At 36.8% G+C, this 144179-nt stretch overlaps 10 protein-coding genes across 12 annotated transcripts; 5 read left to right on the top strand and 5 right to left on the bottom strand.

The window, feature by feature from the left end:
- Nucleotides 1-2786: 2786 nt before the first annotated feature.
- Nucleotides 2787-9728, top strand: LOC130728191 (probable pectin methyltransferase QUA3). Of its 2 annotated transcripts, none has more exons than XM_057579559.1 (7): nt 2787-3594; nt 5705-5908; nt 5994-6204; nt 6293-6554; nt 6996-7370; nt 8023-8118; nt 9253-9728. In XM_057579559.1, the coding sequence occupies exons 1-7, from the start codon at nt 3157-3159 to the stop codon at nt 9458-9460; spliced, it is 1794 nt and encodes a 597-aa protein (XP_057435542.1). In that variant the 5' UTR covers nt 2787-3156; the 3' UTR covers nt 9461-9728. The 2 variants fall into 2 exon arrangements, with proteins under 2 accessions (XP_057435542.1, XP_057435543.1); XM_057579560.1 differs by having other exon boundaries at nt 3515-3638.
- A 29219-nt stretch (nt 9729-38947) lies between these two features.
- LOC130728190 (homeobox-leucine zipper protein ANTHOCYANINLESS 2-like) lies at nt 38948-46822 on the top strand. The gene is made up of 9 exons (XM_057579558.1): nt 38948-39304; nt 39529-39752; nt 39882-39999; nt 40228-40908; nt 41423-41524; nt 41630-41845; nt 44110-44284; nt 44478-44857; nt 46081-46822. Exons 1-9 carry the CDS (start codon nt 39131-39133, stop codon nt 46441-46443), a joined length of 2433 nt encoding a protein of 810 aa, XP_057435541.1. The 5' UTR covers nt 38948-39130; the 3' UTR covers nt 46444-46822.
- A 22058-nt stretch (nt 46823-68880) lies between these two features.
- Nucleotides 68881-74293, top strand: LOC130728189 (shaggy-related protein kinase theta-like). The gene is made up of 13 exons (XM_057579557.1): nt 68881-69177; nt 70112-70366; nt 70517-70609; nt 70855-70914; nt 71034-71306; nt 71392-71466; nt 71785-71841; nt 71923-72063; nt 72658-72708; nt 72809-72904; nt 72997-73080; nt 73497-73599; nt 73680-74293. The coding sequence occupies exons 1-13, from the start codon at nt 69115-69117 to the stop codon at nt 73739-73741; spliced, it is 1413 nt and encodes a 470-aa protein (XP_057435540.1). The 5' UTR covers nt 68881-69114; the 3' UTR covers nt 73742-74293.
- Nucleotides 74294-75277: 984 nt separating this feature from the next.
- On the bottom strand, nt 75278-77914 carry LOC130728187 (pentatricopeptide repeat-containing protein At2g03880, mitochondrial). Its single transcript, XM_057579555.1, has one exon. The coding sequence runs from the start codon at nt 77814-77816 to the stop codon at nt 75381-75383; it is 2436 nt and encodes an 811-aa protein (XP_057435538.1). The 5' UTR covers nt 77817-77914; the 3' UTR covers nt 75278-75380.
- A 3546-nt stretch (nt 77915-81460) lies between these two features.
- On the top strand, nt 81461-86357 carry LOC130728188 (E3 ubiquitin-protein ligase At1g63170-like). The gene is made up of 5 exons (XM_057579556.1): nt 81461-82119; nt 83147-83266; nt 83384-83516; nt 84886-85047; nt 85790-86357. Exons 1-5 carry the CDS (start codon nt 81563-81565, stop codon nt 85958-85960), a joined length of 1143 nt encoding a protein of 380 aa, XP_057435539.1. The 5' UTR covers nt 81461-81562; the 3' UTR covers nt 85961-86357.
- Nucleotides 86358-87882: 1525 nt separating this feature from the next.
- LOC130728186 (pre-mRNA-splicing factor ATP-dependent RNA helicase DEAH1-like) lies at nt 87883-101988 on the top strand. Its single transcript, XM_057579554.1, has 5 exons — nt 87883-90830; nt 96243-96753; nt 97735-97859; nt 98252-98306; nt 98406-101988. Exons 1-2 carry the CDS (start codon nt 88171-88173, stop codon nt 96739-96741), a joined length of 3159 nt encoding a protein of 1052 aa, XP_057435537.1. The 5' UTR covers nt 87883-88170; the 3' UTR covers nt 96742-96753; nt 97735-97859; nt 98252-98306; nt 98406-101988.
- Nucleotides 101989-106236: 4248 nt separating this feature from the next.
- On the bottom strand, nt 106237-120603 carry LOC130728184 (uncharacterized). The gene is made up of 3 exons (XM_057579551.1): nt 119740-120603; nt 119349-119462; nt 106237-112017 (listed from the first exon to the last, which is right to left on the bottom strand). The coding sequence occupies exon 3, from the start codon at nt 111741-111743 to the stop codon at nt 109839-109841; it is 1905 nt and encodes a 634-aa protein (XP_057435534.1). The 5' UTR covers nt 111744-112017; nt 119349-119462; nt 119740-120603; the 3' UTR covers nt 106237-109838.
- A 467-nt stretch (nt 120604-121070) lies between these two features.
- LOC130728185 (BON1-associated protein 2-like) lies at nt 121071-121946 on the bottom strand. The gene has a single exon (XM_057579553.1). The coding sequence runs from the start codon at nt 121814-121816 to the stop codon at nt 121256-121258; it is 561 nt and encodes a 186-aa protein (XP_057435536.1). The 5' UTR covers nt 121817-121946; the 3' UTR covers nt 121071-121255.
- A 2712-nt stretch (nt 121947-124658) lies between these two features.
- Nucleotides 124659-126057, bottom strand: LOC130732303 (BON1-associated protein 2-like). The gene has a single exon (XM_057584378.1). It carries the CDS (start codon nt 125609-125611, stop codon nt 125108-125110), a length of 504 nt encoding a protein of 167 aa, XP_057440361.1. The 5' UTR covers nt 125612-126057; the 3' UTR covers nt 124659-125107.
- Nucleotides 126058-127085: 1028 nt separating this feature from the next.
- LOC130728183 (uncharacterized) lies at nt 127086-130120 on the bottom strand. Of its 2 annotated transcripts, XM_057579550.1 has the most exons (4): nt 129829-130120; nt 128602-128748; nt 127746-127904; nt 127086-127368 (listed from the first exon to the last, which is right to left on the bottom strand). In XM_057579550.1, exons 1-3 carry the CDS (start codon nt 130096-130098, stop codon nt 127761-127763), a joined length of 561 nt encoding a protein of 186 aa, XP_057435533.1. In that variant the 5' UTR covers nt 130099-130120; the 3' UTR covers nt 127086-127368; nt 127746-127760. The 2 variants fall into 2 exon arrangements, with proteins under 2 accessions (XP_057435533.1, XP_057435532.1); XM_057579549.1 differs by having other exon boundaries at nt 127086-127904.
- Between the last annotated feature and the right edge of the window lie 14059 nt (nt 130121-144179).

Genomic DNA, 144179 nt, shown 5'->3' with positions numbered 1-144179 from the left:
CTTCATCTTCTTTTTCTCATCAATTTGAATTTGACTCTATAGCTCATTTTCTTTTCTTCATATTTGAATTTGACTCTTCAGCTCATATTCTCTTCTTCTTTCTTTCTCACTTCATTCCCTAATTTCCCTCATTCTTTTCTTTCTTCACTCTCTTCTTTTCTCACACTTTGATTGTCTTTACACTCAGGTTGTCTTTGTAGATCACTCTTCCTCAATCATTATGTCTCTAGACAATTGTCATAATCGTCATGATAGTCACCTACTCTTTCTTCTATATATTCTATTTATACTGAGTCTTAAACATATGGTCGTTGCATGGTGTGTGACTCACTGAGAAGATTGAATTAGACGTTAGAGAGTTGAAGATTATCGTTCTCACCACACGTGCTTGATGGTAGATGATCTGATTTGTGTAAGATGAATAGAGACTTTTAGTTATGTAAAGAAATTGGGTTAATCATCAAATTGGTCCCTGTCTTTGTAAGGCCGTTTGAGATTGGTCCCTCCCCGGAAAACATTGTGCTTATGGTCCTCACGATTGCACCATGTTTGTGTCTAGTCCTCGCTGGAGGGCGGAGCTCCGGCTAACTTGATGACTGGCATCCCGGAGTTGACGTGGAATGATGACTGGATTAATGATACAATATGTGGAATTTTTTATTTTTTATAATTCAAAAAAACTGAATAAATTTTATACAATTTAAACCCCACAAAATCCCATTAATTATAAATCCCACCCCAAATCAAACATAAACCCCTAAATCAAAATCAAACCTTCAACATCGTCGAACCATAGAGCGCTGAAAATGCCTGGTATGGGCTTAATAACTTTCCGCTGATGTGATAACTCTGTGCTTTGATTTGTATTTTTGTCAGGCTCAATTGGTCACGTGAGCAAGCATAGTATTTTTCTTTAGTTTCTTCATCGAACGGTCCATTTGTCCTCTGGTTTGCTTCATTCTTCATAGCTTGGTTCTCCTTTAGATAAGATCATTTTACATAGGAGAAGGGATTAGACGATGACGATCTTAGATCAGTGTAGTTGTGAGATGTTGAATTTTTGTTTGATCCAATCTGTGAGCATTGAACTCTTGGACAAGAGGGATCAAACGTTCATTGTAGAGACGATGCCAGGTCATAGCACTTGTTGAATTTGTCTAGTGTGCGTCAGTTGATCAGACCATGACTGTATAGACGATGCCAAATCATAACACGTGTTGAATTGGCTTTGTCTCATAGACATTCATTTGTGACATTTTCCTTTTCTCCAGTGTCCTTAGTCTTTTAGGCATAGAGTAAGTGTTTGATGCCCAACGTATGATGCTTGATAAATTCGAGTTGTTGCTTTCATGTTGATGCATGAGATAATTCGTTTCAGACTGCACAATATTATTCTTTATAGTAATTAATGGATCTTCAGACATTTCTTGTGGCTTTTAAGATTCCTGAAGTCTTAAGACAATGCTTGTAGTCAATGTCATACTATAACCTTTGTTGAGTTGACCTTGAGTACTTCAATTGACTCTACTCTAAGTAATTTGGTGCCACTTGCTTGCAGTTGTCGTCTTCATTCTTAATGTTAATCTTCTATAAGAGCTTTGTTGCTTTATCATCAAGATTGGTCATTTTGTCATAGCCTTCGTCGTTTTACTGTAATCTTCATTACTTTGACATGGTGTTCTTTGTTTTTTTTTGCAATAAGCTCTTGTCAAATAGAGGAGGCACTCTTGACCAGTCCACCTCTGTAAGCGACCTATGATCTTGGAGACTTGCCTTGACCTATGGTGGTAACCGAAACTGAATCCACCCAAACTTTTTACTCGTCAAAATTATTATTATTATTATTATTATTAATTCATTCACACCTAATTTTTCCAATCTGTTTTACAGATCATTTTATTTATATTTTTTTTCTCTTTTTCCTTTATTTCTCTATCTCACCTACTTTCATATCTTTTCCCCTCATAAGTAGGTGTTAATCAAACCTTTTCCCATTACAACTTAATTCTCAAAATTAACCATAATACTTTATTCACACATTATTTTTAGAGTGAGAAATAAATAAAATAGAGATAGAAAAAGAAGAGAGACACAAAGAAAAAATTAGTGAAATTGAAATGAAGAGAATGTGTTATGTGAGTGTGAATATAGTAATATATCAAGGTATACTTGTTTTTAGTTTTCTAAGGTATTTCATAACGGATAATCATGAGACTATTCCCTTGAGGTTTGAAGAACATATAAAATGATATGTCTCTTCCAACCAGGGCCGACCCTGGGCCTGTGCAAGCAGGCCCACAGCCCAGGGCCTCCAAAAAGAAGGGGTTTCAAAAAAAAATTGAATTGTTTTTACAGTGGTTGTCCTTAAAGAACCGTCGTAAATAATCTATCTTTTACAGCGGTTTGGACCGTTGTATAGTCTTTTACAGCGGGTGTGAACCGCTATAAAATGCCAAATTTAACCGCTGTAATAAGTCTTTTTTGGCGTAGTGTCCCCATTAAACTTTCTCCAAAAGAAAATTTAGGGGTCAATTTTTATTATTTACCCAGAGCCTCCAAAATATCGAGACCGACCCTGCTTCCAACAAATCATTCTCCATTTGTACCACCTAAGAAATAACTCTGAACTAAATGTTAAAATGTTACAGAGCTCTCGGCAATCAACCAATTTTACTAAATTCTTGATGTAATTAATTGCTTAAAGAATGGATTTATAGCAATATATCTGTTTGTTCCATTATGAGTAAGTGGATTAGAATAATCTCTTTATTAAACATCTGCAATGGCATTAAAAAAATGGTCCAAATCCAAATCCAGAACCAGAGCAGGTGACCACATCAGATCCTGCATCTTCCCCTTCATTCACATCTCACTCTTAAAACTCATCTCAATCTCACACTCAAACAACCAACAACAACACTTCTCAAAACCAAACCACAAGACACACACACACACACAGACTCAGACACACACCAGTTACACATTTCATCATTCCATAACTCTGCATGCAATTCCCATCACAGAAACAGAGAAACAGCAAAACACCCCACCAAGGTTTCCTATCTGGTTCCTCCAAAAAGCACCGATTTTTACCCTCAAACCGCATTGAAAACCAAGACCCAGATGCCAGTTTGATCAGATCAACCTTCTCCTCAAATGGGTACTTCCAATTTGCTATCTTCCAAGCGCCACGGCAATACCACACGTCAATGGCGGCTTCTGGACTTAATCACCGGAGCGTTCTTCCTCTTGGTGCTTCTCTTCATTGTTCTCGTCTTCACCACCCTCGGCGACTCCCTCGCCGCCTCCGGCCGCCGGACACTGCATCTCTCAACCGGAGACCCGCAGCAGCGAGGCCGCATCGTGGCGGCGATCGAGGAAGGGAAGTGGCCCGGGAGGACCCTCGAGGCGTGTATTGTCGATGATGTGGACCATATGCCGTGTGAGGATCCGAGGTTGAATAGCCAGCTCAGTAGGGAGATGAACTACTACAGGGAGAGGCATTGCCCAAGGCCGGAGGATACGCCACTCTGCTTGATTCCGCCGCCGAAGGGGTACCGGATTTCGGTGCAGTGGCCGGAGAGTATGCACAAGGTGTGGTGATTGTTCAGTGTTTTGTTTGAAGTTGTCCAAAGTTGGTAAATATTTGATTTGATTGTTCTTCCTTTTTTTGTCATTTTGTTTTTAATTGTTGTGTCTAGCTAGATATGCTGTCAGACATGATTTAAATGTTCTGTTTAATGACAGGATCTGTCTTTAGACCAATTTGGATCTCTTTTCCTTTTTTTTCTTCTTTTCTCCATTACTAGCCATCCAAGATTTTAATGGTCAATCTAGTGTTTATTTGGATAATTGAGTAAGGACTTACATTCCAATTCCAATTCCAATTCCAATCCACAAGAAGAGTTTCATTGACTTTTTGTACAGCAGACACCAGATATCCAATACCTGTAATGGTTAAAGGTTAAAGAAGCTTGTAAGTCCGAGCATGAGTTGCGAATCTCAGATTAATTATACCGATATAACCCTTTTTGAAACAATAGATATGATTATACATTGCTTGTAGAAAGAAATGGATTGGGAGGATGCAAGTTCGTTATCACACATGATTATTTGATAAGATATTATGGCATGGCATGATTGATGTAAATGACTTCACTTTGTGTTTGGATCTGTTAGTGTAGAGGGTTTTTGAGTTTATCAAAATAAATAGAAGATTGTGATATAAAGTTTATGCTAATACATCATTTTTATCTTCTTATTTGTACTTTTGAAATTTCAAATTAGTGGATATTTATTAGAAATTAAAATTTTATCCTCCTTTCTCCTTCCTTTTACAACCCCTCTATATTTGAGAAAGAAAAAAAGCTTTGACTGTTGTTATTTTGGTGGTGGTGCCTTGCTAGCCTATATATAATGTGGAGGGAGCGCTACTGTTTTAGTGGAAGGATATGGTGCTTGTTTTTGTGATTTTTCAGTTTAGGGTGGGGAGGGCTGTGTTTGTGATTTAACTTATTGGTATCCAGTTCTTGTGGTGTGTTGGAGTTTGAGCCTGAAGAAGAATACTGTGTTTTCAGCTGCTTCTGGATCCTGGACCTTTTTGCCATTATGAGGCTTATATATGTCTTGGTGATTAATATAAGAAAGTAATTTTGCTGTTGGGTTGTGGCAGGGTTCATATTTATAATTTTATATAGTCCACAGCAGGATCACTACATAAAGCAATGTCAACATGCCAGTTTAGAAGGAAGCAGACTAGATGGATGCCTTTAAATTTGAGTTCTTGCTGAACTAACATAATGCCATTTTTTATGTTTTATGACAGCAAGTTTTGGAGCAACTAAAGCCAAATAAGATTCCTCTAGGACAGAAAAGTACCCCTTGTGAATAGGAATTGAAATGTAAAAAATGGTAGAAGAGGGCTCTTAGGTGGGTGTTTTGACTTCATTATAATCATGACTCATGAGGTGAGGCTAGCAGACAAATTAGAATTTAGTTTACACTTTACAGTGTGATGAAAGTGAGAAAGAGGTGATAGTGAGGTGGACGAATAAGAAAAAGGAGTGACCCAAAATTGAAGGGGTTGAATTAATTAATTCCCATTGTGTGGTGGAGGAGGGCTTAAGCTTTTGAGATAATTGGTTCATGACATGGTATCACAGCCTCTATGACTAAGTGGTCTAGAGTTTGATCCTTGCCACCCACAATTCTTCTAATAAAAAAAAAAGTTGAATTTCAGCACATGGTAGGTGGGCCTGTGGCTGTGCATTGTTCATCCTTCAAACCCGAGTGGTCTCTTGTGTGAGTGTGCGTGTTAGAAATATAATCATTCATGTGTGTTTTACCCAACAACGCTTTTGGGATAATTGGTTCAGGGCAAATCCATAGTGTCCGATAGAGCTATGGGCAAAAGATGTAGAAGTAGTTGCTTACCCTTGATCATTTGAGGTTCCCCTGTTAGCTTTCTGTAATAAACACTTTGCATTATCATAACTCTCTGTGATGTTAGAACTTCTTCTAAGAGGATGGATGGAAAAGGGTAATGTTCATAATATATATATATATATATATATATATTTCTTTTTTTCATTTGAAGAAAAACATCAACAAGATATCACACTATACTTCAGAGTTCAGAATGCTGCTGATATTTGCAACTCGTTGATCCATCTATCTGAAAGCATTAATAATATATTCTGTGCAGATATGGTACAAAAACATGCCACACAGCAAGATTGCTGACAGGAAAGGTCATCAGGGATGGATGAAGCTAGAAGGTCAACACTTTATATTCCCCGGTGGTGGTACAATGTTTCCAGATGGAGCAGAGCAATATATTGAAAAACTTGGTCAATACATTCCAATTAGTGGAGGTGTTCTGAGGACTGCTCTTGACATGGGGTGTGGGGTAAGAGATGTTTTGCTATTTTCCTTTGAGACCTTACTCGAATATATTTCTGGTTAACATGCAAATACATCTCATTTTTTTACAGGTTGCTAGTTTTGGAGGATATTTACTGACTCAAAATATTTTGACCATGTCTTTTGCTCCAAGAGATTCACATAAATCACAAATACAATTTGCCCTGGAAAGAGGAATACCAGCTTTCGTTGCTATGCTTGGCACTCGCAGACTCCCATTTCCTGCATTTGGATTTGACTTAGTTCATTGTTCTCGGTGTTTGATCCCATTTACAGCCTACAGTAAGTTACTCATTGCGTCTCGTTTATGCTTGTCTTCCAGTCTTCTACATGCTTGTCACTTCCATAATGCAGAAGTTTTGCCTTGCAGATGCAACTTATTTCATGGAAGTGGATAGATTACTTCGCCCTAGTGGATATTTAGTCATCTCTGGTCCCCCTGTTCAGTGGCCTAAACAAGAGAAAGAATGGTCCGATCTCCAGGCTGTGGCAAAAGCCTTGTGTTATGAACTTATTGCTGTAGAAGGTAACACTGTGATCTGGAAGAAGCCTGCAGAAGATACATGTCTTCCCAACGAAAATGAATTTAGTCTCGAGTTGTGTGATCATTCGGATGACCCAAATCAAGCTTGGTAATTTCAAGTAGACCTTTGCTAGACTGAGTTATTTTTCTTGTTACTATCTTTGCTTCTCTTTCTATATTGTCCAGCATCGATTCAAGTATTAGAGTACATTTGTTTAAGATTTGAAAAAATGATATTTATATGTTTAAAAAGAGATTTTTGTTTTTGATTTTTTTATGAAAATCATAAGCTTGGGTGAATGCTATCGTATTAGCTTTTCTTGATAAGCTACTCAAATTAGCTTTTTCAAATAATCTGATTTCAGCTTTTTCTCTTTTTAAATAATGGTTATTTTCTTTCAAAAAAAAATTAATGGTTATTTTTAAAGAGTGATTTTTCTTATGACAAAACTGAAACAAACATGCTTTAAATAGCACTTGGGTGAACGCTATCATTATTAAAGATTTCTTGATTACTTTGAATTGTGAAATCAAGTTGATTATTTTACAGGTACTTCAAGTTGAACAAATGTGTCAGTAGGACATCTTCTGTCAAAGGAAATTATGCTATTGGAAAGATTTCCAAATGGCCAGAGAGGCTAACTGCTGTACCTCCAAGATCAGCAGTCCTGAAAAATGGCATTGATGTGTATGAGGCGGACACTGGACGCTGGTCGAGGAGGGTTGCATACTATAAGAATTCTCTAAATATTAAATTGGGGACTCGATCTGTTCGCAATGTCATGGACCTGAATGCATTATTTGGGGGTTTTGCAGCAGCCTTAAAATCTGATCCTGTCTGGGTAATGAATGTTGTTCCAGCTCAAAAGCCACCCACTCTTGATGTGATATATGACAGAGGCCTTATTGGAGTCTATCATGATTGGTGAGTTTTTGCCGAAAGTTTCATGCATCCTCTCTTAAAGGGACTATCAAGAATACTTAAGGTTTTTATGTTTTGGCATACATTGTAATGCTTGCTAATGAAACCTTTCAGTTTTTCATTGATGATGTGATTTGAAATCGACATTGTTGGAAAATCATGTTATTGCAATAATTATTGTCTTGGACCAGAACGCAGATTCAACTGATATTTCAGCTGTTTCAGCTTGCTGAGTTGCTTCCTACATTCCTATTTTGACTTGTTCATTATGCTTGTGGCTTTTCTTTGGAAATTACTACTGGTTGATGTTATCTTGTATGCGAATGTAGATATGCTTGTATTGAAGCGTCCCAACCTAATCTAGTTCCCATTTGAGATTTGAAGTTATTTGGATCTAAATTGATATTCAACTCTGCTCAATTAAAGGAATGATAAGCTTTTTTCCTATAAAACTTTAGTTGTAAAGGAGTGAGAACTTTCTAGGCATATCATAAAATGAAAACCAAGTATCTTTTCACATTTTCTTTTTTTAAAATTTTAATCTGGAGCCTGCTTCTGATCTTAAGTGAACTTCTTATTTGGGGCACTTGAATATGCATTTGAGTTTGTAAGGAATGAGTTTTCTTGGAGCTAAGCTGCATGGTTATGTTTCCAGGTGTGAACCTTTTTCGACATACCCTCGTAGTTATGATCTGATCCATGTGGACAGCATTGATTCACTAGTAAAAGATCCAGATTCTGGTAAAAGCAGGTATTTTTTATGCTAAACTGCTTATCTGATCTGATGTCACAGCTCCTGACTTCCTTAGCTCTTGATCTTTTTTTTTTATAAGCACTCTTGATCTATTGATTTGGGAGATCTTTTATTTGTACAAAACTTGGGAATTTACATATATTGTGTTGAGATTTATGTCATTTGCTGAAATATGATTTGTTTTAGGATAAGTTAGTTTCAGTTTCTTTGTAGTTTTTAGGAGTTCGAATAAAGATAGATATTCTATCTAGTTGTTATTAATTTGAATTGTATCGTGTGTTGTTACTTTTTAAATTTTAGACTATTTTTCTGCTATTTCTGTTATCGTTTGTTATAAGGGCTGGATTGGTTCAAACTCTACAAATTGGTATCAGAGTTTATCCTTTATCCATTTATTGGGCCACCTATAAATGGGCCATCCACAGGTGTTTAGTCTAGCAAACTTCATGCTCCAGATGTCCAGTTCAGCCTTTGAGTGTGAAGGGAGGTGGGGGTTTGATAGTTCCCATATTGACTAGTGATATGGCCAAATAAGTCATCATAATGGGTAGAGCAATCCTTTCCTATGAACTAGCTTTTGGGGTAGAGTTAGGGCTAATCCGAATGCTAGATATTTACTGTCATTGACGTAGAGAAGAAAACAATGCTCTACTTGTGCACAAGGTTACATTATTTTGATTAGTTTGAGTTTGTAGAGCTTGCATTGCTTCAATAGAAGACATTGGATGTTCTTAGATTTGCTCTGAAATGATTGAGTAGAGTTATAGCACGGATAAAGGAGTGGTTAAATGCTACTCGAGTTCTAGTTATACGAGCTACCTGGGTTGATACATGGTAGGTAACAATAGTTGGTTCTTTAGTTAGTTAGTAGATGTAGTTTTAGTTAGTTTGAGAGCGTTAGTTAGAGGGTGGGAGAGGAAATGATATAAATAAGAGATAGATAATGAAAACTATCATCTTTGGCATCATTTGTAATTGGGAATTAGGGAGAGTTGCTGAGACTCTCAAATTACGCAGCAGCTATTGTAGTTTCTATTCTTGAATATATTGGTTTTCTTCTTTTTGCCTGTTTCCTTCTATTGAATTCATGCTAGACCACGACTTACAACAACTGCCTCTTTTCTACTGCAGATGTAGTATTGTGGATTTGATGGTGGAAATTGATCGAATGTTGCGCCCGGAGGGAACTGTTGTGGTGAGGGATACCCCTGAAGTAATTAACAAAGTAGCTTCCATTGCTCGTGCAGTTAGGTGGAAGCCTATCATTCATGATAAAGAACCGGACTCACATGGCAGGGAAAAAATTCTAGTTGCTACCAAGACATTCTGGAAGCTCTAATTATCATCCCAGGGACACAGGGCTGTGTAATTCAGGTAAAGTTCCACTTTTTGTGTATGAGGGAATGGGAAGTCTAAGATATCTTCTCTATGCTAACTTGTTCAATATAGTAAAGTTAGGATTTGAAAAGGATGTTAAAAATTGTGCAGTTTTATGTGGAAAGCACAAGTCAATGTTCATTGTATTTTGTTATAGCTTTGAGGATGAATTGTAATTCACAACTTTCATTTATCACTTCTTTATTTATTAAAAGAAGATTCATCACTGATTCCAATTTGTCTACATTTCACCCTGAGTTCATTCTTTTCCCTCCTGACACAACATCATGAATTTTTTCTGACTCTCCCAAATTTTGTCACCAAACCATTAGAGTTAAGATAAATTATGTATTCTTTATTATTTGGTGAATTTCATGTAGAGTCTCAGTTAGAACCTGTTTAGATACAGGCTTATTGAAGCTTCTCTACTAGTAAATGCACTAAATAAACTCCAACAAGTGCTATTTGGTTTGCACCAAAACGGGTAATAAGCAGTGTTGTTAATTGCGGATGGCGGGAACCTAAAATCCCGCCATACATGACAAATAATTGCGGGATATTGGCCATGATGGAAAGGCAAAAAACCGCCATGAGAAACTGTCATAGCGGTGCCATCGCAGATATTTGATAACATTGGTAGTAAGTATGGAAAAGACCCCCCATAATTTAAGGGGTACCATATGATTTTACCCAACAATGAAAATAATGTATTAAGAAAGTGTTGAAAGTTGATTCCTAATATTACTGAGTTAAATCCAACTGACATAGTTTCTTTTGTGTCAATTGAATCAAAGGTGAAAAATTAGATACATGGATATTTATGTGGTTCTCTTGGAGCCCCACTCTTGCCCATCTTCTCTAGTCTGGTGGCATTTAAATTTACAATTTCAATAAAAATGCCAGAATTACTTATCTATCATAAAATGATTGTAAAATACAAGCTCAAGAAGTTCCAGCCTTTAAATTAGAATTGCACAAGTAATTCTTAGACCAATCCTGATTTATAAACACTCAAGAGTAATGACACCTCATATGCACCCCATTTGTACATATCCAACTAGTACTCTTTTTTGGTCCTTCTCCTTCCACAACTTTGCATTGAAAATCCTGAATGCAACAAAGCAATTACAGGGTTCAGCTAATTGATGCTTAAAAGCTGAAAGACACTTTACCTAAAAGTTTAGTCTTTCCATGCTGCGGTTGCAGAGAAGTCAGCAGATGACATGGGAATAGATATGGGGAAAGCAACTCTAGTACATTAAAAGCCATGTTTCCAGCTGTGAACTCATTTGGAGAGAGCCTTATTGCTTCCTGAACTTAATTGAAGTTTCAGAAAAGAACCTACGTTCACCACCTGCAGATTTGAGACCTCGAAGATACCTGTTTAGTTCAAGGAAAATTACTCACACATTTCAAGGGTTGGGGAATAATGAATTGAGGGAGAAAGAGAAGAGAAGAAAAAGAGAAACTCACTTTATTCATTCTAAAAGTAAATGATACAGAGGATGGGTTTTATATGAAGGTCACAACCTGAGCTTACTAGCACAGATAACAAACTAAAAGTATTTACAACTAACAGTATTAACTACTAACTGGATCGAAAATCCCCCCTGCAAGCTAGAATGGATGTCTAACATTCCAAGCTTGGAAACAAATTAAATGATTGAAACAGTCTAACATCCCTTGATAACAGTCTAACTCAAAGTGTTTTGCGCGTTCATGGAATAATGGATTAGTAGCAATGTGAAGAGCTTAATGATTGACACACTATAGCAGAACAGGAAGCAAAGATGCATGATGTAAATCAGTAAGCAAGTATGTTAGCCAAAGAGCTTCACAACCAGCTTGAGCAAGGGCACGATATTCAGCTACACTTGATAATCTGGAAATAATGGACTGCCTTTTGCTTCTCCAAGAGACCAAAGCTGATCCAATGAAGAAACAGTAACTAGAAACTGATTTTCGTGCATCTAAACAAGCTCCCCAATCTGAATCACCAAAACCCTTTAGAGAAATAGTAGATTGAGATGGGAAAGAGTCCTTTGGCTGGTTAATTTTTAATAAACCGTAAAATTATAAGAGCAGCTTTATAATGAACAGAAGTAGCACAATCTAGGAATTGACTAAGATGGTGCACAACAAAAGTGATGTCTGCTCTAGTACTTGTTAGATACAACAACCTGCCAATAAATATTTTGTAACTGGAAGCTAGTATCACGAAGCCTGTCACCAAAAGTCCTATGTAAATGGATAGCAGGATCCATTGTAGTTGAACAAGGCTTAGCACCAAGTAATCCAGTTTCAGCAAGTAAATCCAAATCATGCTATGATTGCTTTCTTTGATATAAGACAATTATACCTTGTTAAGATAAGTACATATTAATTAATTTGTGCTATAAAGTATTCTTGAAATGTTTAATTGCAATACCACAATACTTATTATCTCCGACTTCTCTTACTTGTATTCCTATCTAAATTTATTTATTTTTGGGTTACATTTGGAAACTATCTATCTCTATATATAGAAGTGAAATGGAGTCTGTGTATGTAATTATGTATTGTTTTCCTTGCTTATCAAAAAAAATGTATTGTTTTCCTATTCTCAACTTGGGCAGTTGATACAATGTGAATCACAGAACATTTGACTTCTTAAAACCTAGATCATCGGTCCATCGATGCAATCTAGGGGTCGCTTGAATTGAATTGACACCGTGATTGTTGGTACGTATGTCAGTGCCTGGGTAATTAAGATCTTGAACAAAAAAAATAAAACGAAACTGTGTAAAAAGTGCATGGATATAAATAGTTAAAGTTAAAATTTGCATTTGGTATATTTTGATCTCTGTTAGTCTACTTGCAATGACCCTGTTTAATGGGTGTTGAAAAATGGATTCAACTGTTGAATTGTTCCAATGGCCCTGTTGAATTGGGTGTGTAAGGTTGAATACATTCAACATGTTGAATGAATAGTAAATTGGTCCCTCTCATCTCAAATGGCAAAATCTCATTAGTTGTTTTAATTTTCAGATTATTATCTTATCCTAATTATTTTAGGTCAATTATTTCGTAGTAAATTAATTTTTTATTTAATTTTTTTTTCACTAAAATTCATCATTTTTTTATCTATAAATAGAGATTTGGTTCATTTGATTTGGATACAAAAAAAAACGGCATTTTTCCCTCTAGTTTTTCTATTTAGCCTCAAGTTTTTTTTGTAATTTCACTTGTTTTAATAATGACTATCTCTATATGTCGTCTTTTTTTACTTGCAAGAAAAAATTAATTAAGAATATAAAATTACTAAACTAGAAAGAAAAAAATTAACTCTAAATTATTTTAATTTAATTTAAATCGATAATTGTTATTAATATATAATCACAAAAACATAAAAGAAAGTAAAGAATATGAAATAAAAGTGGTGGGGTAGGGTAGGGTGTTGAATTTTATTAATCAAAACCATTGTAGTGAGTAAAAGTTGAATGCGTGTTGAATTATTAGGTGGAAGAAAGAGAAGATGATGTAAAGTGTAAAAAGTGAAAAAGTAGAGTGTTGAATGAAAAAACCATTGTAGATAGTCTTAAGAGTCAATGTTGATTGGTGTTAACGCTCACTTCAACGTAAAAAAATGGATGAAACTCAATTTGTGAATTCAAATGAATGTGCTTTTACATTATCACAGTTGTATCTAAATTCTAAACACATACTTAACCCAATAATATTAATTTTAATTTTGAAAATGTACCGCCAAAACTCATTAAAAATCTATTTTGTTGGCACAACTTGGGACGACTGTGCTGGCTTTAATACACGTCAGCACCGGCAAGGGGGGTGCATGGCCGTGAGCTTCGTTTTCATGAGCACAAACGTGAATTCTGGAAAGCACGATCGTGCTTCTTCGCCAACACGTAAAATTCCACTGAAAGCGTATTTTTTTCCTGTTTTTCACCGTTTTCTCATCTTTCATCTTTTTACTTGCATATTGCAAGTACACTAAAAAAACATGTGAGTTATGTATACTAAATATAACATTCAGGTTTCATCAAGGACAGACCTATGTGTTATTGAGGGGTTCATATGAACCCCCTGAATAAAAAATATTGCACTTAATTTTCTATATAATTTTTTTTAACCTCCTGAAAATTTTAAATTATACTAGCTAGTAGACTAAGTTTTGCACCTATTTGCAACAAAGACTCACCTATTTGCACAATTATGACTTGTATAATTTCTTATGTATAAATATATTAAAGTTATTTTTAATTATATTTTTACCGATTTGTTTATTTGAAAAATTTGAATTCCCTGACCTCGGGATCCTGGATCCGCCACTTGACTTCATATAGAAAAAAAAAAGGTGTAATTCATCCTAATTTGATGCGCAACATATAGTTTAGAGTTTTGGGCCTATTTTATCCTACATAAATGTTGTGGATGTGCTGGAATATGATATTGTCATACATAAATGCAAACATACACAATTAAACCTAACTAAAGCCTAGTTTGCTCTGGTCCCTCCCGTCCCTTACTAGACCAGCCAATATACAAATAGTCAAGCCTATCTAAGATAGTGAGGCATTGCATGTAAGGCTGATTAAGCTTTCTACTTTCTAAATACACGTTCAAGTTCAACCTTCGGTGAGTTGGGTGTGAAAGATCATGTGGGATTGTGGGTCTTCGAATGGTAAACTAGCCCTCCAGCCACCTCCCTCGTACACATGCTCCTATATTTCAGTGCCATCATGACAATGACGTTTTCTTAATGAAGAGGCTTTGACTTTTCCAACCGGCACAGGTTGTCATACTTAAGTATACTCTGGTACCGGGTTATGATTCTTTTATGTGAATTTTTTTTTAATTTTGTGCCTATTTTTCTTCTTCATATTTATGCATCAAAATAAGTACAAATAATAATAGTCTTTGAATGTTTATGAAAAAAGAAATAAATATAAAATTTAATTGAGAGAATATGAGAAATTTTTTACATAAGAATCATCTCTTAATATCTATTTTATTTTGAATAACCTAATATCTAATTTTCACTCACACAAATGGTGAGCAAAAAAGGAGAGGACGCGAATGTGAATGTATGAAAAGGTGGTTTTGTCATAAGAAGGACCACCTTCTTCCCCTTTATTCAACTGTTCACTATGTTCTTGTTCATGTTCCAAACCGCTTTTGAAGTCGTGCGATGTGAAATCTGATCTTGATAGTCACTATGTGTAATGTGCTGTTAGAGCATCAGCAACAAAGAAACTTTGTGAGTTTCTTTGTGACATGTCATCTGATGTAAAGTTTCTTAACTGTTGCAGAAAATGAAGTTTCTCCACGTGGCAAGCAACTTTGTTCCAAAGTTTCTTTCTAGAGAAACTTTGAGCAAAGTTTCTCTTCTAAATTTAATGATTAAAAAATAAAAAAAACAAATAAAAAAGCAAATAAATAGGTAACTGGATTTACAAGAAAGTAGTGGGGGGTATATTGTGGGGTCCATTTAAGAAATTTTTTAGAATTTCTGGATTGGAGTAAAAAGTGAGTAGAGTTTATTAAAGTGGTTTAAATGACGTGGCATTACCAAAATTTAAATTAGAAACTCTAATGAGTTTCTTGGATAATGATGGTCTTATGTTCTATTTTGCAGTTTTCTATTTTCTGGTGAATTGGTGATCAAGTACCTTAATAGATGAATTTGTTGGTCCTTCTATGGAAGTGATCGAACGCAATCACAACATCTAACTTTGGAGCATGTGGTAGCCGCGTTACAATATCAAAATTGGCTGGATCTTGAGTAAAGAATCACCCGGCCTCCACCCTTTTAGAGTGGTTATATATTACTAGGAAACTCGGTTGCATCGTCTTCTCTCTTTTTTTTTACAACATTATATATATTTCTGAGGGTTAACTCAAGTGGTATGTCTAGAGTTTTTTTTGGTACATCGGAAAGATAAATTGCACCCGTCAGGAATCGATCCCTGGACCTTCCCCTACCCAACTCATATGTTCTCAACTCCTACCACTTGAGCTATCCTACGGGGACGGTATGTCTAGAGTTTGAATCATAAGGAGTAATTAATTTACTAACTGTTAGGAATAATGCAAATCTGTTAGGGATTAGTAGCTATAAATAGCTATTAGTGTATTCAATGTATTCTATAGACAACCCCATAAGAAATTCATTCCCTCACTTTCTTTCTCTCTCTGTGTGTTAATGTTCTCTCTCTCAGTTCCTGTGTTCATGCTCTAACAAACTAGTATCAAGAGCATTTTTTTTTCCTTGCCTGTGGCGAGTTCCCTTCGTCTGCTTCGTTTCATCATCTCCGCTGCGGTGGTGGCTGTGCCTTCGTCGGTGGTCGTTGTCCCTGATTTTGCAATTCTATTTTTGACCCGTTTCCGATTTGGTTCTTGAATCCGACTCAGTTCTTGTTTTCTACTCAGACCCACTCCGACCCGGTTCCCTTCTCCTCTGACTTAGTTCGCACTCGTTCGTTTCCCTTTCTGCCATGGGTTCTACTGGTGCGAGTGTGAGTGCGACTGTACCAGCGAATCTCCCTGTTCTCAATGGCAAAAATTGGAATCGGTGGAGTGTGCAGATCAAGGCAATCATGGGGTTTCAAGAAGTTCTTGACATCGTTGAAGCCGATTTTCCTGCCATTGATGCAACATCCTCAGAAGAAGCTCGAGCTACCCACAAGGAAAACAAGAAGAAGGACTTCAAGGCAATTTGCATCTTGCATCAGTGTGTTGATGATGCCCATTTTGAGAAGATTTCATCTGCAAAATCGGCACATCAAGCATGGCAAATTCTTGAGACTTGCAATGAAGGTGCAGAACAGGTCAAGAAGGTACGATTGAACACTCTGAAACGACAATTTGAGCTGTTGCAAATGGAGACCAATGAGAGGATTGCTACATATTTCAATCGCATTGTGGTACTCACAAACTCCATGAAGGCTAATGGAGAAACCTTGACAGATCAGTCAATCTGTGAGAAGGTATTACGCACTCTTACTCCTAGTTTTGATTATGTTGTGGCTGCCATTGAGGAAGCCAGGAAGCTAGACACCTTGAAAGTGGAGGACCTACAAGGTTCCCTCGAAGCACATGAACAAAGAATCATGGAGAGGTCCACACAAAGACCTGCAGATCAGGCCTTGAAAGCTGAAACCTTCAAGAGAGGAGGTTCGTCATCAAGAGGTGGATACAAGGGTTCTGGCAAGAATAAGGAGTACAAGGGTGGTAATTCAAAAGGTTCTCAGGAAAATGCACAAGATAAATCAGATCATGAACAATCAGAGGGTTCCTGGAAGAGAGGAGGAAACAAGAATTGGCGCGGTGGGAAGAGAAAGTTTGACAGAAAGAAGCTTAAGTGCTTCAATTGTGGAAAGATTGGTCATTTCTCTACTGAGTGCAAGGCTCCACCAAACCAGAATGATGATCGAGGGAAACAACAGGATGAAGTCAATCTGGCTAATACAGACAAAGAGGTATATTCTGAGATTCCACTCTCTCTAATGATGCTCACTAACCTAGACTCACATGCTAAGGATAAATGGTATATGGATTCTGGCTGCTCCAATCACATGACTGGACACAGAAATTGGTTAGTCAATTTTGATCCCAACAAAAAGAGTAGTGTCAAATTTGCTGATGATAGAGTTCTGAAAGCTGAAGGAACGGGTGATGTGATAGTTAGGGGTAAACAAGGTCAGCAGGGTAGAATTTCTGAGGTTCTTTATGTTCCCAGCTTGACCACTAACCTGATTAGCTTAGGTCAATTGATAGAAAAGAAATTTTCGATAGTCATGGAAGATGGTTATATGGATGTCTTTGATCCATTAAAAAGAAAGCTGCTCAGAACTCCTCTTACAAAGAATAGAACCTTCCGAGTTGATCTTGAAGCTGTAGAATCCCAGTGTTTTAGTGCTAAAACTCTAACTGATGATTCATGGCTTTGGCATTGGAGATTAGGCCATCTGAATTTTAGAGATTTAAGCATGTTAAGAACTCAAGGACTTGTCACTGGTTTACCTCAAATTCAAGCTCCACTTAAACTTTGTGATAGTTGCTTGATCAGCAAGCAGCCGAGGAATTCATTTAGCAAATTCACACCATCAAAATCTAAGGATCAGCTGCATGTGGTCTACTCTGATGTATGTGGTCCATTTGAGGTTCCATCCTTGGGAGGCAACAAGTACTTTGTTACTTTTGTTGATGACTTCACAAGAAAGATTTAGCTGTACCTAATCAAACTCAAGAGTGAAGTCTTTGGTATCTTCAAGGAGTTCAAAAGTCTGGTGGAAAAGCAATCGGGCAAGCACATTAGAGTGTTAAGGACTGATGGGGGAGGATAATTTACCTCTAGAGAGTTTGATAACTTCTGCAAAGATCAAGGTATATTGCATGAAGTTACTGCTCCATACACCCCTCAGCATAATGGAATCGCTGAGAGAAGGAATAGAACTCTCTTGAACATGATTAGAAGTATGTTGAGAAGTAAGGAACTTCCACATAGCTTTTGGGGAGAGGCAGCAGCTACTGCAACTTACTTGTTAAATAGATGTCCTACAAAAAGCCTACAAGGTCAAGTTCCAGAAGAAGCTTGGTCTGGAATTAAACCTTCTGTGAAGCATTTCAGGATCTTTGGTTCTTTGTGTTTTAGACACATTCCTGATCAAAGAAGACATAAGCTAGATGACAAAGGTGAAGCCATGATCTTTGTTGGGTATGACTCCACTGGATCATATAAATTGTATAATCCTTTGACAAAACAGATGATGTTTAGTAGGGATGTACATTTTGATGAATCAAGCTCCTGGAAAGAGTACAAAGCTACTGCTCCTTCCTCATTAACTCAGGTCTTGCTTGACTGGGAAACTAGTGAGTTTCCAACTGCTGTAACTGATGTTGCACCTCAACAACCTCCAGGACCCCAAAATAACATGCCTAGGACACCTCCATCTCTGAACAACAGACCTTCCAGATTGAAGAACTTACCTACTCATCTCAGAGATTTTCAGATATTCTCTGATGATGCAATTAATGAAGCTGGAGACATTGTTCAACATATGGTCCTACTGGCAGAATCTGAACCAGTTAGTTTTGAGAAGGCTATTTCAAGTAAAACTTGGAGAGATGCAATGACTGAAGAATTGCATTCCATTGAGAAGAATGACACTTGGCAATTGGTGTCATTGCCGTTGAATAAAGCTTCAATTGCTGTCAAATGGGTCTTTAAGACTAAGCTTAAACCTGATGGTACTATCTCTAAGTACAAAGCCAGGTTAGTGGCTAAGGGGTTCATGCAGAGAGAGGGTCTTGATTACTCTGAAGTTTTTGCCCCAGTAGCCAGGTTGGAGACAGTTAGACTTCTTATTGCTTTAGCTAGCTGGAATCATTGGACATTGAGTCAACTTGATGTCAAATCAGCTTTCCTCAATGGTCCATTGGAAGAAGAGGTATTTGTTGATCAACCTCCTGGTTTTGTCATCAAAGGCAGTGAGGAGAAGGTATACAAACTGAATAAGGCTCTCTATGGCCTGAAACAAGCTCCCCGAGCTTGGAACAAGAGGATTGATTCCTTTCTCACTCACTCAGGTTTCCAGAAGTGTTCAGTGGAACATGGTCTTTATGTGAAGTGTTTAAGTACCACTGAAGTTCTATACATTTGCCTCTATGTTGATGATCTTCTAATTACTGGAAGCAGTTTGCAAGGCATTGAAGATTTGAAGAAATTACTCAAGAGTGAGTTTGAGATGTCTGATTTGGGTTTGCTGGCCTATTTCCTTGGTTTAGAGTTTCAACAAACTAAGAAAGGTGTCTTTATGAATCAAAGGAAATATGTTTCTGAGGTATTGAAGAAGTTCAATATGTGGAACTGCAATGAGTCTGAAGTTCCAGCTGAAGCTAATCTGAAGTTAGATAAATGTGAGCAAGAGTCTTCAGTAGATGCCACTGAATTTAGACAGCTGGTAGGAAGTCTGAGATTCATTTGTCACTCTAGGCCTGAAATCTCATGGATAGTTGGATTAATTAGCAGATTCATGAATGCACCTAAGCATTCACATCTGATTTCTGCCAAAAGAGTGTTAAGGTATCTCAAGGGTACACTTGATTTTGGTATTCTCTTTCCACATCATGAAGAGAGATCCAAACTACAGCTTGTGGCTTATTCAGATTCTGATTGGTGTGGTGACTTAGTAGACAGGAAGAGCACCATGGGATATGTGTTCACTTTTGCAGGAGCACCAATATCATGGTCCTCTAAGAAGCAATCAGTAGTTGCTCTATCCACTTGTGAGGCTGAATATATTTCAGCTTGTGCTGCTGCTTGTCAAGCACTTTGGTTCCATTCTCTGCTTCAGGAATTGCATGTTGATGTTGGAAATGCAATTGAGTTGTTTGTGGATAATAGATCAGCTATTGATCTTTCTAAGAATCCAGTAGCACACGGGCGCAGTAAACACATAGAAACTAAGTTTTACTTCCTAAGAGATCAAGTTTCAAAGGGGAAAATTCTGATAAAGCATTGTACTACTGAGCTGCAGCTTGCGGATATTTTGACAAAACCACTGAAAGTTGTGAGATTTAAGGAGTTAAGGAAGTTGGTTGGAGTGTTATCTGCTGCTGAGCTAGTTTGAAGCTACTGAAGAAATGATACAAGGAAGTTGAAGATGCAAAGGACTGAGACAGTAGTAGACAAGTTGTTTTTCTGCACTGTATAATGTTGTTTAGGCTAAGTATAGTGCTGTTTTTTTCTTGATTGAATCTGTGAACAGTGTTTGCATTATGGGGGAGTGTTAGGAATAATGCAAATCTGTTAGGGATTAGTAGCTATAAATAGCTATTAGTGTATTCAATGTATTCTATAGACAACCCCATAAGAAATTCATTCCCTCACTTTCTTTCTCTCTCTGTGTGTTAATGTTCTCTCTCTCAGTTCCTGTGTTCATGCTCTAACACTAACATTTTATCTATAAAAAAAATGGTTGTCTAAATGACCTATGATAAAGTTTGGGTTAAATAACCCATCATCCAATCACATTGCAGAAAAAAAATATAAATCATATTTGTCCACAAACCAAACAAACTTTACTAATGAGATGTAGGAAGAAAATAGAAGAATGAAAAATATGATAGAAAATGTCATAAAAATACATTAGAGAAATAAGAGTGAAAATGAGATGGAAAAAAAGTAGAATATATATATGGGGAATGCTAACTTACTCCCACTAGATTTTGTGAAGGAGTAAGTTAGCACTTAACACCTTTTGCTTTGGACAAAAAAGTCCCAAGTTTGTTCTCTTTAAAAACAATGTTATGGTGGGTACTTAAGTAATTTACATTGTCATTAATTATCTTTTCGTTTGAATTTTGAAAACCTGCAGCCCATTTCTCTCTCCTTTTCCATCTTTTCTCTCTCTTTCTCCAAGCTTCAGCGATACCTTGAACCATGGTTGCTGTGAAGAAATTGAATTCAGCAATTGCGATGATGACTCACCCAATAAGTTCATCCAAATCAGTTCTACTTCAACTACTCACTAATATTTTCTTGACAATAATTCTCTGTTTAACTATGGAACACAAAAGTCCAATTGCGTTTCGTTAAAGCACCTGGATCCAATTGGATCTCATTTTTTATTCAAGTGAAGTGGGTGAAATCAATCGGAAGATTAAAAAAAAAAGGAACTTGGCAGAGCAAATCCCTCTGGCCTTCGAAACTGGTTTTGATTAGGTCCATGAAAACCTCAATACCGATTTAATGGAATTGTAATGGGTGATGGTCGGATGCCGAGAGTGTGGAAGTAACAGAGAAATGTAGGAGAAGGAGAATGAAGGAAGAGAAAGGTAAAGTAGGTAATAAATGAAGAAAGAGAAAAATGTGAATTTTAAGAATAAACAAAATTATGATTACATAAATACCCCTAACTTAAATTACTATTAAAAGGAGAAAGTCTGACTTTTTTGTCCAAAATAAAAAGGTGTTGGGTGCTAACTTACTCCTTCACAAAATCAAGTGGGAGTAAGTTAGCATTTCCCTATATATATATATATATATATATATATATATATATATATATATATATATATGAAGCATATCGGGTGAGAGGGTGTGCTATTGTGAGAAATGAGAGGGTATAATAATAACTGTCAGATCCACATGAACGGTCCAGATGCATCTCAGGTAAATAATTCCACGTCACTATCCATTATGCTATTTTTCTAATCCCACGCTCGAATTTTTTTTTCTAAATAATGCAAAAAAGATTTTTAATTAGCAAAAAGGGGTACTAAAAAAAATATTTAGCAAGATGGGGTACTTTTGTTGGGTTCCGCAATAAAACTTGCGAATTGCAAGTATTAATTCTGAAAAAGTAAAAGCTGATTGGGAAATGATGGGTTGCAGGGTGATTGGAAAATAACTGCCTTATGATTTTGGCCGCATGTGGGATTCGTATCATTTCTTGCGAGTCCCTAGTCGCATGGGGAAGGGCCACGTGCAGACTGATTGACTCGAGGAGGACTCATTGATTAGAGGTGGGAGCCGCAAGTTTTATTGCGAGTCCAACTTTTCAGGGTGACATGATGGCACAATGATGTCAGGTGATATGGGGCAGGGTGGCAGGGGAACAAGACAGGACCCGTGAGTCTGGCTGCATGGGGAATGAGCGCGTGGCAGCTCTGATTTGACCATGAAACCGCAATAAATGTTGCGAATTGTAGTGTTTTGTGGCGGTCTCCAACCCCTACATATAGACCGCCACTCTCCCAACTCCCTCAACTCCAACTCCCAAATCTCTTAACTCTCACAACTTTCTCCCAACTCTCGACCAAGTTTCTCTCAACTCTCAAAGTGTCAATTTCTTTGAACTCTCCCCCCTCAAAATAAAGGTATTTTCTCTACTCTTTCAACCTTTACTTTGAAATATTTTTTTCATGGTTTTGTTAATAATGATATAAGTAAATGACTAGTTTTCATATGTGACTTGATTATTATTACTAACTATATTGTATAACTTTTATTAATTATTAGCATGAAGTTTTGTTACTTAAATTATTTTAGAATTATTATCATTAAGTTTTATTAAATTATTTTAGAATTATTATCATTAAGTTTTATTAACTATCATCTTTTATTCATTATGTTCAATAGGTATTGTAAATGGCCGACCAAGAAGTGGTCAAATTGGGTCCGAGGAATGATAGTGTGTTGTATTTGCAAAAAGATGGCAAACACGTGTCTATTGGTGCGTGGAACCAAATAAATAGAATTCTGAAAGTGAGAAAATATCGGGATTTTCGAGATTTTATTCCCGCTGAAATTGTAGGCCACCTTCGTCAAGCCGGATTTTACGAAGCCGCCTTAGCTGGGTCTCTGAAACTTGATAAAGTTTTAATATCAGCTATGGTGGAGCGATGGAGGCCTGAGACACACACGTTTCATATGTCGTTCGGAGAGTGTACTATCACTCTGCAAGATGTTGCTGTTCATCTTGGCTTACTCATTGATGGGAATCCTGTCACCAGAGTTACTTGGTGTGATTGGTCTGAGCTTGTAGAGGACTTGCTCGGAGTGGTGCCACCCGCCAGTGCTATCAAAGGAGGTGGCTTGAAGTTGTTTTGGCTGGCTGAGCAATTTAATTTTCATAATCTAGCCGGTGCCGACCCGATACAACTTATGTATGCTGCAAGAGCATTCATCTTGCGACTAATTGGTACTTTCTTACTTTGTGACCACACCGGTTCACATGTCCCTCTTAGATATCTCATTCTCTTACGAGACTTTGAGGAGACCGCAAAGTATAGTTGGGGTTCAGCCGTACTAGCACTTCTCTATCATGAGTTGTGCTATGCAACTGGTGCTTCACGTACAGAGATTGGCGGCTATGCTTATTTGATACAAGTGTGGGCATGGCTAAGGATTCCAGGAATCGGCCCGGATCCACCGAGGTTGCACCGTGGCCTCCCACTCACGGCAAGGTATGCACATAATTTAAATAATAAATTTCGTTGCTAATTTCATTTCCTTAAATTCAAACATTACGGTTCATTCATTTTTTATATATTAAACAGATGGAGGGACCCGGATCCGGAAAAACCAATAAAGTTGGCAAAGAAGCAAATCGAGTGGTGGCGCATCAAATTAGACGATTTGAGTTCTAATGACGTGAGTAGCTTGTCGGACTTTGCTTATCTTTATTTTCATTTAAATTCTTATCCTTCTTGTGTATGTGGTTTGTGTGGAAGCCGTACTCTGATCGTGTTCTCAATGGGCTTCCGGAACGTTGTCGAGAAAACATGCATTTATGGAGAACTGTGGTGCCAATGGTACTCTATCACATTTCAGAGTGGCATCAACCGGATCGAGTTATGCAACAATTCGGGATGTTTCAACCTGTACCGGATGCACCGTCTCAACTTAATGAAATGCATGATATTTCTCTGAAAGGGAAGGAAAAGCAGGATTGGGTACATAACATGCGTGGTTTTATACAGCTGTGGTCGGAGAGGCACCAGAGGTTGGCTAACCAACCCGAGACTAATACTCTTGTTGGGCCGAATGATGAGTACATGATTTGGTACGACAAGTATTCTATTCGTTGGTTGACGCGTGCGGCTGCAACAAGAGGGCAAATGGTTATTATTTTTAAGTTGTTGTGATATTTTTACTTCTTTATTCATATATGCGCGTAGCATCCTCACTCTGTTATTAATAATGTAGGCTATGCGCGTTCAGCATGTATGGTATGGACTGACACCTGAAGGTCACCCACTATACACGGATCATGACCTTCAGAACCAAGCTGCTCGTTGCCTTACACTTTGCCATGCAAGTGACAGGATATCTCATCCCGCTGCATCGGTTCCTAGCTTTCCTATGGAGTTTACACACGCAACCACAAATGACATACCGCCGACTGGAAAAGAAGAAGGGGAAGGTCTTGGAAGACGGCGAGAATCTCAGATTCCCGAACATGTTATTATTCAGGAGGGGAACACTACCACCTCCACATGGACAGTACTCATTGTACCCCCTTGATCTGAATGAGACATACCGACCATACTATTATGGGGCGGGGTCATCTGGGGTTCCTGATGATCAGGAAGAGACACCGATGCAGATGCCCGAGACTCAAACAATGTATGGATCTCAGCCATATACTCCCTCAACACAATTTGATGGATCCATGTCTCAGCCATATATACCGACACCGCATTTTGACAGTTTACAGTCTCAGCCATATGTGTCGGCACCGCATTTTGATGGATCACATTCTCAACAATTTGTGTCATCAACAAATTTTGTTGGTGAACATTTGCTGGGTCACAACATGGCTATGACAACTTTCAAACACCGCCAGTGCATATGCAAGACGTTAGTCCAGATACTTGGAATCCAATGGGTGACTGGGATGGTGTTGCAATTCGTGAATTGCTGGATCCTCCTCGACCGCAATTCTGGCAAGATATAGACCCTTCCCAGCTCCAGCAGACACAGGCTAACTTCCAACTGGACTTGAACCGTGCAGCTGCAGGGGGAGACCCAGATAGGCCATACCGGGATGCAAGAGACCGTCCTTATCCTAATTGTCGAAATTGTTAATTTGTTGTATCATGTACTTATAATTAGTGAATTTAAAGTTGGTGTGTAATATATTTTAGACTTTAAAGTTGGTGTGTAATATATTGGTGTGTAATATATTAGTGTGTAATATATTAGTGTTTAATATTTATGTTTTTACGTAAATTATAGTCTACATATATTTGGGTCCTTATAGTTAGTTGTGACAAACTCGTAATGGGATCCAGGGGAAAACCTCAGCATATATTCCAACCACCTAGGGAGCAGGTCGTAAGACTCCTCCCAATCACCGAACACGCGAGCAAGTGCTTTTTGCTTCGCCTTCCAAGCTTTAAAGTATGACACCTTGTAATTGAGCTGACCACTGATCCTCTCTTGTATGAGAGAAATAGGGATAGTTGGTTGGGCACTTACCATGCCTAAGACATAAAAGAAAAATAATGTAAGTTAATAGCAATTTCATATTTGTAAATGTGTAGCGACATAGTAATCATATGTAAGCATTATACCAAGAATGTAATTGGACATGAAGGTTGACGTCATCTTCTTGTGGTCTTGAGAAGTCATCGCATTTAAGCACGTATGCGACCCCCCCCCCCCATTTGGATATGGTCCATTTACCAATTTTCTTGGATAGATGTGCCCTTATCCTCCACGGGCAGCCATCTACGGATTTCTGACACTTTGCAGTAAAGTACTCTGGCTTGAATTCACTCATCTTATAAGTTTGATTTAGTCTAAGACAATAGTGTAACAGGGCATCCTGTACAGTACGCTTGTTTTCAAAAATTAAACCTTTACATAAGTCATCACCAAGCTTCCATGATCCATTCACATCCGTTTCAGAATAAAAATCAGTTTCTTCGTCTGGGTGATCCCAGTTAATATATGTATAATGCGAAGAAGCACTCCAGAATGGGGCCGTGTTTGGGTGGCTTATAAAATTATAGAAATATATCAAGTACCATATATTTATAAAAAACAACACTTGATGAGATATGTTGATTGTACATACCTTGGGTTTCAACATTGACATTCACAGGTGCCGCGGGTTGATCAGCAGGATGAGGTGCCATCTGAGGCTGAGGATTAGCGTGTCAGTCTCCCTCTTCGTCTGTGTCAGACTCGTCACCTCCTTCTTGCATTCTTTCATCTTCATTGTGGTCATCGTCTGAAGGAATGACTTCACCGTCCACATTATCATTGTCAAGGCGGTAGTCATAATCATCGCTCAAATTAACTGCGACATCCGAAGGAACGACGATATTGGACTCTTCAATACTCATAACGCTAAAAGGCACAGTATATGGTTCTGCAAGAAGCTCCTCATCAACAACATGTCTACCACCGTCTTTAGTGGGTGTCGGTTGAGTAGACGACGGATACGTCGGCACTGGCATTGATGAACTTCCAGCTTCAGTAACTTCAACATACAGCTCCAGCTGAACCATATATGACTGCTGACTAAATGCATCCATCATGACTTGAACATCAACATTATCAACTATCTCAAAATGCGTAAAAAAATGGGATTCGGTGTCGTCATAAATCTAGAGCTGACTCTAGAAATCATCTGGTTCCTTTGCAGCTTCAACCTTTCGTGGATTTTCTTCTTCAAACGGTCGAAGGTAATGTTGCGCTTCAGATGCATGGACCTTCTCCGACCTTCGAATATGGCACCTTGGTCGCCACGGACAACCCTACCATCGTAATACACAAAAGTAATAACTTGATCCATTGCAAAGGTTTTTTTTTCGTTACAGAAATGTTATGAAATGCAGGAGATTTAAGTTTTGAAAATATTCAATTGTATTTTTCGTAGAAGAAAGTTATGAGACTCAGGAGTTTCAAGTTTTGAATTTATAGTGTTTTGAATTCGCAAAAAAAAATTGAGAATCCAGTCAATCTCGCTTATTTTGTCATTTTGTATATCCAGGATTCGCAAATATATTTGCGTTTTCAATATTAGCCATTCCTTTCCCTACATGTCAGTACTGCCACCTGAAAAGCACCTGAAAAGCATTTGGATTCGCAGGTAAACTTGCGACACCAACCTTCATCATTGACTCTGCCACACGCTCCTTCCCCATGCCATAAAAGTTGGATTCGCAACATTGTTTGCGGTTTCCGTGTCTTGTCTCTGCTACCATCATTGACCCATCATTGCCATCAACTTTTTTCAGAATACATGGAAAACGCAATGTTTCTTGCGAATCCCACATGCGGCCAAAATCATAAGGCAATTATTTTCCAATCACCCTGCAACCCATCATTCACCCATCATTTCCCAATCAGCTTTTACTTTTTCAGAATCAATACTTGCAATTCGCAAGTTTTATTGCGAAACCCAACAAAAGTACCCCATCTTGCTAAATATTTTTTTTAGTACCCCTTTTTGCTAATTAAAAATCTTTTTTGCATTATTTAGAAAAAAAATTCCCCACGCTCTCTACAATCTCCATTTTCTCTGTCATCCAACCCGTAACCAAACCAGATGCTTTTCCTGGGTCAGAAACCAGCCTCTCCTACATCAATCAAGCCAGAAAGTAACTCTAACACACATATCCAAAAACCAGAACCGTCGCTCCTTCGATGCGTTTCTTCCAAAATAGCCACCACGAACTGGGTCATCGCCACCCAACAAGTCGCGTCGTTGAAGCTCCTCTGTCGGATTGGGGAGGAATTAGAAAAATTTGGGATTTTGAGGGTTGATTTCACTGGATCAGGAATTTGATCAGGGTATGGACCGGGGCGATGGGGGTTTTGATCAGGGTACGGTGGTTTGGGCAATGGGATCGACTTGGGTTTTGATGGAGGTGTGTGTTTCGATGGTGGTGGCCTCGCGGTGGTGCTTGCGGCGGGCAGCGGTTGCCGGTGCTGGGATTCCAATGGGTGGCAATGGCAGATGCGGGAGGAAGACAAAGAACGCGCAAGAAAGGAATAGATATGCACGTGAGTTTGAGAAAAATCAACATCAAATTTTTTTAAGTGAGATTGAATCTGAACCGTTTATATTAATCAAACGGGGATTATTATACCCTCTCATCTCTCACAATAGCACACCCCTCTCACCTGATATTCCCCCTATATATATATATATATATGGTGGTTTCTATGATACCCACAATGTATCATACATGAAGGATGTGATTGGTCCACAACAAAAATAATTTATATTTTCATTTTTTTCTTTTTAAATACGGAGGATGTGATTGGTCCACAACCTTTTCGTGTATCATACTCACACAAGTGCTGTGGTATCGTAGCAAGCACCTATATATATATATGAAAATGTTTGATTAACATATCATTTCCACACATGCATCAAGTGAATGACTGAAAGTAATGAGAGAAAACTGAACTCCCCCTTTTTGCATTACTTCATTGTATTTCAAAGATGAATGAGAATACAATTACTCATTTTCCACAAATAGAGTCCATGTTCGATAGGCTTGTCCAACTTGAAAGGTTGAATTGAACCTGATTGGGCTTCTTCTCCTTTGTGATAGTGGTTTTCTCTGTACAATGTCTTCTCCGTGAATTGATAGCAGTGATAAGCACCGAAGGTGAATGGATACCTGCAAGTCACTCCAACACTCAAGTTAGAGAGACTTAAGGAGATAATAAAGATTGGGATAGAAATAATGTGTACGTACTTCAGTTATATGTCTCATTCTATAGAGTATGTTGTTATAAATCTTAAGTAAATAAACCATGCAAATTAAGAGATAAAATTAAATAACATATGTATCTCATTATCTAAAGAGTAAATTACACTAATCTCTTTAATGTTTTTCAAAATGTCACTCCACTTCATTCCTGTCTAAGGTATACATTTCACTCCATCCCTTTTAAATTTTGCGACATAATATCAGAACTGTCACAAAATCCTTCGATTATGAACAATAGTGACAGAATCAGTGACGATTATATAAAGGGATGATTTTTGTCACAAAATTCATTGCTACTTTAAATTCATCTACTTCAGCGACAAAAAATTTTCCATCTCTAAGAGTAAGGCTGAGGTGGTGTATGCAATGTGGACTTGGGTTTGTATGAGCATAAGGTTTGCTCATGAAAGAGATTTGCGTAGTTAGCCCTGCTGGATTAATTTTGTGGCTTTATGTGGTGGTTTATTTGCGTCCACTAGGGTGCACTACTTATATTAGGGGTGCACACGGGTTGGGTTGGATGAATTTTGGTCAAAATAAAATCCGAACCGATCAAAATTGGCTGGATTGGGTTGATTTGGATTTCACGAATTTCTTCTTCGGACCCGATCCGAACCAACCCGACGAAGTTCGGATTGGGTTGGATGGATTGATTGGGTCACTATATTAAAATAATAATATATCTGAAATATTAAAAAATCTTGCAAATATTATTATAAATTCAGAAAAAGTTATAAAAAATACTAAATATGTTATAATACTAAATAACATGAAAATGACACAAAAAGTTATACCAAATAGCATGAAATAATATCACATAAATGACATATAACCAAATATCATGAAAACATAAAATTTCATTACCAAATGACATGAAACAATCTAACATAAATAGTACCTAAAATGTGAAAAGCAACACTAAATGTCATGTCATGACACTTAGAACTTGATGTCTCCAACATGTCAAATAATATATATAAACATGTAACAAATAACTACAAACAAATACTCTAAGTTCAAATATGACAAATAACTACAAATAGTTAAGTCTCAAAGTTTTAAAAAGTCATCACTCCAACACTAGCACTCAAAGTATGAGTAAAATTATAAAAAAAATTATTATTATATGTATGGATTTTGGGTTGGGTTTGATGGATTTGAACTGAATCTGAATTCCGATCCGAACTTAGTTGGGTTGTTGTAAAATCCATCCGATTAACCCGATTACCCGATTCAACCCGCATTTTTTCTATTGGATTGGATTAGGTTGGACGGGTTCATTAGATCTACCCGGCCCATGTTCACCCCTACCTTATATTCTAGTCCACCAATAGACCAGATGATAATTTTGACTTTTTCACTTCCCTTTACCCCTTTTCCTCTTCACTTTATCTTTCCCTTTTCCTCTTCCTCCCACTTCTTCCCAATCAGATATGAACTTGCTGAGCTAACACCCCAATTTTAAAAATCAAACAATGAACCACAAGAAGAAGTCGAAATCCCAATTCGTGGATATGAATGTTGGTGAGGAATTAAAGATTCGGGGATTTAAAAAACCCAATTCAAGCTCTTGACTATAAATAATAAAATTAATTGATGGAATATATTTGGCTTTGTAATAACCCCAGATCCAGATTTCGAGTTTCTTTTTGTAATATTGATTGCAAAGATGATGGAAGATAAGGAAATGGATATACGGTTGATGAAATCATATGAAAGAATCATGGGGATGCAGGGTGATAATAAAAGGGGGAGCTTAAATGGTGAAAGCATTCCTGGAAGATATGGAGAAGAAAGCATCCAACCTTGATGAAAATGCTTCTTGAATCTTCATTACACTTCCAGTTTGTATCATATTGTCTGCTGGGATTACTCTCTCCTTAGCCTTGGACAGTTGTTGAAATGTAATACCCATATTTGAGAAATCCTATAAAAAAACCATATTTGAGAATGCAACAAAAACACCACCTCCGCCTCCTTTGCCTGATTTCTCCCCGGCCCCTCTCCACCGTGTAACCACCATGCCCAAGATCAAGATCACCAACGCCACCAAGATCGATTCCAGGTCCATGTCGAAGCCCATCATCGAGGAAGAAGAAGAAGAGTTGGAGAATGAAGGGTCTCGAGAAAAGAGAAATTGGTCATGGTAGTTTTACAATCAGACCCTTCTAACACTAATTCAATCCTAGCCACTTAATTTTGAGAATATTCTTAGATGCTTTCATCCAACGGTTCTAAGTAATGGAGCACCGGTAGACCAATATATAATTGACCCATTCTAGTGGACACCGTTTATTTGGATGACTTTCGTAAGTTTTCATAAGGTTAAGGTGCTTTCTGGTTTTGGTTTGTGTTTGTAATATATATTAGGGGGTTTGCTGTTTTGATTTGAGTGTTAAGGTGGAGTATGCTGTTTTGAGTCTTTGTACTATGTTTACTTGAGCATGTGATATTCTTTTTCCTTTATTGAGTTTTTATCCTTCTGAGTTTTTCTTAGTAAGGTTTTAATGAGGTTCTTTCTTAAAGTATGGTCACCATAAAGGGTTTGGCTGTGATGTTTGGGCTGTTTTGGTTTGTTCTTACTTCATGGGAGGATTGTTCTCATGCGGTTTCTTCTTCAATAATATATTCAGCTTAAAAAAAATATATTCAAAATTGAACAAGTATTTTTAAATTGTCGACGAATTTTAGAGATGAAAATATAAACCGTCATTAACATAGAAATATTTAACAAGTAAGTGATGACTTTTTCAACGGAAAACATCCCTTTATAAAGTTTGTCACTGGTTTTGCCTCTATTATTTGGGTTTTGTGATGGATTTTGATATTTCGTGGCAAAAATTGAAAGAGAATGATGTGGAGTGTATATTTTAAACAAGAATTGGGTGGAGGTTTATTTTAACAAACCTTGAAGGTGAGTGTATACTTTTATTTAAATGTTATTACTACCATCAATAGTAATTTTACTTTTTTTTTTGAAAGAATCTTAATTTTCAAGGCTGCCTGAAGACTTGGAGTATAAAAATTAGGTGGATATATATTAATTATTTGGATTTGTCAATGTCCACATAACCTGGGGAAGGATAAAAAGAGACCTACGACTCAGGATTAATTTCAAGTGGTTGTTTGTCAGCACTTATTTTGATTGAAAACTTCACGAAATGAATAATAAAATTGAGAGGTTATTGTCTTGAATTTATGACATGTCGCAGTTGCAGTGATGTCCGTTTGCTGCAATCCATAATTTGAGTTTCTGACCAGAAATAAAATCTCAAGATCTGTAATCTTTCATTTTTTTTCCTTCCAAGTTCTAACAAATGATAAAGTCTTGGAAGAGAAATAAATACACTTCTGTGCTTAAAAGATTCATGGCGTTCATTTTTAAGGAGAAATAAAGGCTGAAACGCACATTAATCATAGAGTTCGCAGACTGCAATGTGAACCATGATTGAAATTTTGTACTCAGCTTGCCTGCTGAAAAGAGCATTTTTTTTCTGCCACAATATTCAAGATGTAAGAGAATATACATAAATATAATGAAACATGACATTAATATGGTGAGAACTCAAATTATTTCAGTTAGCTGAACTTATTGTTTGCTCATAGTCCATATAGATAAATTCGTGTCGGTCGATAACTCGCCTAACATGGGACAAGGTAGCATGCACCATATAAAAGACTCTTTTGATGTTCAATATTAGTGTCGGTTCTAATGTTGGCGTTAATTTCAGCTCGTTAGTGTCAACTCAACCGATTCAAAGCGTTGAAAAAAACTTTCTTAATGTAAACATCAGCCAGCCTGATGTCAATTAGTGTTGACGAACGCAAAATTCACCAACTAACGTAGCGTCGTCTGCCAACAATTAGCAGTGGTTTTGGGCCGATGTTGCATTAAATGTTAAACTAACGTTGACTTTGATCGACAGTGATGTGACAGCGTATGATCCATTTTGCAGAGCCCAAGCAGCCGACACTAATGTTCATTAATTTATCCCCACCATCTTCCTTATAAGTCTCTTCTTTCCCTTATTTCTCCAAACCTAACACTCACTATCTTCCTCTACCACCCTCACTATCAGTCACTTCATCCTTCGCCACCCTAACCCTCTCCTTCGACCCTTCCTGTCCCTCCTCAGGTGACGCCGCCCTCACCAACTCCCGAGACCCCTCCCTTTTCCTCAGCCACCCTCACCCCCAACCAATCTCAAGTTCTCTTTCTCCACTACATCAATGCCACCAGATTCACCTCCCTCCATCACTTGATCCATTTGCCACGCAACCACTATCGCCCATTGTCGGTCAACTACTTCCGCCCCACTTTCGCACCATTGTTGCCTACCGTTTTAGTTAGTATGTCTTTTTATTTGTAACTCTTTTTACTTGAGAGATTTTATGTCTTTTATATTTACTAACATTTTTCTATAAAAAAAGTCATTGTCGGAAGTAAGTGTTGGGCCAGATAAAGAGCCAAACAAAGGAGATGGTTTAAAATTGAGGGATAAAACTCCAGATTGGACTAAAGAGCAAACCATAAGTGGACCAGACACCACATCTTTCACCCAAAACCTTAAGGGAATGGGTGTATGGGTCCTCACACTTATAAACCACTCAAACTTATCATTAGCTTCCAATGTCAGACTTACTCACACTTGAAAATTTCCAACAATCTCCCCCTCAAGTGCGAGTTCATCTCAAACGAAAGTTGGGCTTGTACTCATCCAGAACCTCAGAGGTCGTCATTCTGGGCTTGTGCTCCTGAGTCTCAGAGGCCTAGGCCCATGGTCAAACAACCATCGGCTTTGATACCATTGTTGGGCCAGATAAAGGGTCAAACAAAGAAGATGGTTTAAAATTGGGGGATAAAACTCCACATTGGGCTTTAAAGGGCAAACCATAAGTGGACCAGACACCACATCATTCACCCAAAACCTTGAGGCTATGAGTGTATGGGTCCTCACACTTATAAACCACTCAAATTTATCCTTAGCTTCCAATGTGGGACTTACTCACACTTGAAAATTCTCAACAGTAAGTGTCTCTAAACTCTAGCCGTTGTTATTATGTATTTAGTCAGTGGAAAAAATCTCCTAATTACAAGTTAAACTTTTCCTTTAATAGTAGGAAAGACATAAACTCTAAATCCTAACTCATAATTGGACCCTTGGGCCTTGCATAAATTTAACCCAAGGATCTACACACACGGTACACGATAAACTACAAGTCCTTTACACAAGTGTGTCTTTTACATAGACAGGTCATTCTGAAGACAAAGGGTGCCACCCACCTAGAAGCGTGACCTCCCTAGCGACCTTCGAGGCCGGCGAATTGTTCCAAAGGATGCGTGCAGCCTACTCCGAAGGCTTATGTTGGGTGAAGGAACCGCCTATTGTGTGGCTTATGTTGAGAATTCAAGTGTGAGTTTGGAGTCCCACATTGGTTAAATATGGGTGAGGAGAAGACTTTATAAGATATGTGACCCATAAACCTAATGACTTAAGGTTTTTTGTTAAGATGTGGCGTCGAAATCTCTTAGTGTCTTAATCCTCAGTCCATGGGCTCCCCTGTCTCCCCCAACAAGTGGTATCAGAGCCGATGGTTCGTGTTACCATGGTAACAACTCCTTGTGTCGAAAGTCTTCCTAGCAGTGTGGTTAGGCGGCGAGTTTCGTTTATGAATGGCGGTACAAGGGTGGATAGCTAGCTTCCGCAGAGGGGACCATGATAATGTGGTGGTGACGCACTTGAGGGGGAGATTGTTGAGAATTTAGGTGTGAGTTTGGAATCTCACATTAGTTAAAATGGGTAAGGAGAAGACTTTATAAGAGAATAGAGATGTGACACATAATTCTAATACCTTAAAGTTTTGGATTAAGATGTGGCGTTGTCTTTGACCATCCCAAACATACAATTTAACAAACTAAAGAAGGCAGAAAGTTGTTAACGTTTTAGTTAATTAATGAAAATCAATGAACTATATGATCTTCAATTAAATATGTATGCTCATCAATTATATAAGTTAACTAGCTATAACTATTGATATACTACATTTAGTCATTTGCCATACACCAAACACAGCATGTGCAACTTTCAATATGCAATAGCTTCTCCATACCACATCAGGCAGAACAACCAAATGGGCAACATGGCTCAAAGAAAATAGGATGATTTTTCTGAGTTGGTTGTTCCTTCTCTTTTCTAGCCTTTTTCAGTTCTGGCTCGTCAATTTTCCTTCTTTCACAATGTATATACAAGTCAATGACACGAAACACGTAATATACACAAGATATTGTAAAGTCTCTTTCTAGGACATTCACGGAAACCACATCAGATATTTATAGAAAAAAACTAATCGACCACTCCGACATCAACCATTCAACCCTCCCCACCCAGTTTTTTTTTTCTTTTTCATTTTCCACATTGTTTTACCGCTATATGGTAATACATCTATTGGAATTTTGTTTTATACATTGAAAAAATAAATTTTGTCTTTCAAGGATTGAACACTGAACCTCCTCCACCAACCCATATATCCCTAACTTTTACCATTTGAAATATCATTCAGGAACCCAGGGAAGATGCCCAATATTTACAACGCTCTAATAGTTAAAGGTCGCACGCCGCCCGCCAGCTGGCCGGGCGAATCGAAGGAACTGCTCTTATATATGTATGATTTGTCATTTAATTTGGGATTGAAATCCAATATAGATTTAGATCCCCTCATGTGTTAATCTCACATGATATGGTCATGTGAAAGATCTTGACCTTTAAAATAGAATTAGAAGCTCAAATCTTCACATGATCTAACGGTCATGTGATTTGCATTTCATGTTTTCTTCATGATTTCACCGATTAAAAGTTCAAAACACATTTTATCATTTAAAAACCATTATGTATAGTTATAATTATTAATCATGTCTCCATGACATAATTTGATTTGTGAAATAGAAAATAAGACAACATTCAGGGTCGGCCCAAGGGTAAGGCCACCAAAGTAAGGGCTTTAGGCCTCAAAAAAAAATTACTAAGTAAAATAGGCCCCAATATTAAAAAAGAAATATATTTTTAGATAAAAAAAACTTTACTTTAAAGTTTGTTTTAGGCCTCATTTAGTGTTGGTCGTCCCTGACAACATTGTTTTTATTATAGAACTTTATAGCGCAAATTCCTATCTCCTATTGTTGCTGAAGATATGTGCTTTAGTTAGGCTATCTCTCTAGCTTATCTAATATTTGCTTCATGTGGTCTGTTTTGAGACAGATTAATGCTCCTGTTTGAGGGTTGAAAGAAACCATATCATATGAAGAACGCTATTATTTATCTGCTATTTATCTACTTAAATTTCCATGATGATTTTTTGCCACATGAATTATCTAAGTTAATTTAGTCAAATTATTGAGAGTCCCAAGAACAGTTTAGAAAAAGATTGCGGGGACATCAAGAGAAGTTCCATGCATTTGTGACATTGTTAATTATTCAATTTAATTTTTGTTTTCATATTTTTAAATGATACTCAAATGTGGGGTGTTCACGGTATGTATTGATTCAATTTTAGGGAAAAAGTCATCCGATTTAGTCATTTCATCATCCGATCAATTTTTTTTTAAATATGCACCAATTCGATTCAATTTTTATTGATTTCGATTTTTTTTTGTTAAGGAACACGATAGAACAAGAATATATAAGAAAAGAACAAACAAGAAAGACCAGAGCCTCACAAAGGAAACACCTAGAGCATCAGCTAACAACAAGCTACCCTAGCCCTCAAGCCGGGAAGAGATGAAAACCAGGCCAGTATCCTGGGTGGCTCCATGTTTAGCAAAAAAATCCGCGCAATCATTTCCCTCACGAAGCGTATGAACCAACTCAACCCGCCAATATTAGTCCAAAAGGTCCTTAACATCCCAAATAAGCGAAGCGTACACATGACAAGGAGGGGTTCCAGACTAAATTAACTCCACAGTTTATACTTTTCAAAGACTTTGTAAATATCAAATGCAATGAATATATAGAAATTAATTTCAGAATTAAAGGACTATGCACTATTAGTGTAAACAAATTTTACACAAATTTTACCCTAGCCCTTAAAATATATCTTCACTTTAATTAAAATTTAAAGCTAAAATAATTATTTCTCCTACTACCATGGTGTGACATATTTACTTTACACTGACAGTGCATATCTCACATTACAATTCTAAACAATAAAAGTTTGAAAGAACAAAAAAGTCTAAAACAAATGACCGCATTTATCATTCTTCACTCAATACCCTTAATTAACGTGTGGAGTAGTGTTGAAGAGATGAATACTAGTGATAATCACAATTTTGGAATTACAAAAGTTTGGGTAATGTTTCATCCACACCTCTCTTTTGAGGTGGAGAGGTGGAATGATGAGAGAGATAGGAAGAAAAGAAAAAGTAAGAGAGAGAAAATATGAGATGTGATAGATGATAAGATGAGAGAGATAGAAATAAAAAAATGTGAAAATGGAGTGTTTAAAAAATGAGGTGTGTATATATCATTACTCCAAAAGTTTAACAAATGCAACAGTATATCTAAAAATAATAGTAGTAATAATTTTTTCTAAAATATAATTAGAGGGTCTTATATAAAAGAATACAATTTTTTTTAAAGAGTCTTAGGTAGCGTTTGGCCTGACTTTTTTTTAACTTAAAAGTTACTTTAAAGCTAAAGATAAAAATAAGAGCTTTAAATATAAGGTTAAAGTTGTTTGGTAATTTTCATATTTTTCCACCTTAAATAACATGTGCTATTCACACGTACTCATCTAAACATTTTGTCAAACACTTGACTTGCGCTTTTATATACATGATCAAACCTTCACAAAGCTTCACGACACTTTTGCCCACAAGTATTATACAGATCAAACACAATGGTCAAAGCAAATCTAAAGGAAGCAATTTTGCAATTTAAAAAAGTTTTCATCCACTCAAGTGACTCAACCCATCTTTCCAGACATGGTCATTTCCCTGTTGAAAACACCAAAATTAACCCTTCCATAACACTTTGAAATTGATTTCGTCAACAATATCAGTAAAAATCAAAATAGAAACAAAAATTTGTGAAGAAGGAAAGGGTCTTGTTCCTGTCAATTTTTTTTTAAATACCATGTCTTGGCCTGTGACCACCATGACAGAGTTCATCCTCCTTTTCAAACCATCACTTCCAAGTTTCATCCTTCTTTCTATTCGACCAGTTAGCGGATGCCCTTTGATAGCATGTAATGGTGAAGAACGAAGTTTGATGATTAGTGACTTAGCGATCCACACAATAGATGCATGAAATAAAATTTAGCCTTTTCAAAAAAGCTCATATTGATAGCCTTGGCTTATAAGTTACTTTTCTTCATTTTCTTTGTAAAATTTAAGGAGCTTATTTTTTAAGGAGCTTATGTTAAAATCTGTTTGGCCCAACTTTACCTTAAAAGTGACTTTTAAGTCAGAAATAAGCTGGGCCAAACACTACCTTATAATTAAAAACGAAAAGAGTAAAATTTATATAAATCTCATCAAATTAATTAAGAATAGTGTCCATATAATTCAATTACTCTACTTAAATTTGATTAAACAAAAACTATTTATAAAATAATGGTAAAGTGTGTGTTGCTACTTGCTAACAAATCTAGAAAAACATGTCATCAGTAGTACACTTTTTTTCAATGATCCACAAACTTCAAAAAGATTAAAATGAAAACAAGAAAGATGTGAGAGAAAGTGCAATTATCACAGGGGTAAAGAGTCAACCTATCCTTTTTGGATGCATGTATTTTGTAAGGCTTTCAAGAGTCCACATGTTACGTCCTTTATCTTTTGTACCTTTTCTCTTCTCCCTCTGACTCTCCATGAATGTCACAATTTCCGTTACAATTTCTTAACCCTTTCAATTAACCACTCTTAAATCAGGATTATTAGAATAATCAAGTTTATCTCTTCACATGCACAATCCCACACACACAGCACACACTGACCTGAAACAGCAGAATCAAAGAAGGAAACAGTTACTGAATCACTATCTTTTAATATTAATCTTCCTTTCATACAACAGTAAAAAAGAAAAAAGGCACAAGTATTTTATTACTTTCCTTTTTGTCTCCTTTCAATTTTCTGTCTATTATTTTTCTTTTTCCAAAAAGATTGGTTTTTGATGGCACAGTCTAGTATATAAGACCATTTCTGAGAAACCCAATTCATTTCTCGAGGTTCCCTTCTCTCTGATGAACAGAAACAGAGATTTTCACTGAAGGGCTAGTCCTCAGTAGTCACAGATTTTTTGCTTAACAAACAGAAACCTGTTTTCAAAAGGGATCATTTCATTGATTTTCAAAAGAACAAGAAGAGAAGAAAACAAAGGCAAAAGTGGCTACTTTGATGAGTTTTGGAGGTGTTTTTGAGAACAAGCAAGGTGGTGAAGGTGCTAAGATTGTTGCAGATATTGCTTATAACCAAGATAAAATGCCCTCTGGTGCAATCTCACAGCCTCGCTTAGCCACACCCACTTTGGCTAAATCCATGCTCAACTCTTCTGGCCTATCTCTAGCCCTTGTGAGACACCTTTCGCACATGTTTAGATACACCTTAAAAAAACCACGGTCGATCAAAATCACAGTAAACAAACAGTAGCAATTTCATTTAGCTTTTGTTGTTTTTTTACTGTGATTTTGGTTTGCCGTGGTTTTACAATAGTCTTTTAGTACTATTGTTGCTTACTTGCCTGCATTTGTTTTTGTGTTTTGTTAATCATTTTTGTTTGTTTGAAAAAAACACAGCAAACAAATATTGATGGGCAAGGAAATGGGCATGGGAATGGATTGATACATGAGAATTATGAAGGACATGGATTGAGAAGAAGCAGAGAAGAAGAGCATGAAAGCAGATCTGGGAGTGATAACATGGATGCTGCTTCTGGTGATGATTTTGATGCTGCCGACAATCGTCCAAGAAAAAAGCGTTATCACCGACACACTCCTCAGCAAATACAAGAACTTGAATCGTATAACACATTTAACAAAAATTGAATCCTTTCTTTTCTTTAGAACATTGCATAGAGTTTTGGTTTTGGATAGCAATTTTTTGTGGGGTTTATTTCAATTTTTATAATTTTGTTTATCTTGTGGATTAGGCTGTTCAAGGAGTGTCCTCACCCGGATGAGAAGCAAAGGCTTGAACTCAGCAAAAGGCTTTGTTTGGAAACCAGGCAGGTCAAGTTTTGGTTTCAAAATCGAAGAACCCAAATGAAGGTATTACTAAGTGCATGTTTCGAAACTCGTCCGAAAATCAGGGTGAAACCAAAATCATAATTCCTAAAAGCTACAGGAAAGTTGCTTCTGTCTATTATGATTTTGAATTCACAGTTGTGGTTTTTGATCGAGTTTCCTGGTATAGACTAATAGAAACACACTTTTTGTCAACATTTTCTAGTCCTTTTCACACATGGGGTTCTGATATGTTGTTTTTGTTTGTGTTAGACTCAATTGGAACGCCATGAGAATTCCTTGCTCAGGCAAGAGAATGATAAGCTGAGAGCAGAGAACATGTCTATTAGAGAAGCAATGAGGAATCCAATGTGCTCAAATTGTGGTGGTCCTGCAGTTATGGGTGAGATTTCACTGGAAGAACAACATCTTAGAATTGAAAATGCTCGTCTCAAGGATGAACTAGACCGAGTTTGCGCACTTGCTGGCAAGTTCTTAGGCCGCCCCATTGGCCCTCCATTGCTAAACTCAAGTTTGGAGCTTGGAGTTGGGAGCAATGGTTTTGGTGGATTGAGCAATATGCCATCAACTTTGGGTCCTGATTTTGTGGGGATATCAAGCCCTTTAGGCATGGTAACACCGCCGCCGCCACCGGCACAATCAACTAGAACTACAACAGCTATGATGAGTTCTGGCTTTGACAGATCAGTGGAGAGGTCAATGCTTCTGGAACTTGCTTTGGCTGCAATGGAGGAGTTGGTTAAAATGGCTCAGACTGGGGAACCTCTTTGGGTTTTAGAAGGGGGAAGAGAAATTTTGAACCATGATGAGTACAATAGGACAGTGACCCCTTGCATTGGGTTGAGACCCAATGGTTTTGTCTCAGAGGCTTCTAGAGAAACTGGCATGGTCATCATCAACAGCTTGGCCCTTGTTGAAACTTTAATGGACTCAGTAAGCATTTCAACTACCAATTCACTTTTCTTCAAGTTCTTTTATTTTTCTTCCCTCTACTTGAATCCCTTTTAATTTCTTGGCTGTTTATCCAATTATTGTTCTTTAATTTTACAATAATGATACTTGGAGCCTCCATGTTTGGTTTATATATCAACAAATTTAATTTACTTCACCAAAAGAAAAAATAACTTATCTCAAGACATTTTAATTTGTTGAAGTAATTTTAATTTGTTGAAGTAGCAAGTTGGTACTTCAATACAAATTTGTGGCTTATAGAAGAAACTCTTTAAGCTTTTGCGGCATCCAAGCATACACTATATATCACATTTATTATTTTTCTTTTTTATCTTCGTTACTCACTATAAATGCTTATATCCGTTAATTATAGTTATATGCACTATACATATACATATGTTTACCAATATTTTTCTTAATTTATCATCTTATGTGAATATTTATGCATATATTTTCATTTGTGTTAAACTATTTTAATTGCTTTCTGTTGCCACAGAATCGGTGGTCAGAGATGTTCCCTTGTGTGGTTGCAAGAACCTCTACCACTGAGGTGATATCTAATGGAATAAATGGAACCAGAAATGGTGCCCTTCAACTGGTTAGTTGAAATTTTTACCTCACACTGCATACTCCTCTAGACTCTAGTAGCTAGCCTTTTTTCTAGTTAAAAATTGTGCTAATATTTTATTTTATTTGACCCTAGATGCATGCTGAACTTCAAGTCCTTTCTCCCTTGGTTCCTGTTCGTGAGGTCAATTTTTTACGCTTTTGCAAGCAGCACGCAGAGGGGGTGTGGGCAGTGGTAGATGTGTCCATTGACACCATCCGAGAAACTTCTTCTGGTACACCCACTTTTCTTAACTGCAGGAGGCTTCCTTCTGGCTGTGTGGTGCAAGACATGCCAAATGGTTACTCTAAGGTAAATTAATTTCCCAATTATTAATTCTTGATTATGTTTAGATACTCGTTGGAGTCATCGATGTAAACAGATTTTAGCCGTCACTCCGAGGTGAAAAAAAAGTGACTAGAAATCTTCAGGTCGTTCATATAACACTCAACTGTTATTCAAACACTCAGTATCGTGCCCAATGGCTGGTTTTATGTTTTCACTGTATTTTTAGCATCCCAAATGGTTACTTTAAGGTAATTTACCAAATGCAAACAAATGGTGACACTCATTTTGAGAAAAAAAATGAACATTTTTTAAAATTGAGATAATTATTTGCTTACATTAAACTCAATTGATATTTAAACACATTATTGATGATGGTTGTTTGGATACCAATTGATATCAAATGTTAGTATTTATACTAAGACAAATTGTGAACCAATTTTTTTATGGATTAGCATAAAAAATTGCTTATATTATACCTAGGTGATATTCAAACACACATCATCTCTAGAATGGGTAGTTTTTACTGCATTTTTAGCATCCCAATTAGACAGTAAAAACTAAAAAGGATTTACATTCTGCCAAACATTGTGTTCTGAATAGCTTTCTATAGTTATACACATAAGGCCACCTACTAAACCGTACATTCTTACCTGCTTTGTTTTTTCAATCACATTTATTGTATTTTATTGAAGAAGGGTACATGTAACTGCAACATTGTAGCTGAGTTGAGCAATATTTAATTTGGGGGGCAAACACCAGGCTAAGGAATCATGGGGCTTTTGCATTTCCAAGCAACTTAAAAGACCTTGTTGAGTGACTACTAACTATAGAACCACTCTGTCAGTGATGATTCCCATATAAATATTTTTAGCAATCTCAAAATTTGCACCTGATGAGTTAGGATGCTTCCCCTTGTATCAATTAATTTTTGATCCCATCATAAACTATTTGATTGCACACATCTAGGATAATCCATTAATTTATTGATGGAAGTCTCTATCACATAAATTTGTGTAGCATCATGAACACATTAATTATATATAGCCCTTTAAAGCAATTTTCCTTGTAATCTTGCAACCTACCACTAAAAAATTCATATGATGTTTCTATTCCAATCTTTTATTTTATATGATGCCACTTTGGTTGTTCCCCAAGCATTATTTAATTCATGAAATTGTGTGAGAGAGCCTATAATAAGGACGTGGGACTGTTATATAATAATGTTGAGTGCAGAGGCTTTGAGTCAAGATCATAGACTGGACATTTTGTCTGTTTGTTGTGATGAGTTCACCACACATAAACACACACTGCCATGGCAAATCTCGATGAGCCTTTACTCTGCACGTAGCTCTCTTGTTCTAAAATCCCGGATGACTTAATCTATAGTACCATTATTTTATGAAAACTGATTAGTACACATCAGAAGAATAGTGCACATTCAACTTAGTGTGAGAAAGAGAGAATCATAATGAAAGTGATGTATGTTAGATGTAATAACAAAATAGATAATGAAAAATATTATGTGTCTTTTAAATGTATTCACTATTTATATGTTTAACTATCATTATTATGTATTTTATGTACATGACCAAGCTCCATGACCATGAGATACCTTTGTCTGTGGTTGAGCCCAATCGCCAGGCTTTTCCATGATTTGCTTACCTCATGGTGGCTAATTATACTTAAGAGTTCCATTAGAGAAATATAATTGTAATTTTGCTCAACAACTAGTGAGGTAGTTCATTAATTTAATTTCTGTCTAGTTGAAGGTATGCCCACAGTTGGTACTCGTAGTTGTGAGACTGACTACCCCACAGTTACTAATTAAGTGCATGTTTGGGAAAAGTTTTTTCTAACTAGCTTTTGAATGAGTGAATGGTATAATTGATTCTAAAAATCTGATGTGAACATGTTATAACTATAAGTAATATTTCCTTGGTATAGCCCTATATAGTTTTTTTTATAAGCATAGTCCTATATAGTAATCCTTCATTGTATAAATTAGTAACACATCATAATTACTAAGTCAGCAAAAAAAGAATTAGAAATGGGAGAATTAGAAATTCATTCGTTCATTTACCTTGGGCTTAAATTCAACATTTTTATTAGAATAATAAGAGTAATAAAAATTGAATTGCAAACGATTTGTTCTTTGCTAATAGTTCAAAAAAGTTTAGAAGTTGTGGTGTACTAATTTTCAAGTTTGAAGTATGACATGGTTAATTTTACTTTTAGGGGTACATATATAGTATTAGTATATGACATGGTTCATTTGCATGATTGTACAGGTGACATGGGTGGAGCATGCAGAATATGACGAAAGCCAAGTGCACCAACTGTACAGGCCCTTGTTGAGTTCAGGAATAGGGTTTGGTGCACAGCGTTGGGTTGCCATCCTTCAACGCCAATGCGAATGCTTAGCCATCTTAATGTCCTCAGCACTTCCCTCTAGAGAACACGCAGGTATGAATCCATCCACCCTTAATCTACATCACTTTCATATTTGTGTGGTTGTAGCTGACCATGCATTCCTAGGAGTGGGGCTTTGCTAATCTTCACAGCATTTTATTGATGTCGTGTTTGGTAGTCTAGAGGTGTTTTTTCTCCATTCTAATATTTTATTCACTAAAAAAAAATTTGGTTGTTTGTTGTGCAGCAATAAGTGCGGGTGGGAGGCGAAGCATGCTGAAGCTGGCGCAGAGGATGACCAACAACTTCTGCGCCGGTGTCTGTGCCTCAACAGTACACCAATGGAACAAACTCAACAACACCAGCAACAACAACGCAGGTGCTGAGGAGGTGAGGGTGATGACAAGGAAGAGCGTCGATGATCCAGGCGAGCCTCCAGGCATCGTGCTTAGCGCGGCAACCTCCGTGTGGCTCCCAGTTGCGCCGCAGAGGGTATTTGATTTCCTCCGCGACGAGAGGCTTAGGAGCGAGTGGGACATACTCTCCAATGGTGGACCAATGCAGGAGATGGCTCACATTGCCAAAGGACAAGACCATGCCAACTGTGTTTCCCTCCTCCGAGCTAGTGTAAGAATGCAATCCTCACTTTCTTTCATTTTTCTCTTCTTTCACTTTTATGGCTTTCTAATTACTATAGGTTATACTTTTCAAAAAAAAAAAAAATTACTATAGGTTATAAAATTAGTTTTTGCATTTTAGCATTAGTTTTCGAAAATAATAGCTGCTAGCTAGCATAAGGTGGGGTTATAAAAAAGGACACAAATTGAAGAAACTTTTTTTGAGTAATTTTACATGAGAGCAACAACCAATTAAGTCCTATAAAAAAAAACAACCAATTAGTCTTTTATCATTAATTGTGATACCTTTTTAATTATTTATAATACTCTACATGTGCTAATCCTTGTGTTTGGAAATATGGTAGATTTTCATGTTAGGAGAAATGCGCTTATGTGCTGACTTATGAAAAACTTACATTCTAATTTCATCTATTTGTTTCATAATTGATGGCTTCTCTCTCTATTCCTCATTTGTGTGCATGGTGAAAAAACCAATGTTTGTTTGCATCTAAACATAAATACATAATAGACGCGAATAGAAAGTTGAAAACGGGAAGGGGAATGGAATGGCATAAAGTTAGTTTTGCACCATTCATGATTTGATTGTTCTATGACCAAAATGTCCATGAAACGATGAAAACGTCAATCTCACTCTGTCGCCTAGTGCTGCGATAAAAAAGGTGAAATTGAGAAGGACAGCGTTGGAAATATTTGGAACCATCTATGAGGACAATTTTGTGGCAGAAAATAGGGCAGCGTTTGTTTCAGTAAACTTTTTGCAAAAAGTCAAAATATGTGACTTTTGTCAACTTTCCAATTTTCTTCTCAGTTCTGACCTCATTATTTGACGCTAAATTTTGAAACAAACAAACGTAAATTCAGCAAAAGAAAAAAATGTGGTACCGGTTTGACTCGCATGAACTTAACGAAAAGGACAACACATAAATCTGAAAAGAAAAAAAAAAAGGTGAAAGATGATATTGGTCCCTAAAAGTTTTTGGTGGCTAGAGGAAGAAAATTCATCCATCATTCCAAATTGTGTAAAATGTCAGTTAAATTAGTCTGACTTAATTAGAAAATTATCCAACAAATGGATTAACTTGACTTATATTTTAAACTATATCCTACCATCTTTCTTGTTAAAAAAAAAGACCAATTTTTTACCATTTATTTAAAAAAAGCTAGAAAATGAAATTCTAATTTTATTTAATTTTTGGACTTTTTTTTTTGCAGGCTATGAATGCAAACCAGAGTAGCATGTTGATTTTGCAGGAGACATGCACAGACGCGTCGGGGTCGCTTGTAGTGTACGCGCCGGTGGACATCCCGGCAATGCACGTCGTGATGAATGGCGGCGACTCTGCTTATGTTGCGCTACTACCATCCGGGTTCTCTGTGGTGCCTGATGGGAACGGTCAAGGCGGTGGGGATGATCGCGGCAGCGCGTCGGGTGGGTCGCTTCTGACGGTGGCATTCCAGATCCTTGTGAACAGCCTCCCCACTGCAAAGCTCACGGTGGAGTCTGTGGAGACGGTGAACAACCTCATCTTGTGCACCGTTCAAAAGATAAAAGCAGCTCTTAACGGCAAAAGCTGACTAGCTGAGTTTGACGTGACGGCGGCACATTAGCATTACGTGACTATGTTTTGTTTTGGGGTGTTTTATTTTGTTATGAACTATTAACATTGGTGGTTAAGGATGTAATAGGTGGCGCGTGTGGGTGTTGAGTCAAGAACGAACCGCGCGTGTATAGGAAAAACTCCTTGCAGGGTGGTAAGGATCGAAGAGTGAGGATCTTTAACACAAGGCAAGGGTGGTGGTTCGGGTATTGACTCGGGTCGACCCCTTGTCTGCTTACTTAGTAGCAGAAAAACATAAGGGAATTGAAAATATATGAAAAGCAAATTGAAAAAAAATGCTTTTTTATTAGGTACATTTTATTTTATAATTAGGTTGTCATTTTGGTTTGGATTGACTTCGGAGTTTGTCTGAGTTGAATTTAGTTTCGTGTATGTTATGATGAAACTAATAATTTCTTGAAGTTTTTATAGTTCTATTTTGTGTGTCCTTAATTTGGGTGCTCATTAAGATGGACATTTCATTTTTTGTCCATTGAGGACCAGGTTTGAATACCGTTAGATATAAGCATCTAAAAGTATTTTTTAGATGGATAGTTAAGATTGGAAAAATGATAAAATGGTAAAAATGTAATATTCTTTCTCTTATTAATTAAAAATAAAATAAAGATACATAATTTCTAATTTTATCTTTTATCAAATCTCAGATTTCAAACACCAGTGAATCACATATTAGAAAAATATCACTTTTTTATCTTCATCGCTTCTTCATCTTTTTCACACGCAAAATTGCAAGAATCGTCAAACCCAGATTTCAAGCATAGTGGATATGCTCCAAACCAAAGTGGTCTCTATCAAATCTCAAATCTGTGACTCTGTCATACTCAAACACCCAAGGTTCACCAGCCTCATTGTCGCGATCATCCAGGAGTTGAACACCGATGCGCACTCAAATTGACATCGACATTCATCTCACCGTCATTCAGGACTCATTTTCCTCCTCCTCCGATGATGAATCGGCCAACAACGAGTACCTAGCGGATTTATGCACGACAAGCATGGGCATGGAGAAACTCTTTTGGTTTTTGAAGATCCGAAGAACATAGAACATGAGCATGGAAGTGAAGATCTGAAGAAACCCTTTGGAGAACAAAGTATAGAGAACATGAGCACGACGAGCATGAGCATGGAGAAAATGTAAATCAAAGAAACCTTAATCCTAAATTGTGAGATTCAAAGCCTCCAGGTTAGGCTGTGATTCGAAGATACTGGGTTGTGATTTGAAGATTTAGGTTGCAATTTGAAGCTTTTGGGTAGTTATTGAGATGCAATAAAGTAACACAAGAAACGGGGGGTTTGAATTGTGTTCTTGAAAATTACTTTTTAAAACTTTGTTTTATGAAAAGAATATTAGTTCTTAGGCAAAACGTTTAAGAGTGACTTTTCACAAACTGTTTAGTGCAGCGGAAGTAAAACAGTAAACAGAACAGAACGATCAGCACACAGAGATTTATACTGGTTCACCCTAAACGATTGGGCTACGTCCAGTACTTGGCCACCACCAAGATTTTCACTAGCAAGTATCAAGGACTTCTCCAATACAAGTATTAGCCAGGACTTCTCCAAGTATTCTGCAGGACTCCTCCTATAAGTATTGTACAAGACTTCTCCTAAATCTTACAAAGATTTATTACACTCTACAAGGTTTCTCTTCTTTCAAGAGTGAGGGTAGAGACTTTATAGCACTGGAACTCTATGTGTTTGGATTCAGATTTGACTATTGAGATCACTTCAGAGTTACTACAAAAGTGAGAAGAGAATAAAAGATATGACTCTTTTAAGGTACGAGGTTCCTCTCTTTCACTTGGCAGAATTTATGGCTTGTGTTTGACACTTGAGAATTGCTGCTTTAGCTTTGAATGCTGTTGAGAAGTTTGAAATGAATGCTTGAATGCTTGGATTCTCAGAGTTAATTCTCTCTTCTTCAGATCTTCAAGAGTGGCTTAAATACTCGCTTGCTAGTGTTGTAGCCGTTGTGAGATTATTTCCAACCGTTGAGATAGCCGTTGTAAGGTGAGATCAGACCGTTGATTCAAAGGCTTGGTTGGTGGCTTCATTAAATGTTACTTCTGAAGCAAGTCTATCCTTTAGCTCAAAAGGTGATGTTTGTCAGCTAGTAGGTGGTGATAGACTTTGGGCTACTTTTCAGATAAGAGACAATTTGACAATTTGATGTTGACGGCTTGTCCTTTTTCCTCGTTGGTCAGCGTGCCTTTTGCTAAAGCAAGCTTGTCTTCATCTGATTCAACTTGAACGAGATTCAAACTATTGTCATTAGATATGAATGTGGGACAATTGCTTGAAATCAAATTGATTCTTTGACGCTCAAAATATTGCTTGGCAAATCTGACTAGTGATATGTCATTAAACGGTCAGATGGTACGATAGTCACAAAATCCTTCTTGGTAAGTGATAGAATGTTGTAGCCTATTTCATATGGCAATGTTCTCCTGAAATAAAAGATATTGTTAGTGAATAAATTTTAAATAAGCCTTCTATTTATAAAATTGTTATGATCAAAATAAGATTTTAAAAAAGTTATGATGCGTTTGAACTTAACAATCTCCCCATTTTTGATAATGACAATTTTTATAGAAATAGATAATTGAGATGATAAACTCCCCCTGAGTTTGATAAGATTTTCAAAAAAAAAAATATTTTGAGCTTGAGAGTTTGAAAGAGAATTAAAATTCTAAGTGTACTCCCCCTAAGATTGATAGTGCTTTACGTTTGATAGCACTTGGCACCTAATTAAAATTCTTCATCCTAACTCTTTCTCTTTTATCCCCCTTTGGCATTATTAAAAAGAAACATGCATTGAGAAATGAGCTAGTATTCATAAGAGAATTAGAGTATGATAAATAGAAGTTGCAAGAAATTAAAGTGCAAATTGTTCAGAAATTTAAACAACATAGGACGATAAGGAGAGAAATTGGTCATTAGCCAAAACGATTCAGGAGCAGGTCAATCTTGGAAGCCAGATCATGGAAGAGGTTGTTCATCTGATTCTTGTGATCTTCGAAGTCGCTCCGGCGAACAAATTGAGCCTCCAGAGGTTGCTCCAAGTTCCCCTGTTCATGCCCTTTATCATTGTCAGCATCAGAGAGAGTGAGATCGTCTTCAGCACTTGCATTGTTCAGCGGAGCTGAACATTCACCTTCATCATGAAGCTTGCCTTTCCCTTTGATAATGTGAAGTTTTTCTGGAATGTTCCTTGGCAGCAGGACATAGACCCAGTTTCCCAAGGCAATGATTAAAGCAGTGACTCTGTTCAGGAGAGAGTAGGACATTGTACCAACATATCCTTCAGTGGCACAAACTTGCCATTCATTCCAGTCCGGTACCTTGCTGGCCTCCAAGTGAAACTTGTAGCCAACTTCTGAAGGTTTCTTCCATGAAAAGGACACGGAACGGTTTGGTGATTTTTCAATCTTCTTGATCAAATTTTCTTGAAAAGCCTTGGAGATAAGCGACTATTCCTGTTAGAGTTCCGTCCTACATATTGCTCCCAGCAACATTGTTAATATAATAAAACTATACAAAATTTAATTAAAATAATAACAATTAGTTGCAAATAATATCTGATCCATCATATATTTGAAGTTTGTCTTCCAGCACCAAGTTAACTCATGTTTCATAACAGAGATAACTTTGACTCTTTGAGTGAACATTCACTTCAAGAATGCCAAGCTTCTTTTCAGATTTATATAACAGAAAAACAAACTACCTGTTAATGTAGTAAGATTGAAGTTTGAACTCGTTGGTTTCAGATGTATATCTGGATAAAACACTCAGACGATATATCCCCATGGCGGTTTGAAGTTTGATTTTGTTAATGTTGAAAGTTGAAACAGTATCAACTTTGGAATATTGTAAAGTGATTTTCTAACTTGGAAAGTGACCACTCTTTCATCAAACAGATATCCTATCTTAGTGAATATTACACTTCATATTTGCAATAATGTGAATCCAAGATTTGAGGATCATACAAGTCATAACTATATATATATGAATGTGTGGGTCGTTAAAAAGCTCTTTTGCCCATTAATATATATCTCATGTTCAATCAAGCTATGTCCGGATACTTACAACATTTACAATGGTTTTTAACCTTTAACACCACTTTTCCTCTTCCCAACACTCCACATCATTTTCTCTCTCCAATTCAACACTCATTATGGTTTTTCATACAACACCCTACCCCACCATTTTTTTATTTCATATTTTTATTTAATTTTTTATTTTTGTTTTTATGATTACATAAAATTACAATTATCGATTTAAATTAAATTAAAACAATAAACACTTAACAATTTAATTTTTTTTTAAAAAATATAGACAATAATTTATTTTATTTTCTTAACTTAAAATGCAAGACAACAAATTAAGCACGCAATAATTTATTTTTTCAAAACAAAGGCTAATAGAAAGATAATAATATTAAGATAGTGAAAAACTTGGTTTTTTTTTTTCGGTGTCCAAATCAAACGAACCAAGTCTCTATTTATAAAGGAAAAGAAATCATGAATTTTGGTTAATCAAAATTTTCCAAAATAATTTTTTTTGCAATGAAATAATTGAGTTCAAAAGATTAAGATGAGAAAAATCTAGACAGTCAATCGCATGATGCCAAGTGTCCCTCCATTTTCAGGTTCAACATGTTGAACTCCCTCAACACATCTCTCCTCCACATCATTTTCAACAAAACTCAACAAACCACTACACTATCTCAACAAAACTCAACCCCTCTCAACACCCTCATTGTAAATGGTCTTAGTATCGATCTAGATAGATGTCAGTATTTAGTTCGAGATAAAAAGTTAATAATTTTTTTTAAAATTAAAATGGAAGTTTCGTTAAAAATAGGTGGAAAGCATATGGGGTAGTCGTCCCCATGAGGAAAATTTTCCTTATTGAAACACTATATTTGCCCCTAAAAAGTTTCTTCCAATTATTTATAGTTTTTGCATGATGTGTTTAATTTTTAGGGAATTGTTATTCAGACCCCCGATAACTATTTGGACCCCTGAAAAAGTGAAAAAATACAAAAATACCTTTAATGAAAAAAATATAAAAAAATTCTCACCCCCATCCTCACATTCCCTCTCCTTACCTCTTTCCTCTTTCTTCCACCGACCACCTCCACCCACCACTACCACCGCCCCCACCGCCGCCGCCACAACCATCACCGCTGCTACCACCACCACCACCACCACAACCTCAATCTTCTGTCGTTTTTGAAAACTTCCAACTATAGGGAGTTGTTTCTGTTGTTTTTAAATTTTTTCTGCAAATAAGCGCACTTTAGAGGTGCGTTACGCACACTTTTAAAGTGCGTCACTAACGCACTTTAAACGTGCGAAGTGAACGCACTTTTAAAGAGCGAATTGCTGCAAATTTGTACAGAACTAATATCAGATGATTTTTAAAAATTATGAGACTCCATAGTAAATCAAGATAGAATATTTGGAGATTTATGGTGGAATAAAAAAATTGAAATTCAAAATAAAATACCAGATAAAGGAATTTGACTAAATTACACAAATCTTAGGACCTTCAAAGAAGGTGCTAAGGTATGATCGTTTGATTTTTCTCTTCAACTTTGCAGTTGGTCGCATGAGCATCCGACACAAAAAACTGTCCACTTTTCCAAACCGCACCCTTCCTGATTGTGAAGCGACTACTAGAAGGTGTAGGATTTTGGAGATTCTGACTGCATATTTGAGTTCAGAATGGTCCTATTACTTTAACCAAGATGTTTCACTCTCAAATTCCTTCTAAAAATCAAACAGGAAAAAAAAAGAAATATGTGCGTTCTGCTCGCACTGTGAAAGTTCAATCAAAACGCACTTACAAAGTGCGTGATGGACACACTTTGAAAGTCAGAGACGGACGTACTTTGAAAGTGCGAGCGAAAAAGTTTAGAAAGGGCTTTTTCGGATTTTACGAATTTAACAGGGTTCAAATAGCTATCGAAGGGGTCTGAATAACAATTCCCTAATTTTTAACCCTTAACCATTTTTCCTGATTGTTTCTCTTTATTCGTGTCACATTCAATTCAATTGATATCCGATTAGACACTCAATTATTTTATGAAAAATTATGCATGCATGAAACCATTCACCGCTAATCATTGTCTTACAATCATCCACATTGCCAATATTATTGTAGACAATTTCACCATGATCCTCTATTCACCCTGAATGGGGCCTCCTTCGTGGAGCCCCTTCCAATAAAACCCTGAAGATGTGCTTTTTAGACTTCAAACCCATCTCTGCTATATGTCACCCTTATCCTCTTTAGGTGAATGTATGAAAGATTTGAGTGTGGAAGTGGAAAGATTTTTTAAGAAAATAATAGTTGAGCCTCAATATATGTGAATGGATGTATAAGTCTCCTAAAATTAATAGACAAGGACTCAATGTGAATAGATGAGAAAAGGTGAACCTCCGAATGAGTAGCAAGCCTTTTTTTTTTTTTTTCTCGTTAATTGAAAGTGAAGAAGGACCCGCTTTTGAATTCACATCACAAACTATATAATTGAAACCAGGGCCCATATTATCTATCAGCTAATAATTCCTTGTGAAAATTTCTCTATCGTTCCTTTTCTTTGTGTAATTTATCTTAATTAAACTCATGCATGCGCCTATGTACAATCAACCAATTATTTTAAAATTTTAAATTATTGAGTAAAGATACATAATAATCTTAGATATTGTATTTTCATCACCACGATTTATAGCTCTTAATCTATAAGACAATTATAGCACAAGTTTTATCATGGGCACAATCAGTCCTTATGTGGACATTGGACAATATTCACATACATATTTTATGGTTTTTTTTTCATTAGAAAGATAAATTACACCCATCATGATTGATCCTCTCCCAACTCATATGTCACTTACCTCTTATCACTTGAGCTATTATTCGGATTATTCAACTTTTTTTTTTGTGAGAATAATAAAATAATAATACAAAAACTTTAAATAAAAACTTAAAATGTTAGATGAGGACTAACGAATGATTTTATGAAGGATTATAAAACGCATGAACAAATAGATGTTAATCCTACATTAACTAGGAATTAGCTAGCATGGAAATATCTGCTCCCCTAATTTCCTAGTTAATTGGTATATATTTCCATTGCTAATTTCCTACACCCTCCGGTCACATATATAAGCAAAAAACACTTTTTAGGTTCATTCATTTAATGAATGTATCTAGTCATTAAAACCGACGAAATGCTATTGAATTTAGGAGGACTATAATGAGGCGGACGACAGACCCACTCACAATCGACTAAAAGGAAAGTCGCCCGGAGATATTGGTTCAAATCCAATTCGTGAGAAGAGTCAAAGCGAGATAGGCCTATATGCTGGAGGCTCTATCATACATCAATTATAAGTTCAAGACGGACATCCCCATAAAGTCGTTCCCTTCCCAACTATAGCTGAACTTGTCCGAAGGAATTTTTTTCTCTTCTTGCCGGGAAATACATTAGTTACCAAGTTCAGTTACCATAAGCGGAAGTGCAACCCTTATATCGGAGATATATAGGATAGAATGTCAGTTTAAAATCCATTTAGGTAGATAGTATGTCTTGAGAATGTCAAGTTAAGGCTATCGCGAAGTAAACACAGAATTTGTCTCAGCCTTGACTATGGAATCAGATCAACTAGATACATTCATTAAATGAATGAACCTAAAAAGTGTTTTTTGCTTATATATGTGACCGGAGGGTGTAACTAATTATAGTTACTTTGTAGTTAAATAGTGGTGTTTTCGTATTTCATGTATAAAGTAAACAAAACTTGATTTAATATTATACTTCTCGCACACAAACATTCACATTAGGATCACAATAATGATTTCTCAAATCCCCATATATACTTGAGTTATTGATGAGAAGATCAATAGTGTACTCAAGAAAATGAAAGGCTATCCGAAATAGGGGAATGGCTGTTGGCGGTTTTAGTTTTGCCAGCTTGTATTAAGGACAATATCTTATGGGCCTGTTTCTTACCATATGGTATATCATCTGCTCCTGCTTCATTTTTAGTCTTCAAGTCGTCTCCTAATCCTAAATAGTTGAAGTGCCTTTCACATGTACCCACCTTCCATTTCACACATGATGGTGGGACGTTCCATAAATTTCCCCACATCTTGAAGCATTATATTAAGACAATGATGGCAACATTTGGAGGTATTAGATTGGATTAGATAACTACATTTTAGAAATTATTACAACCCCACTCTATGTCCAAATTTTCTTTGAGAAAAATGTCAAAGTTGTGGCATGAAACGATCTTGACTAGATTGTCTTATGTACAACTAGAATGCTTTACCCATTAATTATGACTACCCTTTTAGATGTTCCATTGATTATTCTAAGAAATAATTAAACGCAAAAAGTTTCTTCTTAACCGTCAACTAACTAGGTGACATTGAATGGGAAGGAAAAAATTTCATATGTTGATTTCATCTCCACTTCAAAGATATATGAATTAGGAGTTGTAAAATGGGCGAGCGCACACAACTGATGACAATTCTTAAACTATATTTGAAAAATGTGTTCGATGAAGCATTCTATCACATTATACATTAAACTAAAAAGCTGAACCACATAAAAAAAGAATTAAGTATATGCATGAAATGTCTTAAAATTATAAATTTTTATATTTAATATTGTAATTATATGCATGAAATGTCTTAAAATTAATAGTAATTAAGTTTATAATATAAAAAATTCATTGATAACTACATTAACCTATAAGGTATTGATGTCTTAAAGTTAATAGTAATTAAGTTTATGATAAAAAAATTCATTGATAACTACATTAATCTATAAGGTATTGATCTAGTGTTAAGCAAGTTCCGTAAGACTAACCATAAATTCGAATTCTGAGAAAAACATTTTTTATGAAAGACATGCAACTGTTTCGTAAATTATAAAGTTTAAATTAAAATTAACTCATATAAGATAGATATAGTTCATGTACGTACATTAAAAAAAATTATAAACCGTTGAAGTTAAATTCTATCAATTGTAAATTCTAAAACATAAACCACATTTTGATGTATTTTTGTAAGTTATAAAATTTATTGGTTACTGCTTAGTGCTTTGATGATGATATGGATCAGTATTGACTGTGAGAATACCAAGTTAACGATGAAAATCTATATACCATTCAAATTACTTTTCAAGATATTAAATTAAAGCATAAAAGATTCACCTGGTCTGGTATATATGGGCTGATGAATGTATTTAGTAATTGGGCTGACCAAACTATGTATTAAATGGACCGGGTAACCCATGATCCAACCGGATCAAAACCCAAGCTATAAATAAAAGAGGACTGCCCAAGCGGCAGAGACCTATCATTTCACGCAATTTTGTTAGTTTTCATTTACTTCGCTTGCTCTCAGTTTGTTAGCCCAAGTTGAAGGTTTCATACCGGAACATTGGCGCCCACCGTGGGGCCGAAGGATACTTTCCTAGGCTTCGATTTTCACCGCGATGGTGACTCGATCCGGGGCGAACGGAGAGAGGAATCATGTTCAACAAAATGATGTTCCTCCCGATGCTCTTCAGCGGATCATGGACGATCTCAATGAACTTCGTCAACATAATCAACAGTTACAAAATCAACTTACTGATCTCAATCAGACTCAGGGTTTACGAGAGGGCGATCAAAGAATGGCTGAGACGGTGGTGGACTTTCAACCTTTCACAGAAGAAATAGCGAACATCGCCGTCCCAGACAATTTGAAGACGTTAAAGCTTGATTCTTACTATGGCGATTCAGATCCAAAGGACCATTTACTGTATTTTAACCGAAAATGGTCATTGTAGGTGCATCAGACGCGTTAAAGTGCAAAATGTTACCATCAACTTTCAAGAAGTCGGCGATGATTTGGTTCACGACTCTACTGTCAAGGTCAATTGTCAATTTCACGGAATTATCTACAAAATTCTTGTCTCAGTTTTCTACCAGTCGTGCACAAAAAGTAACTCCGGCGACATTATTCAATGTTCGTCAAGGGCCAAATGAGACTTTGCAGTCTTACATGGGGCGTTTCAATCAATTATCTGTTCATTTGAAGGATAAAATGCCGGAAATTTGTATTGCAGCTTTTGAATTGGGCTTGAAGCCGGGTGGTTTGAACAGTAATTTAAGTAGAAAACATGTGGAGACAATGGCGCATTTACGCGAAAGGGTACAAGGATACATCAGGGAGGAGCAGAGCGATCAGATCAAGAACAACCGCCCGAATGCAGCGGTTACAGGGCAGAAGCAGCAGTTTGAGGCGAAGAAGGGAGCGGTTGCAGATCAATATTCGAAGGGATGGACCGAACGTGGCAACGCAGGGTATAACAATCGCAACCGTTATGATGGTCGTTTTGATAACCGTTCTAATTTCAAAAATCGTGCTCAGCCGTATGGGATGCGTGGGCCAGGACATTCAATGACGTGGACCCGTAATCAAAATGATCGTACAGTGCCGTTGGCGGTTAATTTGACTGAAGCTTTACATGCGTGTTTGGAGGCGAATGTTATTCGTTTTCCGTGGCAGCCAAAGCCGTCAACGGGTTATGTGGATAAGAAGAAGTGGTGTGAATATCATAGGATCTCGGGACATAATACTGATGATTGTTTTACTTTGAAGAAGGAGATCGATAAATTGATAAAGGTTGGGTGTATGAAACAGCTTGAAGGGCGAAGCAATTCAGATGAAGCAGGAACTTCAACGAGGCGAACCGAAGACGGAAAAGAGATTGAGAGTGAAGGACAAAACAGACAATCCGAAGGGAAAGCGAAGGGGCGGATTCATTATATTTTTGGTGGATTTCGCGGTGGAGGAATGACTAACTCAGCTCGTAAGAGGTACGTCCATTCTATTAATGCTGTTTATTCTAACGATTGGGGAAGTTGGGCCACCAATCAACCCGATATAACTTTTACTGTGCGAGATTTTGAGGGAGTCCAATCTCATGAAGACGATCCAATTGTTGTAATGCTGAGAATTGCTGATTATGAAATTGAGAGGGTACTTCTGGATCAAGGAAGTTCGGCGGATTTGATTTATGGTGACGCTTTTGAAAAGTTGGGGCTAAATGAATCTGATTTGTTGCCTTATGATGGTTCTTTGGTGGGTTTTTCTGGAGAAAAAGTATTTGTTCGAGGGTATGTAGAACTGAAGACTGTCTTTGGAGAAGGGAAAAATGCGGAGACATTTTCTATTAAGTTTTTGGTAGTAAAATGTACTTCTCCGTACAATGTACTCATTGGGAGGCCATCACTAAACAGATTGAGAGCGATCATCTCTACAAGACACTTAACAGCGAAGTATCCATTGAGCAAAGGAGGTGTTGGAGTTTTAAAGGCTGATCAAATGGTTGCTCGAAAGTGTTATTCAGAAAGTTTCAAGCAGTATGGGCACATGGGAAAGAAGGCAGTGAAAGAGGGGCATCGTGTATATGAGGTGAATGTAGATCAGGCAGACATTAGTTTGGATCCTCGTGATGGATTCATTGAGCACAAGATGACATCAGAGGAGGAAACTAAGGCGATCCAGATTGGTGAGCGAAATTTGAAAGTGGGTGTCAATTTAACTACAAGTCAAGAGAACAGGTTAGTAAAGTTGTTATCTGAGAATATGAATTTATTTGCATGGAGTGCAAAGGATCTACCAGGAATCGATCCGGAGTTTATATGTCATAAATTGGCTTTAAATCCCGGGGCGAAACCTATTGTTCAGTTCAAAAGAAAGATGGGCGAAGAAAAGGCAGAGGCAGTAAAGGTGGAAACTAACAAATTACTGGAAACTGGATTCATCAGGGAGGTTAAGTATCCGACATGGTTGGCTAATGTTGTAATGGTGAAGAAGGCTAATGGGAAGTGGCGAATGTGCACAGATTACACAGATTTGAATAAGCATTGTCCTAAGGATTCTTATCCTTTACCGAATATTGATAAGCTTGTAGATAGGGCGTCTGGATTCGGAATGCTTAGCCTCATGGATGCATATTCAGGATATCATCAAATAAGAATGTATCAGCCCGACGAGGAGAAGACGGCTTTTATGACAAATCAGGCGAACTATTGCTATCAGACTATGCCTTTTGGGCTGAAGAATGCGGGAGCAACGTACCAAAGGCTGATGGATAAGGTGTTTGACAAGCAGGTGGGGAGAAACATGGAGATTTATGTAGACGACATGGTGGTCAAGTAAGAGGAAATGATGGCACACTGTTCCGATCTCGAAGAGGCGTTTGGCGAGCTAAGAAAGCATAACATGAGACTTAATCCAAAAAAGTGTTCGTTTGGAATTCAAAGTGGAAAGTTTTTGGGTTTCATGATCACAAGGAGAGGAATTGATGCGAACCTGATAAGTGTAAGGCGATACTTGATATGCAGAGTCCAACCTCAGTTAAAGATGTGCAGAAATTAACAGGAAGGATAGCAGCTTTATCGAGGTTTCTTCCGTGTTCTGGGGAAAAATCAGCACCATTCTTTCAATGCTTAAGGAAGAACAAAACTTTGCAGTGGTCTGAAGAATGTGAAAGGGCGTTCAAAAGTTTGAAGGATCATTTGTCCAGGCCACCAATTTTAGCCAAACCAATTTCAGGTATTTCATTATCAATGTTTATTTCCATATCTGATAATGCAGTTAGTTCAGTCTTGTTGCAAGAGAATAAAGATGATATGAGGATCATATATTTTGTGAGTCATGCTCTTCAAGGAGCCGAAGTTAGATACCAGAAAATTGAAAAGGCTGCATTAGCTTTAATTATATCCGCCAGGAAATTAAGACCTTATTTTCAAGGCTTTCCAATTGTGGTAAAAACTGATTTGCCACTTCGCCAAGTTTTACAAAAGCCTGATCTGGCTGGAAGAATGATTTCCTGGGCTGTTGAGTTGTCAGAATTTGAAATCACTTTTGACAGGAAAGGTCTGGTTAAAGCACAGGTACTGGTGGATTTTGTCAATGAAATGTCTTCCAGTGAGAAAACTATGGAAGTTGGCGAATGGAGTTTGTCTGTAGATGGTTCATCTAATGTCAAGGGAAGTGGAGCCGGAATAATCCTAGAAGGACCAGGAGGTGTGACAGTTGAGTAGTCACTCAAGTTTGACTTCAAAGCAAGCAATAATCAGGCAGAGTATGAAGCTATAATTGCAGGTTTGAAGTTGGCGATCGAGATGGGGGTCAAGAGCATAATGATTAAAATAGATTCTCAAATAGTTTCCAGGCAAATTCAGGGTGAATATCAGGCGAGGGACGCACAGCTGGCTAAGTATTTACTGAAAGCTCAAGGATTGATAAAGCAGATAGGCACAGTGCAGGTCAATTATGTTCCGAGGGAGGAAAATACAAGGGCGAATATTCTGTCAAAGTTAGCAAGGACCAAGAAGCTGGGAAACAATAAGTTAGTCATCCAGGAGGTCTTAAGCAGTCCAGGTATTGAAGAGGATGAGACAATGATGGTTTTGACTATAACAGATTCAGATTGGATGGGGCGTATCAAAAAGTGCTTAGTGGCGGAAGGTTCTGATGTGCTGACATTTTCTAAGGATCAAGTTCGCGAGGCAAGTCGTTACACGTTGTTGGGCGAACAATTGTACAGAAGAGGGATTGGAGTACCTTTATTGAAATGTGTCTCTAAAGATGAGGCGGAGAGAATTATGTTTGAAGTTCATGAAGGTGTGTGTGCAAGTCATGTGGGGGGCAGATCTTTGGCGGCGAAAGTGCTCAGAGCAGGATTCTATTGGCCAACTTTACGAGGGGACTGTATGGAATATGTGAAGAAGTGTGATAAATGTCAAGTCTATGCAGATTTACATAGGGCGCCACCTGAAACTCTTAGTTCAATGAGTTCATCGTGGCCATTTGCAATGTGGGGAGTTGATATTCTGGGACCGTTCACTCCAGCAGGTTCTCAGATCAGATTTATTTTGGTTGCGGTAGACTAGTTCACTAAGTGGATTGAGGCGGAATCAATGGCGAAAATAACAGCAGCAAAAGTTAGAAAGTTTTATTGGAGAAAATTGGTTTGCAGGTTTGGCGTACCAGCAACTATCGTCTCAGACAATGGAACACAGTTTACTAGCAGAAGTGTGAAGAATTTTTGTGCAGAATTGGGAATTGAAATGCGCTTCGCCTCAGTTGAACACCCTCAGACAAATGGTCAAGTAGAGTCAGCGAATAAAGTCATTCTCAATGGAATTAGGAAGCGTCTAGGCGAAGCTAAAGGATTGTGGGCTGAAGAGTTGATCACAGTAATTTGGGCATACAATACTACTCCTCAATCAACTACTGGCGAATCACCTTTTAAGTTGACTTACGGGGTAGATGCTATGATCCCAGCAGAATTGCAAGATGTAACTTTCAGGGTGGCGACTTATAATGGAGAGCAGAACGACATGAATAGATTGGTTGATCTCAATTTAGCTGAGGAAACGCAAGCAGAAGTTCGCTTGAGGCAAGCAATGGTAAAACAGAGGTCGAAAAGACGATACAATTCCAGAGTGGTTTCGAGGCAAATGAAAGTTGGTGATTTGGTGCTGCGTAGAAAGGCAAAGGGACCTGATGATTCGAAGTTATCACCTAATTGGGAAGGACCTTACAGGATTCTTCGAGAGCTTGGTCAAGGGGCGTATCATTTGGAGGAATTATCTGGGCGAAGGGTCCCAAGGGCTTGGACTGCACAGCATCTTCGTTACTATTACAGTTGAAGTGCAGGGTGGTTGTCCAGTTTGTCTTGTGTTGTACAGTTTGGTTCAGTTTATGTTTGTCTAAGACTATGTTTCGTTGTTTCAGTTTGTGTATCCTGAAGTCTGTGTTTGTTGGTTGTACCGTTTAAGACTATGTTTGTTGTGTAAGACTAAATTTGATGCACTCTTTTCTCTACCCCAGGCGGGAGAGTTTTTAACGAGGCATCAACTATTAATGAATAACAGGTATGCACTCTTTTCTCTACCCCAGGCGGGAGAGTTTTTAACGAGGCATAACCTTTTTAAAATGATCAAGGGCGCATCAATTTACTTATTTCTTTTACCCATAGCGGAAACTTATCAACTAAGGTCTATCAATTGGGCGACGTTAGACAATTGAGAAAAGAGTAAGTCTCTTAAAATAAGAGCATTTGACCACGAATTCATAAGCACAGTCTTAAATTGGATTTAAGCTTGTCCAAACTAAGCACAAGTCTCCACGCGAGCATACTAATGAAGTCAAATATTTTGACTTTGATTTCCATGAGTAACTATGTCAAAACTGAAAAATTTGACTAACTTATGTACACAAAAGCCTTATGATTCCAAAGTAGTTGATTAAGTTTAAATTTTACAGCATTTAAAGAGATTCACTCAAGAGTATTTTACTATGTACGGTAAAATGTGAGAGTAACGTATTCAACTAAATGACGAAGGCGGATCCATTTTGGTGAAAGGTTAGTAAATGTTATTCATGTTAAGTTATATTTTGAAGTCATATGATAACTTGAATAACTAAGTAAAGTTATGCTTATATTTTCAAGTTATATATGATAACCTGGATGACTAAGTAAAGGTATGCTCAGTTATAGAATTAGTTATTGTGATAGTTGTTTCGGTGAGTAAGGGATAATGTTATTATAGAAGTTATGACAATTTCAGATTTTAGGCGAAGTAATTTTGATATGTGGGTTTTAGGCGAAACAATTAGATTGTAGGCACTCATGTGAATACTGAAGAAAAATTCATAATGATAAAGGAAATTTGTTACATAAGGCAAGGAACATTAAGTAATTTAAAGCAAAAGAGGCTAACGAACTAAGAAAATGGGCTAACGAACTAAGAGCCTAGATCATTCAGATAGTTTCGCCACCTCCTTCCTTGTTGTTGGCATTTCCTTCCTCATCTTCTTTGTTTCCTTCTTCCTCTTTTTCTTCTTCTTCATCAACTCTTTCCTCATCCGCGTTATCCGGGCTGATCAATTTTCCATCAACAATGCGAGCATAAGGGTTTGTTCCCGCCAAGTTGATCGCCAGGTCAGGATTAAGGAAAGTGACTTGAGTAATTGCTTTAGAAAAGCCAGCCTCAAACTGATCCAGAATAGAAATTTTCAAATCAGCGATTTCGGTTTTCATCTAGGAATTTTCTTCAAGCACTTGATTGTGCACAGTAGTCAATTGAGCGCAGTCAGCCTTAATTTTTTCATTTTCCTCATTCAATGCTTGGATGGAAGCATTGTTTTCGTCAGAGGTTTTCTTCATTTTCTCTAACTCTAAAGCCAAATCCGCGGCTTTCTTTTCATTAGCTTTGTTCGACTTGTCCAGTAACTTGAGTGTAGCCTTCATTTTTCCAATTTCTTTTTCCTTCTCTTCAACAAGCTTGGCTGAAGCAAGACCATCGAATCCGGCGGATTCAAGGTCGATCATCTTGGAGATAGCAGCAATCTCCAAGCCCTTTGTCATCATGGCTTGACAAGCTTCCTTCAAACCTAATTTCCTCATCTTATCACGGTCCGCCTCGAACACCAGATTTGTTTCCACCAGGGAGTTGAAATCAATCTTGGAGTCCCAAATTGAAGTTACATCATCTGAGGATAATTCCTCAAACTCTTTCCGCAAGTTTTTCCAGCAAACTGGTGGGGTGCTTGATGAACAACCTTTGTTCGCCAAAGCAGATTCGCCTTTGCTCATGAACTTTTCTAGCGAGGTTTGGTTCGAGGCTTTGCTTTTGACAGAGGCAGGATCTTCATTCTTCTTTTTCTTCTTTGCGGGGCGGCTCGACTCAGTACCGGAGTGGCTGGTGGCATGTTCGTCCGCAGATTTCGCGGGCAGCCTGTTGTTCGCGGCGGAATCGAAGGATGTCTTCTTCAGTTAGGCGGGCCATTGTTCCTGCAAAAAAATGAACAAGAGTTAGAACTTGGGAAAGTTTTCTTATACAATTTAAGGAAGGGGCGAAATAAGTTAAGATGCCTTACCAACGTATTTATCAACTGCATTCTTAGAGATAGCAACCATAAAATCTTTAAGGTTTAAGCCTAGGCCAGATAGAAGTTTGCAATCTACTAATTCCTCTGGGGTAAGAGCATCATCGGGAATTTTGATGACGCTCTCGTATTGGTTCGTCCAATAGAAAGGAAATTTTGGGCTTCCATCGACAAAGTAAAATATGTCTTTGCAAGCATCAGATTCGCGAAGTTTGAAGAATTTGCCTTTGAAGTGTTTGTAATGGCTTTTGTACAGGGTGAACAATCCTAAACCCCTAGCGGTGGCGAGTGAGACATATTCGCCTCTCACATTTCGTCCACATGTTTCAAAGAAGTAAAAAAAATTGTTGCTGGTGGGTATAATGTGTAAGGTTTGACACAGGACTTCAAAAGCTTTTAAGTAAGCCCAGGCGTTGCCATGGAGCTGAGTGGGGGCAACGTTCAAAAGGGTTAATACAGAGCAGGTGAAGTCAGAGAATGGCAAGTCGTATTTTAGATCCGAGAATAAACTTTCGAATAAATAGGTGAAGTTTCGCCCTTGACCATCTGTTTTCCCAAAACAACATGGTTCATCAGGGGCGCAGGGAATTATGTCCAGGTGGGCATCTAGGCCATCTTTCCTAAAATTATATTTGGTGACTAAATCAATGACATCCTTTGGGGTACAAATTTTAGAAAGTTGTTTTTTGATTTTGCTGGAAACCCATAGAGAATCAGCGGAAGGTGGAGTGGTGGAGGCAGAAGCTTCTTTACGAGTACGTTTGGTAGCCATTTTTAAAGGTTCCTGAAAGGAAAAGTTTCAAAATATGAGATGAAGAGGGAAGTCAGGTTTGAATTTCTGGGTAGAAATGTGGAACATTGAATTTCTGGGTGGAAATGTAGCACATTGTTGTTAGGTTTCTGGGTTTAGTAGGATAAGATGTTCATAAGAGGCTAAAAGTTCAAGTTCAAATGCAAAATTGAAAACGCAGACATTAGAGAAGGAAAGAGGGTGAAGTTTACCTGTGAAAGATGGAAAGCTTGGACGATTTCTGGGAATGTTGATGATGAGTGCAGAGAGAAGCGTTGAATGTTGAGCAAACTCGGTAGGAAAACAGAAGGGTTGTACTGGTGTGAGTGATCAAAGGGAATGATGTGAGTAAGAAATGTGAAAGAGAGGGTGTGAAGAAAAGGGGAAAGTTTGGGACTTTATATAGAGGGGTAAGGAAAGGTGAAAGGGTGAGATGAAAAGGTAAATTAATTACCAGATGAGTGGACGCGTGCTTACATAGGGATATTCAAGGGTCAGGTGTGATGTTCATATTAGAAGGACACGTCGATCAAGGATTTGAATTTAAACGGACGTGATTCACTGTAAAAGTCAAGTGGAAAGGACATTTTAGTCCGGCAGTCATGACGCTTCAGGAGTCATTGGAACGACACAACCTTTTGTGTTTGAATTTATTTTATGTGCTTTTAATGGTATTTATTTTTCATGATGGTAATTATGTCAGTGGGATTTGAAGACGCGGTAATGTTGCGGCTCAAGTTCCAAAATATTTGTGGATATCTGTTGATGTAATTGTAGCAGGTAAAGCAATGATGATTCTTGCTACAGTGAGGGCGTAGCAGGTAATAGGCTCAGAGATTTGACAGATTAGGTTCAACACGCAAGAAAAGGAGAAGAGGAAAGAGCTGGTCTGACGTGGTTATTATTATTTACTTTTATTTAAATGAACATATGTTATGATTTATACACCCATTTTAATTACATCATGAGGGCTCTAGTGGTTGAGGGCTTATTAAAGACACATTCGCCTTATACTAAGCCTTAGTGTCTTGAGGGCTTGTGGTCTGGTATGGGCTGATCAATGTATTTAGTAATTGGGCTCACCAAACTATGTATTAAATGGGCCGGGTAACCCATGATCCAACCGGATCAAAACCCAAGCTATAAATAAAAGAGGACCGCCCAAGCGGCAGAGACCTATCATTTCACGCAATTTTGTTAGTTTTCATTTACTTCGCTTGCTCTCAGTTTGTTAGCCCAAGTTGAAGGTTTCATACCGGAACATCACCATTTAAAAGTTTGACAACAATTTCAGTGGCGCTCATTTCTTCGTTTTGATTTGAGGCCATTCAATCTCAATGGTCCCGAACCTTTTCAATTTGCTCAAGATCTCCCACTGTCCGCTAGCCATGAGTACTCAGTATAGTTCAAGTTGGCCCAAGTATGAGGCGGATGAATTAAGAAATACCATAAAAAAAATTCAATCAAATAGTGACACATAATATATATAGAGTTTAATGAATATGCACTGACAGTGTAAAATAGTTTTACACAGACATCCAATTGAATTCCGCCAAATCAGAAAATATCTTATTCTTTTAATTAAAATTAAAGTCAAATATAATTATCTCTCCTATGTGGCATGCTTTGATTGGATGACTGTGTAAAACTATTTTACACTGTCAGTGCATATCCATTAAACTCATATATATATATTTTCTAACATTAAATTCCCCCATTTTTGTTTGTTGAAGGTGCTAAATACTGGCTGGCAAGGATTAGTGCTGCGGGAAGGCTTAAAATTCAGTATTTTTCATTCACAAAATTAGATTTAAGTTGACATTAATTTATTTTATATTTACAAAATGAAAAAAAAATGATCGTGCATAAGAAATTTTTAACTATTTTTAATATATAGGAATTGATTTTCCTCAGGAACCTCTTTTTTTTCTTTTGTGAACCTTCACTGTCTTTTTCAAAATAAATGTTCATACTCGCATCTCTCTCTCTCTCTCTCTCTCCTATGATCCTAATATTTAGTTTTTGGTATATATGGGGCTTTGTATCTTATATTGAATTGGGTTTTCCTCTTCTGAAGCCTGCGTACTGTCCTTTTTGTGCAATAAACCGTTTAGGCCTATAACTAGCTAGTGGCTGGTTTACTTCTACAGTTACTTGGCCCAAAGAAACTTCTTCTGCAATGAACCGTTTAGGCCTATCATCGTATAATGTTCTCATGGAATGATAAATTGTTGAACATAAATTTTGAACATCAAAAAATAAAAGAAAGTAAGGAATCATTTATTATAATTATTAGTTATCATATAGTGATCCCAATTATTCTCACAGAATGATTAAATTAAAAAACATAATTATTCCCGAAAAATGATTATCTTTCGTAAGTGAAAAGTTCTTGTACAGACAAAAAATTAAAAGAAATGTGCGAATGAACATCAGTACTAATTTAATTTTAAAAAAATTATTTATTTTTAAACAGATAATTAGTGTGGTTAACTATTCATTAAAGAACTTTACAAAAAAAAAAAACTATTCATTAAAGAAATTTTACTTTATTGAATAAATCTAATCATCTTTAACACATTTTAAAATCTAATGAATCTTCTTTACAACGTTATTAGGCCTAAACGGTTTGCTAAACCCATTGCAGTTGGGAACAAGCCCAAAAGACCAGCTTTTCTTCTTCTCCTCATGCCCATGGTCCTTCATCATCACCATTGTTGGGTCTCTCATGCTTCAAAAGGCTTAAAGATGGTACCTTTGATGAATTTCTACGGTCCTTAAAAGCATGAGAAGATCTCAAGGAGAAGGCTGAAGAGCATAGAACGAATATAGCAAAATGAAGATATATGACTTCTCCTCTTTCTACCTTACTCTCATGGGGATGCTAGGTCTATGGTTTCTTGCTTCGAACATATGTTTTTCCTTGTACCCAAAAAGATGGAGGGTAGGAAGATGGAGGTGGGGTTGTGACTCGCCACAGTCTAAGTGAAAAGTGGGGGAAGGGGGGAGCGAGAGGGAGATGACAGTGAGCTAGAGAGAGTGAGAGCACTATAAGAGATATGTCTACTAGTGACCATCCCTTAGTGACGATTATTTATTTTGTCACTAAACATATGTTATTTGTGACCTTTTTATGTCGTCACTAATAGTGTTCATAATAGTGACTAAATTAAAAATCGTCACTAATATTATTCGTAATAGTGACCTCATTAAAAAGCGTCACTAATACTATTTGTAGTATTGAAGAAATTATATATCATCACTAAAATGATGAGATTTGTTGGATGTTTAGAATTGATAAAATTGCCAAACACAACCCTAAAAATGGAGAAGATGAAGAGTTTTTTCTTTTAATTTTGTAGTGTGTTTAACTCTTAGATGTGTTTAATTTAGTGTTATCTTCAATTAGATTAGTAGATTGGATTTATTATTTTAGAAATTTGGGTTCAATGTAGTGTTAAGTTAATTTTAATGAAATGGAATTGTAAAAAGTAAAGCAAAGGAAATTATAAGGCAGCCTCATTTTTAACATGTGTTATTTGACTTATTTCCATATCACTCTAATAAGGTTATTTGACAAGATCACGAGACCACCACCTTCGACAAGAACCAAAAAAGGGGTATTTCTCAAATATTAGATATTTAATCCAAACTTTATTCAAGCGAGTGATAAAATTCAAATTTCGTCTAATACAACATTTAGATTCTCTCATGTGTTAATCCCCCATGACCATGTTATGTGTAAGACCTGAACTTTTAATTCCTTTTTAAATTAAATCTAATAGTCAATATTATTTCTCGCTCAATTTTAATTTTCTCTCTCTATATATCCATTAAGGGCTCAAATTTCATTAAAATAGAATTAATGCTCAAATCTTCACATGACATAATCATGTGAGAATTAACACATGAGGGATCCAAATCCGTCTAATATACAATGAAAAAAAAGCTTAATTAACTCAACTTAATTGAGTACAGTATAAACAATTTTATTTCTCAATCCATAAAGTAATTTGCTTTGTTTGTTAAGGTCTTTATAATGGATTTCATCATTTAAATGAATATATCTATAACAGTATCCAAGTCAAACTTATAAAAAAAAGTAAGAGAAATTCTCATAAAAGATAGTAAGTGGATAAATTCTTACATTCTAGTTTTGTCTTGGCACTTTCCTTTCTTAGAAATTCTCTCAACTAAATTGCGTCGCTTTTATCCCACAATCCATTTCAGTCCTAAAATGTCGCATGATTCGTCGTCAAAACATGTTCAAACCTTAAAGCCACCGAATATTCCGTTTATATCTCATATCTGTCCGAAGATCCCTTTCTCGTAATGACAACAAAATTCCGAGGGCACTTCGGTAATTCCAACCCACCAAAACACCTGGTTTTGTGTCTGAAACTAGGAGATCTCAGCCGTCCAATCTCCACCAATGACTATTCAACAGCCAGGATCTCACGTTTGACTGAGGTACAAACTTTGAAGGTGGAATGATTGGAATTGATGGAAGTTTGACCATTGAAAATTATGAGCTTCATTAATTAATTATTAAAAAAATAAAAAAATTTAAAATACCCACCTGGGTGGTTCCTGAATTTTAGAGAGGAAAAAGTGGGTTCATAAGATCTGTGTTTTGTTGATAGGGTCACCATTTTCTATCTCATTTTCTTGTCCAATTTTTTTGGTTTGCAGAGGAAGAGGAAGAGAAACCAGAGAGAGAAAACATCATTCTTTTCTCTCTTCTTTGTGTTTCTCTCTTTTCCTTTTTGACAAAAAAGATTTTGGTTTTTGGGGGGTGGATTTGAGGGTGTTTTTTGTGTGGATTGAGTTGTGTTGTGGAAGTTGGAATTAGCAGCAGATATGAACATGATGAGAAGGTTGAAGAGCATTGCTTCTGGGAGGACTTCCATTTCATCAGATCCTGTAAGCTTAACATCTTTCTGATCCATAACTCTAAAAGTTTGAATTTTTGTCATTGTTGGAGGGATTTGTTTTTCTTTTTATACATTTTTGGTTGTTGTTTGGTAGCTGGGAAAATGGAAGAAATAAATGTTATGTTGTATGGTCTTGGTCATTGGGAAATGTGGAATGTTTTACTTGTTAAGATATTTCTTTCATAATTTTTTTAAAGTAATCTTGTTATGAACATTTTTTTGAATTTCCTGTATTTTGTTCCTTGGTTCTTGCTTTTAGCATCCATTTGCTGGTGTTATTTTTCATTGTATTCACCATTTTTCCTGTTTTTGCTTTAATTCAAAATCTGTATGATCTGAATCTCTTATTATTTGTGTTCTGATTCACAAAGTGTCTCATTTGCTGTTGTTTTATTTACACATTTGTGGATTGAAGTCTACTGATTTTTCTTGGCTAATGGGAGCACAGGCTTTGTTTGTGTTTGACATGGTGTGCTGTTGAGAGTGCAAATCTTACCAAAAATCATAAGATGATAATTGAGTGTGTGTTTGTATTTACGTTCAAGCTGGCCAAAAACACATTCGCTCCAATGACACATGAGACATGGATTGGCAAAAAGCACATTCAAACTGTCTTAGAATGTGCGCCGGCGGAAATATAAACATACCCTGATAAGTTTTAGAAACAGGTGTTACAGTTGAAACCTAAATCTAAGTTGTATTACTTGTTTGCAATCTGGTGTTGAATCCTGTCGATTGAGTAATGTCCTAGTTGTTTGATTGATTATTGGTCATGGACTCATTGTCATTGCACTATAAATTTAATTATGGTCAGAGTTCAATGTGACAACCTAAATCAATTAGGCAAGTGAGGAAAATGTTGTGCACTTTGGAATTCAATTTGCATTTTCAATATGTATTAGCTAAATCCCGTTTCATTTCAGGGAGGGGATTCTACTACGAGAAGAACTAGGTATGACCAAGAGGCTGAAGAAAAGGTCATTGTGGAATGTAATCCTGTTGAGAGATGTGACAGAGATCATGAGCAGGATGTAAGTGCATCAAAAGAAACTACTGCTGGCACATTTGAATCCAATGTTTCGACGGTGGCTAGAATAGATAAGTCAGGTCATGATCAGCTTCCAAAAGAATTACATGAAACGAAAATTAGAGACGATAAACCAAAAAGCAATGAAAAGGTATTTTTGCCATTCATTTTCCTTACTTTCATACTTCCATTTTTTTAGTCATCACTTTGAAACTTTTATAAATCTAAAAACACTGATAATTCATAAATACTTATAAATACAATCTGTTTTTGGAACTGATAATGGACCTGCTGTGTGCAGGATATTGAGGCAACTGTTGTGAACGGTAGTGGAACAGAAACGGGTCAAATAATTACAACTGCTATTGGAGGTCGAGATGGACAACCAAAGCGGGTAATGTTCTAATGTGTTCATTAGGAGTCATTCTACTTCCCCACTCTTAAATCTTATGGTGGACAAAACGAGTTTCCAGACCTGATTTTGACTTCACCGTGGTTTTTGAACGAGATTCCAAACATGCACTATATAAAGTATTTGTTTTATTAAGAACTTTTATCATATTCTGTCATTGACTCAATAAATTGTATTAGTGGCTTTACAAAATGTGCATTTGATGACTTTAGCTTTTATTTGCTCAGACAATCTCATACATGGCGGAACGTGTCGTTGGTACCGGTTCTTTTGGCGTTGTCTATCAGGTAGTTATATTTGTTTGCAGTATTTCTTTACATGCTAGGTTTCATGCTTTACTTCACTGTTCTATGGGCTTGACAAGTTACTTTCTTTGCTTATCCACAATTCCTTGAATATACTGTAGGCTAAATGCCTTGAAACTGGTGAAGCGGTTGCGATAAAGAAAGTTTTGCAAGACAAGAGATATAAGAACAGGGAGCTCCAGGTTATGCGCATGCTTGACCACACAAACGTTCTTAAACTAAAGCACTGTTTCTATTCAACGGCCGAAAAAGATGAGTTGTACCTTAACCTAGTTTTGGAGTATGTACCTGAAACTGTCTACAGAGTTTCAAAGCAATATGTCAGGATGCACCAACATATGCCTATCATTTATGTGCAACTGTATACTTACCAGGTAATCTAGAATTCTGGGTATTTATTTTAAACATGTTATTTTTGTATTGTTATTGATTGATGATCATGACAAATCTCTCTTGTAGATATGTCGCGGTTTAAATTATTTGCATCGTGTAATTGGAGTTTGTCATCGTGACATCAAACCCCAAAATCTATTGGTAAGATTTTTATTCTTTTCAATTTCCTTGTTATGTGAACTATAAATTATGCAAACACAAATTAAGCAATGACCATTCTAGTCTGATGCTTAATATCATTTATAGCATCAATTCATATGCTTGCTAAACCTTAAATCTTGTATTGGTGCGGCATTTGTAAGTTCTAGACCACAAATTAAGCTATGCAACTTATCTTTTAATTTGTGATTCACATCATGTGAAAGGATTTAGCAGATCTTGATAATGATGATTTTAATGCATAGCGCTTAGAAGCCTTCTTTATACTACCAAAAGTACTGACATAGTTGCATATCACAGGTTAATCCCCAGACTCATCAGTTGAAAGTGTGTGATTTTGGGAGTGCAAAAATGCTGGTATGTTCCTTTTTTTTCTTTATTGATTTGAAAATTGTACGGGAGTATGTGCTTGAGCTTATGATATTATTGCGCTTTTAGGTTCCGGGTGAACCCAACATATCATACATATGCTCGCGGTATTATAGAGCTCCAGAACTTATATTTGGGGCAACAGAATACACAACTGCTATTGATATTTGGTCTGCTGGTTGTGTTTTGGCTGAGCTTCTTCTAGGACAGGTGAGAATTTATATGAATTCCTTATCTCTCTCATATATTGAGTGTAAAGTTAGCTCTAATATCACTAGCAGAATGTCAATATTTCCATGTTGTGTGAGAGAATTCTTAGTGCATGTTTGGATCAGCATTTGTGTTGGGTAATGTTGTGAAGTTCAGTTGTAAAATCTCAAATGTTTGTAGAAGTTACTCTCCCTAGCTACTACCAGAATTTAAAATGGGGTCTGAAATCAATTCTCCAAAATGACTCCCAACACCTACATTTTCATCCAGAATTGATTTACTATACCAGAATTGATTCTGGTGTTTCCCAACGAGAAACCAAACACATTCATAATTGGTTTTGCATTTTTGGGATGATATTTGCTATTTAATACACTGCTCTATAGGCAGTAGTTTTCGTGAGTACTCATTTAATCCTGTGGCTTTTATTTCTTTAGCAAGCCCTGCAAGAAGTAAAATGTAATGCACTTGTTGACTGTTGTAGAAGTGAAGTTGTACAACATATTTTCCTTATGAGATGATTTCATGGCGGCCTCTGAATAAATGGCACATTTTTAGATTGATGCTTACATATGATTATTGTGTTATTTGCAGCCAATGTTTCCTGGAGATAGTGGGGTTGATCAATTAGTAGAGATCATTAAGGTAAAATTTCTTGTTCTTTTGCTTTATAAGCTTTTTCTTGGAAGTTACACTCTTTTAGGTAGTTTTGGTTCTACAATCTGAGTGTGATAATGTCTTACAGATCTTGGGAACACCAACCAGAGAAGAAATAAAGTGCATGAACCCAAATTACACCGAATTTAAGTTTCCTCAGATTAAAGCACACCCGTGGCACAAGGTTAGCAGCTCTTTGCTCACTTTTCCCTAAAGTATGCAATTTGTCATTTAAACAGTTCCAATCAGAAATCTGAGTGAGTTGGTAATATACAGGTTTTTCACAAAAAGGTGCCTCTTGAAGCAGTGGATCTTGTGTCAAGAATGCTTCAGTATTCACCTAATCTACGATGCTCTGCTGTAAGAAAGCTAATTTGCTTTTATCAATGTTACCTTTTGTATTGACATAAGCTACTTTAAGAAACTTACTGAAAGAAGTTCAAAATAAGTTATAAGTGGGTATAAACGCTTATTTATAAGCTAATATGAGCAACTTATGAAAATAAATTCAAAACAGCTTAGAGTTAGGACATAAGCTATTTACATAAGCTCTCTCAAACACTTTCATAAACACTTATGCTTAAAGATAAGCTCAAATAAGCTATTCTAAAAGGGGCCTCAGTCACACTACACTTGCTTTCTGGATGTATACTTGCATGCACACAGATAAAGGCATGAAGATGGACCAACTTTACACTTGATGGTTAATTTGTTTGAAAATTGATACTAATTTATGGAAGATTTGAGTTGTGTTGATGATTATCTATTGTTTACAGTTGGATGCATGTGCACACCCCTTCTTTGATGCTCTGCGAGAGCCCAATGTAAGCTTGCCGAACGGGCGAGTTCTTCCTCCTTTGTTTGATTTCTCAGCTCAAGGTAAGGGGGTGGTGATAAACTTACCTTCATCAGTTGAAGTCAATATTTTCCATTGCTTACATTTAAAATAAATGATGCAGAACTGGCAGGCGCACCCGACGAGTTGCGCCGGCGTCTCATTCCTGAGCATGCGAGTTCTTGAGGGCACTGTAGAGTTTTTGGATGAATAGATAACCACACTGGCAATGCTACCTTCTCTAACTGTCCAGGTCTCTGCTATCCAAGCTTGCACAAGCTATGACTATACAACTCATGAAACTCGAAAAACATGTAACCTCTTTAACAAGGACCTGCAGATGACAATCACATGGATGAAGTAGGACTTTCCTTGTGACAAGGTTGCATCCAATTTTTTAAGTAGTTTATGATTGATGTATGCCTCCATTTTATAACTTAATGAGTTCTTACAATTCTTTACCCATGTTTCATATAGTTCATCTGTTTTGGTCCTCAAAAGGGACATGTATGTGGAATCATCAGATGAGTAGGCATCTTTCCACCCCTGTATCTATATTTTGTTTCTTTTTTTTTTTTCTAAGGAAAAAAAACTTCATTTCTTTATTAGGCATGTTCCTGCCAAGTCATTGTAAATTACAGTTCTACATTGTTTAAAGCTCCGCATGAACTTGATTAGCAAGCACCTCCAGTGAACTTGATATACATATTGGAAATGAATCAATTTTCCAATAGTTTACTAGAAAGGCTAGACCGACCCAATACTTGTGTCATTTTTCACCTTTTCCTTTCATACAAGAAAGGTGACAATCACTCAATGCCCAATCCATAAGGAGCAAAGTGTGCTGTTTGAGAATCAGTTGTTTATAATGTAAACGGGCTTTAAATTCAATATGTAAGAAGAGCTTTGTTTTGGTTTATTTTTTAATCTTAAAGCATGTCCAAGTAATCATGAGATAAACTGACTTTTATAGTTGTTGGGAAGATAAGAAACCATTCTCGTTAGAAGAGACATGGTAAATTTTGGTAACCAGGAAGACTTGTACAATTTGGGAAATTTCTTTCCATTAATTGAGAATGTTTTTCTGTCAATTGATAAACTACTTTTGCTGGTAGTGGCAGCAGCTACAAACTAGAAAAAACAATGCAGTTCAGCAAAGCTACTCTAAATAAAGAATGGAATATTTAATGGATAGCAAACAAATTCTCCCTTAGCTTTGTTGGCTAAATTATCATGCAATATTTGAAGAAACAAACTATCACATGTAAGATCTTGTTTGTCATCATTTGGTAGCCATAAAATGCTCATGGGGACAAGGAAATCAGAAAATATTACCTCCATTTGTACATGCTTCAAATTACTGATATAAAAAAAAATGCTTCAAATTTCAATTCAAAATAAAGTGTGGTTTTGCTTCCTCCATCTTAAATACATGTCTTTATCAAATATTAACTTATTTTTTAAAAAAAAATTCCTTTGGTCAACCGTTCTTAATATTCTTGAACAACTTTTATCAAAAAAAAAAAATATTCTTGAACAAGATTCATTTCTCTATGCAAGATTCATTTTCCTCATAATTAATTTTGGCACTCAGAAACTACTCACAAGCTTATCTCCAAAATTGATTTTACCTTCAGAGTCAGTTGTAAATGTAGAGTGATTTTCAAACATGCACTGAAAAGTATCAAAGTTAGCTCTGATATCCCGCATAGAAGGAGCATATTTTGTGTAACAAAGTTCCAAAAGCTTGGAATAATAGTCACATCACATGTATCAGTTCCCCCTTGAAATTGGATGGGGAACTAATATTAAGATTAAAAAAATCCTACCAGTAATCACCACAAGAACATTCCCCTTCTCTAAAATGATGAAAACAATTTGAATCCCTCAATATGATATGCCTAGTAAAAACTTTTGAAATATATTTCATAGCAGAATGACAATCTCCACAAACTCGAAGATTCTTAAATATCCGAATTGGTGCACCTGGTGGAGAAGCAAGTAGTCCAAAAGCAACAGCCAGTTTCTCACTATGATAGGCAAGACCAGCCTCCTTTCCTTCTCTATCCAAATCATGCAAAGAAAAACCCATATCTGGAACATAACCAGCCTCCTTAATCCTTATCATAATTTCATCAATCTTGGCATAGATCTCAACTTCCCTTGGATGTCCTCTATCTTCAGAAATGAAGGTATGCACTCTGCTATTCATCTCAATCCAACTGCATCCAGGCTCCTTAACTATTCCTTTCGACTTCATCAACTGTCGAATTTTCGCAGCATCGTCCCATTGATGAGCTGCAGAATACATGTTAGACAACATAACATAAGGCATAGCATTCATCGGCTCCAGCTCAAAAAGATTTGTAGCTGCCCTCTCTCCCAGCTCTAAGTTTCCATGCACTCTACAAGCAGCAAGGAGTGCCTTCCATACAGTTCCATCTGGTTTTACATCCATTTGGTTAAGTAATTCTTTCGCCTCGTCCAGCTTCCCTGAGCGTCCGAAAAGATCAATCATGCATGCGTAGTGTTCAGGGCCAGGTTTTATTCCATAAATATCATTCATCTGTTGAAAATACAAGCGACCATCGTCCACCAGACCAGCATGGCTACAAGCAAATAACAATCCTATAAATGTGATAAAATCTGGTTTTGTGCCACTTGAAACCATAGCATCATAAAATCTCAAGGAGTCTCTTCCCTTACCATTCTGTGCATAACCAACAATAAGAGCTGTCCAAGTGATTACATCCCGAACTTGCATCGAAACAAAAATGGTATCAGCATCATCCAAGCATCCACATTTTGCATACATGGATACAAGAGAGTTATCCACCGACAGTGATGATCTAAGGCCTGATTTAGTAAAGTCTGAATGCACTTGTTTACCAAATTCTAAAACAGTTAGTTCTGCACAGGCACTCAAAACACTTGCAACAACAAATTGGTCCGGACTTACCCCTGCAACTCTCATGTCACAAAAAATCTTCAGGGATTCTTCATGGGAGCCATTTTGTGCATAGCCAGTTACAAGGGAAGTCCATGAGATCACGTCTTTCTCAAGCATCTTTTCAAACACTGCATATGCACAGTTCAACTCCCCAATCTTGGCATATATGTCAACAAGAGCATTGCTAACAAGCTTATAGTTCTCAAATCCAGTTTTAATTATCAAACTGTGAACAGATTTTGCATCGATACTACCCACTATGCAACTGTTCAGGACAGATGGGAATGTATAATCATCAATCTTCATATTTCTTGCATGCATATTTTTAAACAAGAGCAGAGCTTCCTCTTGAAATCCGTGTCTCACACACCCAACTATCAGAGAGTTCCACGAAACAACATCTTCATCCTCCATAGTTTCTAATACCCTTTTTGCACTACCTAAATCTCCACATTTTGCATACATATCAACCAACGCACTCTGAACATATACATTGCATCCAAAACCACTCCGTAGAATGCAACCATGCACCTGTTGTCCAAAACAATTAGATGAAACAGCAGAACATGCTGTCAATATGGTAGGAAAAGTAAACTGATTGGACTCAACCCCTTCCGCGCGCATATAACGAAAAAACTCAATTGCCTTATGACTATCGCCATTTTGAGCATAACCAGTAACCATGGCAGTCCACAGGACATGATTTTTCTTATCAAAGTCCAACCCCTTAAAGAGAATCTCAGCTTCCGAAACGTGCTTGCACTTTGCATACATGTCAACAAGGCCAGTGACAACAAACACATTGGATTCAAATCCATTCTTTACCACATACCCATGAACCATTTCCCCATTTTGGATCAAACCCAATGCTGAACACTTCCTCAGAACACTTCCTAAAGTGAACTGGCTGGGTTTCTGACCCTCCAACCTCATCCTCCTAAACAAGTCAAAAGCTTCAGCTTCACTCCCAAATCTACAATACCCAGATATGAGTGAGGACCATGTGATAGAACCCCTATTATCAAACCCATCAAAAAGCTCTCTAGCTTCAACCAATCTTCCCACATTAGCATAACCAGATATCAAGGTGTTCCAAGAGTACTCATCCCTTTGAGGCATTTTGTCAAACAGTTTCCGGGCATCGTCGATTCTTCCAGATTTTGATAGCCCATTAAGTAGCTGATTGGAATGGAACGTAGATTGGTAAGAATCAGCAACTGTGGTTTGTATTGAACTGAGAAATCGCATAAGCTTGAAAGGGAGACATGGGTTGTGAGAAAAGGCCAGAACTTTTGAGTCCAACTTGTGCATAACCACTTGTTGTTACAACCTTCTTTCATCAGAGTCTTCATTCAGCCACGGCTAATGGGTGCACCAGCATAACAAGCAGACTAAAAAAAGTAAAAAACTATCTGCATTTGGATGAGTCATTTTGATGCTACAAAATATATGAATATTATTTGTTCACATTTCATTTTTTTTTCTATCTTCTCAATTTCATTCTTTTTTTTTTCGCTATCTCTCTTTTCATTTCTATCACATATTATATCTTTTATTTTTATATCTTTTCTTCATATTTCATCAAGATGAACGTGAAAATAATATGTGAACAAAGTATTATTGCAAATATATATGATGATTTTTTTTAGTTTTTCTTTTTTCCATTACGAATAATTATGCTCATAAAAAAAGAGTTAATTTTGATAAAATTTTACACCGTTAATCAGTTAGAAATTTAGAATTGAGATAATTAATATTTTTTAATTATTTAATGTTCCGGCACAAGAAATGAGATAATTAATATTATACTTTTCATAAAAATTGTTTAGTAGTAGTACTCAACTCCTATCATACCTCTTAATTAATCATATTAATTAATATTTATAGTACTCATTCTTCTTCTTTTAATATAAAAAAAATAAATAAATTCAATATATTCATTTTTTGTACATCGAATATATTCTTCATTTACGTCCTAAGATTATTAAGAGAATTAAGTAATGGGTTATGCGTATAAATGTTATCTATTCGGGACCGTTGCTGCCTACTGAATGACCCATTTGTTTGTTTGTTCGTTAAATGTTAAAAACCTCAACCTCAATAATATCAAATTCAACGTTTTTCCTATGAATTCCCGTCACGCAGCACCTTGACAAATTCAGTTCCTTGTGCCCAAAGAATCCACTTTTGGGTCATTGGAATTGAGCTCTGTATTTAGACCAAAAATTTAAAAAATACAAATCTTGAATGGACACGTTTTTTTCATTTTCGTACAGAATAATTTCTTCTAATTCTTTTTCAAGCTGTCTTTTATGTTTCGGTAATCTTTTGTTTAACAGTGATTAATTCTCCAACATAAGTATTTATAATTAGTGATAAACGACATATCACAAAATGTGTTTTATTTTCATAGGTGATGATCAAACCTCAACCTTACATATTGTGGTTATAATCCTTGGTTATTTTCTTTAAAAGTCCAAGATTATTTTAATTTTTTAATTTATATCTTTTTCTATATGCCAAGAAAAAATCACTACAAAAAAAGGTATAATGAGTACCCCTAACAAATTAAAAATTGAAAACCTAATTTGTTTGAGCCAAAACCAAGTTTGTCTTAATTCTTTCTAAGAGAGAGGATACATAAATTACCATTCATAAAGATAATATAATTTCGCACCCATCCAAGTGGCAATCTAATTAGTTAAAAAAAAGTGACAATCTAATTGAAAACCGTAAAATTGCCACAACCTTTCTTTGGAACTTGCCGTATAAGAGCCCAATAAATTGTGAAAAATTAGCCTAATAGTCGTCATAGAGGATTGTGTATACATCAAGCCAATTATTATATTGAAACCGTGAATGATGCGTTTCTAAAGTTGTTTTCATCTAATGTTGTTTCAGCATTTTGCAGGAGAGTTTATATTGGAAGACTACATACAAAAAATAATTTGTTATGTAATTAGCTTGGAACATTGCTCTCTTGCTTTTTTTTTATATACGTCAAGTTAATTGTTACTCCCTCCGGTCCTATTTATAAGCATGAAAGAGAAGAAAAATCTTGGTCCTTTTTATAAGAACCAAATGAAAGTTTGAGTTATATTAATTAATTTTTTCCAATGATGCCCTTATTAATTCTAACTTGTAAAATGTGTCTCATTAATTATTCTCTCTCTTTTCCACTTTCCAACACTAATAACAAAGGGTAATTTTGGAAGTTCATTTTAATTTAAGACAAATTTAATGCATTTTATCTAGTTTAACTACATTTCTTAAACTATGTGAATTTTTTTTTTGTTGCTTATAAATAGGACCGGAGGGAGTAATTGTTAGTAAATTAGTTAATTCACCAGGATTCGAACCCTGACCCTTCACCCTGCAAATCCCTTCATTCCCTTAGCTCACCAAGTGAGCTACCCTTCCCCCCAGCTCTGTTCCTATTTAACTATCCGAAAAAAATAAGAAACACACATATTAAAGAGCTTAATTAATATTGTTAATTTTGAGAAAAGTATTAGTTATTTTCCCATTTTATCCTATGTAATGTAATTTTATTTTTCCTCGTTCATTACTCCCACAAGGATAATATATGAAAAAACATCATTTAATGTTCTCTTGAAATGCTAAGTGGACAGTTATATATGAACAAATTATTTTCTTCAAAGTGAACAATTTTTTTTAAAGTCTTCAAAGTGGACAGTTAATAAGGAACATGGGTAGTAATAATGTTTCATGTCCTCTTTGTATCTTTTATTTTATTTGGTTTGGTTCTTTTGCCATTAAGACCAAAAGGATAAAAATTACACTAATTTTAAAATATTTGAAAAAAAAACATTTCCTAAGAAAAAAATATATTTAATCCTTTAATAATAAATGATAAAATGTCCTAATAGCAATTAGCAAGCCCCATCATTTCTGACTCAATATACAATTTCTTAAATTTTATCTCATTTTGAAAAAGAATATATTTTAAAAAAGAAAAGATAGTTCACACTTCACATTTTTTTTTAATTCAGATCCATCATGATTATATGAATCACTCCCTAATTATAAGATCATTTAGAGACATACTTAGTAAAATAAAGCTATTTAGAACGACATAATTTCAAAAGAAAGCAATGAAAGATAAACCCTTTAACTGCACGACATGCATGGCTCAATTAATTGCATATCCTTTAACACTATGTGTCTGACTTTTTCTCTCTAATTGCAATCTTCGATATATATATATATATATATATCAAACCATTGAATCTATTTTTAGTTGGTTTCATTTGAACTTGTGGCGTGCTAGATAGCTTTTTCCTACTCGAGCAAAGTCATTTGGCACGACACAAATTTAGATGAAACCAACAAAGAAATATCCAATAGAAGATTGCAATCAAAGTGAAAAAGTCGAACACATAGAGTTAAAGATATACAATTAACCGAAGCGTGCATGTCGTGTAGCCTTTTCCTACTTGGTGTCTCATAATATAAGACACCATTAAATTTCAAAAGTAAATATTTCCGTTTACCAAACATCTTTTCAAATGAATTCATACCGCCAAACAATACATAAACCTTGAGAACACCCTTTATTTCCTCATTTCCTTTTTTTATCACTTCACATCATATATTTCAATTATAATTTGTATATGCTCTCTTCTCATTTCTCTATACCAAAATGACCTACACAACCCATTATTCTTTCTTTAAAAATCAATACATTAATTACATATTTTCTTAATTACATGTTTTCTGACCCAAGAAAAGTAGTTCAGTTGGCAACGCAGGCGAGCTTTTGGATTCGATCCCCACACAATACACTTTAGGGAAGGGATGATGAATCTTAACTGTAACTAGATCCCGAATCTACCGACATACCAAGGATGGCCAGTACCCGACGTTTATAAAAAAAATTACATGTTTTGTGAGAAGAGGGTGTAGGTAGTAGTAATATTTTATCCAAATCAGGGTGATACTTATTTCTTAGCACTCAAGAATTCACTAGAACTCATCAAAGATCCATCTTTTAGTTTCTTTCAATCCACTGTTTTTTCCACCAAACCCACTTCAAAATGCACACTTCAAACCCACCTTCTTCCTCCGCCGCCACCGTCGACTCCGAGCCGTTCCTCCTCCGTAGCCGCCGCTTCCTCCGCAGCGCGCCGCCTCCTCCTCTCCGCACCGCCGCAAGGTACTTCCGGCAGGCTAGCGGGCGGCGGATGATGCTGCGGGAGCCGTCGGTCCGTGTCCGGGAGGCGGCGGCTGAGGAGGTGGAGGAGCGGCAGAGCGAGTGGGCGTACTCGAAGCCGGTGGTGGCGCTGGACCTGGCGTGGAACTTGGTGTTCCTTGCTATTGGGGCCACCGTGCTGGGTGTGAGCACCAAGGAGGAGCCATGCGTGCCCCTCAGGGTGTGGATTGTTGGGTACTTGTTGCAGGGTCTGCTTCACTCTGTGTGTGTTGTCTTTGAATTCAGAAGAAAAAGAAGAAGGGAATTAGGGGCTTCTTCTTCTTTTTCTTCTTCATCTGGTTTGGAGCATGATAGAAGATGGGAGAGTGCTGCTATTCAATGGAGTTATAGTTCTGAGAGTGATGGTTCTTCAGAGCAGCTTCTCCAGACTGAGGAAAACAGGTACACCTCTTTCAATTTCAATATTCTTGTTGTTTATCTCCTTTTTTTGTGTGGATGGTTAATTAGTTTGCATTTCTCTTCCTTTGTGTAGAAAATTAGTATAATTGGTGGAAACTTGTTAGCTGGGAAGGTAAAATTGTGAAAAGGCAACATTAGATGTCATTTTGAGTATGGGTACTTGATTTCCTGTTTCTATTTGTTACAACTTACAACCCATTTGATGGTGAACCCTTTGATTCATAGTAATTCTGAATCCTTGTGAAACTTCCTCTTAGTATTATTCTTTGTTATTTTCAAGATATATAATACATTTAGTAATTTACTTTTTCATTTCATGCTAACTTCATGAATAGTTAGGAGCAGTACCTTGATCGAGGATATAGCTTTAGAGCGTGTTTGGATAGAGGCCCAAGAGCCCTTATTGAAGCTTATTTACTAATAAAAGCACTGGGCTCCAATAAGTTCTCTTTGGTCTGCATACAAACGGGTTCTTAATCTCTGGTTTCATGGAATAAAAAATGAAGTTGGGTGTTGAAATATAATAATGCTGTGCATACTTTTGGTTTCTGGAAACATTACTCCAAGTCTATACAGTTTCCACCAACTGATAACAGCTGGTTACATCTTGTTTTCTTCTCGCTGGGCTCTAATTTTTCCCACCTACCTCCTTTATGTGAAGAGTTGTGTGCCTTGACGATGTGCAAGGAGCATATTTTGGGGCATGCTTGGTTAGAGTGATAGTGGATGGAAGAAGCAGAGAGGGTAGAAATGAAAATTGCCAGTTGTTGGTTTTGATAATTCAATATACGCATTGCATGTCTTGATACTATTGTCAATTTTCATTACTTCTCCCTTCTGCTCCTTCTGATTTGACCTCACCGCTTAATTATGCTGATAATTGAGAGTGTCTTGATGTGAGTGCAGTTTATGCTTTGGTATATTTAGCATTTAAGGTTGAGTATAGAAGCCTTACGGTTTTGACTTTATACCACAAGTTGATAAATTGTATTGTTCATTATTTTGTCAGCATCACGAAACACATTGAGTCTGCAAATACCATGCTTTCATTCATATGGTGGATTCTTGGGTTCTACTGGGTTACTGCTGGTGGCCAGAGTTTGACAAGGGATTCACCTCAGCTTTACTGGTTAGTTGGAACATAGGACAATAGCTATTGATTAATTTGTTCTCTTAAATCTTTATGCATTCATCCCGTATTATGCCTTGCCTAATATGTAACTCTCTTGTATGTTGTGTTCTGCAGGCTCTGTATTACGTTTCTTGCTTTCGATGTTGTGATTGTACTGATCTGTGCTGCTGTTGCATGTTTTATTGGCATTGCCGTCTGCTGTTGTCTACCGTGCATACTTGCTCTTTTGTATGCGATGGCGGATCAAGTACATAAGCTTTTCCCTTATTTTATTGTTTGTCCTAGAGGTTATTTTGAGATAATTGATATTTTGCACCTATATATTTCCAAGATATAATTGAATTTTGTAAACAAGTAGCCAGTGGTCAATATTGTCAGTCTGTAGCAATAGAGGCAAAATCCAATTTCCAATTGATGGTTGAAATTGATACATCTTGCTTGTGTATCTTTGAAACTTCAAATATATTAGCTGTAAAAAATAGTTTTTCTTTCAATTTTTTTCCATAGGAGATCTACAAAGAATTGTGGGCAATTCTTCCGAATTTTGAATTGGTATTTACTATATTTCTCACTTTGCACTGTGATTTGGTAATGGGGAAATACAGTCAACTCTGATGAAAGCATGCCAGTTAGAAAGAAAGTTCAATGCTTTCAGGCTTCAGCGGCATATTTAGGAGTATATCCATCCTGAACTATAGGTTTTTTGTTATTGCACTATGTATATTTTTATTTGTTGTTAGAATCCGTGCATTTTAAAGTTCATCCTAGTTTAACTCTTCTCTGTGATTTCATGCCAACTTTTATGCTATTGCTGGCCGATATTTTCATCGTCAACCAAAGTATGAAGTGTCTCCTCTTGAAGGTTTAAATTTGAAGTTCTTTTACTAACTGTTGAGAAGTCTCACATTGACTAGAGATATGACCAAGATAGCCCTTATATATGAGAAGACAATCCCCACCGCTTGAGCTAGTTTTTTGGGCTAGTGTTTAGTCCTCCTAAATTCTAATATGGTATCAGAGCCTATCCTATATCCATTTAGCGGAGACCACCCTCGTCTATGAGCCACCTGAAGATGTTCATTCCTGCATATTCTATGCTCTAGATGTCCAACCATGAGCGTGTGTTGAGACGTCCCGCATTGACTAGAGATATGGTTAAGATAACCCTTATATATGGGAAGACAATCCTCACCTCTTGAACTAGCTTTTGGGGTAGAGTCAAACCTCCCAAATTCTAATACAGTCTCTTAGAATATCTAGAGACTAGCTCATATTGTCTTGGTGATTTCTTAGGAATGGTTTTCATATTTCATGATTCATTTGTGTTATTTAATTAGTATCATGAATCTAGTGTAAGTACAAAAGCTGTTGTGTGTCATATTTTTGTAAACATCATTGCTCATCATATATCAATTATGTTCTATTTATTATTCAATTTTTGTGCCCTCTTTATCCTTCTCTACCTGAATTCCTATAATTTTAACTGATTCATTAACCATAGCTGAGTTCAAACATAATTTATTTGTAATTTTACCATTCCCGTTCTTGCAATTACACTTATCATAATCTTTTTTCAACTTTTGTCAGACTTAATTTAACCTTTTATGTGGGAACAGGAAGGGGCAACCGAGGAAGAAATCGACCAGTTGCCAAAATATAAGTTCAGAATGATAAAGGAATTTAAGAAAGAAGGCGATATCCAAGAATCTTCCAGTGGAGTAATGACAAAATGTGACAGTGATACAGCTGCTGAGCATGTTATTGCCTTAGAAGATGCAGTAAGTTCCTAACTTATTAAATAAGGATTATGTAATCTTAAAAAATGCTGTGCTTTGAAACACCATGTTTTTATCAGTATCTGCAATTATTCATGGCTTGGTCCTAAAGCCTAGGCTTATGAATCATTTCTAGGTGTGTTTTTGAAATTATGTGTGTTTAATGCCAATTGTGAAATGATCCATGAAACAGTTATTTAAATCCAGTTTCTACCTATAAGCTATGTAATTGTAGTAAGTGTATGTTTACAAATCCTTCTACAATTGATTCTAAAGCCATAATCAATTTTGGGGAGAAGCTTGTAAGTATCTTCTAGGTTCTATGATTGACTTTACTGAAAGAGAAGCTGATCCAAACATGCTAAATTCTTGTGCAAACTTTTCCTCATTTGATACCTTCAAAATCATATCTGAACAGTGGCATGGTAAACTATTGTTATGGATTGTACTTTTCACCTCTGCAAGTTGGGGACATATTACTTGTTTTATGCTTAGCATGCTGTGCGCCTGTGCCTACCATCGTGTATATTCTTATGCATGTTTGGGAATTCTACTATAATTGATTTTAAAGTCAAAATCAATTCTGGTAAGAAGTTTATCTGAGTAGCTTTTAGGTGCTAGAATTGATTCTAACGAAATAGAAGCTGACCCAATCGTGCACTCACTTTCCCAACTTTCCTACTGCAAAATTCAAATATGGTTAACAAATCCCGCTTCTGACATGAATGTTTGTGGTGAATAACAGGAATGCTGTATCTGCCTTTCTGCCTATGATGACGGTGTTGAACTCAGACAACTTCCTTGCAACCACCATTTTCATCGCACATGCATTGACAAATGGCTGCTAATCAATGCTACATGCCCTCTCTGCAAATTCAACATTTTGGAGACTGGAAACCTCCATCAAGAAGTTTGAACTCGTTACTTGTTGCATTGATTAGAAGAGCACAATCCTTTTCACAGCAACAACTCACTCTGTTGCAAGCAGCACTAGATTGGCATCATCCTTTTTTTCTGTGATCAGCAGTGTTTATTTCTCACCTAACCATATTGGGAACAGTTTGTTTCCATGAATATACATACATAAAGAATATGAGTCATCTCAGTTTAGCTCATAACATGACCATATATACACAATATCCTATTTTAGGGATCAGGTTTCTTGCATAAGTCCCACCTATTGTGTACAACTGTATATCTCTTAAAGTGTGACAATGTCATGTAGCTAGAGTGAAAATATCCCAATCCGTGTACAAATATTGTTATTGTAATCATTTTACTATTGCGAAATGTGAGTGCCATATTCAAATCGATCTCTCAGAAGTGTGATATAACCCGGCAAGAATAAGAAGAAAGTTGGTATTAATCAAGAATAGAAAACCATAAAGTTGCTGATTAATTCGAGAGTCCAAGCACCTCTCCCTAAATCCCAATCCCAATCCCAAATGGTCCAAAAAAGATGATGATACTCTCACCAGCACTCTTATTTATAGTATTCTCTTTCCCCCTCACCCTCTCTCTAACTAGTTAACTAACTCTCTCAACTAACTAAAACAGCCTCCAACTAACTAAACTAACTAAATTGCTAAATAACTATGGGTGTAATATTGCGTTTCAAACACGCATAAAAGAGCAAGTGTACTCGATCGCAAAAGTAATACAAGAATTGCGTCCTAGTAATTGAGCCAAGAGACTAAGGTATGAACGTCTAACTTCAGAGGGAACTCATTGTCTAGATTATCAAATCTGGGGTTTGTTGTGACCATGCAAGTAAAATAACTAAAGCAATAAAGCGGGATTAAAGAATCTGATAAAAGAAGTCTCGAAATTGCTAAGTAATCGAATCATATCCCCTCATATATGCTACCTAAGAATCTTATGTGAGTTAACTATACTTCTTAAATGCCAATAAGCTATCGGGCTATATCGAGGTACCTACCCAATGACATAACTTAGCCACAACCCATGCATGCGTGATTACTTGAATAAGAGTGAAAAACGGAGAAGATACTCGGGAGACGTTTGTACGCCTTTCTCTCTCTACGTTTGTTTTTCACTCTGAGTTTCTGAATGACGGCCACAACACCACAACCAGAGTCTCCAAATCCACCATTACGTGTAGCTGCAACAAAATCAAGCCTCAAAATTAGTGTCCAGATCCACCATTTTCTCTAGCTTACCACTAAATGAAGTATATGTTGATTTGTTTCACAGTGTGCGTCTTCGCCATTGTTGCAAGCTCAGATCTAGCTTTACATCAATCACAAAATACCTCTTCTCACTTGCGTGTGGCGTATTGATCTCAAAGGACAAAGGAGCGTTGTTGTCTTATTCTACTACCACCACCCACCACGACCATCACCCACCATCCTCCACCTCTACCGCATCCACCGTCGCAACGTCGCCATTAACGCCGCCTCCACCACGACTACTACAACTGCCACCACTACCACCATCATCACCATCACCACCACTACCGTCACCGCACAACCCTTCACACCACCACCACCTAATGTTATCAAACTTTATACCATCATAGTTTATACTACTAAACAACATACCAAACAACCCTAATATATCTTGTATGTTATTTTTTGTTGAATAGGAAAATAATATCTCTTATGACACTATCATATAAAGTAGAATATTCTAGAACATAGATCTAAATAACAAACTAGAAATAAACATAAAAATAATAATAACTAATTATAATAGATCTAATAACTTGATCCCCATAAAAAGTATAGCTATAGAAGCCCCGTTGAGGAAGCAACCCTCTAAGAATGAGAAAATTGGGAACGTTCCAAAATCTAGAAGAAGTTGAAGTTTCCAAAAGACTCCACGTTGAATGACTTGAATCCCACGAAACATAGCAACATTCATATTAGACACACCGCACGCCGCGGAAACTTCCACCGCACGCCATCGCTCACACGAGTCACGACCCAGCCGCCGCCGCTCCATCCACGACCCATCCCCTTCGTCGCCGGTCGCAAATCACCACTGCCGCAGCATCCCGTTTTTCTTCTCCTCAACACGCAGCGTTTCAGAACGCTCGAACAGGTTCGTAGTTCATCACTTCATTGTAGTCCGCATCGAATTTTGCAGTCCTTGTTTCTGTATACAATGGGAAGTGATGAAAATCTGAAGACATGGGTATCGGATAAATTGATGTCTGTACTGGGATATTCTCATCCCACAATTGTGCAATACATGATTGGATTATCCAAGCAAGCTTCTTCACCATCCGATTTGATGCGCAAACTAGTGAACTATAACTTGTCGTCAAGCGAAACTGGAGCTTTTGCTGAAGAAATTTTCTCGAGGGTTCCGCGTAGTTCATCCGGCTCGAATCAGTATTGGAAACAAGAGCGAGAAGCCGCAATGCTAGCCAGGAGGCAGAAGAGTTACACAATCTTGAAGGATGATGATGACAATGGTGATGATGTTGGTGGTGAAGATAGTGGTCAAGATAACCCTAGTAAGCTAGACAGTGGTAAAAAACGTTTCCGGAAGAAAACCGAAGTTCAAGATGATGATGAGGTGATTTCAAGTAAGGAAAGGAAGGGAGAGCGACGGGTTAAGAGAAGAGTTTCGATTTCCCCTGATGAAGAAGAAATATTGAAAGATCAAAGAGAGAAGGAGGAATTAGAGCAACACATGAGAGTAAGAGATAAAGCACGAACCAGGAAGTTGGCACGAAAGAAGGAACAAGAGGTGATTCGAAGAAGATCTCGAGTTGCGGAGCAGGATGGTATTCAATCTCTGAGGAAGGTGTCAAGGCAAGAATACTTGAGGAAGAGGGAGGAACAAAAATTAGAAGAGCTGAGAGATGATATAGAAGATGAGTGGTATCTATTTGAAGGTGAGAAGCTTACAGAAGCAGAATATCGTGAGCTGAGGTACAAGAAAGAGCTATATGAACTTTTGAAGAAGCGGATTGAGGAGGCTGACGATGTTGATGAGTATAGGATGCCAGAGGCTTATGATCAGGAAGGTGGTGTTAATCAGGAGAAGAGATTTTCTGTGGCTATGCAGCGTTACCGGGATCCAAATGCTGAGGGTAAGATGAATTCATTTGCAGAACAAGAGGCATGGGAGAAACATCAAATTGGTAAGGGAACGCTCCAGTATGGTTCAAAAAATAGAAGACAAGTCTCTGATGATTATCAGTTTGTGTTTGAGGACCAAATTGAATTTATCAAGGAATCGGTGATGGATGGAGATAAGTTTGATTATAAAGAGACAGAAGATTCACTTGAAAAGTCCAGAGCAAAGTCAGCTTTAGAGGCACTTGAGGAGGAGAGGAAAAAGTTACCAATTTACAGTTTTCGGGATGAATTGCTTCAATCCGTTCATGATCACCAGGTACTTGTAATTGTTGGTGAAACTGGTTCTGGAAAGACTACACAGATTCCCCAATATCTTCATGAAGCTGGCTACACAAAGCATGGAATGATTGCATGTACTCAGCCATGGCGTGTTGCTGCGATGAGTGTTGCTGCTCGAGTTTCTAAAGAAATGGGTGTTAAACTAGGACATGAGGTTGGTTACTCCATCCGTTTTGAGGATTGCACATCAGAGAAGACTATTCTGAAATATATGACAGATGGAATGTTGCTGAGGGAATTCCTTGGTGAGCCTGAGCTGGAAAGTTATAGTGTTCTGATGGTGGATGAGGCTCATGAAAGAACACTCTCAACTGATATTTTGTTTGGATTAGTAAAGGATATTTCTCGTCACCGGCCTGAACTTAGGTTGCTAATATCAAGTGCAACCCTTGATGCAGCAAAGTTCAGTGACTACTTTGATTCTGCTCCTATATTCAAAATTCCAGGGAGAAGGTATCCTGTTGAAATAAACTTTACCAAAGCACCAGAAGCTGACTACTTAGATGCAGCTATTGTCACATCACTTCAAATTCATGTCAATCACCCTCCTGGAGATATTTTGATATTCCTTACTGGTCAAGATGAAATTGAAACTGCTGAAGAAATCTTGAAACATCGCACTAGATGCTTGGGGGCTAAAATTGCGGAATTGATAATATGCCCCATATATGGCAACCTACCAACTGAACTACAAGCTAAAATATTTGAACCCACTCCTGAAGGGGCGCGAAAGGTTGTCCTTGCTACCAATATTGCAGAAACGTCATTAACAATTGATGGGATCAAGTATGTCATTGATCCAGGATTCTGTAAGATGAAAAGTTATAATCCAAGAACTGGTATGGAGTCTTTGTCAATAACTCCCATCTCAAAGGCTTCAGCAAATCAAAGAGCTGGTCGTTCCGGAAGAACAGGTCCTGGAAAGTGCTTCCGGTTATACACTGCGTACAATTTTCAAAATGATATGGATGATAACACTGTACCCGAAATACAGCGAACTAACCTTGCAAATGTGGTTTTGACTTTAAAAAGTCTTGGAATTGATAACTTGTTAAAGTTTGATTTTATGGATCCTCCACCAGCTGAGGCCTTATTGAAAGCCATCGAACTTCTATTTGCTTTAAGTGCGTTAAATAGAGTTGGTGAGTTAACTAAGGTAGGTAGACGGATGGCAGAGTTCCCACTTGATCCTATGTTGTCAAAAATGATTGTTGCTTCAGAAAAGTACCAGTGTTCAGATGATATCATTTCCGTTGCTGCCCTGCTTTCTGTTGGCAACTCAATATTTTACCGCCCAAAGGGTAAACAAGTACATGCTGACAATGCGAGGATGAATTTTCACACAGGAAATGTCGGAGACCATATTGCATTGCTAAGAATGTACAATTCATGGAAGGAGATTGATAGGACCTCAGACACAGAATAAGAAAATGCAGAGTAAGAAAACAGTGATAACCGAGAGCTTTATTGAATGATCAAAAGTGGATTACAAAAGGAATGGAGTTTTTGCCCTTCAATTCCTTACTCAGAGCTAGGCTCCGTAGAGGAAGTTACAACTTCCTCATCATTCTCACTAATTACAATATCAAAAGATCCTCTCCACATTTCCTTCCTATTCCTTATATTCAGCAACTAATCTTGCCAGCTCTCCTTTGCATTTGTCCTTTTCTTTAACTAACTTGGTCAGCAATCCCCTTCTTGCCCCTTCTAGAATAAACCTGAAAGATTCTGGGTCTCTTTGTCTTAGTATGAATTAATTCCTCACCTGGCTTAGCCTTAACACCTCGGGTCCTATCAATACCCCCTCCTTCAACTGCAACCTTGTCCTCAAGGTTGAAAGTTGGAAATTGACTTTGCATCATAATGACCTCCTCCCAAGTAGCCTCCTCTGCAGACTTGCCCTGCCAATGTACCAGCACTTGTTTGACTTCCTCATCGTGCTTCTTGATCACTCTTGTTGCTAGCACTGCTAAAGGTTCATAAGTCCCCATTTGGTCCTCTTCCAAAAGCTCTGGCAGCTCCTCCTCCTCATGGTAATCTCCTACTGCCCTTTTGAGCAAAGATACATGGAAAACCGGGTGTACCCTTGATCCAGCTGGAAGTTTCAGTTTGTATGCAACCGCTCCAATGCATTCCACAATGGGATAAGGCCCATAATACCTTGCCGCAAGTTTAGCATTGATTCTAGTTACCACAGAGTTTTGTCTATGGGCTCTCAACTTGACAAAAACCCACTCCCCCACAGTGAAGCTCAAGTCTCTCCTCTTCCTATTAGCAAAAGACTTCATTTTCTCCTGGGCACGAAGCAATTGGCTCCGCAATTGACGTAGAGCTTCATCTCTGTCAATCAAGTCTCTTTGAACAGCTTCTACCTTGGTCTCTCCTTGCAACCAACGAGTTATTTTAGGAGGGGCCCTACCATACACCACCTCAAATGGTGTTTTCCCAGTAGAAACATGGAAATTAGTATTGAACCAATGCTCAGCCCAGTGAACCCAAGATACCCATGTCTTTGGCTGATCACAAATGAAGCAACGGAGATAGGTTTCAAGACACCTATTGACCACCTCGGTCTGCCCATCCGACTCAGGATGATAGGCTGAACTCATTTTGAGTTGGGTACCTTGCAATTTAAACAACTCCCTCCAAAAACAGCTCATGAAAATTGGATCACGATCACTAACAATGGAGACCGGAATGCCATGTAACTTCACAACCTCTTTGCAGAAAATCTCAGCTACGCTTCGAGCTGTATAGGGATGTTTGAGAGGAATAAAATGTGCATATTTGGACAACCGATCAACCACAACAAGGATGGCATCATACCCCTTTGATTTGGGCAGTCCCGTGATAAAATCCAAAGAGATTTCCTCCCAAATCTGCTCCGGAATGGGAAGAGGCTGCAATAATCCCCCGGGAGCAGTGGCCAGATACTTTTGTCGTTGACAAACATCACAATTCCTGATATACTCTTGGATAGTCACTTTCATCCCACTCCAATACACATTGGCAGCTATGCGTCGGTAAGTCTTGGTAAATCCAGAGTGTCCTCCGAGAGGAGAGGAGTGAAACTCCGCAAGAAGAGTAGGGATGAGTAGAGAGGATTGGGGAATCACTAACCTGCCTCCATAGAGCAAAACCCCTTGTTTAAAGACATAACCAGGTCTGGAATTATGATCATCCTGGAGCTGTCTGATGATGTCTTGAAGCTTTGGGTCCTGACTTACTTCTCTTTGAATTTGCTGGTACTGTTCCCACAAGGGAAATGACACAACTTGACCAAATTCTGCTCCTTCATGCACCCTGGACAGGGCATCGGCACCTTTGTTCAATTTGCCTTGCTTATATACGATTTCAAAATCATAGCCCAATAATTTCGCAGCCCAATTTTGCTGTTCTGCAGTGACTATCCTCTGCTGCATCAATTGCTTAAGGCTTTTCTGATCCGTGGAAACAATGAACTTCCTACCAATTAAATAGGGTCTCCAATGTTGAATAGAGAGAACCACCGCCATAAGTTCTTTCTCATAAGCAGATTTGGATAAATTCTTCACACCCAAGGCTTTGCTGAAGAATGCTATGGGCCTTTTCTCTTGCATCAAAATTGCCCCTATGCCCACTCCGGACGCGTCACACTCAATGACAAATCCTTTTGAAAAATCTGGAAGGGATAGCACAGGGGCGGTAGTTAATCTCTTTTTTAATTCCTCAAACGCAGCTTGAGCCTCCTCTCCCCATTTGAAATTGTCTTTCTTGGTCTGCTCCGTCAAAGGCCTAGCTATCTTCCCATAGTCTCTTATGAATTTCCGATAATAGCCGGTGAGACCTAAGAAACCCCTGATCCCCTTCACATTTCTGGGAATTGGCCACTGCAACACACTCTGAACCTTGCTGGGGTCGACTGCCACCCCTTGTGCACTAATCAAATGCCCCAAATAGTCAATAGCTTGCTGGCCAAATGAGCATTTTTTCTTATTAGCTACCAACTGATGTTGCTGCAGCAAACGAAGAACTTCACACACGTGCTCCATATGCCTCTCCCATCCTTGGCTGTAAATCAAGATATCGTCAAAGAAGACAAGGACACATTTTCTTAGTAGAGGGCGAAAGACATCATTCATAAGACTTTGAAAGGTAGAAGGAGCATTCATGAGACCAAAGGGCATTACTAGATACTCGTAATGACCCTCATGTGTGCGAAAAGCTGTTTTCTCAATGTCCTCTTCCCTAACCCGAACTTGATGATAACCAGATTTTAGATCCAATTTACTGAAAAAGTTGGCCCCATGAAGCTCATCTAGCAGCTCTTCAATGACGGGAATAGGGAATTTGTCGGGGATCGTCGCCTTGTTAAGGGCTCTATAATCTACACACATTCTCCAAGAGTTATCCTTCTTTTTCACAAGGATAACAGGACTGGAGAAAGAGCTAGTACTATGCCTGATTACTCCAGCATTAAGAAGTTCCTGGACCTGTTTTTCAATTTCGTTTTTGTGGTGGTGTGAGTACCTATAAGGTCTCACATTCACTGCTTCATGACCCTCCCTAAGATTAATAGAGTGCTCCTTGTTTCTTCTTGGAGGAAGACCATTAGGCTCCTTAAAAATGCCCTCAAATTGTTGTAACACCCTAGTAAGCTCTGCTTGTTGTTCTGGTGATAGTTTGGTCTCTTCCTTCGTTGCCCCTGTTGTTTTTCCCCAAACAGCCTGTGAATTTTGATGCTCTGTTCTGGACAACAGGCTCTGTAAGGCCACAAACGGCTCTTTCTCTCCATCCATCCCTTGTAAGGTAACCCATTTCTTGTTATGCCAGAAACTCAGAGTTTGCCTCTTCCAGTTAATAATCATGTCTCCCAATGATTTCAGCCAAGCCATTCCTAGTACGATGTCAATGCCTCCAAGGTCAAAAAGGTGTAACTTAGGAGTCATCTCCACCTCTCCAATGTTCACCTTCAAGCTGTGTGCAATGCCCCGGGACTGGTCACGAGTACCATTGCCCAATTTGATGCTCATGGGAGGGGTATTCTCAAATGGCCACGCCATGCGTTGAACGAGCTGCCGAGACACAAAGTCGTGGGTTGCACCACAATCGACGAGAATCAGTACCGGAATACCCTCAACCTGGCCTTGGAGTTTGACGGTTCTATGGTCCTCTTTGGCAATATGATCGAGGCTTACGATGCTGAGCTCCGCGTCATCGTCGTCGCTGGAATCGTGCACCTCCACCGCGAGCTCTTTGGCCTCAGCCTCATCACCGTCTTCCTCTTCCATCACAAGGATCTTGAGGTGTTTGTCCGGACATTGATGCATGGGATGAAAAGGCCCTCCGCACTTAAAGCATAGGCGTTTCTGCCTCCTCTCCATCATCTCTTTGTAAGAGAGGTGAGTGAAGCCCCTGTCTCTGTACCCAGCTCGCTTCCTCTCCATTGTGTTGTTCCTCTCGGGCCTTGACCCGGTTTCCCTGGTTGGGCTTGGCCCAACGGCCTCTTTTTCCCTAGCCTTTACCATAACCCAGTCGGATCCACCCTTACCCGCTCCAGCTGAACCGGATCTGGTTGACCCGTATGTATTTTTCGACCCGGAAGTCCAGCCCGGCCCACTTCCTCGGGTCTCCTTCTCCACAGCCCTTGTCACCTGTAACAGTTTAGTGCGGCTCATATCTCCCATGGTTGCTAAGCTACGAACCTTCCCCCTTACCTCTGTTCTCAACCCATGAAGAAAGTAGCCTAGGAATTGCTTGTCTGGGAGTTTCGGAATCTGGGCTATGAGGTATTCAAATTCAGTGATATATTCGTCCACTGTGCCTCCTTGTTTCAGCTCCGATAGTTGCTCGTAGATGTCCCCGTCACCATGGCCTCCATACCTCCCAAGCAGTGCTTCCTTCAACCCATTCCATGTTAACCCCTCTTCTTCCCCGATCAACGAATTGAAAAAGTGGATCGTGGGACCCTCCATGCTCAACTGTGCGAGCTTCACCTTGACCTCTGGTTCCGTCTCGTGCACCGAAAAGTAAACCTCCGCGCGAGAGATCCATCCCGCTGGATCGTCGCCGGTGAAAGCTGGAAGCTCTACCTTCTTCCAAACGTGGCGGTAGTCTGCCAGTGACTCCTCACTCATCGATCTGGATCTCGTGGGTTTTGGACTACCCTTCTCCGTCGCCGATGTCCGTTCCGGAGTCGACTTCTCGCCTCCGCCCGAGCTCCCATCGTCAGCCACCGCTTTGCTCAAAACACGCTCAAGCATTGCAAGCAGGCTTGCGTGGTTTTCTTTCACGGTGGATTGCACATCTGCAAGAGTAGTTCGAACCACCGAGATTTCGTTCTCCAACGCGTCAACCTTAGCATCCATCTGGTTCCTCTTTTTCGGTGGCATTCACTGGTCTCACTCGTAAAGATCCGGCAGGTCGGACCAATTGATAGGACCTCAGACACAGAATAAGAAAATGCAGAGTAAGAAAACAGTGATAACCGAGAGCTTTATTGAATGATCAAAAGTGGATTACAAAAGGAATGGAGTTTTTGCCCTTCAATTCCTTACTCAGAGCTAGGCTCCGTAGAGGAAGTTACAACTTCCTCATCATTCTCACTAATTACAATATCAAAAGATCCTCTCCACATTTCCTTCCTATTCCTTATATTCAGCAACTAATCTTGCCAGCTCTCCTTTGCATTTGTCCTTTTCTTTAACTAACTTGGTCAGCAATCCCCTTCTTGCCCCTTCTAGAATAAACCTGAAAGATTCTGGGTCTCTTTGTCTTAGTATGAATTAATTCCTCACCTGGCTTAGCCTTAACACCTCGGGTCCTATCAGAGAACAATTATTCAAGACAATGGTGTTATGAGAATTATATACAGGTAAGAAGTATGAAACAGGCTAGGGATATCCGTGATCAACTTGCAGGTTTGTTAGAGAGGGTTGGCATCAAACTCACTTCAAATCCTAACGATTTAAACGCCATCAGGAAATCCATAACATCTGGGTTTTTCCCACACTCTGCACAACTGCAAAAGAATGGATCATATCGGACTGTAAAACTTCAACAGAATGTTCGCATACATCCTAGTTCTGGGGTGGCACAGGTTTTTCCTAGATGGGTTGTATACTATGAATTAGTACTCACAACAAAGGAGTACATGAGACAGGTCACAGAAATAAAGCCAGAGTGGTTGGTGGAGCTAGCCCCCCACTATTACCAGCTTAAAGATGTTGAAGACTCTACTTCCAAGAAAATTCCTGTGGACAAGGACGTGCAAAATAGATCTTCGAAGATGATTTGGGAGGAGGAGGGAAAAAATGTGGCCCCTTGAACTTGGAAGAAGGTGCACAGTAATATTTTTTTTGTCAGTTCATTTAGCCTTGGCTCTAGTAACACTATTGCATGTTTCACTTGTGCCCCTGGTGTGAGTGGCACCACTACAAGTGATTTGAGTTTTTTTTATTTTCAATATTTTGATTGACATGTTGCAACTATTTTTTGTTTGGTGAGCTTGACGTTTTTATTTTCCTTTGAATTTTGGTTTAGTTGATCTGACTTTCTTTGAGTTACTAGTAATTTGTTTTGCCCCCTACTTGTGGCAGTGATTCCATCCTCCATTCAGTGAGAAAAATTTCCCTAAGTGTTGGCAGAACTCCTTTTAATTTAATATGCATGTGTTCATTCTCTTAATGAATTTGGTAATTGAAAATTTCTAGTTCTCTCATGATGGAGTGAGTGATGCAGTCTGCTAAAGATCCAGAAAATAAATACTCAAAGGGAAAAGAAATTCAAAGCCTATTATTTATTCCCTAGGTTTTTATTGTTTTCATTTAACTCCTATTCATTTGTTTTAGTTGATGGAAATTTGACTCAGTGTATATTTTCTGGGGATTTCTTTGATTATGCAAGTTTGGCAATTTGGATTGTTTCTGCATTTGTGCTATTTAGTTGTGAGCTCTCTTGATATAAATTGGTGTTCTGTGTTCCTATAAGGATCGACTGGTTAACCAAATTCCTGAATCATCCATTCATGATTTTGCTTTCTATTTGGTTGTCTTTAAAGAGATGAAACATTGCAATCGTGGATTACTATTTAGTATTTACTCACCTTAAGTTGTGGCAATATTACTCTCTATTACATTTTATTTAGTTATTTTCTTCATATTAAATCACCAGCGGCAGTGGTGATTTGCAGTTTTTTTTATCACATTACTCTAGAGAGGCCGAGAGCCTACGACAGTTGAAAATCATCCATAGCATGGCTGTTGATTGTTCTTCCTCATATTATTATTTTCTATTTATAGAGTATGTTTGTTTCTTTTAGATTCTGCAATGTATGTGGTGACATTATTCTCGGAAGTTCACTCAAACAATTAGAGGGATCCAGATCATAAGTGCATGTTTCCAAATGGTTATGAGATTCTTGGGCTTTTGGAAGATTCCTTTCAGGTTAGTAAATGAGCGCATCTTTATTGGTCAGGTACAACCGTACAGGTGTACATCTGATTAAATCCTTTAATCACCTTTTGCGTTGTGTATCTAGCTCGTTAACTTCTTCTTCTTGTGTTGTTTTAGGTTCCTTAGCCCACTTTTTGCAGTCCCTAATGTAATTTTTACAGGCCTTATAATTGGAATCCATGACAATTAAACCTAGAAAGAAAGAAAGAAAAGGATATTGAAAATAAACAAATGAATAAAAACAACGTTTTACCTGTTGTTTAGAAAATCATTACTAAGCACAGTAAGAAAGGCAGCAACTGTTATCAATATCAAGTTAGCAACAAGTGCTAGAAGTTACCAATATACTAACTCTTGCAACTGCCATGTATAAACTGTAGCAGGAATAAATGTAAGCTGAAAGGTGGGGGAGTTATATAACCTGAAAGTATTATATGGGTAAATTTCATATTTATTATTCCATTTAATTTCTTGAATTTTGGTCCAAAATGCGTTTATTTGTCTTGTGTGCTCCTGATTATTCTTTGGAATGCACAGGCTACACGACTCAATTTTGTAGTTTAGATCTCAAGTTTGGATTGAGGTAAGTCTCCAGGAATTTTTTCAAAATCCATGCTTCATAATTAGATATAACACACACACACACACACTCTAATTGAAAATACAAAATTTAATTCTTTTCATATAGTAATAGTTTATTCCTTTTCGTTATCAACTGAGCTGTTACTGTCAGTGCCACTTGCAGAATTATTAGCTACATAAGTGATTTGTTTTACTTCTTTTTATTTTATATAATTTTTTTAAGTACTAGATATAGAAGAGAGAGTACATGATAGAAGAAATCAAGAATTTTTTTTTTTACCAAAAAGAATAGAAACTAAAAATAGAAGTAAACAATATTTGAAAAAGAAAATATATATGCATTAAATGCTTCGAATTTGTTAGCATATATCTAGGAAATGCATAGTGCAGACCCTGAGATGGCTTGTTGGCATGCCATGGCTTCTCGATCACATCATTCACATGCATAATGTCGGAGCTTGAGTTGGTTATGGTTAGTGGCTGTTCATGGTTGGACTTATGTGTTGATTGGGAGTGGGGACGAAAGTCATGACTTGCTGGTTTGAGTATGGTGAGGAAAAGATTTTGATAGAAAAGCAAGGAAATTGAAGGATTAGTTTGTTTGGTTGTGATGCTTTTGGTTGTTGATGAGAGGCACGTGGCCTCTTTTCCTTCTCGCACTGTAAGTATTTATAAGTCCCTCTGATTTGGATCCTTTGAAAATGAATTGCACTACACTTTAGAGGATCAAATACAATACATAGTTATAACGTACAACTATGGATTAGAAAAGGGGTTGTTAAGATTGTGAAAAATAGAAGTACATGATGTGCAATGAATTATGAAGTTGTTAAAGTTTGTCTATTTGATAATCAACCTGAAGAATGAAGATTGATTTGCTTGATTTCTTCTATTTCTTGTTTTCAATAGTTTATTCTTGCGGATGCTACTGGATTTTCTGTGAGTGGAGACATTGATGTCCACTCTATACTTGGAGCCTATTTTCCCTCATCCCATCATAGTATTGCCCCATAACATCTTGGAAGTCTGAAAATTTCCTTTTTGATACCTGTGGTGAAGATGACTGGGATGAATTCCTATCAATGAAGAAGTACTTTATTGATGAAAAACTGAATGCCAATACAAGGGAAAATTAAGAGCAAATGCTCCCAGCTATGGAGAGATGTTCTTCAAGCCCTTAAGATGCAACCAAATAGAATACCCACATAAGCCCCCAACAATCCCCATCCTTCCCTACTCTATTTTCTCTCTATTCTAACTAGCTTTTTCCTCTTTTGCCCCTTACTCATATTCCCACCTTAGGCTTACGGGAATAGACCTTTCCCCACTTATAACTAACAATTGGTTGGGATTTTGGATCACTAAGCCCATCAATATTGCCCTCTTTCGTTGTTGCCTTGTCCTCAAGGCACAAACTCAGGAATTGGACGTGGCTGAAGCTCTCTTCCTCCCAAATTCATGAATTATACTACCCTCTTCTGTTCTCTGAGAAGATCCAACTCAGATTTGTATTGAGATGTTCGGTTCTCGCTGTCATACTAAAGATAACTCTTATCCTCCATTCCTACAGATTGGAGAAGTCCTTGAAATGCAGAGGTATAGCTCTGATCATTGACTTGATTTATATGTCACTGTTTTTCCATTATGTTCCAAGATCATAGTCTTCTTCTTCCAATCGGATTTGACTTCCCCCAAGGTCACTAACCACTCCATTCCCAAGATTAAAGCTATATCCTTTGCTTTCCTATCATGATGTTCATCCCCATACACCTTCCCTGGGATAGACATTTGCTGCCATTACCAAGTTTAACGCCAAATTCCCTAGTCTTGGTAACTGGCAAGCCCAAGGAAGTCACTATTTGGTCACAAAGTTATGGCTAGCTCCACTATCGATCAATAACCAAATAGGGAATCCGAGCAAGTATCCTTCTAGTTTCATTGTCTTGGACAAGGCTAATTCTCTGTTTCAAATAAAATTCAATTCAACCAATTGACATACCATTTCCCACTCGGTCGATTCTTCAAGTTCCTCCTCTCAACTCTGTCATCTACACATAAAAGCAATCGCGACTGCTTATTAGGGCATTGATGAGTGGACTATAATGTTACCCACATTTGAACACAACACTTTGCTTCGACAGTCGACACTCCATAAGTTCCTAATATGATAAATGCCTTGTGCTCCATATGGTTGCCCTCCAATTCTTTTTTCAGGAACGTTTTCCTTTTTCTGATATTCTGCACGTTAGAGGCCTGCTCCGAATTCAACTTAATGGTTGAAATCCTTGTTTGCCTAATTCTTGGAATGTTGGAGTGAGCATTATGGCGAACAGCAACCGTTCCTCGCTGTGTTTGTTTTGAGCAACATAACCTAGCTTCCTCTCCACCAAGCGTGCTATAGATATCAATTTGTATCGATTAAACCGTTCTAGTATTAGACTCTCCAAATGAATATCTTCCTCGAGAGTCGAGACCACCAAGTATCAATCCCATGTATTGATCATCGGGCATGGGTGGAATTTGAACAATCAATGATTCAAACTCTTCAATGTATTCATCCATTTTTCCTGTCTGTAAATTCAATTGAGTAAAAGCGATCGAAGAGGGCGAGCTCAAGCTTCTCCCACATCAATTGTGGATTCGACTCCTTCAGAACTTTGAACCAGTGCCAAGTACCTTGTACAGCAAAATAAACTTCGGCATGCGAAACCAAACCCACTGGATCTCATCTCATTTCAGTTTTTAATAAAAGAATGCTGTGTGATAGACTGATAGCCCCATGTTTATCTTTTGTTTTTAATTTCTTGTGATTTTAATAATTAGAAATTCAATTTTGTATGATGTTAAAATGAATGATGGAAATTATTGTAATGCTGTGTTGCGTGTTTTCATTGCTTTTGAAGCATTGATTCTTTTTTAATTTCACAATATTGATGCCTGTTTCTTTTGCCAAAAGCACTGCATTGCATCTTCTTTTTGGATTTGTTTTGAATTTTCTTAAGTTAGCTAACTGATATATTTGTAGGTGATGTTAAAGTATTTGATTACAAGGTGCATACTTTTATTTTCACATGGTAGATTTGTTTGAATTGATTGTATTGGGCTTGTTGCTCTCTCCTCTGATGGTCTTCCCTGCTCCAACACGTAGTATCATTCTTGCTTCTCTGTCTTTGCTTTAATGTTTTATAGTTCTATACATGTATGTAGTGTAGGTCAAATACATGTTTAGTACAATAGTTGTTCTAGAACAACTTTTAAATGATATGAAAAACAATTTAGTATTTTTCAAATGTTGTTAATAATCATGTTATCAAATAAGAATTGACAACATATTTTCAAATGTTGATATGAAATAATGTTGTTAAAATGTTTTAACGACGTAGGGTATACTGCATTGTCCGGATAGTTTAGGAGAAGTGACAGAAATTGTGTCTTATGTAGGCTTCAGTTTCTATTTTTGGTGACAGGTTGCTTCTGATTTAATTTGTATTATTCTTGGTTTCATGTTGTCTAATTTGATCAGGATCAGACGAATGTATCTTTAGCAAATGAAAGCACAAGTTCATTTGATGTGGCGAATACCATTTCATTTATGTACCGTAGTGCCAAATGCCCAAATGGTATAATCTGGTTTATTTTTGTTTTAACTCTTGTTAATGGTTCACTGTATGATCTTTTTGTGTTCACGTTTTATTTAGTTTAAAAATAATAATAAATCACCAATCTATCTTGTTCCGGTATGGAACCACAGACTAAGGCTAACCAATTTAGAGAGTAAGCGAAAGTAAACAAAGCGAGTAAAAATGCGTGAAATGATAGGATCCTGCCGCTTGGGCGGTTCTCTTTTATTTATAGCTTGGGTTTTGGTCCGGCTGGACCATGGGTTGCCCGGCCCATTTGATACATAAGTTTTAGTCAGCCCAATTGCTTCGTCTCTACCAGACCACAAGCCCTCAAGACACTAACTAAGACTTTGTATAAGGCGAAAGTGTCTTTGATAAGCCCTCAGCTATTTACATCACATAAAATGTCAATAAAGGCGTGCAAATTTAAATACTTATAAATCTTAACAAAACACCTAATGAACATCATCTTTGCGTGTTGAATCAACTTGTCACATCCACTCAGCTGTCACTTCATATGCCCTTACCGTGGCAGATTTCGAAATCATTATTGCTTTACCTGCTTTAAATTCATCAAGTAGATCTTCTGCATATTTTTGGGAACTTGATACTACAATACTATCATATATATTAAAATTCCACTAACACAATCATCAAAGCTGCAATAAATGTAATAAAGTGTTATAAATTTAAACGAAAAATCATACCTCCTTAAACGAAAAAAAACATACCTCCTCCTGAAACGCACCTAGTCTTGAAACGTTACGTCCTTAGACTATAATACCCCTCACCACTTCTCCCTTAACGAATCACATCCCTTCAAATTCAAAAAATTTCAGGCCAACGTATCCCTCTGGTCCAAGCGTCAGAACTTTTGCCTCGAACACAGCCCACTCGTGAGGACACGCGTCCGTTCGCTCACCATTTAATTCACCCTTTCATCTTCACTCCTTTGTCTATATAAAGTCCAAAATTTCTACCCCTTTTCCACACTTCATTTCTCCATATTCTTATTCTCCCTCTTACCATAGCTAACAAAGATTCAAACTTTCAGTCATTCCTGTTAAGCTCACAAAACGTTTACCATTTTCCAACCACATTTAGTGACACCATCTCCAGAAAGCATTCAAGTCTTCACCTTTCCTAGGTAAATCCTTCTTCCCTTTTCCTTCTGCATATTTTACTACTTTACATGAACATTGTGCATTTTCAAACCCAGAAACTTGAACTTTCTTCAACCCAGAAACTTATTATAAATCTTAAACTCTCTTCAACCCAGAAACTCATTATAAATCTCTTGCATGCTCGGTCCTACAACTTAACCCAACTCCTACCCTCATCTTACTGTTCTAAAATTTTTACTTTCAGGATTCCTTCTGAAAAAATGGCTGCCAAACGAACACGTAGGGAAACTTCGCCACTTAATGTTCAAACCACTGCAGACTCTTTATGGGTTTCTAGTAAAATCAAAAAACAGTTTTCTAAAATCAATTCCCCAAAAGCCGTCCTAGATTTAGTTACCAAATATAACTTTAGAAAAGATGGCCTAGATGCCCACCTAGATATACTTCCCTGTTCCCCTGACGAACCATGTTGCTTTGGACAACCAGACAGCCAAGGGCGAAACTTCACTTACCTCTTTGAAAACCTCTTTTCCGATTTAAAGTACGAACTCCCATTCTCTGATTTCACCTGTTCTATTCTGACCCTGCTTAATGTAGCCCCTACCCAACTTCATGGTAATGCGTGGGCTTACCTGAAAGCCTTTGAAGTCCTCTGCTTAACCTTAGGCATCACACCTACTAGCAACAAATTCTTTTATTTTTTTGAAACCTGTGGGCGCAACGTTAGGGGCGAATATGTTTCGCTCGCTACAGCTAGAGGCTTGGGGCTGTTTACCCTTTTCAAAAGTCATTACAAACATTTCAAAGGAAAGTTTTTCAAACTCCGTGAGTCTGATCGGTGTAAAGATATATTCTACTTCAATGATGGAAGCCCTCGATTCCCTTTTTATTGGACGAACCAATATGAGGTAATCATCAAAATTCCTGATGACGCATTGACTCCTGAGGAACTAGTTGATTGCCGATTTCTGTCAAACCTAGGATTAAACCTTAATGACTTTATGACCGCCCTTTCTAAAAATCAAGTGGGTGTCTACATTGGTAAGGCAACCTAACCTACATTTTCTTTTCCTGCCTCACCTTATGTTTGTTGGTATTTTAATGTTCCTCATTTGTTGCAGGCAAAATGGCTCGCCTATCAGAGGAAGACATCCTTCGTTTCCGTCGTGAACAACAAGCCGCACGAGAAAAAAGGAATCCCTCCAAGTCGATCGCTGATCAAGACACTAGCCATTCCGGCACCGAAACGGGTCGCCCAACTAAGAAGAAGAAGAAGAACGAAGATCCGGCTTCTGCCAAAAGCAAAATCATCAACCAAACTTCTTTGGAACAATTCATGGGCAAAAGCGGTGCTCTTGAGGCGAACAAAGGATGTTCATCAAGCGGTCCGCCCCCTTGCTGGAAGAATTTATTGAAGGAATTTGAAGAATTGTCCTCAACTGAAGTGACTTCACTGTGGGACTCGAAGATTGACTTCAACTCTCTCGTGGAAACGAACTTAGTGTTTGAGGCGGACCGAGAAAAGATGAGAAAGATTGGTCTGAAAGAAGCCTGTCAAGCCATGATGACTAAAGGTTTAGAGATTGCTGCCATCTCCAAAATGATCGACTTAGAATCTGCTGGATTTGACGGTCTTGCCAACGCCAAACTCATTGAAGAAAAGGAAAAAGAGATTGAAAAGATGAAGGCTACAATGAAGTTGTTGGACAAATCCAACAAAGCCAATGAGAAAAAGGCCGCTGATTTGGCATTGGAAGTTGCCAATTTAAAGAAGACTGCTGAGGAGAACAAAGCTTCCGCTCAAGCGTTAAGCGGAGAGAATGAAAAAATAAGGGCTGATCTCGCGCAACTGACTACAGTGCACAACCAAACTCTGAATGAGAATTCTAAGATGACAACGGAGATTACTGAACTAAAATGTTCCGTCTTGGATCAATTCGAAGCTGGCTTCGCCAAAGCACTGAATCAAATTTCCTTCCTCAATCCTGACCTGGCGATTAACTTGGAGGGTTCAAACCCTTATGCTCGTATCGTGAACGGTAAACTAATCAGCCCGGATAACGCGGATGGGGAAGGAAATGAAGAAGAAGAAGAAGAAGAAGAAGAAGAAGAAGAAGAAGAAGAAGAAGAAGCAGAACAAGAGGAAGAAAAGAATGAAGAGGAAAATGTCAACACCAAAGAAGGAGAAGGAGAAAACCACTAGCTGCAAGTCTTGCTTCTTTTCCTTTTAGCAAATTATGTAAAAGACCTCTGGTCTCTTTAATTTTCGTCCCTTTCTTTCTTCGCTTTTATGTACTGAACTTTCCCTTAACGTAATGAATTTCCTTTCAGCATTTACATGAGTACTTCACATTTTACTTGTTTCGCCTAAAAAACCACATATGTCATAATTTCTTCGCCTAAAATGGAAAACTTCATAATTTCTGTAATAACATTATCCCTAATTCATCCAAACAACTATTGCAGAAACTAACTCTATAACTGAGCATAACTTTACTTAATCATCCAAGTTATCATATAACTAGAAAATATAAGCATAACTTCACTTAGTTATTCAAATTATCATACAACTTCAAAATATAACTTAACATAAATGACATTTACTAACCTTTCACCAGAATCGGTCCGCCTTCGTCATTTAGTTGAATTCGTTACTCTCACATTTTACCGTACATAGTAAAATACTCTTGAGTGAATCTCTTTAAATGTTGAAAAAATTTAAACTTAATCAACTACTTTGGAATCATAAGGCCTTTGTGTATATAACTTAGTCAAATTTTTCATTTTTGACATAGTTATTCATAGAAATCAAAGTCAAAATATTTGATTTCATTAGTATGCTCGCGTGGAGACTTGTGCTTAGTTTGGACAAGCTTAAATCCAATTTAAGACTGTGCTTATGAATTCGTGGTCGAATGCTCTTGTTTTAAGAGACCTACTTTTTTCTCAATTGTCTGACGTCGCCCAATTGATAGACCTTAGTTGACAAGTTTCCGCTATGGGTAAAAGAGATAAGTAAAATGATACGCCCTTGATCACTTTAAAAAGGTTATGCCTCGTTAAAAACTCTCCCGCCTGGGGTAGAGAAAAGAGTGCATACCTGTTATTCATTAATAGTTGATGCCTCGTTAAAAACTCTCCCGCCTGGGGTAGAGAAAAGAGTGCATCAAATTTAGTCTTACACAACAAACATAGTCTTAAACGATACAACCAACAAACGTAGACTTCAACACACACAAACTGAAACAACGAAACATGATCTTGGAAAAACATACACTGAACCAAACTGTACAACACAAAACAAACTGAACGAACCACCATGCACTTCAACTGTAATAGTAACGGAGATGCTGTGCATTCCAAGCCCTCGGTACCCTTCGCCCCGATAGCTCTTCCAAATGATACGCCCCTTGACCAAGCTCTCGCAGAATCCTGTAAGGTCCTTCCCAATTAGGTGATAACTTCGAATCATCAGGCCCCTTCGCCTTCCTACGCAGAACCAAATCTCCAACTTTCATTTGCCTCGGAACCACTCTAGAATTGTATCGCCTTTCCGACCTCTGTTTTACCATTGCTTGCCTCAAACGAACTTCTGCTTGCGTTTCCTCTGCTAAATTGAGATCAACCAATCTATTCAAGTCATTCTGCTCTTCATTATAAGTTGCCACCCTGAAAGTTACATCTTGCAATTCTGCTGGGATCATAGCATCTACCCCGTAAGTCAACTTAAAAGGCGATTCGCCAGTAGTTGATTGAGGAGTAGTATTGTACGCCCAAATGACCGTGATTAACTCTTCTGCCCACAATCCTTTAGCTTCGCCTAGACGCTTTCTAATTCCATTAAGAATGACTTTATTCGCTGACTCTACTTGACCATTTGTCTGAGGGTGCTCAACTGAGGCGAAGCGCATCTCAATTCCCATTTCAGCACAAAAATCCTTCACACTCCTGCTAGTGAACTGTGTTCCATTGTCTGAGACGATAGTTGCTGGAACGCCAAATCTACAAACCAATTTTCTCCAATAAAACTTTTTGACTTTTTCGGCTGTTATTTTCGCCATTGATTCCGCCTCAATCCACTTAGTAAAATAGTCTACCGCAACCAAAATAAATCTGATCTGAGAACCTGCTGGAGTGAACGGTCCCAGAATATCCACTCCCCACATTGCAAATGGCCACGACGAACTCATTGAGCTAAGAGTTTCAGGCGGCGCCTTATGTAAATCTGCATAAATTTGACATTTATCACATTTCTTCACATATTCCATACAGTCCCCTCGTAAAGTTGGTCAATAGAACCCTGCTCTGAGCACTTTCGCCGCCAAAGATCTGCCCCCCACATGACTTGCACACACACCCTCATGAACCTCAAACATGATTCTTTCCGCCTCATCTTTAGAGACACATCTCAATAAAGGCACTCCAATCCCTCTTCTGTACAATTGATCTCCCAGCAATGTGTAATGACTTGCCTCGCGAATTTGATCCTTAGAAAATGTCAACACATCAGAGCCCTCTGCCTCCAAACACTTTTTGATACGCCCCATCCAATCTGAATCTGCTAAAGTTAACACCATCATTGTCTCATCCTCTTCGATACTCGGGCTGCTTAAAACTTCCTGGATGACTAACTTATTGTTTCCTGGCTTCTTGGTGCTTGCTAACTTTGACAGAATATCCGCCCTTGTATTTTCCTCCCGCGGAACATAATTGACCTGCACTGTGCCTATCTGCTTTATCAACCCCTGAGCTTTCAATAAATACTTAGCCAACTGTGCGTCCCTCGCCTGATATTCACCCTGAATTTGCCTGGAAACTATTTGAGAATCTGTTTTAATCATTATGCTCTTGACCCCCATCTCGATCGCCAACTTCAAACCTGCAATTATAGCTTCATACTCTGCCTGATTATTGCTTGCTTTGAAGTCAAACTTGAGTGGCTGCTCAACTGTCACGCCACCTGGTCCTTCTAAAATTATTCCAGCTCCACTTCCCTTGATATTAGATGAACCATCTACAGACAAACTCCATTCGCCAACTTCCATAGTTTTCTCACTGGAAGACATTTCATTGACAAAATCCACCAATACTTGTGCTTTAACCAGACCTTTCCTGTCAAAAGTGATTTCAAATTCTGACAACTCAACAGCTCAGGAAACCATTCTTCCAGCCAGATCAGGCTTTTGCAAAACTTGGCGAAGTGGCAAATATGTTTTTACCACAATTGGAAAGCCTTGAAAATAAGGTCTTAATTTCCTGGCGGATATGATTAAAGCTAATGCAGCCTTTTCAATTTTCTGGTATCTAGCTTCGGCTCCTTGAAGAGCATGACTCACAAAATAGATGATCCTCAGATCATCTTTATTCTCTTGCAACAAGACTGAACTAACTGCATTATCAGATATGGAAATAAACATTGATAATGAAATACCTGGAATTGGTTTGGCTAAAATTGGTGGCCTGGACAAATGACTCTTCAAACTTTTGAACGCCCTTTCACATTCTTCAGACCACTGAAAAGTTTTGTTCTTCCTTAAGCATTGAAAGAATGGTGCTGATTTTTCCCCAGAACACGGAAGAAACATGGATAAAGCTGCTATCCTTCCTGTTAATTTCTGCACATCTTTAACTGAGGTTGGACTCTGCATATCAAGTATCGCCTTACACTTATCAGGATTCGCCTCAATTCCTCTCCTTGTGATCATGAAACCCAAAAACTTTCCACTTTGAATTCCAAACGAACACTTTTCTGGATTAAGCCTCGTGTTATGCTTTCTTAGCTCGCCAAACGCTTCTTCAAGATCAGAACAGTGCGCCATCATTTCTTCTGACTTGACCACCATGTCATCTACATAAATCTCCATATTCCGCCCCACCTGCTTGTCAAACACCCTATCCATCAGCCTTTGGTATGTTGCTCCCGCATTCTTCAGCCCAAATGGCATAGTTTGATAACAATAGTTCGCCTGATTTGTCATAAAAGCTGTCTTCTCTTCATCGGGCTGGTACATTCTTATCTGATGATACCCTGAATATGCATCCATGAGGCTGAGCATTCCGAATCCCGACGCCCTATCTACAAGCTTATCAATATTCGGTAAAGGATAAGAATCCTTAGGACAATGCTTGTTCAAATCTGTATAATCTGTGCACATTCGCCACTTCCCATTAGCCTTCTTCACCATTACCACATTAGCCAACCATGTCGGATATTTAACCTCCCTGATGAATCCAGCTTCCAGTAGCTTGTTAGTTTCCACCTTTACTGCCTCTGCCTTTTCTTCGCCCATCTTTCTTTTGAATTGAACAACTGGTTTCGCCCCAGGATTTAAAGCCAATTTGTGACATATAAATTCCGGATCGATTCCTGGTAGATCCTTTGCACTCCATGCAAATAAATCCATATTCTCAGATAACAACTTTACCAACCTGTTCTCTTGACTTGTAGTTAAATTGACACCCACTTTCAAATTTCGTTCACCAATCTGGATCGCCTTAGTTTCCTCCTCTGATGTCATCTTATGCTCAATGAATCCATCACGAGGATCCAAACTAACGTCCGCCTAATCTACATTCACCTCATATACTCGATGCCCCTCTTTCACTGCCTTCTTTCCCATATGCCCATACTGCTTGAAACTTTATGAATAACACTTTCGAGCAACCATTTGATCAGCCTTTAAAACTCCAACGCCTCCTTTGCTCAACGGATACTTAGCTGTTAAGTGTCGTGTAGAAATGATCGCCCCCAATCTGTTTAGTGATGGCCTCCCAATGAGTACATTATACGGCGAAGTACATTTTACTACCAAAAACTTAATAGCAAATGTCTCCGCATTTTTCCCTTCTCCAAAGACAGTCTTCAGCTCCACATACCCTCGAACAAATACTTTTTCTCTGGAAAAACCCACCAAAGAGCCATCATAAGGCAACAAATCAGATTCATTTAGCCCCAACTTTTCAAAAGCATCACCATAAATCAAATCCGCCGAGCTTCCTTGATCCAGAAGTACCCTCTCAATTTCGTAATCAGCAATTCTCAGCATTACAAAAATTGGGTCGTCTTCATGAGGTTGGATTCCCTCAAAATCTCGCACAGTAAACGTTATATCGGGTTGATTGGTTGCCCAACTTCCCCAATCGTTAGAATAAACAGCATTAATGGAATGGACGTACCTCTTACGAGCTGAGTTAGTCATTCCTCCACCGCGAAATCCACCGAAAATAGAATGAATCCGCCCCTTTGCTTTTCCATCCGACTGCCTATCTTGACCGTCACCTTCAATTTCTTTTCCATCTTCAGTTCGCCTTACTGAAGTGCCTGCCTCATCAGAATTGCTTCGTCCCTCAAGCTGTTTCACACATCCAGCCTTCACCAATTTCTCTATCTCTTTCTTCAGCGTGAAACAATCATCAGTATTATGTCCCGAAATCCTATGATACTCACACCACTTCTTCTTATCCACATAACCCGTTGACGGCTTTGGCTGTCGTGGAAAACGAATAACGTTCGCCTCCAAACACGTGTTCAAAGCTTCAGTCAAATTAACCGCCAAAGGAACTGCACGATCATTTTGGTTCCAAGTCCACGTCATCGAATGTCCTGGCCCACGCACTCCATACGGTTGAGCACGATTTTTGAAATTAGAACGATTATCAAATCGGCCGTCATAACGGTTACGATTGTTATACCCTGCGTTGCCACGTTCGGTCCATCCCTTCGAATATTGATCTGCAACCGCTCCCTTCTTCGCCTCAAACTGCTGTTTCTGCCCTGGAACCGCTGCATTCGGGCGGTTGTTCTTGATCTGATCACTCTGCTCCTCCCTGATGTATCCTTGTACCCTTTCGCGTAAATGCGCCATTGTCTCCACAGGTTTTCTACTCAAATTACTGTTCAAACCACCCGGCTTCAAGCCCAATTCAAAAGCTGCAATGCAAATTTCTGGCATTTTATCTTCCAAATGAACAGATAATTGATTGAAACGCCCCATGTAAGACTGCAAAGTCTCATTTGGTCCTTGACGAACATTGAATAATGTCGCCGGAGTTACTTTTTGTGCACGGCTGGTAGAAAACTGAGACAAGAATTTTGTAGATAATTCCGTGAAATTGACAATTGACCTTGACGGCAGAGTTGTAAACCAAATCATCGCCGATTTCTTAAAAGTGGATGGTAACATTTTGCATTTCAACGCGTCTGATGCGCCTACAATGACCATTTTCGTGTTGAAATACACTAAATGGTCCTTTGGATCTGAATCGCCATAGTAAGAGTCAAGCTTCAACGTCTTCAAATTGTCTGGGACGGCGGTGTTCGCTATTTCCTCTGTGAAAGGTTGAAAATCCACCACCGTCTCAGCCATTCTTCGATCGCCCTCTCGTAAACCCTGAGTCTGATTGATATCAGTAAGTTGATTCTGTAACTGTTGATTATGTTGACGAAGTTCATTGAGATCGTCCATGATCCGCTGAAGAACATCAGGAGGAACATCATTTTGTTGAACATGATTCCTCTCTCCGTTCGCCCCGGATCGAGTCACCATCTTGGTTAAAAACGAAGCCTAGGAAAGTATCCTTCGGCCCCACGGTGGGCGCCAATGTTCCGGTATGGAACCACAGACTAAGGCTAACCAATTTAGAGAGCAAGCGAAAGTAAACAAAGCAAGTAAAAATGCGTGAAATGATAGGATCCTGCTGCTTGGGCGGTCCTCTTTTATTTATAGCTTGGGTTTTGGTCCGGCTGGACCATGGGTTGCCCGGCCCATTTGATACATAAGTTTTAGTCAGCCCAATTGCTTCGTCTCTACCAGACCATATCTGAAAAATATTATAACAAAACCTGTAAAAAAACATTGCCAAATTTTATCTAAGAAAATGGCAAAAGTTATCGGTGTGAAGGTGGCGTATTAAGAGACACAAGCGGTTTATGGTGAGAGGTGAGAGGTGAGAGCATTTAGTAATAACCATTAGATAGTTTTGAATGATTATGATTTAATCTATTAAAATACTCCCATGAGACATTCAGGCTCTAATTTCCAATCCTTCATGCGCATCTTCTACATGTAGCCTATGTGAAACGAACAAGCAAGGGATTGGGCTACAGAATTGTTTGTCAGTAAAATGAGAGCGGTACTCTTGGTATATTTAAGAATTTGGGGACTCTGAATGTCCGTTCCATGAAGCGCCCAGGAACGACCCTGTAGCTATTTTCATTCATCAGAAACTATCAATTCTTGCCAGAGATTCTAGAATTTACATAGCAGTTTCATTCTTTATCCCTTTAAGTTTTGTTACATCCCCCATCGCCCTGTCCCGATAACCTTCTTATACAGAAGAATACTGATTCAAGATTTAACCCAAAGGCCTATAATCGAAACGGATGTGTGAAATAAGTAACATAACATTTAGAAAATGAAAATAGAACAAACATAAAGGAATTAAAAAAGGGTAAATTAAAAACAAATAAAAAAACGTTCAACGTGCGCATAGAATATCAGTAACAAAAAAAGAATAGCAAAACTTAAAATAAAGAAAAGAGGTGAATGAAATGATTTTTTTTATGCATACAATATTGGTAGCATTAAAACTCTCAACTTACTCATTATCCCAATCCAAAATCATCTTAAGGGATCAAATATTGATTTTTTTTTTGGACTTGTAACCATGTAGCTTTATCGCTTTCAAACTGCTCCTATGAAAGACAGGATTAACTACGGAAAATTTGGCAGATAAAGAAAAAGTCTTAGATGAGGTCAAACTTTGACAAAAACAAAGAGGTTTATAAAAACACCACCCCACTCTAGGGTTGGCAATGGGTCCCGTGGGTGCGGGTTTGGTCATTCCCACACCCGAACCCGAACTTAACACCTAAATCCAAATTCAAACACAAACCCAATATGGGTGCAAAAGTTAAACCCAAACCCCTGGGTTTTGGGTTACCAAAACCCAAAACCCGATGTGAGCACCGAACCCGCAAAAAACTCAAATACCCGATCCGGAAACAACATTAATATAAGTTGATTAAACCTCATCATCTTTCCAATACAAAGGAAAAATTAGAGTTCATGAACATAAGCTGATAAACAACATAATTTATGGATTTATAAACATCTCAATTCTAAATGTCTAATTAAACTTCATTCTTCAATATTCTTCTAATTAAACTTTTCAGTCGAAGTATTCAACAAAGAACAACAATCACAAATAATATAACAAAATAACAAAAACAACCACAAATTCGGGTTTGAGTTTGTGTTTGGGTGCGGGTTATTCAATCCCACACCCATACCCAAACATGTTTTAAAATTCGGGTGAAACCCAAACCCACACCCAAACCCAAAGAAATCGGGTTTCACCCGAAATTTCAGGTTGGGTTCGGGTTGGGCCCCACGGGTTTGGGTTTTCTTGCCATCTCTACCCCACTCCAAACCACACCACTAAATTTCCTAATAACCCTAAAATACCTATATCCTTTTTGTAACACAACACACTACCGCTTCTCCTTCTCTCTTCTACACGACTCAAGCTCACCATCTCTTCCCCTTCTCTCTACTCCTTTAACTCCCTCAAGGCTCTCACTCCGTCTCTCCTTGCTATCACATTGTGCTCATCTAGTAAGCATCTTCCTCTCCTTGCTATTGATTCTTTTTTTGTCATTTCTTTTAGGCTTAATTGCAACTTTGGTCCCCGACGTATACCAATACCATGATTTTGGTCCCCCACCTAATTTAATTACATGGATGGTCCCCGACGTTGTAGGTCGTGTGCAACGTTAGTTCTACCGTTTATTTCTTAATGGAGGAGGCTTACGTGGACGTCCAATTGGAGAGAGAAAGGAGGTATGAGGAGAGAGAGAAGCACGTGAGTATCACGTAATACTCACGTGAGTTCATATAAGGTTCACGTGAGTTCACGTGATACTCACGTGCTTCCCTTTCTCCTCATACTTCCTTTTTCTCTCCAACTAGACGTCCACGTAAGCCTCCTCCATTAAGAAATAAACGGTAGAACTAACGTTGCACACGACCTACAACGTCGGGGACCATCCATGTAATTAAATTAGGTGGGGGACCAAAATCGTGGCATTAGTAAACATTGGGGACCAAAGTTGCAATTAAGCCTTTCTTTTATTCTATATGTGACGAAGCTTTTGCCATGGAGCGAAACTTCGTGTTATCGGGTTTTAAAAATTGGTAGTGATAGTGTAGTACTAGATTTTAGAACCTGACAGTATAGGTAAACTTTTACTTACTTGATTTTAGAAACCGGTACCGGGTTTTAGAACTAGGTGCTAGGGTAGGTTTAGACTTACAAAATTTTAAAACCCAAAAGTATTTTATTACTAGCGAATTTTAGAATCCAGTAGTAATGCCTCGTACCATAGCAACACTACCAGACTCTAAAATCCGGTTGTAATAGAATACCCGGTTGTAATAGAATACATTCTGGATTTTAGAATTTTATAGTTATAAGTTGGAATGTTTTCTAGTAGTACTGGATTGCACTAGTAAAAGAATACATTCACATTCTTAAAATCGGCTAAAATTACGAAATTTTTGTGTATGATATGATTGTTAATTTTTTTTTAACTACATCTAATTTATTTTATTGCGGCTTTATTATGGCTTGAATTAGAGGGGTCGCATATGAAGCTACTAGTGGTCATGGGTCACACGGACCATTGACTGCATCCGCGCAAAGAACGCCTGAATTTGCTCATGTTGAGCAGCCAATATAGGAGGAGGATAGCTGACACCGTGACGGTGGGAAGGGTCGACGCCCACTGCCAGCCACTAGCCCAACAATGAATTAGCCCACAAGGAAACACTACGAGTTTGTAACTTTCATTGTGCTTGAACATGCAAACATGGGGAAAGTAGGAGGAAGGTTGAATGACTTACCAAAATAGAAGAGTTATAGTATGATAAATATGGGTCATGAGTGAAGTCCATCACTACATTAGGGAAGACAAAAATTAGCTATTTGTTCCAGAGTTATTGATGAGACTACAATTTTACAATTCAAAATAAATAAGGATCAAAGTCGTTTAAATAAGAAGTAAAGGACGCAAATTATCATTAAGCTTAAAATTAAATTAAAATGGCTAAAAAACTAAAACAAAACAGCTAAACAAAGAATTTTAAAACAAGAAAAGAACTAAAAAGGAAAAACCAAACTCTGACATCTTCTGATATAAAGTATGAGCATTCACGAAAGGTGGAGGGTCTTCAAAATCTTCATGCTTTTCTTATTCTGCAACCCCACTTTAACCAAATAGTCTACTACCAGGTTCACTTTTCTTGGCATGTGACTAAGAGCATGTTGGTTCACGTTTCAAATCAATTCTGGTCCTACAAAAGCTATAGAGTAGCTTATTCCATAATTAATTCTCCTTTCAATGTGAAAACTTATCTTGTATCCAAATGCAAGCATTAAACTTAACCTCCCTTATACATTTTTCTATTTGTTTAAAACAACTTGGTACATGTGATTAAAGCTTTTCTGTAATTTACTTTCCATTGAACCTTTTGATGCTATATAAACTCAAAAGTTTAAACACATCTGAAAGCACCTGAAACACTGCTCTACTATATTGTTGTTCCTAGTCTGAAATACATCTAAAACTTCTACTATTGTAGTACTTGTTGTTGGCACCTGAATTCGTTTGGAAATGGTTAACTCCAAGGTGCTTATGATGCTTTTCTTTCTCTCATTCATAGCCATGTCTCACTCTATTACCTTCATTCACATACATGGTGAGTGGTATTTTCTTTCTTATAATTTTCTCATTGTTTCATCTTTTTCTTTTTGCTCAGGTTTCTCATTGACTGTTGTTTGATAATGTGATCAACTCGAAGTTTTTTCTTCTTATTTTGTAAAATATAAAACGCTCCATTCACTTTTCATGGTTTATTTCTGCTTATTTATGTTCCTACCAGTGATCTTTGCATTTTGTGAACTCAAAGTTTTATGTTTCTTCAATTTCTTCTTGGTTTACAAGATCAGAGATGGGCTACCTTGAGGGTTGTATCCTTAGAGAAGAAGAATTAGGCCATTTTCTTTTGTTCGTTTATAAAATTTCATGTTCTGAATGTCCAAAAACACAATGAGACTTGAAAATTTCTTATAATTCATCCCTAGGATACCCTCATTTTGTTTGAGTCATGCGTAGTCATAATATACTCATTTTAATTTTGAAATTTATGTGTGTCGGAATTGATTACATGGGACTCGAGCAGTCAGAAACATGCTCGAGCTTTTAGTTGATTGGTTAGGTTCCCTAAGGATACTGCTTGTATGTCGTTGCTAACTTTCTTGATATTTACTATACTCATCTCATTGTTATTTCCTGCTTGGTAATATTTACTTGGTGCATCTGTATGGATATTGGAAATGGAAGATTGGAATCTTGGACTAATTCCCTATTAAAACGCAAAGTTTTGATGGAGGTCTTGGGCTCGATTTCTATCTTCCAAAAATCCAAAACCCCAACCTAGGAACTCCGTGTTTTAATAGGGGCTTGGTCCAAGAATTCGATCTTCCATGTCCAATCTCCATATAGATAGACCAAGTAAATATAACCAAACAGGAAGTAACAATCAAATGAGTATAATAAATATCAAAAAAGTTAGCAATGACGTACAAGCAGAATCCTGAGAACCCAACCAATCGGTTAAAGACTCAAGCATGTTTCCGACTACTCGAGTCTGCAATCAATTATGACACCTAACACAAAGTTCAAAAACAAAATGAGTATATTATGGCTATACATGATTCAAACAAAATGAGTGTATTATTGGGATGAACCAAGGTTATTAAAACCGGACCGGTGATCAAACCGGTGAGGGCACCGGTTCAAGGTTCATTGGTTCAACCGTAATTGAACCGTGGTCGAACCGTTTTAACCGCAATAAATCAAATAAATTTATTTTAAATAAATATATAATATATAAGATAATATTGAATAAAAATAGCCAATAATATATACCTTCATACAATAAATAAAAATTACTTAGATAGTCAGAATTTCAAAATAATAGAATAATATGTTTAAATTAACAATCGATATCCATTAATTCATGATTATAAAGTTTTGTTGTTTCTTACGTAAGTTGTAGATCCAATAGCTAGGTGTATTTTTATTTGTCAAATGCCACACCAGTAGAAGAGCAAAAGAATGGACTATAATATGGGCTCAAAATGACCAGCCCAAATCAAGGAAGGTAGGGTTTCTTGCCACTTTATATTTAACTTGAATCATTTCTCCACTTTTCTTATGTCTGGTGCCGCACAACATTCAGATCTGATGCACACTTGCTCAGCTTTATGCCATTATCAACATTCATCTGGCAAAGCTCTATCAAACCAAACGTTCATCTTGCAACTCACATGGCTGCTGGAGCAATTCCAACTCTTTCATCTTTGTCCAACACCGCTTGAGCTCACTCTTCCCCTCATCACTCTCTTTTTGAATATACCAAAGATTAAATTTTTTATGTATAAAAAAATTTAACTTTCTATGAATATGTTCATGAACCGGTTCAACCGAAAACCCACCGGTTTTCACCGGTTTTACCGATTTTTGGCCGGTTCGTCCGGTTCATCACCGGTTTTATAATAGTCCGGTTTTCATGTTAATTCAGACCGGTCACTGGTCCGGTTACCGGTTTAAACGATCAAACCGGCCGGTCCGGTCCGGTTTTGATAACCATGGGATGAACTATACGCAATTTACAAGTCTCATTGTGTTTTTGGACATTCAGAACATGAAATTCTTTTAACAAACAAAAGCAAATGGCCTAATTCTTCTTCTTTGAGGATGCATCCCTCAAGGCAACCCATCTTTGATCTTGCAAACCAAGAAGAAATTGAAAAAGATAAAACTTTGAGTTCAAAAAATGCAAATATCACTTGTAACAACATAAATAAGCCGAAATAAACCATGAAAAATGAATGGAACGTTTTATATATTAGAAAATAAGAACAAAAAACTTCGATTTGATCACATTATCAAACAAGTAGTCAATGAGAAACCTGAGCAAAAAAGAAAAAGAATGAAACAATGAGAAATAAGAAAGAAAATACCACCCACCATGTATGAGAATGAAGGGAATAGAATGAGCCATCGCAATGAATGAGAAAGAAAAGCATCAAAAGCACCTTGGAGTTAACCATTTCCAAACTAATTCAGGTACCAACAACAAGTACTACAACCGTAAGAGTTTTAGATGTATTTTAGACTAGGAGCAACAATATAGTAGAGCAGTGTTTTAGGTGCTTTCAGATGTGTTTAAACTTCTGAGTTTATGTAGCATCAATGAAAAGTAAACTACAGGAAAGCTTTAATCACATGTACTAGGCCATTTTAAACAAATAGAAAAATGTATAAGGGAGGTTAAGTTTAATGCTTGTATATTAAAAAGGTTTGATGGCACATATAATGCATAGTAAGGGAGGTTTCGGCTTGAGTTTTATATATAGATCATCAAAAGGTTTGATGGCACATATAATGCATAGTAAGGGAAACTTTTATCACATTTACTTGAATTTTTTCAACAAAAAGAAAATCTCTAGCTTATATGGTAAGTCCAGATATGGATTTTATTATACCATCATTGGAAGGTTAAGTTTAGTGCATGCACCTGGATACACGGGAAATTTTGGAAGGAGGATTAATTCAGGGTGAAGCTACTAATAGTAGCTCTTGTGGGGGCTTTTCCCAACCAAGGTCGTGACGAGAATAAGCGGCAATGGTACTGGAACCAGAGAGAACGAACGAAGGCAGCGCTGGAACCCAAAAAGGAAAATGCGATGGTGGTTACGCAAGGTTGTAAGAGGCGGAGGAAACACGATCTCGAATGAGGAAAGGAGGCGGCGGTGATGCGATCTTGAAAAAGAAGGAGCGTGGTGGTTGTGTGACGGATCTAGAACATTGAGTACGGGTAGCGGTGGTGGTGGATCTGGAAGGAGGAAGTGGCGACGCTGTTGAGGGGTGGATGAGAATAATGAGTTTTATATTTTAGAAAAGAAGAAGATAAAGCTTTGAGGTGACAACATTATCAATTATCAAACAAGTCACAATGAGAATTTTGGGACCAAAAAGTAAATGAATTGAAACAACAAAGAAGAAGAAAGACAATACAACTCACCATGTATGAGAATAAATGGAACTGAATGAGCGATCCAGAAGAATGCAAGAAAGAAAAGCAGCAGAAGCACTTTGAAGCTACCCAGTTTTAAACAAAATTAGACACCAGAAACAACTGCAACAACAATAGGAGTAACAAAAATATGAGTTGTTTCATACAAGAATAATAATAGTAGGAGAGTGTTTCATATGCTTTCAAATGTGTTTCAGCTTAAGTTTTATAAATAGATCATCAAAACGTTCGATGACACATATAATTCATAGTAAGAGAAGCTTTTATGACATTTACCTGGTTGGTTTCTACAAACAAAATCTCTAGAAAAACTTATATGGTAAGTTCATATTTGAAGTTTATTATATCATCATTGCAAGGTTATCTTTAGTGTATGTACCTGGATACACGGTAAATTTGGAATGAGGACTAGTTCTGGGAGAAGCTACTACGAGTAGTTCTTGTGGGGCTTGTTGCAACCAGGGTCACGATGAGAATAAGCGGTGATGGTATTGGAACCAAGAGAACGAAGGCAGCGCCGGAACCGAAAAAGGAGGTGATTTTTACGATGCAAGGTTGCAAGAGGAAGAGGAAACGCGATTTAGAACGAGGAAAAACGGTGGATGTGATGAGACCTGGAAAGAGAAGGAGCGTGGTGGTGGTGTGACGGATCTGGAACGGTGAATACGAGTGGCGGTGGTGGTGGATCTGGAAAGAGAAAAGTGGCAGTGTTGTTGAAGAGGAGGACGAGAAAGGTAGTGGTGTCGCGATCTAAGGGAGAAAAATAGTTGGTGGTAGCGACACGGTCTCATATAAAGGGAGGGAATAGGGGTGGCGCAACCGAGGCCCTGCACAAAGGCGCGCGGCGTCACGAGTTTGGAGTGGAGGATGAGCGGTGCTTAGGGTTATGGGAGAGAAAGGAGAAAGCTGATGAATTTTTAGGGTCTGCTCCTCCCCTTTTTCCAATTCTGAGGCATAAAAGTGGCTTAAATAGGGATATGGTTTCTGAATATCAAATTTACCATTTTGCCTTCACTTTGGTTAAAATTACTTTTTTGCCCATCCTTTTCCTTCTCATCCGGCCACGCATTAACACTTTAGAAGCTCCTAGTTTCTTCCTCTCTTGGGCCCTAATGTTAGCCCCTATTTCTCTCTTTTTTTGTTTGTTATGGCCATTGGGCCTTTTCTTCTTTCTTTTTTTTTGCATTCTTTGTAATTTTTTTTGGGATTTTTAATAATAAAGAACAAAAATAAAAAATTGAATAAAACTAAAATCAAAGTAAAATGCCAGATAAAATTTTGTGTTGATATTAGCCTCAATTGTCTTGATGACCTTTTGAAGAAAAAGTTAAATCAAATATGAAAAGATACCAAAATTTAATTCGAGTAAAAAAGTGAAGAGTATATAGAAACAAATGTCAATGAATCATAATAGTTAATGGTGGAACTAGGCGTCTGGACTGGGCAGGTCTTTACAACATAAAACCCAGCCCGCCATAGATATTATTCAGAGAAGGTGGAAAAGCGTCAAGGTCTTGCTTGGGCGGGCTTGCTAAGAAGGATGAGATCGGCAGTTAATTAGGACGATCAAAATACCTAGCGAACATCACAATACCATAAAATTAAAATAACTAGGCATCGCAATACCCTAAAATTAAAATTAAAGAACTAGGAAAATTAGAGAATCACAATTCTCAAAAGTGGTAAGAAGTTGTGTCACAATACCCGGAATGATGAAGGACTTTTGAAACATTTGATGATTATTTAAGCTTCAAAATATAGCACATGATTTCATATATAAAACCGTAAGTTTATGTTTTCCTAATCATTCTTTTGTATTACATATAATTGACAGCCAGAATTCTCTGGCAAAAGCGAAGCATAACACCTTCTTCAATTTTTCAAGTTTTTCATTTTCAAACATTGCGACTTGCATAGTTGTTCCACAGAAGGGGAACACCAGTAACAACACCGCCAGTAACAGAAACTCTCGAAATCTGAAATCCACAAGAACCCACCACCATCTCCGGCGTTGCAGCCACACGTTCCCGCGTCCTCAGCCTTACAGAAAAATTAACAACACCATTACGCTTCCCTTCCCAATTCCTCAACCGGTAACTCAAGAACTGCAAGCAATCATCCGGCACAGAACCACCTAAAAAATCCGAAACCGCCACCCTCGCCACCCCTATGTCCTTACTGCCACTACCCCTTGAGGTCTTGCACTTCACCTCCAACGTTATAGACCTTGCATGGACTGGCATGTCCACCAACAACTTCTCGTTCCACGAGAAATTGTTGTGGCTGTTGCTGTTGCTACCGGCAGTGCCGGTAGCATATGAGTGGATGGACTCGGCTCGAACCACAACATATATGTTCTCGGTGTTGAGGTTCCGGTCCACGCGGAGATCCTCCGCGGATAAGACTGTGAGCTCTAGTGTTCTTTCCGTTCTGTGTGTGTGGCTTTTGCTGTCCATATGTGAGTTGAAGAAAGATATTGAAGTAAGGTTTTGTGTTTTGGAGGAGTGAAGTGAACTCGTGAAGGGTGATCAAAGATTGATGAGGTCTTGTTGTGAATGAGGGAAAGGGTTTGGAGGGGTTGATTAATATAAGGTGTTGTAAGGAAATGATAGAGAAGGTAGAAAGTAACAAAGGAGTGGTTTCCTTTGCTTTAATAATTTTGATTCATTTCACGCGGACAAAAAACATGGCGTGTTTATTCACGTTTGTGTGTAGTTTGGAACAGTGTTGACTTTTCAAGTGTTTGATTGAATGGTCATGGACTCGTGGTTTTTTACGTGGAGCAGAGGCTCGTGGTTTGCGGCGCCTGTTGCGTTTTGGTCCCAGAATTTCCAATAAAACTGCGGGTCGGCGCTCATTTATTCAAAGAAGAGGGCTAACCCACTCTTTTGGATACGGTTTTTCACACACTTTACATGATTGGCCTGATTTTTTTTTTTTGAAAGAATGATTGGCTTGATTTAAAAAATAATCAGAAAACATTTTTTTTCTCTTAATAAAAATTGTGAACAAATAAATCGAATACGAGGAATATGTGAGAGAGTCCAACAATGAAGAAGGATAAACATTTAAACAGTGCAAACCACTCTTGGAAACACTACTTTTGTAGTGGTTTTTAACTGTTAGTACACTTTGTGCCACAAACGTACGTGTCTGGTAGTGATTTGCACAATTTGAGTGTTCACTAATCTTTTTTGGAGAGAGTCTGTTTGCAAGAGAGTGTTACTATCATTTTTGTTATTAATTCAAAATGAAAAATTAATGGTTTGATACCTTAATTACACCCAAACCTAATAAGAGATAGAAAAATAATAGAGAAATAGTAATGCTATATGATGTGTGATTTGTTAGGAAAATAAGAGACATATTGAGAGAAAGTGAATAAAAATAAAATGAAAGAGAAAATAAAGTGTAAATTAATTAAAACTCCATTAAAAACTATTTTAGTGTGTTTGGTTTCAATTCTCACGTGTTACGAGATAACTTCAACTGAGACACATGAATTCCTAATAAACCAAATGTGAAAGTAACTATTTACTTTCATTGAGTTGAATAAACCTTCAAGTTGATCTCAAATTGAATTTAAACACACTCATAACTCCACATAGTTGGCTAAAATTAACATAGAGAGGAGAGATGTGATGAGCAATAAATCTTCATTCACGTCTTAATTGCACTTGCACCCAGAGATAGAAAAGATGAGAAGATAAGACATATATGAAGTGTGATAGAAAGTTGTGTGAATAAATCAAAATCTTATGATAAATGATTCAAAATGAAAATAGAAAAATAGGAACAAAGTAAAAGTGAAAAAATGGTGGAATAAGTATTGAGTGTGAATGAATCTAAGTTGCCACCATTTGCTTCTTAATAGGTACTAATACTATCCTACGAGAAAGTTATCCTCACAATTATTGCAGCCATAGATAGAAAAGATGAGAAGATAAGACAGATATGAGGTGTGATAAAAAGTTGTGTGAATAAATCAAAATCTTATGATAAATGATTCAAAATGAAAATAGAAAAATAGGAACAAAGTAAAAGTGAAAAAATGGTGGAATAAGTGAATGAATCTAGGTTGCCATCATTTGCTTCTTAATAGGTACTAATACTATCCTACGAGAAAGTTATCCTCACAATTAATCCACTACACTCTAATGAGAGAGATATGAATAGGAGATACTCTCTCGTTCCTAATTATAAGACCTAGTTTCAAAATTTTCATGTTCATAAATATAAGACCTCTTACAATAATTTAGCAAAAGGTTTTGTGCTCTTCCATATTTATCTCTCACATTAATTGTATGTTTTCAATTCCAAAGGTACCACCTACCATCAATTACTACTAATCAAACTAACTATGACTTTTGGTATAAATGCAATGATTATTAGTGAGAGAAAATGACAAAGGGTAAATAGGAAAGAATATATGCATTTTTAAAAAACCAATACACTAATTAGTTACATTAAGTGTTTTTTTAATAAGCGCAATTTTTTGGAATAAGTCTTATATTTAGGAACGGAGGGAGTAAAAAATAAAAAACAAAAACAATCTTGATTCATTCGGGTTGTGGAGGTGTGTGTCGCGACCACCATGACAACTGGGTGTTTGGTTTTAGCAGAAATCTGGGCTCTTCTAACGTTCTTTGGACTGAGCTCTGGGCGATCTTTACCATGGTGACTCTTGCCTGGGATAGGGGTTGGCGTAGGATCATGGTTGAGAGTGACTCTCTTGTTGCTGTGAATCTGATAAATGAGGGTTGTGCTATCCTTCACCCGTACGCGTCCCTTGTGAATCAGATCCGTGTCTTCCTGACTCGGGATTGGAATGTTGTTTGTGTTCATGTCCTACGTGAGGCGAACCAAGTTGCGGATTGTCTGGCAAATGAATCTCATGCCCTCAGTTTGGGGTTGCACTGCTTTGAAACCCCTCCTCCTAGCTGCTTGAATCTTTTGTTTTTTGATCGGATGGGAATCACTTTCCCTCGCACTATCTTAGTGTAGTTTCCTTTCTTTTCCGGGCATAGCCCTCCATGTAACCAAAAAAAAAAAATTCATAGAGCTGCCCATTTATTTCTACCTCTCTCCTGATTTTCAATCACATCACATATCATATTTTAATTTTTTTCTTCCTATGTCCCTTATCCTTCCACATCTTTTCTACTCAAAGTTAAGTGTAGACTAATCATTATGCAAATAAAACTATGGTGAGTGATATGTTAGGAAAAGAAGAGAGAGCTAGGAAAAAAATGTAGGTGAAAATGAAATGGAAGAGAAAGTGAGTGTGAATGAATCACAGTTAATCTAGCAAACGCATCACTCATTTACAAGGTGCAACTAACTTGCGAACTTGGGTTAATATAACTGATCACATGTTTCGAGTTTAACTCTCATCTTTCTATAGGTCGAGGTTCGAACCTCTAGTAGTAGAATCTTAGTTGGTGGACAACTCTTCTCAGGGAGATCCCGACCCCTAGCGCTCCTACCTAGAGTGAGTCTATACCGATCTCCTTGCATGCCACTAACGCCTTGTCTCTTGTCTCTGAATTTTCTCTCTGTCGTACCATTTTTTTAACAAATAAAAAGGGTGCAGCTAGCTTTTGGAGATATATTTGCTTTCGGGAAAATATCAAATCCTATTCATTTTCATTGTAGGAGGAAAGTTACAAACAAAAAAGAACGGGTTCTTCTTAGAAACTTATGATTGAACTGAGCATGATTTTTAAAATACTTGCTTCAATTGTACTTCAAAGTTGTCCTTGATAGCTTAACCAAGCTGGAATCCCAGTAACAACACCATTGGAACCACCGCCGGCCACCAGCATTCCCATCACCGGAAAAGCATATTCCGGAACTTTCACCCTCACTGAAACATTGATCACACCATTTCTCTCCACCTTACTGTCCCATAGCCTGTAACTCAAGAACTGCACTTGATCTTGGTGCACATGATGTCCCACTAAATCTGACACTGGTATTCTGGCCATTCCAACACTCTTTGTCCCCTTTGATGCTTTGCATTTCACTTCAGCTGTTATAAACCTTGCATCCAATGGCAACTCCATCACAAGCTTCTCATTCCTTGTTCCACCACCTTCTGAATCCACATTTGTGGAATAGATGTCATTGCTTGAATCCGACTGAAGAGAAACAAACAATGCATTTCCCTCTAAGGACTTTTTATTCGTAGAAAGGTTTTCTGCGGACAAAATGGTGATCTCAAGAGTGTGAGACATTGGCTGGTTGTTCATTCCAAAATTTTGAAAACAGAGTTTTAAATTACAATTGCGACTATGTTGCGGAATTTACGGACAAATGCGGGTTGATGCGATCACAACACTGCAGTTTAAAACCCTGACTTGAAGTATGTGTAAGTTTAGATAAATATGGATATATTGGGGGGTTAAACATAAAGGTTGAAGGGGAAAAGGGGGAAAGAAGAGAATTATATATGGGTTTTGGAAGGAAATATGAGGGAAAGAAGAGAGAAAGAGAGGGGTTGTTTCTTTCAGTTGATTTGTTTGAGATGAATTAGCCGTTAGAATAATGGGGGATGGTTTGGAAAAGTCTGTGATGGACCAAGCAAAGTCTTTTCATTTTGAAATTTGAACTGCATGGAGAGGTAAGTAGAAAGAGCAATAAGAAAGTTACTTGGAAATTTAGAAGTGTTGTTTTGAATTGGTTTTCAATTGCTCTGTTCCATAATCCCAATGCTGGCAAATTCCATGCAAGAAAAGTTAAGAGCCTTGATTTGCACGAGTTTAGATTCTTTATTGAGCTAGTCTTGTTCGAAAACCAAGTCAACTGCAGTAGTTGTTATCAAGGTTGGGGACAAGCAGTGATAGGTACAAGGAAAAATACCAGGAAACTTACTCACATGGATGGACAGTAGTAGACTGGTAGCAGATTGTGAGACAGACGGCATGGAAAATATGATAATTAATAGGCTTGAAAAAATAATGTTATTTCAGTGAGGTTTCCCAAAGTTCTGAGTTTTATAACATATTGAAAGAATAATCAACTTTATAGAATCTGTTCTACTGGGTTAAAATCAATTCTAACCAATTGAAAAAAATGTTTGAGCGTACCGGTAAAACATAATCGACTCTCCAGAATCACATGCCTCAACAAATAGTCACACATTACCCTACAAAACCTACTTTTTTTCATAAAAATATCAAACATAAATTACACCATTTTAACTCATGTTTACCATTTGCAATTTTAGTAGAATCAATTCTATCCAAAATCAATTCTACAAATGCTAACCAAACAACTAACCCAAACACACACTAGGTTGGTTAGTAGGACAATAATAAGTACAGATAAGGTTATGTTTGTATATCTAGTAGCATCAGCACAAGCATACCTTGCATACACTTCTTTGATATAAAGTGAACGAAACACATTGTTCAAATGCTATAGAAAATGAAATAACCATCGCTTATTTGGACATCAATGAATATATATATAGAAACACACACACACACACACACACACACACACACACACACACACACACACACACACACACACACACACACACATATATATATATATATATATATATATATATATATATATCTTTTGCATAAAACTAATTAAATGGTGTAAATAGTCATCATTTTTTATTGTGTACGACTTTTTACTGTAACAAAATTATTCAATCATGTTTCTTATTGACGGAACAATTTTTCAGATTTGATAAATGTTGACACTTAGAGAGAAAAGAAGAACAAGTACAGTAGAAAGATGCGTGAATGGAAGAATTGTCATTCTTACACTGATACAATACAGAGACTAGCTTAATATACATTGCTAGCAATCTAAGTCAGTTACAATTTAGAAGAAACGGACTAACAGAAAGAAGTAAAATAACAAAATAACTGACTAAACTAATATCTGTAATCCCAAACAGGAATGGAGATCAAGCTATCCAAGATTGGCAACCAGGAATTGAAATGGCCCCTGTGAACTGTGAAATGGTTTTGGTGAAAACATCGGCCACCTGATCAGATGAAGGGACATGAAGAAGATGTAAAATACCAAATAGAACCTTAACTCATACTATGTGACAATCTATTTCAATGTTTTCAGTACGTTTGTGAAATACGGAATTGGCAGCTAGATGTAGGGCTGAACGATTATCACAGTAAATGACCACTAATAGGAGGGATGCAATACGGAGATCAGCAAGCGCATATGTTAACCAGAGAGCTTCACAAGGGTGAGAGATCTATATTCAGCTTCACTAGATCAATAAGAAACTGCAGATTGTTTCTAGCTTTTCCGAGATATAAAAGATATGGCAATGGACAAAAAAACAAAAATATAACACATGTAGAGCACTCTGGATATAAAACTGATATGAATCAGCATAATGACCTGAAAGATAATTGTTCATAACTTGGCAATGGGTAAGTTATAGAAGGTAGCATGAGCAATATAAACCAATTTCCCAGATTTCTTTTCTTTAAACTCTAGTGCAACCATAGTCACATTTCTTCCACTCTTCACTACGGAGGCATCAGCTAGAACTTCCTCCTACACAAACAATGGAACATCAACAATCCATTTATTGAAGAGGTAGACAATGAGGAGGAACATGTATATGGGATGGATGTAAGCATCATGTGAAAAAATGCAACTCACAAACATAAAAAATTGAATGAGATGGTAACTTTATCTACTAAATTTCATCCTTTAATTTAAATTCTCTGCAGCATTAACCCTAATAAGTAAGGTCCAAATCACACTGAAAAACTATTCTCTATGTACATGCTAAGCAATTATGCAAATGCAGTTGGAACAATGCAAAACTTTCACAATGCTAAGAATCCCGACTAAAGCTTAAACTGTTGAGTAGATGACACATAAATTAGCTTATATGATATATCTAACACGCCCCTGCACGCAAGAGCCCATTGGGCTTGAAGGGAGAACCATGCACAAGCCCACCCAAAACCTTAAGCTGTTGGGTAGAAGGGACATGAATGATTTTATATTATATGTCTAATACTTAATGTTGAAGTGTGATAAATTTTTGTATTCCTAAGCTCACTTTCACCTGTAACTCAGGCTAGAGTATTGAATTTCCTCAAACAAGATGATAAGGCATTCCGAAGGCTTGAAAATCCAAACAAACTTATTTTTTACATATTGATTTGCAGAAAGGGCAAAGCAGTAATGTAAACATGACAATAAAGAGAATCAAAGTTCACTATACAAAAACAGAACTCACATTGGTTGGAACTCCAGAGAGGTAAGATATGTTAATTTCCCCAAGGAAAAGTTCTCTGTCCTCAGCAACAACAGTTCTAGCACAACCAATAGATAGCAGCTCAACCAGAGACCCAACAGCACCCCCATGTAATGTTCCATAATCATTCTGCAAGTCCATAGGAGAAATTAAAAATATCCACCCTCTCCCCACCAATAATTTCTAACATGCAGTAATGTGAGAATTTTTGACCAAAATTGAAGCCATTCAATTGACTGCATAAATATTTTTATGGACCCAATCTAGGGCACATATTGGTCGGCCCACTTAAACACTCCCCACTCAGGCCAAATCTTGGGCCGAATACTTGATCCGAGATGTATCTGTCTCAACAAAATTGATCAAGGATCAGGTGAGTAATCACAAACCCTGATCCCCTAAAACTATTCCCCTAATACATCGAAGAGCAAATGTTTCCACCATTTACATATAAGGGGCACCCAGCACATTCAAGATACACATTCATTATCCAATATTTACTATGCACACTGCTCGATCTCAAACTGACTTCACTGTCAGAGTCGCTTTTTCACTCTGTTCACCTGGAGCTTGGAGTCCAGTCCACTAACGCAACCCGGAAAACAAGTTGGATGACCAAGCATAACAAATATGAATCAACGAAAAATTTCTATACTCCTAAAATTGATCATACTCAACATTACTAACAATGAAGATGACCAACAACAAATCACAAATTCCTCAGTATCTTCAGCTGATTCAATCAATCCTCTACCCAAATTTCTAAGCAACGAAGAAAATATCCACATTCCAGAGTAACATATGATAAGTTTGCGAATTCCTCAGCAATTATCTAAAGTCAGACTCAATTATGGGGACAAGCTTCTATATCTAGCTTCTAGGTTTCAAAATTAATTATAGAAAGAGAAGCTGATCCGAAGATGATACAAATAAAAAACAAACATGGCCATCTTCAAATAGCTATTATGCAAATTATCAGACATTGTAAAACACAAGTACTACCCTTCTTCCCAATTTTCTCAGCTGCCAAACAGAGAACCAAGAGCAATAATATAATAAAAAAGCTCAAATTTTTAACAATTCTACAGCAATTTATGAGGAACTAGGATTGACCCACATAACAATACAAGTCAAAACATAAGCACAACCCAATTTTCTGGAACATAAAGAGAGAGAGAAAACAAATCAAGAGGGAAAAAGGGGTGCTACAGAGATTGCGGGTTTGACAGGAACAGTGCAAGAGATTCTCCCCCGCTGGATGTGATCGACCTTGATGAAACTTTCATAGAAGTGGGAATAGAAGCCACTGGTGTTACAGCTCTCAGGAACAGGTTGGGCCATGCCCAGTTTTCTAAGGTGAACGAGGGTGTTGGAAGCATGTTGAGGGTCCATTTGGTCGGAGATTGAGGAGGAAGACGGTGGTGGAGTTTGACCAACAGTGGAAGCTTCCGCCGTTGGTGTCTCTGGCCGAAATGTCATTGGTCAATTTCCTTATATATCTTAGATACTGGTCCCCAAATAATTCCTAGGACATATGAGTTGGGTGAAGGAGGTTCCCGAATAATTTTCCGAATATCCTTTTTGGTATATCGGAAAGATAAATTGCACCCCCTAACCCTGGATCTCTCTCACCTAATTCACATGTCCTCTAACTCTTATTATAAAAATATAATATAAAATTTGCGACTAAAATCAGAAATAAGGTATATTTCAGGGACCAAAAACATACCCCTCTAATGCTGACATTGACTGTCGTTTGTTCTAGGTGTAAAAGTTAATATCAACTATCAAGAATGAAAAACAAAACGGCTGATATTTGAAAATGAAAATAATTTTAAGATGACCAAAATCATAAACAAGGTATATTCCAAGGATAAAAAACACATTTAAGCTAGAAAAAAAAAAGTGAAACTCTTTTATTTTTTCTTTTTGAAAACAAAGTCTTCAATAATACTAAGTTACTGACGTCGATCATAATCAACGATAGTATTTTTATTTTCTATGCATACATAGTGTCATATATAGCTGACATTATGTTGAGTAGGACTTTACGACCGACACTACTTTTTATGAATTTTTACCGATCGCAATATCAAGTGAGTTGTGCTGGTTTAACTTTAGCTAAATGATGTTAAACATAGCAGCAACTGTCATGGCCGATGCTAAGTCATTAACATCATTACGTTTAACGTGAGCCACAAAATTGAATGCATATTTGGTGAATTTGTAAAGGACGCAGCTTCTTGACATTTATGACTCGTAGGTGGGAGCATTTGGCGTCATGCTGGTGTGCAAGATTGGGTTGAGGGTCTTCTTTGCATCGTCCTATGGCATGTTGGATGTTTGGTGGATCTACTCTTAGATGGTGGATCTGATTTGGGTTTTTCTTCTTCAGAGGCGTCGACGATGGAAATGAGTTTCGTGGGGATAAGGATGACCCTTTCCTTGCTGAAAGCTTGCATGTAGGATGTTGTGCAACTGATAGGATCTCAGTTAGTCAAACTCATCGTCGCATCTCATTCCACGGTGGAGGACGTAGAGGCTATGGTTGTTTTCCGGCCTTTGTGGTTCGCTTTCTACAGGTTTTGGCTCTCTTTGAGGGTTGTTGCTACGGGTGAGGTGTTGGTTTGGAGGATCTGTTGTGTTGATGTCAGCCGTCGGGTGTTGTTTGGCCATCTAGTTGTATTTTGTTTTTTTTATGGTTGTGTTTCTTTAGGATTTGGTTCTCAGCTCTACGCGTTTGTTGGTTTCTTATGTTGGGTATTTTAGTTTGCACGACTAGGTTAAATCCTTATTTTGCAGGTGTCATGCGACTTGATAGGATCCCATTCGGTTGAACTTTTCGCTGTTTTCGACTTTTACTCTCTTGGTGGTGTAGAGGTTAAGGGTTGTTGCTTTGTCTTTAAAGCATGCTTGTATGCTTATGGGGTTTTTCTTTAGAGGTTTTTGGAGGGTTTTTTTCTGTAGTGGCTGAGTTTTTCGCCGATATTTTGTAGGCTTGATTACTGTACCCATATTGAGAGGGGATGCTTCTCAATTTTATCTATATATATACACATTTGTTTTTCGAAAAAAAAAAACTCGTATCAAAACAAATACAATTTAATTTACAAAGAAATATATGAAAATAATTAATAACTAGTTTGATGCCGTGCCATGCACGGATGAAATAAGAGAACTTTGTCGGCATACATCAGACCTTTTCATATTTCATCTCTAGTTATTCTTTTTAAAATACGTATATCTCCTATTTAAGTTTTTGTCCAATCCGAGTTACATTCTAATTTTCTCTTTTCTTTCTAATTTGTTATGCTTTGAATCAATATAGCAAAATCATTTTAATTTTTCAGATGTATACGAAAACATAAAAAACAAAGTTTGAGTTAATTTCCAAATCAATCCGCTAAAACTATTTGATACTATTTTTTTAATAGAAATTTTGATATCATTTTGAACGTAAGATACATTCAATTTTGCTCTTCCTTAAGAACGTTTTAAAGTCGGGAAGTCATTTGGGATCCTTTATTTAGACTTGGGAGATGATGTAGTTTCTTGTTCTTGGAACCTTGTATTTGGCATGGAAGTTTTTCTCATGTTTTGCTCTTTTATTAATAATAGGTCTTTCATTTAAAAAAAAGATACATTCAATTTTAATTTTATTTTGTAATATAAAAAAAATAAACATAATCATTACAAAATGACTTTGTCAGCATACATCTTAATAGTAGAAAAGTCACAATTGACTTTTATTAATTGTTCCAATGTTATTAAAAGTCATTAAATGTCAAATTAATATAGTAGTTATTTTATAAAAGAGTCACAATTGACTTTTGTCAATTATTATAATGTCATTAATAATTATTAAATGTAATATTAATACATATTAACTATTTTCCACTTAATTTTTTTTTCAAAAATATGAAATTATTTAATATTTAAATTACTAAAAAATCAGAAAATTAAAATATACATTCAAAATAAAAATTATTTAGTAATATGAAAAATAATCATAATCATTGAAAAATACTTTGTCAGCATACATCTTAATCATAAAAAAATAAAAATTGACTTTTATAATTATTCTAATGTAATTAAAAATCATTAAATGTCAAATTAATATAGTAGTTATTTTCAAAAAAAGTCACAATTGACTTTTGTTAATTATTCTAATGTCATTAATAACTACTAAATCCAATATTAATACATTAATTATTTTCGACAATATAGAATTATTTAATAATAAAAAATTAGAAAATATAAATATGACATCATCTACCTACTAATTATAGTATGAGCGAGAGAACTTATGAAGAAAGTCATAGACTCAGGGGACGACACTTGTCAGAGGTGCTACAAAATAGATATAGTATATGATATGATAATTTCTATATCTATACTATCTATCTATCTATCATATCTATCTATCTATCTATCTATCTATCTATCTATCTATCTATCTATCTATCTATCTATCTATCTATCTATCTATCTATCTATCTATCTATCTATCTATCTATCTATCTATCTATCTATCTATCTATCTATCTATCTATCTATCTATCTATCTATCTATCTATTCTATCTATCTATCTATCTATCTATCTATCTATCTATCTATCTATCTATCTATCTATCTATCTTATCTATCTATCTATCTATCTATCTATCTATCTATCTATCTATCTATCTATCTATCTATCTATCTATCTATCTATCTATCTATCTATCTATTCTATCTATCTATCTATCTATCTATCTATCTATCTATCTATCTATCTATCTATCTATCTATCTATCTATCTATCTATCTATCTATCTTATCTATCTATCTATCTATCTATCTATCTATCTATCTATCTATCTATCTATCTATCTAATCTATCTATCTATCTTATCTATCTATCTATTTCTATCTATCTATCTATCTATCTATCTATCTATCTATCTATCTATCTATTATCTATCTATCTATCTATCTATCTATCTATCTATCTATCTATCTATCTATCTATCTATCTATATCTATCTATCTATCTATCTATCTATCTATCTATCTATCTATCTATCTATCTATCTATCTATCTATCTATCTATCTATCTATCTATCTATCTATCTTATCTATCTATCTATCTATCTATCTATCTATTTTTTTTTTTTTTTTTTTTTTTTTTTTTTTTTTTTTTTTTTTTTATCTATCTATCTATCTTTTTTTTTTTTATCTATCTATCTATCTATCTATCTATCTATCTATCTATCTATTATCTATCTATCTATCTATCTATCTATCTATCTATCTATCTATCTATCTATCTATCTATCTATCTATCTATCTATCTATCTATCTATCTATCTATCTATCTATCTATCTATCTATCTATCTATCTATCTATCTATCTAATCTATCTATCTATCTATCTATCTATCTATCTATCTATCTATCTATCTATCTTATCTATCTATCTATATCTATCTATCTCTATTCTATCTATCTATCATCTATCTATCTATCTATCTATCTATCTATCTATCTATCTATCTATCTATCTATCTATCTATCTATCTATCTATCTATCTATCTATCTATCTATCTATCTATCTATCTATCTATCTTATCTATCTATCTATCTATCTATCTATCTATCTATCTATCTATCTATCTATCTATCTATCTATCTATCTATCTATCTATCTATCTATCTATCTATCTATCTATCTATCTATCTATCTATCTATCTATCTATCTATCTATCTATCTATCTATCTATCTATCTATCTATCTATCTATCTATCTATCTATCTATCTATCTATCTATCTATCTATCTATCTATCTATCTATCTATCTATCTATCTATCTATCTATCTATCTAATCTATCTATCTATCTATCTATCTATCTATCTATCTATCTATCTATCTATCTATCTATCTATCTATCTATCTATCTATCTATCTATCTATCTATCTTATCTATCTATTCTATCTATCTATCTATCATTTATCTATCTATCTATCTATCTATCTATCTATCTATCTATCTATCTATCTATCTATCTATCTATCTATCTATCTATCTATCTATCTATCTATCTATCTATCTATCTATCTATCTATCTATCTATCTATCTATCTATCTATCTATCTATCTATCTATCTATCTATCTATCTATCTATCTATCTATCTATCTATCTATTCTATCTATCTATCTATCTATCTATCTATCTATCTATCTATCTATCTATCTATTCTATCTATCTATCTATCTATCTATCTATCTATCTATCTATCTATCTATCTATCTATCTATCTATCTATCTATCTATCTATCTATCTATCTATCTATCTATCTATCTATCTATCTATCTATCTATCTATCTATCTATCTATCTATCTATCTATCTATCTATCTATCTATCTATCTATCTATCTATCTATCTATCTATCTATCTATCTATCTATCTATCTATCATATCTATCTATCTATCATCTATCTATCTATCATTCTATCTATCTATCTATCTATCTATCTATCTATCTATCTATCTATCTATCTATCTATATCTATCTATCTATCTATCTATCTATCTATCTATCTATCTATCTATCTATCTATCTATCTATCTATCTATCTATCTATCTATCTATCTATCTATCTATCTATCTATCTATCTATCTATCTATCTATCTATCTATCTATCTATCTATCTATCTATCTATCTATCTATCTATCTATCTATCTATCTATCTATCTATCTATCTATCTATCTATCTATCTATCTATCTATCTATCTATCTATCTATCTATCTATCTATCTATCTATCTATCTATCTATCTATCTATCTATCTATCTATATCTATCTATCTATCTATCTATCTATCTATCTATCTATCTATCTATCTATCTATCTATCTATCTATCTATCTATCTATCTATCTATCTATCTATCTATCTATCTATCTATCTATCTATCTATCTATCTATCTATCTATCTTAATCTATCTATCTATATCTATCTATCTACTATCTATCTATCTATCTATCTATCTATCTCTATCTATCTATTTCTATCTATCTATCTATCTATCTATCTATCTATCTATCTATCTATCTATCTATCTATCTATCTATCTATCTATCTATCTATCTATCTATCTATCTATCTATCTATCTATCTATCTATCTATCTATCTATCTATCTATCTATCTATCTATCTATCTATCTATCTATCTATCTATCTATCTATCTATCTATCTATCTATCTATCTATCTATCTATCTATCTATCTATCTATCTATCTATCTATCTATCTATCTATCTATCTATCTATCTATCTATCTATTATCTATCTATCTATCTATCTATCTATCTATCTATCTATCTATCTATCTATCTATCTATCTATCTATCTATCTATCTATCTATCTATTATCTATCTATCTATCTATCTATCTATCTATCTATCTATCTATCTATCTATCTATCTATCTATCTATCTATCTATCTATCTATCTATCTATCTATCTATCTATCTATCTATCTATCTATCTATCTATCTATCTATCTATCTATCTATCTATCTATCTATCTATCTATCTATCTATCTATCTATCTATTATCTATCTTTATCTATCTATCTATCTATCTATCTATCTATCTATCTATCTATTTCTATCTATCTATCTTATCTATTATCTATCTATCTATTTTTTTCTATCTATCTATCTATCTTTATCTATCTATTATCTATCTATCTATCTATCTATCTATCTATCTATCTATCTATCTATCTATCTATCTATCTATCTATCTATCTATCATTATTAGAGAGATATTGAATTTTGCCCACCATTTTATTTTAAAAATGCGATAGAGCTGATAGAGTTCTGTATCCTCATAAATTTCTACAGTTCTCCAATCCCAGGTTAAAATCCAAGATATGGCTTGCGAAGCTGTGAACATGAGGAGTTTGTCTTCCATAATGAAATTTGACTTTTGAGCAAAGTACTTGAATAATGGTTTTACTTCTTCGGGAAAGATAGACTCATCGAGTCCTACCTTGCAAAACCAAACTTTAAACCATTGAGGGAACTTTAAAGAGATTCCCTTTTTGAACCAAATGAACCAGGAGTGTTGATAAGGATAAAGATACAAGGCGTAATACCAGGCATCTGTATAATCAAAGTAGTTATAACTAGGAGGGTCGAACTGTCTAAAAGTGATAAATTATCTAATACCTTTGATTGCATTAATCTAGGTAATCCTGCAATAAAGCGCTCCTTCCAGAAGGCGCTGTTGCCATCTTCTCTTAAGGTTACCTTTGAGAAGAAGGTGTCCTTATACCATCTGTAATCGGACATGGTAGGACAATAGAGATTAGCGAGCTGGCTTGAAGCTCTCTCTCTAAATATGCTAGGATCTCCTATGAAATGAAGTATAATAGTATATATTAATGTTGCTACAGCATCTTCTTCTCCATTTTCTTTTTTCTTTTCTAATATAGTTGATTTATCTTCAGGGGTCATGATGTTGTCCCACCAGCCTCGTAACTGACCAGTGAAGCCATGAGTAATCATTAATGCTGCATTTCTATCGGTGTTATTATGGACTTTATAGGCTGTGGCAGCCATAATCATTTGATGCGTAATATCTAATATATTTTGTTCACTAAAGCCATCGATATTCCATTCATCAAGGCTAGTTCCACTAAAGGTATTTTGAATAAATTCTTTTCTTTCTTCAAACCTCATATCCGAATAGGAAGGTCTTGGATAGTAGGCTCTTGTGTTGTTATCTGGCCCAAACTTTCTAATTTTATTGATATTTAAATCTTTATCCAAATGATTTATTGAAAGCTTGTTTAATTTTTCTTTTAATTTTTCTACACTTCCTGAGAGATTAAAGGAATTAAATTCTTCTTTAGTGTATTGAGGAATTTTGAAAATAGGAGTTTGCAAAGGGTTTCCTAAGGTAAACGATGAAGAAGCTTCTTTGGTTGTAATAGAGGGTTTTTGAACCTCTATTCTTTCTAGCTGTTTTGACATGACTGTTAGCATAGTGTTTGCAAAATTTAATTGTTGATGAACTTTGTTAGCTTCTGCCTTATATGGAGATGCTTCGATTTCATGACCATCTTTTATGACTATTTTCACTCCAGTTTGTGGAGGGTATTCTGAAGTAATAGTGTTATTATCAGGAGTTTTCCAAGTGGTATTTATTTTTGTGATTGGATTGACGTTTTTCCAGAAAGGATAATTAAGATTATTTTTAATACAATGATTTTCGAACCAATCAAAAAAATAGATGTTTGTTTCAGAAACTTCCATTTCTTCATAATAAAAGGCCCTAAGAGTTTCAGTTTCTTGTTTACTGTAATTCTTGAAGTACCATAATCTTTTATCTTTATTGTATTCGGCCATAAAATCTTTTTTAATGAAATCTTTGTCTATCTCAAAACTAGGTTTTACCCTACTTAGCATGTTGATTTGCGAAGGGGTTGGAGAATAATTACTAGATTCTTCATCTTGATATATAGGTGTTGCTATATTAGGACTAGACGTTGTATCTAATCCTTTAAGTTTTGATGATACAGAAGATCTTGGGAGATCTACTCTGTATAACTGTTGAGGAGATCTAATACTAAATGAGTTTGATCTATTCATTCTTAAAGTGAGATTTGCTCCTTCTTGAAACAATTCTCTTACTTGAGTAGTATGAATTTTTGGTTGGGGCAGGGAATTCTTGAATACCCATTCCTCAGGGACTTTACTCATAACTTCTTCATGAGTAAGTTTCTTTGGAACTTGTACTGAAGATCTTTTAAGGTTTGCTTCTAGCATAATGGTTTCTTGTTTGGGTGAAGATCTTAAAGCTTTAAAATTATAATTGATTTTTGAGACTTTATAATATACTCTATATATTATTGAGAAAGGATCACTTTCTTCTTCAAAAATATCATTGTTTGCTAATAGATCTAATTGTATGGCATTTTTGGTCCAACTATTCTGAAGATTCATAGCATAGTTTGGATAGCAGTTAAAGAAAACAGGACCATCATGAAGGTTTGACTCTAAGACTGCGATTAACGAATCTTGTGGCTTTAATAGCCTCATATCTCTTAACATTACTATTATAGGAGAATTGATTCCTAAACGAAAGTTAGGTTTTGCAGCTACTTGTATTAAACCTACATGGATGAAGTTAAAACCATCTTTAATGTGTTGATCTAGAACATCTTCATTTAATAATTTTATAGTACTTGTGTGATCAGAACTATGTTGACAACATTCTATTGTAAAGATAGAATCATCTGCTCTATTGAATAAAGTGTGTTGTTTATATATTTCTTTCTTTTTAACTATCGGGATTGACCAATTTTGAAGTGCTCTTTCTATTGAAGCTATTTCTAACTCTTGTTGGGCTACCCTAGAGAGTTCTTGATCTTGGTTTATTCTATCTATCTATCTATCTATCTATCTATCTATCTATCTATCTATCTATCTATCTATCTATCTATCTATCTATCTATCTATCTATCTATCTATCTATCTATCTATCTATCTATCTATCTATCTATCTATCTATCTATCTATCTATCTATCTATCTATCTATCTATCTATCTATCTATCTATCTATCTATCTATCTATCTATCTATCTATCTATCTATCTATCTATCTATCTATCTATCTATCTATCTATCTATCTATCTATTATCTATCTATCTATCTATCTATCTATCTATCTATCTATCTATCTATCTATCTATCTATCTATCTATCTATCTATCTATCTATCTATCTATCTATCTATATCTATCTATCTATCTATCTATCTATCTATCTATCTATCTATCTATCTATCTATCTATCTATCTATCTATCTATCTATCTATCTATCTATCTATCTATCTATCTATCTATCTATCTATCTATCTATTATCTATCTATCTATCTATCTATCTATCTATCTATCTATCTATCTATCTATCTATCTATCTATCTATCTATCTATCTATCTATCTATCTATCTATCTATTATCTATCTATCTATCTATCTATCTATCTATCTATCTAATGTCCTGGCTTTCCACATTTCCAGCAGACATTTTTCTTTTTATTAGGATTTACGGCTTTTTTGTTTATAGGTTTTTTAGCTTCCGCAGAACCTGGTATCAGAGCCTTTTCCCGTGAGGGAAGGGTTCTGGAATCAGTAGTTAGTTTTTGTTGGATTCAATCTTTTGTTTTTCTGCAACTTTATTTCTTCTTACTGTTTTCATTAATCACCTTGTTATTTTCTTCAAGTCCTTAAGGCTTAGTGTGAGGTATCCCTGGAGTCTAGTGGTCCCGGCAGTAAAGCCTGAGAGGTTGTGAGACCGTTGGTTTAGCTAGATTGGGAAGAAGCGTTATCCTTCTTAAGTTACTTAAGATAATAACATGGCTAGATTAATCAAAACCCTAAGTGAAATGAGTTTAGGAAAGAACAAACAGATCATGATTCCATCAACATCCAACTCTGGTTCTAGTAACCAAGATCAAGAACTCTCCAGGGTAGCCCAACAAGAGTTAGAAATAGCTTCAATAGAAAGAGCACTTCAAAATTGGTCAATCCCGATAGTTAAAAAGAAAGAAATATATAAACAACACACTTTATTCAATAGAGCAGATGATTCTATCTTTACAATAGAATGTTGTCAACATAGTTCTGATCACACAAGTACTATAAAATTATTAAATGAAGATGTTCTAGATCAACACATTAAAGATGGTTTTAACTTCATCCATGTAGGTTTAATACAAGTAGCTGCAAAACCTAACTTTCGTTTAGGAATCAATTCTCCTATAATAGTAATGTTAAGAGATATGAGGCTATTAAAGCCACAAGATTCGTTAATCGCAGTCTTAGAGTCAAACCTTCATGATGGTCCTGTTTTCTTTAACTGCTATCCAAACTATGCTATGAATCTTCAGAATAGTTGGACCAAAAATGCCATACAATTAGATCTATTAGCAAACAATGATATTTTTGAAGAAGAAAGTGATCCTTTCTCAATAATATATAGAGTATATTATAAAGTCTCAAAAATCAATTATAATTTTAAAGCTTTAAGATCTTCACCCAAACAAGAAACCATTATGCTAGAAGCAAACCTTAAAAGATCTTCAGTACAAGTTCCAAAGAAACTTACTCATGAAGAAGTTATGAGTAAAGTCCCTGAGGAATGGGTATTCAAGAATTCCCTGCCCCAACCAAAAATTCATACTACTCAAGTAAGAGAATTGTTTCAAGAAGGAGCAAATCTCACTTTAAGAATGAATAGATCAAACTCATTTAGTATTAGATCTCCTCAACAGTTATACAGAGTAGATCTCCCAAGATCTTCTGTATCATCAAAACTTAAAGGATTAGATACAACGTCTAGTCCTAATATAGCAACACCTATATATCAAGATGAAGAATCTAGTAATTATTCTCCAACCCCTTCGCAAATCAACATGCTAAGTAGGGTAAAACCTAGTTTTGAGATAGACAAAGATTTCATTAAAAAAGATTTTATGGCCGAATACAATAAAGATAAAAGATTATGGTACTTCAAGAATTACAGTAAACAAGAAACTGAAACTCTTAGGGCCTTTTATTATGAAGAAATGGAAGTTTCTGAAACAAACATCTATTTTTTGATTGGTTCGAAATCATTGTATTTTTTTTTTTTCTGAAACAAACATCTATTATTTGATTGGTTCGAAAATCATTGTATTAAAATAATCTTAATTATCCTTTCTGGAAAAACGTCAATCCAATCACAAAAATAAATACCACTTGGAAAACTCCTGATAATAACACTATTACTTCAGAATACCCTCCACAAACTGGAGTGAAAATAGTCATAAAAGATGGTCATGAAATCGAAGCATCTCCATATAAGGCAGAAGCTAACAAAGTTCATCAACAATTAAATTTTGCAAACACTATGCTAACAGTCATGTCAAAACAGCTAGAAAGAATAGAGGTTCAAAAACCCTCTATTACAACCAAAGAAGCTTCTTCATCGTTTACCTTAGGAAACCCTTTGCAAACTCCTATTTTCAAAATTCCTCAATACACTAAAGAAGAATTTAATTCCTTTAATCTCTCAGGAAGTGTAGAAAAATTAAAAGAAAAATTAAACAAGCTTTCAATAAATCATTTGGATAAAGATTTAAATATCAATAAAATTAGAAAGTTTGGGCCAGATAACAACACAAGAGCCTACTATCCAAGACCTTCCTATTCGGATATGAGGTTTGAAGAAAGAAAAGAATTTATTCAAAATACCTTTAGTGGAACTAGCCTTGATGAATGGAATATCGATGGCTTTAGTGAACAAAATATATTAGATATTACGCATCAAATGATTATGGCTGCCACAGCCTATAAAGTCCATAATAACACCGATAGAAATGCAGCATTAATGATTACTCATGGCTTCACTGGTCAGTTACGAGGCTGGTGGGACAACATCATGACCCCTGAAGATAAATCAACTATATTAGAAAAGAAAAAAGAAAATGGAGAAGAAGATGCTGTAGCAACATTAATATATACTATTATACTTCATTTCATAGGAGATCCTAGCATATTTAGAGAGAGAGCTTCAAGCCAGCTCGCTAATCTCTATTGTCCTACCATGTCCGATTACAGATGGTATAAGGACACCTTCTTCTCAAAGGTAACCTTAAGAGAAGATGGCAACAGCGCCTTCTGGAAGGAGCGCTTTATTGCAGGATTACCTAGATTAATGCAATCAAAGGTATTAGATAATTTATCACTTTTTAATCAAGGAAATCCAGTAAATTTTGGTTCACTCTCATTTGGACAATTGCATAACACTATAGTACACACAGGAATACAAGTTTGTACTGACTTCAAACTTCAAAACAAAATGCAAAAAGATATGCAAATCTCAAGAAAAGAAGTAGGTAGCTTTTGTGAACAATATGGAGTAGAACCTTTACAAGCTCCTAGTTCAAAAGCTAGAAGGATTAATAGATCCAAAACAAAGCCTTCTCAGGGATATAAAAAGAAAAAACCATTTCAAAAGAAACCTTATGAACAAAGTCCTACTACTCAAAAACCTATAAACAAAAAAGCCGTAAATCCTAATAAAAAGAAAAATGTCTGCTGGAAATGTGGAAAGCCAGGACATTATGCAAACAAATGCAAAACTCAACAAAAAATTAATGAATTAGATTTAGACCAAAAACTCAAAGATAGTCTAATCAGTGTTCTCATTAATAGTGAAGATCCTCACTACTCTTCAGAAAATGAATATGAAGGAGATGAAGACCAAGATATAAATCTAGTCGAATACTCATCTGATTCTCATTCCTCTTCAGAAGAAGAAAGAGAATGTGTTAAAGATAGTTCAGGATTCTGTGATTGTGCAGGATGCTTAGGACAAAACGTCAATATGCTAACCCAAGATCAAACTATGAGTTTAATCTCTATAATAGACAAAATGGAGGATTCTCCCTTAAGGGACGAATTTCTACAACAACTAAATCTTTTGGTCAAGAAGGAAGAAACCTTGAAAAAGGAAATTAGTCCTCCAATAAATAGCATGAATGAAATTTTTAATAGATTTCGTCCTAAACCAACCATAACCTTATCAGATCTTCAAGAAGAAGTGAAAATATTAAAAGAAGAAGTTAACCAATTAAAGCAAAATGATCTTAGCTTAGAGTTCAGATTAATGGAAATAGCTGGGATAAAAATTATAGAATCTCAAGAAACCTTAGCCAGTACCTCAGGATTAAAGCAAATACATAATGAAGAAGAAAAAGAACCCAGTGAAAGTTATCTTAATCTCCTCAACTTGGTTATAACCCATAAATGGCACTCTGAAATAACTTTAGTCATTAATAATGATTTTCGAATCAATATAATAGCCCTCATTGATAGTGGCGCAGATATCAATTGTATTCAGGAAGGCTTAGTCCCCACTCAATTTTATGAGAAAACCAAAGAAGGAGTCAATAGTGCAAATGGATCCAAAATGAATATTCAATACAAACTATCAAATGCAAAGATTTGCAAAAGCCAAGTTTGTTTTAGATCTTCATTTGTCCTAGTCAAAAACATGACAGAAAAAATCATTTTAGGAACTCCATTCATTTGTCTTCTATACCCTATTGATAAAATAAATGAAAAAGGAATAGTCACAACAGTCTTAGGAAAGACTATTACTTTTCCATTTATAAAACCTCCTCAGGTAAAAGAATTAAATTTATTAAAGGAAATCTCCACCTCCAAAATAAATATAATCTCTAGAAAAAAGAATCATATCAATTCTTTACAAAAAGAAATAAAATATTATAAATTAGAAGAACAGCTCAAGAGATCCAATATTCAAAAGATTATTAAGGATTTTCAAGATCGGATAGAAAAGGATCTATGTGATTTAAATCCCATGGCCTTTCATCATAGAAAAATACATACCATAACATTACCATACATAGACGGGTTTAATGAGAAAGACATCCCTACCAAAGCCCGGCCCATTCAAATGAATGAACAATATTTA

The sequence above is a fragment of the Lotus japonicus genome, chromosome 1 (genome assembly GCF_012489685.1).
Source record: "Lotus japonicus ecotype B-129 chromosome 1, LjGifu_v1.2".
Classification (NCBI taxonomy): domain Eukaryota; kingdom Viridiplantae; phylum Streptophyta; class Magnoliopsida; order Fabales; family Fabaceae; genus Lotus; species Lotus japonicus.
This window is presented reverse-complemented; position numbering and strand designations above follow the sequence as displayed.

Coding starts and splice junctions, on each gene's coding strand:
- LOC130728191 (XM_057579559.1), top strand. CDS start 3,157: ATGGGTACTTCCAATTTGCTATCTTCCAAGCGCCACGGCAATACCACA. Junction 6,555..6,995: donor GATGACCCAAATCAAGCTTG/GTAATTTCAAGT, acceptor ATTATTTTACAG/GTACTTCAAGTTGAACAAAT. Junction 7,371..8,022: donor ATTGGAGTCTATCATGATTG/GTGAGTTTTTGC, acceptor TTATGTTTCCAG/GTGTGAACCTTTTTCGACAT.
- LOC130728190 (XM_057579558.1), top strand. CDS start 39,131: ATGAGTTTTGGAGGTGTTTTTGAGAACAAGCAAGGTGGTGAAGGTGCT. Junction 39,753..39,881: donor CAAATACAAGAACTTGAATC/GTATAACACATT, acceptor CTTGTGGATTAG/GCTGTTCAAGGAGTGTCCTC. Junction 40,909..41,422: donor TTGAAACTTTAATGGACTCA/GTAAGCATTTCA, acceptor CTGTTGCCACAG/AATCGGTGGTCAGAGATGTT.
- LOC130728189 (XM_057579557.1), top strand. CDS start 69,115: ATGAACATGATGAGAAGGTTGAAGAGCATTGCTTCTGGGAGGACTTCC. Junction 69,178..70,111: donor CTTCCATTTCATCAGATCCT/GTAAGCTTAACA, acceptor GTTTCATTTCAG/GGAGGGGATTCTACTACGAG. Junction 71,467..71,784: donor TCAAACCCCAAAATCTATTG/GTAAGATTTTTA, acceptor TGCATATCACAG/GTTAATCCCCAGACTCATCA.
- LOC130728187 (XM_057579555.1), bottom strand. CDS start 77,816: ATGCACAAGTTGGACTCAAAAGTTCTGGCCTTTTCTCACAACCCATGT.
- LOC130728188 (XM_057579556.1), top strand. CDS start 81,563: ATGCACACTTCAAACCCACCTTCTTCCTCCGCCGCCACCGTCGACTCC. Junction 82,120..83,146: donor CTCCAGACTGAGGAAAACAG/GTACACCTCTTT, acceptor TTATTTTGTCAG/CATCACGAAACACATTGAGT. Junction 83,267..83,383: donor GATTCACCTCAGCTTTACTG/GTTAGTTGGAAC, acceptor TGTGTTCTGCAG/GCTCTGTATTACGTTTCTTG.
- LOC130728186 (XM_057579554.1), top strand. CDS start 88,171: ATGGGAAGTGATGAAAATCTGAAGACATGGGTATCGGATAAATTGATG. Junction 90,831..96,242: donor AGAATGTACAATTCATGGAA/GGAGATTGATAG, acceptor TCGGGTCCTATC/AGAGAACAATTATTCAAGAC.
- LOC130728184 (XM_057579551.1), bottom strand. CDS start 111,743: ATGGTGACTCGATCCGGGGCGAACGGAGAGAGGAATCATGTTCAACAA.
- LOC130728185 (XM_057579553.1), bottom strand. CDS start 121,816: ATGGACAGCAAAAGCCACACACACAGAACGGAAAGAACACTAGAGCTC.
- LOC130732303 (XM_057584378.1), bottom strand. CDS start 125,611: ATGAACAACCAGCCAATGTCTCACACTCTTGAGATCACCATTTTGTCC.
- LOC130728183 (XM_057579549.1), bottom strand. CDS start 130,098: ATGACATTTCGGCCAGAGACACCAACGGCGGAAGCTTCCACTGTTGGT. Junction 128,749..129,828: donor CTGTCAAACCCGCAATCTCT/GTAGCACCCCTT, acceptor ATGGACTTGCAG/AATGATTATGGAACATTACA. Junction 127,905..128,601: donor TCTCTGGAGTTCCAACCAAT/GTGAGTTCTGTT, acceptor TTGTTTGTGTAG/GAGGAAGTTCTAGCTGATGC.